Source organism: Eublepharis macularius, chromosome 14 (assembly GCF_028583425.1).
Source record: "Eublepharis macularius isolate TG4126 chromosome 14, MPM_Emac_v1.0, whole genome shotgun sequence".
Classification (NCBI taxonomy): Eukaryota; Metazoa; Chordata; class Lepidosauria; order Squamata; family Eublepharidae; genus Eublepharis; species Eublepharis macularius.
In genome coordinates, this window is record NC_072803.1 from 37,371,807 (window position 1) to 37,513,118 (window position 141,312).

The following is a 141,312-nucleotide window of genomic DNA, read 5'->3' on the forward strand; positions in this document are numbered from 1 at the left end:
TTTATTTGGTCCTCTGAGGGTGGGGGGCTGTCTCTGGAGAAAATAATTGCCAGCAGCTGATAAGCCCCTGCAGCCAAGCCGGACCAGAGTTATGTCTACCATCTGAGGAGTCAGCATTTGGCTGGCTCTCTTGACATCTGGAGCCCGGCCTCCCACTTCGCTCCAGCCACGCGCCCCAGGGAAAATGTCTGCTGGTGAAGTCATCTTGTCTTCAGGACCAGGAATGTGACCTTGCTAATTGCAGAGACTGAACTCACGAGAAAGGCACACAGTCAGAACCCCGAGCTCTCGGAGGGCTGCACAAGCTGACAGGGAGCAGAAGGGAAACCTCACAAGAATGCTTTTGAGTTACATGAATAGCTAATCTCAAAGGTATGAGCCTCGTTTTCCCCCAGATCACCAGCAAATCGTAATATGCCTTGGAGAGGCCTTTGAATGTTGGCATCACACATTGGGAAACAGCGGGTACAATCCACCAGGAAATCATTCTGTGCAAGCCCCATTGGAATAAAGGGTTCCTTCTGCACCTCTCTCGGTTCGATGAGACTTGTGCAGGGTTTCTTGTAGAAAGATGCTCCCTGGCAGTGGTTTTTGAACTCTGTTCTTCAGCATATTTCCACAGGAAGTTGTCTGCCAAGGACTCCTGTAGCTTGCAGAGGATTCTAGGGAATTTTCAAGCATGATAGTTTTCAAACATATGGTTGTCAGGGAACCCCTTCTGCATTGATTTGTCTGCTGAAGGACTCCTGTATGTGATGAAGGATTCTGAGGTATGTTCTTGGGTATGGTACCAGTTCTTACGTGGTCCCCTTGCCAATACTCCACATGAACCTAGCCCATGCCCAACAATCACCAGAAGCTGTGCTTGCATCAAGATGCCAAATATTATAAAACTATAAAATACTTTCCCATCCATGCAGATCCTGAACCCACTTGGAGTATGAGCTTTCCAGATAGATTGTACCAAAGCAAGTTTTTGGGGGAAATGTAGTGAAACCAAATGTAGTGGGGGGAAATGTAGTGAAACCAAATGTAGTGAAACCCCAAAGCAGATTGCTGCAAGATTATGTTGTGCAGAAGCCTTTCTCCATCCCAAATGCTGCAGTTTAGGGGTAGGGGTGATATCTTAACTGGTAGGCAGCAGGGGCAACTGCCTACAGCCCTGCCAACTCAACGGAGGAGGGGAAAGAAGATGAGCAAGTTCCTGCCACTGCCCTCTCTGGGGCACAGACAGCTGCCTTCCAGCAGCAGTTGTGGCTTCTGCCCACCTCAACATAGGGTGAAAGCCACCCCATGCCTGGCCCTGGTGGGGGTGGCAGTGATTGTAGGGCCCCATTCTGGACTTTTGCCCCAGAATGACTCATACTGCCCGTTTAGGGTGGAACACAGAGTAAAACCTCCATGGGGAAACAACCCTAGGCTTCCCTGGGGCACTGTCCTACAGGGTCACGGGGGTGATTGTGATTTCTCCACGAAGCCTAGAGACTCCATCCATGGACTGATGTGCCCACAAACACTGCCTATTGTCATCCTCTGCAACATCCTCATGCCACGTTTGCAGCAAACAGTGTCTGTAACATGGCCCTCACTGTTTTCCACAAGCAGGCTGGGAATGAATTCCATAGAAAGCAACAGGGCTGCAGAGTGGAATTGGATTCCAGGGGTTTAGCTTTAAAAAGAAGGTGGCATGCCAAACATGTAATCTGAGATTATGAATCATCTTGAGCTGTCACACCCTGCTTTGCCCCACTGGCCTTTAAAATCCCTGTGGAGAAACAGAGGTTGATCTATACAGTTGTTATTAATAACAGCATTGTTTGGTGGGTTGAATTTATTTGTTCTATCATAAAACTGACCAAATGGCATCCATGTTCTGATACTCCAGACAGGAGGGACAGTAATTTCTTCAAGGGTTTGAATGCTGAGAACAGATTACAAGGGGGTTGCTTTGATTATTTTAAAGAGTGGAAGATGGCATGAGGGAAGCATCATTGTGTGCATACACACACTCCTCCATCGCCTACAAGGGACAAGGTGGCAAAATTCCCTGTACTGTACATTCTGTGATTCCTCTGAATTCCCATCTTTCATGTATTTTTAAAAGTGAACAGCCCTTTTTGTTGCATAGATATAAAAGGAAAGGTACACTCCTATCTCCGCAACAAAAATGCCTAGACTTACTTTTAAAAAAAATTAGGCTAGGAATTCAGAAGAACTAGTAGCTCATTGAAATAGATTGTTATAATGTTATCACACTATAGTAATCTAGCAATTGCCAATTTCTTTAAAAAGCGCAAAACAGCTATCTGGTGGCAGGGGAAGGTGGTGGCTGCAGAGGAAAGGTTCCCAGTTGCCCGCCATTGGCTGCCAAACTCCCAGCAGTTTGCCCCATTGCCTGTTGATCTGCAGGAAGTGGCAAGCTACCTGGTGATCACCTGCCACTGGTAGGCAACCCAGGCAAGCATGCGGTGGGCACGCTCCCAGTGGGGAACAATGATGTCACTTTCTGAAGTGACATCATTGCATCGCCTGCGGGAGTGCTCCCTTGCTTTGCTAGAGGGGGGCAATTTTGGCCCCAAACAGGCTGAATTGGCACAGGAGCACCCCTGCCGCTGGCATGTCACTGCTGGAAGTGACATCATTGCTTTGACCCTGGGAGCATGTGTGCAAAGATGATCACTCGGTGAGTACTGGGCCCTCATCACCACTGGGAAGGTATAAGTACCTGGCAACCCTATAGGCTGAGGAGAAGGAAGTGAGGTGAAAAGTGCCATGCAGACTCTCTGTTGCCTTTGTGTTTGCAGCAGCAATGAGTGCTGCGTGGAGAATTGTCACTGTTAAAACCTGTGAGCCCCCTCATGAAGCAGTTTTCTCTGCTTCTTATATGAGTCAGACCTAGTGACTCTGTTCACAAGTTTTGGAGGACTTTTGAATGTTTCAAAAAGACTCACCACAAAGGATGCCAATAGGACAATAGCATTGATGCCCCTCATTTCAGAACACTTTCCATGTAACCTTTAGTAAAATACTTACTATAACCAGTGTGGTCTAACGGACTGAATGTTGGACTAGGATCTGAAAAACCCAGGTTAGAATCCCCCCTCTGCCACGGAAGTTTGCTGGGTGATTGAGGGACAGTCTCCGCCTAACCTACTTTACAGGGTTCTTATGAAGATAAAATGGAGGAGAGGAGAACAATGTTGTATATACCACTTAGGGTCCCCATTGGGAAGATAGGTGAGGTATAAATGAAGCAAGCAAGTAAATAATTAAATATTAACATGGGATTAATATATTCCTCATGAGGGGAAATGAGGCACGGAGGCTTGCCAAAGGCCGCCTTGCGAATTCCTGACAAAGACCAGACACAAAACAGGATTTAAAGTGGGTTGTCTGTATCCAGCCCAAGGTGACTCCTTGGTACGCATATTCATTTTCTCTGTCCCATTGTTTCTGACCAATTGAGCTTTTAGCCTGGGTCCGATCTGCTGTCCTGACCTATCTTCAGACTCTGCTGCCCAAGACTGCCATTGCACCCAGCCTCCAGTACTGTGCTGTTTATCCAATCCTTGAAGAGCCTGGCTTGGGTTACATACAGCAAGTCTGAAAACCCAAACACCAGGCCTTCCTCATTCTGCTCCACCTCAGTGCCAGCAACCCCAATGGATGTGATGTTGTATACACTTCAGATGGAATCAGTCCAACGTCTTGCCATATAAGGTCTGGCGGTTAGTGAAGCGATGCCAGGAGCCCTTTAGGCATGTGTGTCCTCAGATAGAGTAAATGCTCAGGATGCTAGTGAAATGACTTCATGGCTCTCAATTTAGACCACTCCTCACGCCGCCTAAAGACCAGTAGCAGCCACCTCTGAGCTTGGAATGAGATGGTTGTGTGTAACAAGAGCTAAACGCTCCAAGTTCTTCCCACCTTCAGAGAAGTATCCCATGGCAATATGCCACCATCAATCTTTTGCGGTTATTCTGGACTGTCTCTTAGTAGGTCTGGCTGCCCATTGTCCCTCACAGCATGTTTGCCTTTCTTCTACACACTGCCACACAACTCCCTGTTATTGTGCGGTTGTGTGTATGCTGCAATTCTGTGCAAATGTCGCAAGATGCTGGGGCAGGGCGAGAACAGAACAGCTAAGAGTCCCAGCTTTCATGTGAAAAGCCTATAGTCCTGATAGTTGCAAAGATGCAGAATAAATTACACAAATAGGCCAATTTGCTTAAAATTTAAATCAGCTTTGTTTGACATAGGCTTTTAAAAAAAAATTACAGAGTTGTGTTTAATATCCAGGGGCGAGGGTGGGCACTGAGAGCGCACCTCCTTTCCCTACTCATCTGGTGTACGTCTTGCTTCTGTTGCAGCTGAAGTCAACACATGTGCATATCATTCCAAAAGATACTCACATGTATGTGCCTACCTAGATTGCAGGGTCAGTTATCCCAGAAGTAACTTTGTAACGAATAGGGCAATCCTAAATGGAGCTGACTTCAATGGATTTAGCAAGGTGAAATTCTGTTAAGGACTGAAGTGGGGTTGACTGTACACTTTTTGGAACAATACCGGCATGGATTGATCCCTGGTGGTTATAGGTGTAGGACAGGCATTTCGGTTGGGATGGGAAAGCTGTCTCCACTTTTATACCCCTCAGAGGGAAACAAACTGGCACATCAACCAGTCTGGCCAAATACTGTACAATCAAATACAGTACAATTACTGTAATTTGTACACACTGATGTAACGGTGTTCCAAATGCATTATTATCATTCTAGTATTTTTCCCCCTTCTCTCTGTTATGGCCTTGTTTTTGCTAGGAGCTGATATGTTGTGTGTGTGTGTGTGTGTGGGGGGGGTCCTTTTGTGCAGAATAGAAGCACAACCTGTGTGGTGCATGGACAGTCTTTTGTGCTCCTGTTTTGCCATGTTCTTAAGAAGACATGTGCTTTGCCACCATTTCAGTATCTGCCACTTGGCCACATTCTTGGTGTCATAATTTAGTAGTTCTAATTGTCTGAAAGTGGAAAAAAAGCCACAGAGCTGTACTTCCACCAGTGCCAGTAAATATGAGGGAAGCAAATTAATGGTCACTGCAGACCCTTCTGTGCAGATGGGGAAATCTGGGAGGTAAATACTCTTAAAAGCACAATCCACCAAAGTGTAATTCTGCATGCTGCTAATGCTGAAACAGCAACAGGTAAGGTTGGACTGACATAGCCCAGAGGAAGAATGAAGTCCAATGGGAGCCCTGAATCTTTATAGGGAATTGATATCCAAAGCTCTGCTGCCAGCGAACACAAGGGCAGAGCAAGCCAGAGTATTATTTCTGTGGTCCTTTCCACCACACCATTTTACAAAGGTGCACAGAATAACTTTTCATGCAGTTCCCCCTGCTGGAAAACGAGAGGCACAGGCAGGCATCTGAAGTCCATCTGCCCCTTTCTGACCTGTGTATCATGGAATTACTGGACACACTACTGAAGAAGATTCATCAGCCACATCTGCATTCATTTGTAATCATTTGTAACTGTGATATGATTTGGTTCACCTTCCTTGCTGGAAGAGGCCTCTATAAGTGCTTTTAATATAGTCATTCTTTTCAATTGATCAATCAAACTAGAAACGCAGAGGTAAAGAGCATGAGCTAGGAGCAGGAAGTCCCTGCTTTCAAACTTAGTTCAGCACAGGAAATTTAAACAAGCTGTTCCTCTCCGCCTCAGCCCTCCCTCCTGTAACGTGGAGATTATAATCGTTGCCTACTTTACAGGGTTACTATAAGGCCTTGATAAGCAACTAATTTTGCCAGGACTGTTTTGACAAGGGTTTGAATTAAAAGGCCCTTTCTTGATGGCCTGTTGCCAAGTCTCATTGTCATATATTCTTTGTCTCTTACAAAGGAACTTCAAAGGGAGAATAAAATGTGGAATTGCTGAATTAGAACTCATTAACAAATTCATGACCACGTATCCCTCCTCTGGGTTTAATAGGGACCTGAAATTCCTAACTTTCCGTAGGTGTTAATATCTTGCATATCCAACCCCTTACAGATGCTATACCTCTGTAACTTTATACTGTATCTACTTATCTCATTGCACATTCCATTTTACATTTTACCTATCTAACAATAGTTGGGAATGTAGAAAAATGATTACTCTTTAGATTGTATCTTGTTTTGAACACATCTCCCCTCTCCCTTTGTGTCAGGTATATATATAGGCCTGATGGATTTCCTCTCTAATGTATCTAATGAAGTGACCTCTGACTCACAAAAGGTTATGCTGGATTAAATTTTGTTAGCCTAAGGGCCCACTGGACTCCTGGTTTATTCTGTTGCTACAAACTGCAGTGACTATCCATTTGGAATTGTCTCAGAGTTGTTTATCTTTTGTTTGTTTGAAATTTGGGACTAGAAGTTTCCATTCCTAAGACTTGTATTTCCTGACCCTTTTTATAAAGATTACTAAGATAATAAAGATGAACTAATCATAAAATTATGTCTACCAGCCACTTTTAAACACCAACACTTCATAGAACAACTTGATAGCCATTGACCATTTCTCTGTCCTTTGTAAAGGAGCAGTATAAAATTAAGGGCCATGATTTAGGTTTCTAGCTTTTGTCCTGTATGTTCAATAGGCCAATTTAACATGGAGAGTCTGAGCAGGGTCAGCTTAGGGAACTCTAAGTTTACCCAAGTAAGCATCTCTGCAGAAGAAGGAGCAATTTGTGAAAAAAGCTGAGGGAGGGAGGCTTAAACTGGATCCAAATTGGGGCCTACTTGCCTGCCTTTCAAAAGAAAAAACTGCCTTGGGAGCTTATTGACGGAACACCCAGTGTCACAACTAGTTGAGCGTGACATTCTCTGTGTTTCCATCTGATGTGTTCCATTACAGCCCATCAATGCCTGCTTTCAATTAGCTCTTTTCCGAACACTTTCAAGGCAGGCATATGAGTGAATTGTGGCAGCTCTGTTCTGCTATGTAGTCATATCGAAGCCGCATAACCATATGATCAAAGGATATGAACACATCCAGCTCCACCCTGTTGAGGGAGACGACACTTCCTTTGGGGGAAGACCACACTTCCTGCTAGATACTCCTTAGCAACAGTTTCACAATTTCAGTCACCCACTCCTAGAGGGACTGTCATCTCCCATGCCTCTGTGGCACCCAACTGTAGAGTCATCTTTAACTCATCTCTCATCCTTTTCTTCACACATCCAAGTTCTTATGACGTCTTTGTTTTCAACATCTCCATAATTCCACACTTTCATCTATGTCTATTATGGACATTCTTGCCCATGTTTGATAACCTTTTGTCAATTAAATTCTTTTCTGGTGACATTCCTCTCCAAATCTAACCTTGTCTTTCTCTGCATCACTACAAGCGTGTACCTCTTGACCTCCTTCATCTGTATGTCAGGATATAGCATTTCAGCACTGCAAAGGTTAGCCATGGCTGACCAAGAACAATGGACCCCGGGGCACTCAGTAATTTGAATCTAGGAGCAGAACCACAAGTGACAAAAGGCACAGATTGGACACTTGTCTGCTTCCCTCAAGTTTTGATGGGAAATGTAGGCAGCTTGGTGGAATGTTGGACAAGTGACAGTTGAAAAGTCCATTGGACAGCAGTCAGAGAGCGAAGCTGCGAGACCAGGATGCCTACATTTCCCATCAAAACTTGAGGGAAGCAGACAAGTGTCCAATCTGTGCCTTTTGTCACTTGTGGTTCTGCTCGTCAGCTCTTCCACATAGGAGTGATTCCCAGTTTCTGCATGGGGCAATTCCCTTCTTTCCCAATGTGCCTACCACCACCCCACACCTCTGACAAGCTTTCTGCTATTTGTATATTGCTCTAATGTTTTAACACTATAGTAATCTCCTTCCTTCCTTCCTTTGCCATCAAGTCACAGATGACTTATGGAAACTCCATAGTATTTTCATTCCCTGCCTCTGCATAGTAGCCTCAGTCTTCCTTGGTGGTCTCCCATCCAAGTACTAACCAGGGCTGATCCGATTCCTGATTAGTTTCTGAGATCTGATGAGATCGGGTTAGCCCAGGCTATTCAGGTCAGGGTGTTATACCTACTACCTACTACCAATATATATATATATTTTAAAAACTAGCAAAAATCCCCCAGTGATGGGTGTATAGGGAGGAATGGTGGGCCTGAGAAGTAGCATGGGAGGTGAATGGAGAGATGTAAAAATCTGTACCTCCCTGTTCACTCTTTCCACAGATCTTCAGCTGCTTTTAGGAAACAGTGTATCAAAGTACATTTATAGAAACCTGCAGGAGACCCGGGGAAAACCCAGAAAGGACTCGAGGTGCAAAGTCAGGCATTTTCAAGCAACTTGTGCTGATTTGTGTAAAAGACTAAGTGATGATCATAGTGGACTTTGGTCCAGCAGAGGATATGGAAGGCCTCAGGGCCATCAACACAACTGCTTTGATGCCACAATGGGATATGACTGCCTTCCTCTTGTGCTTACATTCTGAGTTCCAAGATTCATTTTCCTCTTAATCAAAATTAAACCACTCCATCACTGCAATGAGCCACAGTCCTTCGAAGGGCACCTTGGAGGAATGGCACAGTCAAAAGGTCTCAAAGAGTTTTGCTGAAAGGGGGAAGGCTACATTTTCTGCAGAGCAGGAAAGATGTACAATTGAGAAAGATACAAAATCTGTTATCGTTTAGTCTAACAGCAGTAATAAGGAGTCAAAATCTAAGTGGTGTTGGACACTAAGCATAGTTCCATGATCCTTTTTCCTGAGTTGCTTTTTATAAAAAAATTGCAGCTGCAAGTTTGTGATTTGGAGGGGAAACCTGGAATGTGGGGCAAGAGAGGGTATTTCATTATCTGCCTTCACTTCATTTTTCTGTCCCAAACTGCCAATTCCAAGCTGCTTTTACCATTGCTAGAGATAGCTTAAAGATAGTTTTCTCCAGAAGCCAGTAACACTTTTCTCACGTTCCCTTTTTAAATTGTTGCAAAATGCAAAAGGAAAAAAAAACCTGGCCGGGGAAGGGGGGGGGGTCTCCTATGTAATATGTGTTCCAAAAGCCCAACAACACATTTGTAAATAATAATATAGTAATTTAGAGTTTTCAGAGTGCTTGTTTCTACTGGATTCTGAAAACTGTTTCCAGCACTTTTATTTTTAGACCAATCTGTATCATAGTAAGCCAGAATGACAGGGAGCTAAACATCTGATAGTTCTGTTCACAGTATTTTCTGGGTCTGCAGATTTCCAGTTTTAAATGGAAACTCCTCATTTATGATTATGGTACACTGCTTGACGTGCATGTCTCTTTTTCATTTTCTTCTAGATTTATTAAGGTGTTATTCTATTTTGATCAGGGAGGCTATGAGGGAATATATATGTATTTGTTTAGAGAGACAGCCTTGCAGTATAGCACCTATCCTCTGGATCCAGCAATGGGGATCCAGATGTAGGACTCAAGTCATATAGCACAGGATGTATTCATATATCAGTTGTGGGTCCCAGGGGAGCAGAACAGAATCAACCAATGGGTTGCGACCATCCAGGAACATCCTTAACTTCTGGCACTGCTGCTCTTGGCTTAAACTAAAACAAGATCAGCCTTCCAGCCAGTGAGTGTTCAAGTTGTTAGTTCAGAGGATTTAAATTTTGTTGAGTCTTATAGGGCAAAGCTTTCAAAGAGAATCAATAAAATATTCCTGTCAAGTGAGCTCAGCTGCATCTTTGGCTTCCTTTGGCTCTTTCCAATGTGTAATGTACTGTGTACGTCTGGAGTCTTTTAAACTCCTCAACCCCAGGTTTACACACTGCTGCCGTTGAACAGGGACTTTTCCATCCATTCCTGAGCTGTTGCCCCTAATTTTATTTTACTGAGATGGAACTTTTGCAAGCATCATGAATTAGTTAATGTCTGCAGAAGGGACTTTGAAGAAGCAACGTGTGTTTTAAGAGGCAAATGGTTCGTGTTAGAGACCTGGAGAGATTGGCTTTGCAAAAGGAACATTCTTGCGGGGAGGGAGGTGCCATTATGTTTTCCTTGTTGTGTGTTAATTTGCAACACTGGCAATTTAATAATACCTTGCACTGATATAAAGTGTACAAAATGCTTCTTGTACACTATCTCACTAATCCTTATAATGATCCTATAAGGTAAATCAGCGTTTTTCTTACTTTTCCCATATTTCAGATGGAGGTCTGAGAGCAGAACCACAAGTGACAAAAGGCACAGATTGGACACTTGTCAGCTTCCCTCAAGTTTTGATGGGAAATGTAGGCAGCTTGGTGGAATGTTGGACAAGTGACAGTTGAAGAGTCCATTGGACAGCAGTCGGACAGCCAAGCTTCAAGACTAGGATGCCTACATTTCCCATCAAAACTTGAGGGAAGCTGACAAGTGTCCAATCTGTGCCTTTTGTCACTTGTGGTTCTGCTCTGAGGCCTCAGAGAATAATGGCTTTCTGGAGTGCCACCTGGTGACTTCATGGGAGAAGCAAGAGGACTTCTTGGCTCCTAGCTCAGTCACTGTCCTCTCCTCTCGCCTTCTCCTCTCAGCTCGTGCATCTTCAGCTAAGAGTGATGCTAGCTTGGCCTCTGTAACTTCTATGCCACACTATCTAAAAAAAAAGTATACAGAATGTTAGCATTCAAAATGATTTTTGTGGGAAAGATCTTTCTTGATAAGTCATCCTTTGTACTTCCTATCCTGCTGTTTTCTGCCACAGGGGAGGGAGGAGATAGACAGATTTTGCCACTGTACTATTTTTGCTGCTGTTGGTAATTATTGATCTTTTGCTTGTTGTATTTTTAGTGTTATACTATGAACCACCGTGGGCATAAGAGGAGAGTCCTGCTGGATCAGACCTCTGGTGCATCCAACATCCTATCTCACACAGTGGCCAACCTGGAGGCCCAACAACAGGGCACAGAGGCTGAGGCCTTCCCCTGATGTTGCCTCCTGGCACCGAGATTTGGAAGTTTACTGCCTCTGAATGTGGAGGTTTTCTTTAGTCTCCATGTCTAGTAGCCACTAATAGACCTATCCTCTATGAATCTGCCTAATCCCTCTTTAAAGTCATCTATGCCTGTGGCCAGAACCACATCCTCTGGCAGCAAATTCTATATTTTAATCAATAAAGAAGCATTTCCTTTTGTATGTCCTGAATCTACCACCCATTGGCTTCATTGGATGCCTTTGAGTTCTAGAATTTTGGGAGAGGGAGAAAAAGTTCTCTGTCCACTCTCAGCCTCATGCATAAACTCCTACCATGTTCCCCCCTTAGCCAGCTCTTTTCTAAACTGAAAAGTCCCAGACTCTTCAACTTTCCTCATAGGAAAGGTGCTCCAACTGTTAATCATCTTGGTCACCCTCTTCTGTCCTTTTTGCAGCTTTGAAATGCCCTTTTTGAGATACAGTGACCAGAACTGCACACAGCATTCCAAAAAAAAAGCTGCACCATAGACCTATAACACCTATATATAAAGATCTATACAAGGAGAAGAGCAAGCAACCTTTGTTTCTGCAGCCCAAACACTGCTTATTACGAGTCTTTCATTAACAGATATCATGCACATGTTCTCCCAATAAGCAGTGAAGATTCACAAGAGCACCCTGTGCATTTATTTTAAGGCTCTGGCATAAATCAGTACATAGTTCACACTTGGATTGCTGACAACTGGTTACCTAAAGCTAATTTCACACAGTGGCATGAAAGTGTGTCCTCACCACCACCACAGCAGCAGCAGCAAGTGTGGCAGGAACAGCATCCACATGCACTCTGTCCTTGCTGAGCTCACGGTTGCCAGCACTGCATCCCCTGCTTCTCTCTTTCCTACGTTATGCATACGCAAAAGGCCATTTCAGTGACTCCAGCAGCCTGAACCTTCCTTTCCCCCACCCAGCTAAGTCATGCTGTAAAGCTGCCACACAATTCAGCTGGGAAATAGAAAGCCTTGGAAAGTGTGGGGGAATGAAGGGCTTAGCACTGGCATTTGGAAGGTGGAACACATCTCCACACTCTCTCTATAGTCGCTGCAGGTGGAGCACCCAGATGGACACTCCATCCACGCAATCATCCAAGTACCTATGGATGCTCAAGTGAACCTTATTTCATATGTCCCCCCCTCCAACTTTCCAAGCACTCACTCGCACAGTCACACTTCAATTTGTTCCACATGAATATATTCACGTGTTCTATATCAGTTCCTCTGCAACTGCTAAAAGTATCCCAGTTCCCCCCTCCCCCACATCCATTAATTGAAATGCAGATCTTGACACTCTCACAACTTAAAGAAATGCAAACTGGCAAGTCAAAGGATCCTACAGTACTAGTTCTAGAAGCGAAAAGAGAAATGAATTGGTGGAAAGCAGCATTCACGTGCACCAAGCAAGAACAGCCTGCATGTGAACTGAGGGTTACGCATACAATCCTGCACTTGAGCGTCCCTAGGTACTTAGTAGCATGTAGAGACTCACAGTCACCCTGCTGTTTCTCCTTTTAACTGGGTCAAAGAAGGTTTATTTTTTCTCCAGTTCCAAGTGGAAAAATACAAGAACCAGAGGAGGGCCGTTTCCAGACGGCCCCCCGCCTCGCGAAACGTCGCGCGTCGTCGCGCGTCGTTGCGCAGAAAACGCGAAACCTGCACAACCACGACGTCGTGCAAAACTCGCGCGAGAAAACGTGATATTTCGCGTTTTCTGCGCAACGACACGCGACGACGCGCGACGTTTCGCGAGGCGGGGGGCCGTCTGGAAACGGCCGAGGTTATGCCATCATTGGGATGGTATCATCTGGATGCTCTCACTTACTGAAGGGGTGTCCTGCTGCCCCTATGGCTGAGACGGATAATACTTAAGAAAGTGGGTTGCGAGCAGCATTTCTTCCCATCATCTATACACCTCTTGCTTTTGTCCCACTGCTGCCTTTATATAAACAGATTTGGTGGGTTTTGAAACCATACAAAAAAACCTGCACAACCTATTTACCAGAAGTGAAATCAGTATGCATATACATAAGAACTTTTCAAACTGACTTGAACTCTCAGAAAAACAAAAAGGCTGTGGGCCTCCAAGCCTCCAGACATCTTTGCACAGTCCCTGAATCTTTGGCTCGTCCATGGACGATAAATGAATTTTTATGGTTTGGCATGTCCCGGTTAAGGCAACATACTGAACAGAAGTAGCAGAACATCATCACACATGAAAACCACGACTTTCAGACAGCTTCCGCCACATCCGACTAAACATCTGGATTTAACAGTATCGCCACTACATAAAAAGGGTGGAATTTGAAAATCTGTTATGTTCAGCCATTTGTGACTCCAAGAAATGAGAGCCATAGTTCAGCTTCAAAGAATTCCCCTGGGAAGTCTTCCACCCAGATGTCTTCCTGACCTGCTGAACCCAACTTCTTCCCCCACCTCAATCCTTCCTGCTTTTTTTTTAATGAAGTGCTAGAAGCATTCCATATCTAGAAAAGCCATGTAGGTGTTGGCAACTCTCAGGTAGCTGAAGGAACAAGTTTTGGATCAGCCTCCCACCAGCACGTTTCATGCTCTCACATTTAAATTCAGAGGCAGAAGGTAGGATTATAATCTCACTGAAAGCTATGAATAGGTAAGGGTTTTGTATGGAAGGAGGTACCCTGAAAGTTCCAGACAGTGAGCACCATCTTCAGGTGTGCTCAGAAACTAGCAGACATTTGTGTAACTGATGGAGCTTTGGTCTCCTAGGATATCCATCAATTTCACACAAATTTGAATGCCTACTAGTAATGGCTGTTTCCACTAAGACATGTTTGCAGTTTCAATCATTCCATTTCTGCAGCCAGCTGCAAGCAGAATTGAAACTCTTGGTTCCACAAAGCACTTTAAAAGGACTGTATTTCAAGGGCAAGCTCCTACTACATGTTCATTCAGAAGTTGTTGTTGTTGTTGTTATTAATGTCATTTATAGTCTGCCTTTCTCACTGAAACTCAAGGTGAATTACACAGTGTGAGATTAGTACAGTCAGCATCAAGGACATTTCCATAGTCCTGTTAAGCAAGGATCTTTTGAAATGTTCCTTTTATTCCTTTGTTTTACACCCCAGTCAATTACTTTCTGCATTCTTATGGCCACAATTAATTATCAATTCTTGTGGCGGTGCCAGCGAATGAAGCACTGCTTTTTCACTTTGTTGCCCAAAGCCGCTTCTTGTTTTAAAATTTTATTTTACATGATAGTAATAACACAAAGGGAAAAACAGTATTTAATCCCCCCCTCACCAAAAACTAATAATTAACAAATTAATAATAATAGATTTAGGAATTCTGCAACTGAACAGATATTAAGTGCAAGCAGAAAAAAGAGGAAAATGTAAAGGATTGCTAGTCCTAAGAAACCCTATAACACTTTCACGGTCTACACCAAAGAGCCTGGCATTGCAACTGTATGTTAATTGCCACAAATCACCTCTGAAAAAAATGATGCAAGAACAACATTGGATGTGTCAGGTAGATTGTGATGTTGTCTAAAGTCTCCATTCAAACTGATTGTTTCAAATGTGTTGGTCTGTAGTAGAAGAGCAAGATTTGGGTCCAGTAGCACCTTAAAGACCAACTAGATTTCCAGAGTATGAGCTTTCGAGAGTCAGAGCTCTCTCTGTTAGCTCTAACAATGAGAACTTTGACTCTCAAAAGCTCATACTCTAGAAATCTAGTTGTTCTTTAAGGTGCTACTGGACCCAAATCTTGCCGTTGAAATGAGTAGATGAAGAATGGTAATTTCAGATGGAACAGTTAGTGTAGAAGCAACCATAGAAACAGAATCATGGTGCTCCAGTTCAAATCTCATTGTTATCCTGAACTCACTGAATGAATGGCCTTTGGCACAAAATGCTCTTTCAGCCTTGGCACACGTATACACACACACATACCCATTTGCTATACAGGGATAATAATACTGCTTTGTTGTTGTGAGAATACTCATACAAAGGATATGCAGCATTTTGAATCTTAAAGAAATTGTATACATGCCGAGTCTGGCTATTTCCCCTTCCCCCTTTGCACCAAGTTTCTCTGGTGTGGTAAATATTCACCTTGCCACATGACCATTTAGACCTGATGTTCATTGGCAGGGCCTGAGAAGTAGCATGGGATGTGGAGGTGTATAAATCTGTACTCCCTAGGTTTCAATTCCTAGTGAATGAAGCATACTGATTAACTTTTATTCATTAATAATAAGCATAAACATTTAGCTCCATACTTCACAATGGATGTCTCCTTCCTTAGCACAGTTACCCATTAAAGTTCTCCACGGTAGTGGTTCTCAACCAGCAATACACAGAAGTAGTCTATGTGGGATGCTAAGAACTCACTCTCAATCAGTCCCCATGTCTACCTGCAAGTGTGGTGTGCTGTCTCCTGGAAATGGCATCATCACACAAGCCAGGAGCACACGCGAACGCGAACCCAGGAACACAGCAAGGGGAGTGCCAGGCTGCCAATCACCCACTGGGGGAGTCAGGGGACCTGGCAACCCTGGCGCTCAATCTACACAAAAATAGTTAGGAAATTTGGAGCCAGCCCACTAAAAATGATGGCAACTATTAAAAAAACATACATTCAGTTTGAATGTATCAGGGCACACACATGGCACGGCCTTCTGTATAAAGCATTTGAGGGCAGCAGCTAGAGGGGAGGTAGACACATATTTAGGAGTGGGGAAATGTGAAAGTGTTGAAAACTAAATTAGGAAGAATTTGAGAGTTGGATAAGGCCCTGGCCCGGATGGAGTGATTCATGCATATATGCTCTTGGACCCTCCCTTAAATTTTTCTCCTTCCAGCTTCTTCCATGTGAACTAGGAACCAAAATCTTTCCTAGAAAGAGGAAGTTTCCCTTCTACCCTCATAGTTTAAACAGCTGATACAATCTCTTAGAAGAAATACAAAATTTTTCCATATTATTTAAGACTTGGGCACACCCAGTGACATCACCATGGGGCATTTGCCCCGTTCCAGGGAAGTCTCCACTTGATCATGATCTAGTGTCAGTTTCCTTTCATGAATGCAGGAGGGGTTGCAATGAGCTCACTGCTATTTAACTTCATCCCACCCACCCCCATCATGATGTGCTGTCCAAGTAACTTTCTTGCTACAGATTTCACAACCAACCATTCTAACAGCAGGAAAGTTACACTGTAAGGATGCAAACTGTCCTGATAGGAGTCCAGTCCAGAATCCCACTCCTATGAACTAGGGTGCTGGTAAAAATGTTTGTAGGGATCATAAATACGGGAAGTTATTGCCCGCCCCCCATGCCATCCCTATTTCAGTGCCAAAAAATTGCTCTGCACATGATTGCTATGTCAAACTCACAAATCAGGCCTATTTTTTTTTAAAAAAATGCAGTTGAGCAAAACACATTCATGCTAAGAAAACTGCAACCTGAACAAAGAATGTAAATTGACTGATGTACATTTGCAAAAACTAGCCGTTTTGCACAATGGCCATCCTTGTGCAAAATGAATGCAGATTTTTCTTCCTATTGTGCGTTTTATTTTATGTCAAATCACTAGAATGGGCGAGGGCCATGCAAAACACTGAAGTCCCACTCCAAATCAGTAAAACCATAATCAGCCACATCTCTGGGACTGGAACAGCCATACTTAAGAATATGAGAGCCTGGTTGAATCAGGTGAAAGGACCGTCTAATGCAACATCCTGTTTTCCAATATTCGACCAGGTGCCCCCAAGAAGCCCCAAGGCTGAAGGCTAGATTTCTCCCATGCTGTTTACACATAAAGCATTGTGGGGAGGGGGTATGATTTGAAAATCCCACCCACTTCTCAAAATCTCTAGGATTCTCTCAGGTGCATGAGTAGGCTGATTTTCCTTCTCATTTAACTGCATGTGGTGTCATGGTTTAAGGTTCAGACTAGGATCTGGGAGACCCCATTTTCCCATGGAGGCTTGCTGTGTGACCTTGGGCTACTCACATCCTCTCAGCCTAATCTACCTTACAGGGTTGTTGTGAGGATAAAATGGAGGACAGGAAAATAATGAAAGCTTTGGTTTCCCTACTGGGGAGAAAGGCGAAATATAAATGAAGAAAAATAAAAAAGAATAAGTAAAAAATTAAAAATTCTAGAGTATAGTCAGTCCTTAATAGCCCTTTTTAAACGGTCAGATGCCTTTTGGTTAATTTGCAGTTTCATTTTGGGGGGCTTATCAGGGGACACTTGCCTTGTCTGTGCCTGGCCTAGTGTTGTGTCTTTTATCATCTGTACAGGGACCAGCTAACTCTCTCTTAGACGTAGTGATGATGTACAGATAGATATATGGGGAGCTCTAAACATTATATAAAACTTGCAGGTGGCAAAGGATGAGCATTTCCAAAATTCTTGAACGAAGAGGTGCTCTTGCCGACTCACCCATTTTGTTATGTCCCCCCTTTCCTAAGCAACTCAGGGACTCCTCTTTTTCCTCAGTCAGTTGTGGAAAAGCACTGATATGTTTTTCTGATTAGAACCAGTTTATGGTAAAACACAAAGGAGTGCTTGGCTCAGGGTACTCCTGCCACCTACTGGGAAATCTGTGTATTTACAGCCTGATCTGGGGGGCGGGGGGGGGGCGGGTGGAGTTGGCTTCATCAGGGTACTAAATGATTTGTGGCCAGATTGACTGGCCTGATTCTTCAATTATTACACAGGGCAGGAGGGGTTACCTCTGGTCTCTGCAACGTCCCCCCTCAGTTCATTTCAATGTTGTCCAACTACAAAGATTACCCAAAACATTTTGGTGACTCAGGCAGAAAATCAAAGTTTCTCTTCGCCCCATCACTGGTAAAAATATAACCAGCTGACCAGGCAACACCTTTGCATTGGCTTGCTATTTAAAAAGAAGCCCCTACTCCACTTGAATTTTAGAAATGGAGGAATCTACTGCTAGTACTAGTTGCACCTTTTGAGGCCTGCATCTTTTTGGCTTCGTGTTGTCTAACGCTAATTCATACATGACTTTAAAAGGTTCTTCTTCTGTTTGTAATTACTAGATGAAAAAGAAATAAATCACTTAACTGAACTATTAAACAGAAAAGCATCAGCATATTATCACAAGCTGGCAGTGGGTTTCTTCCTGAGGTATTGCAATTCAGTAATCACAAATCCATCTTTTGAAGGCAAACACCATCTCAGAGTTCTTTTTTCATTTCTCATTGCAGAACCAAGACCCTTGACCCTCACAGCCCCCACAGATTCAGGCTTTGTTTGCACGGATGATTTTTTGCTGTGTTTGGCCCCATACCTCTTCAGGTTTTCTTCCGAATTCTGGATGATTAACTCTCCCTTCAGATTTCAATGTGGTGTTTCAGGGGTTCTCTTCTGCACTTTCTCCCTACACAGAAAAGTCACAAGCAGAAAACTGGGGTGGGGGGAGTTAATTGTCCGGAATGCGGAAGGAAACCTCAAGAGGTTTAGAGCCAAATGCAGCAAAAATCGCCCATGCAGAAAAGGCCTCAAAATAGCTCCTCAGCTAGTTTCACAATCTGCCCTTTCAAGCTTTTTTTGGCTCAACCCCCGAGTTAGCTGGTTAGTTTGCCTGGAATATGGCAACCTCCTGGGACTCAGAGATAATGGAATTAATTTTGGCACCAGAAGCTGAGAACCAGCTTAACTCTGCAGCTATTTTCAAAGTGAAAAAAAAGTGAAACACACTGGAATACCTCAAAGATGTCTGAGCAATAAGAGATGTGCACATCTCTGATCAGGGCCATGTTATCTTGACCCTGGCAGTACTACATTTCAGAGGCTAGACTACTGTCATATGGGGCTGCCTTGAAAACAGTTCAGAAACTTCATCTGATGCAGAAAGTGGCAGCCAGAATGTTAAGGGAGTGGTGGGTTGCGCACAGGCATTGTATTTCTGTTATACTGGCTTCCAGACTGTTACCAGGCCCAAATGAAAGTACTGACCTCTAAAGCCCTAAAAGGAGACTCGATGTGGTCTAGTGGTTAGAGTGCTGGATGAGGTCTTGAGAGACCCAGGTTCAAGGGCCCGCTTGCCATGAAACTCATTGGATGACCTGGAGCCAGTCATTCTATCTTGCCACGGATGACACAAACCTGTCTGAGCAGCTGGGAAGCAGGGCGAAATAAAAATGCAATAAATCAGGTTGGATTGGGCCTATGCCCACAACATGAACCTGCCTGCACCTTGAGAGTGTCTGGAGATGCCTCTCTGAATACTCATCATGAGGCAAGGCTGCTGAGAATGTAGGACAGGGCCTTTTGGCATGTGGCTCCCCAAGTCTGGAATTCTCCTCCTGTAGAGGTCATCTAGCCCCCTCACTGTTCTTGAGGATAGCGAAGACACTTCTTTTCTACAGGATCTTTGAAGAGGGCTGACATCCAGGAGGCTGCTTCCATGATGTTCTCATTTTGTTATGCAGCTGTTATTGATCTCCTTTTTATCTATTCTGTTGAGGTTTTCATACCACAATGCCAAGTACCTTAATTAGAGTTGCCAGCTTCATGTTGGGAAATTCCTGGAGAACTGGAGGGTAAAGCTTGGGGAAGGTGCAGTTTGGGGAGGTGAGGGTTTTCAGCAGAGTATAATGCCATAGAGCCCACCCTCCATAGCAGCCATTTTCTCCAGGGGAACTGATCTGTGTTACCTAGAAATCATTGTAGTTCTGGGAGATCTCCAGCCACCTTCTGGAGGCTGGCAATCCTAGACTTTAAGCTGTTGGTGGGCCTTTTGCTTTGTGCTGTAGAGGTTCCCCGCCCCCCCTGGGTTTTGTTGTTGCTGAATGTGTGTGTGATTTTTTCCCTTTTGGTTTGCTTCGTATTTTGAAATAATGAGTATTGCGGTGATGGAAAGCACCCTCAAGTCAGAGTCAGTGGCGGGGCTTTCATGGCAAGAGACTAACAGAGGTGATTCGCCATTGCCGGCCTCTGCAATCCCGGTCTTCCTTGGAGGTAAGGCCAACCCTGCTTAGGTTCTGAGATCTGACGGTATCAGGCTCACCTGAGTTTCTTCTTTTTTTTTCCCTTTTGGTTTGCTTCATAGTTTAAAATGAGTATTGTAAGCCGCCCTAATTGCCCTGTAGAAGGGCGGGGAGTAAATAAATAATGATACTGAGGCAGCCAAGCTGCAAGGGGAGCCAGAGTAAGCGGTTGCTCCCTCCTTTGAGATTGCTAGAGTGAAGGTCTACCCGACGCGGCCCCCCCCCCCCCCCCGGCTTGCAGTGCCCAGCGCTGGACTCCGGAGGAGGCCGCTGCATTGCAAACGAGGATTTGCCGCCCCTCGGAAGTGCAGCGGCGCTGACCCTGGAAGTGAACCGGGAAGGAGGCGGGCGCGTCCTCTGGGCTGGGCGTCCTCCTTCCATGCGGGGTGTTTGGTGGAGCAATCCGGCATGGCTGAGGCGCAGCAGCTGCGGGTTCAAGAAGCCATCGACAGCATGGTGCAGGGCCTAGAGAGAGAGACCATCCGGAAGATGCAGGTCAGGGCCGGGAGACGGCGTGGCTGCAAGCGCGTGGGGACTAATCGGGGAATGAATCCGTGGAGTCGCGGCTCTCACGTCCTCCTTCCTCCGTTGACGCCACTGGGCAGGAGACAGCGTCGCTTCTGGTTTCTGGTGACCTTGCCGCTGTGCTGGGGAGACACGAGTCAAATCCTAGCACAGACACGAAACAGGCTAGTGACGCTCTCGTTGCATGCCCTTCCTCCCAGAGTTGGGGTTAGGACATAGTAATCCCGTATATGCATGCAGTCCCTCACCAGAAAGGGGGAAATTAAGATATAATAAAAATGTTGATTCTTGTTATGTATAAATAAGACACTTTTAAACAAAAATGCTATGAGCCATACATTAACCTCGTTCTTGTAATATTTATAAAAAGGATTTAGCTCAGTCCTGGTCTCCACAGTTGGCAGGCACCAATCCAGAACCAGAATTCATAGTGCAGTCCTAAGCAGTTACTCCAGTGTAAGCCCAGTGAAATCAGTGGGTTTAGACTGGAGTAACTCTGCTTAGGATTGTATTGTCAGTGTGCAATCATTTAGTCTATTTTCACACACATTGGATAATGATAATGAATGAATGAATGAACGAATGAACGAACGAACTTCAGCAGTGGTTTGTAAGTGGATTTTCTTGACCCACGCAGGAAACTCCAGTTGCAAATGGTCAATAAATGTATTGAGAGTGTATGAAATCAGTGTGAGTTTCTTGAGAAAACCAAAGCTGGGCTATTGAACAATAACATGGCAATTGATTTCCCTTTCTTCTGGAAGGAGAAACTACCTCTTGGGGGACAGGTCTGTTGCAGATGTTAACTTTGATAGCCAAACAGAACATCCACCTATAGAGGCAGTGTACCTCTCAATACTAGCTGCAGGGGCTGTTGGCTTCATGCCCAACTTTGTGGACTGCCTGAAGACAACTAGCTGACTGTGGTTGGAAACCGAGGGGGCCAGACAAGCTTGTGTTTCTTCTGGATGTGTCCTCTTACTGATGTCCAGCTCTTTGCAGGGAATCATGTTCAGGTGCAGTGCTGCCTGTTGTGAGAACCCCAAGGCCTCCATGCAGCAGGTCCATCAATGCATTGAGCGCTGTCACACTCCCCTGGCACAAGCACAAGCAGTTGTCACCCAGGAACTGGAGAGATTTCAGGTGAGGAGGTGGGGGAAGCACCTGTTTGTTTTGTCCTTGGACCTGGCTAGAATTGCTATATTCCCCTGGTTGGTGTCAGAACTTTTCAACAGGTCCAGAGTGCTAGAGGCACTGATTCCCTCCTGACATAGGTAAAGGGGTCTTTAACGCCATCTCCTCTAGTGCAAATAGTGACAGAAGCAAAGCCAGTGTGCTGTAGTGGCCAGAGCAACAGACTAGGGGCAATCCAGGTTTGATGCATGGAAGCTCTATGGGTGATCTTGGGCCAACCACCAGCTCAGTCTAACCTACCACATAGGGTTTGTTGTGAGTTAAAAAATGGATGAGAGGACAATGATATAAGTGCTTTAGGTTCCCACGAAGTGAAGTAAAATTAAAAATAAAAATTCAAAAAATCCATCTGCTGCTGTACAGACTGCAGAAGAGTGGGTTGTTTGAGTGGCAGCTTCTGCAGAGAGATTTGGGGTACGGTGTTGTCCCTGGGTATCGGGCATTATGGTGGCACTAAAGAGTATGTTTTTTTCCCCTTTTTCCTTCTTTTTAACAGAGGATGGTCTATTTTGTATCCTGGTATTTTTAAAGGGAGATTTGAACAGACAAACATCTTGAGAGTTTATTAAATGCCCCATTATCTTGCAATTACTCAGTAGCTAGAAAAGGCACTGATATTGAACTTCAAATATATTTCAGTTTCTTTGATTAATCAATAAATGACTGTGGATGAAGAAGGGAAGTTCTTTAGCGGGTTCTTTTCCAGTCCACACAGTTTCAGGGGACCAGTGGAGAACCAACCACAAGTCTGCCAACCTTTCCAATGGGGCATCTCTCTCAAAACTGGGCGGCTGAGCAATAAAACAGCAGCTGATCCCCTGCCCCCCCCCCCTTTCTGTTGTCCAGATGGAGAAAGAAGAAGCCTCTCTACAACAGCTTTCCATTGGCTGTGACAACTAAATGAAACCTCTGTTCAGAGGCACTATACCTGTGAAGAGAAGATGTTAGGGTTTAAATAGCAGGGGAGGGATGCCTAATAAATAAAAATTCTGTAATGAGTTGGTGCTCCTCCTTGGTAGGATAAAGGGTTTTTTGTTTTATCAAACAAAGACATTACACATAATCATACATTAACAAAACACAACAAACAAATCAAAAAGCTCCCAAACCCAAAAATGCAAATGCAAAACAACAAAGAACGTGAAAAAAGGAAAGAAAAAAAATTATAACGTTTACTATTATTGTCATACACTTAATTTTCCAGATTCAATAAGGTGAAACAGTTTCTAAGCCTTTCATGTCAAGCACTTAATTTTATTAATGCAATTTGTTTTCACTTGAAGCCTCGTTGGCCGCTCACTGCCTTGTGTTCTCCCATCCCTAGGACCGCCTCTCTCGCTGCACAATGTACTGCAACGACAAAGCCAAGGACTCTATGGATTCAGGGAGTAAAGAACAGCAGGTCAAGGTGCAGCTGGAAACCTGTGTCACAAAGTGTGTGGACGACCATGTCCATCTCATTCCCAGCATGACCAAGAAAATGAAGGAGACTTTGGCAGCCATTGCTCAATAGACTTGCTGGCATTGTGCCAGGAGGGCAAACGGTGACTTGTCAAAAAACCTGGGACGGGTACAAGGAGTGTTAACTGGGGATTTGGAAATGAAAGACGAGTGCATGCAGAATGACTTGGATCATGGAGGCTTCATAGTGGTTTGGGAAGGAGGCTGCATAATTGTGAGAACGAGAAAACAAGTTCATATGTTTGCAGGCCACTTGGTTTCAGTGATGTGTATGCACAAGCTGCCTTCGATAGCAGTATTTCCTCCTGACTGTGCTGAAAGGGAGGGGAAAACCATGACAAATATGGAGCAGGGAAGGATTCTTCATAGATGCTACGCTTGTGTCTCTGGAGCTGTGCTGCCCTGTGTCAACACTGTCCATGCATACTTTTCGTAGGACATCTCGCAGACATGTCTCTTTAGTGCCCTGGAGATGCATAGCAGTTCCATCCGTGTTTTCCATGGAAGGAGCTGGGATGCTGTGGCATCTTTTCCTATTATGAGATTATATTTTAGTAGCAGACACAGCAGTGCTCTAATGAGTTCATGCACAAATGTGAATTCCTCAAAGCTGAAGGCCAGTTTACACTTTTGGCAGTACTGAAACATTTGTATGCTTGCATAGTTAAATGTTTCCATGTAGGAGGAAAAACACACCCTGTATATTGAAAGATCAGGGAGAAAGCTAGGCTAAACCCTTCCTGGCATGTTAGTTTTCCACATGCAGGGAACAAGTGTGTTTCCCGTGGGGAGCATTCAGTGTTAACTCCTCCACCTCCACCTGCTGCTATCTACCAATCTAAAGTGATACAGTTCAGGAAATCCTTACCACTTAAATGGTTAGAAAAAATGGGCTTCTAATGGTTTCTTTTTGGAAATCTTTTTGATTTTGCTGGAACACTTCAGTCCTGCCATTGACACATGAGTATTGCCATATCCCTCTGGTAACACCTGGAAGGCATCCCAAAGCCAAAAAGAAAAAATAAATTAAAATCTTGTTTTTTAAATTCAATTTGAATTCCGTTGATTTGTATTTTAAGCATTTTCCAAATTAATTTAAGCAGTGGGAATGTATACCTTGGTCATGAAATATATATGATCCTCCGGGTATGGCTTCACTCTTTCAGTAGTGTTGAGAAACACTTTTCAGATGGAACATGCATGTCACAAGCAGATCAGAAAAGGGTGATATTGTCATTGCTTCTGCCTTATTTAAGGATTAAATAAATGGACCATATGTCACAGGAGCAGTGTGCCTATTAGACTTGAACAATAAGGGGAAGTCATAAGGAAATCTACTTAAGATCCTATCAAGTCTATTCTATGGGGCTTACTCCCAGGAAAATGTTCTTAAGATTGCACCAAAAAACTCCTGTAATGAGTTATTGAGGGGAAAAAAATAAAGTGTCCTTTGAAAGGAAACTGTCAGGGCTACCCTGTAACTTGAGATATAACTCCGCTATAATAGCTGTAAATGTATACCAAAGTCAGTCAGATTTGGTATGTGGCTTCTGTAATTACCTGATCCAAAAGCAAAGCAAAAACAAAGTTTTATTAAGAGAAAGCAAAATAATGCAAAATCGTGTCCATATTGTTAATATAATGGCCACCACACTTCCCTCTGTATGGGACTTGTGTGTTTTGTTTGGTGTTAATTTGATCAACCAGTGTTCCTACCTGAAGGCTAAAAGAACAACCAGATAACAAAAGATGAGTCTTTTTTCTTCTCCCCTTCTCCATTTTAACATATAGTCTGACAAAGCTGGGGATTTCAAAAACGTGTATGTTTTTGTGCTATTTAGCTGGTCTTAAAAAGGGTATCACATAGGGTTATTTTATTTTGCTGCAGATCAACAAAGTTACATGCATTTTTAGTAAAAATTTTGAGGTAGGGCTGCCACACTTCTTAGGGAATCCAGAGAGCTAAGGCTTTGTAGATATTCTTGACTGAGAGATACCATATAGAATGATAGTTTCTGGGGAGAAGGTGAAGCAGTGAAGCCATACTTGTTAAACAAACTTGAATTTGCAGTATGACCATGCCTTTGTAGTCCCTGTGCTGGCCTCCCCCCTGCCCCCCACATCTGTTTCTTTTAGAACTCTAGAAAAGAGAGGCGTTTGGCTACTGTGGCTGCCTCTGTACTAGCATTGTGTTTTGCTTCTTGCTATGTTGAGTTCAGCTGTACACAATGAAAACCAAGATGGGATGGATGGAAAAGCTACAGTTGTTGGACATCTCCCTTCCTGTTTCAAAATGTCATCTTCAAATTAAGAGGTGACAATTCTTTTGGAAAGTTGGGTGGCACAGTATTTCAAATATAACATATAGCTTCCCTCTTCAAGTGAAATAATATATTCCTTTGCCTTTCAAAAAGAAAGGGCTAATTTATTTGTATTAATAATCTTTCAACTGAAATCAGTAGTTATTCCACAGTGTTAGAGCTAGAGATTCCACTACTGTCTTAGCCGGTTTAAACACAATTGCATGAACCAAAGCAAAATTTAATTTATATTGTTTATAATCTTCCCTTCTCGCTGAGTGAAAATAAATCAGTGCAATCCATAGAATGATGCATCTAATAAGCAAGGTAAGAGGAATTGCAGAAATTTTGAAATGGAGCTATCATCTGAATACAGGTATTAAATGTGACATGTTAAACCATGCTGAACATTGCATCAATATTACATCAATAGAAAAACTGCAGTCAGTCTGTTACGATGTAGCCCTATTTCTGTTATAAGAATGTCCTGAACAATTTTTATTTACATAGTTTGCTAAATGCCAGGAATGTGGGAACCTTCCTGACCGCAGGCAGACCATTCCACAGGGTGGTGGGGCGACTACGAAGAAGGCATGTGTATAGGCAGTTGTTGATTATGCCCCTCTGTATGGAGGCACCTGCAGAAAGCCCTGTTCAGATGAATGAAGTTCTTAAGGCAGGACATAGGTGGAAAGGTGGTCTTACAGATAGGAAGGTCCAAGTCCATGAAGGATTTTGTATGCGATAACTGGTAACATGAATTGAACTCAGTAACTGATGGGCAGCCAGTGGAGTGTCTGCAGAATGGGTGTGCATGCTTCACCTAGCTCCTGTTAGTAACTGAGTTGTGACATTTTGCACCAACTGGAGTCTTAAGAGTTGATTTCGAGGGGACATCTGTGTAGAGTGCATTACAGTACTTGTCTTGATGGTACTGAAGCATGGACACAGGTGGCCTGATTGGTTGAGTCAAGGCAAGAGTCCATACTGTGAAACTGAGTTGGAAAAAGCATTACTTGTAGCTGCGTTAATTTGCTTCTCCAGCAGTAATGCTGGATCTAGTATAACAGCCTGTATGCCATTAAATGCTGGATCTAGTATAACAGCCTGTATGCCATTAAAGGTATTTGAATTGTGTAACAGCCAGGCTCTTAACTGAGTCAGCAAGGGTCAGTTGAACCCATCAAAAGTGGAAAGCACAATGTCTAAGCCTTAGGCTTCTCAACCAGCATTACTTCCAACTTACCTGGGTTCAGTTTCCATTTGTTCATTTGCAGATAGGTAGTAGCTCAGGACCTCTACTGCATCCCCAGGGGGTTTGGATAGATGCAGAGCTGGGGGGTCATCAGCCTATTGATGACATCCAGTTCCAAAGCTACGCATGATTTCTCCTAAAGGTTTTACAGAGAGGTTGAATAACATGGAAGATTATATTGCCCCCCCCCTTTCCCCGGGAACCCAACAAGACAACACCTACACTGAAGATAGTCGGTCTTCAACAGCAACCCTTTGAATCTAGTCCACGAGGAATGCTTTAAACCAGTCCAAGGCACATCCCTAATACCTCCTGTCTCAAAACATCTCAACAGGATAGCATAATCTACTTGGTACTTTCTAAACAAGGATCGCTGCATACTGTGGAAGTATCCTCTTCCCTGTTTTCTCCTTTAAACAAAGGAGTCTATAAATGGATAACGCTCTCGATTGGTTCCCGTTTTACTTTCAGAAGGGGAACGCTGATTGGTGATGGTGAGAATCTTGAGGCGGGCGATAACTGCAGCCTCAGCGGTGATTGGTTGCTAAGGCAGGCTAGTTTAGCTGCACCGACGCTTCTCGTTTTCCGGCCCGACATGTGCAACTGTGTGCCAATGCGCCTGTGCTGCGGGCTTCGTTCTATTGGGGGTGAGGATTAGAACGTCTTGACGTAATACGTCAAAGGAACCGCTAGCGGGAGAGAGGAGCTGGTTGTAGGTTCGGCGTTTGAGGCGGCAAGATGAGTAAAGCGCACCCGCCGGAGCTGAAAAAGTGAGTTCGGGCGGGCGGGCGGGCGAAGGAGGCTAGTCAGTTCGGGTACTTCGAGGACCGGTGTGTGTGTGTGTGAGGGAGAGACCGCTTGGTGAGTGGCAGGCTGGTGAGAAGTAGAAGGCCGCGTTCCCGTCATGCATAGCATGGCGCTTGCGCATCAGGGCTCTCGGAGAGCTAGCTGCATGGGAATGGCGATCGCAGTAGTGGTCTACCTTGCAGGGAGTGATGGCGGCCCTTGTATCAGACGAAGCGAGCTTAGACTCTCGAAAGCTCATACCTTGGAAATCTTGTGGGTCTCTTAAGGTGCCGCTGGAGTCAAATCCTGCTGTCCTATTACAAACCAACGCGGCTACCCGCTTGAGTTTAAGAGAGTTACTGTTCCTTTTCCTTCTGGCGCCTGGAGCGTTAAAGTTAGGAAAGGGTTTTTCTTTCTGAGTCTCAGAAGGTAAACCAAGGCTCGATAAAGCTGAAAACTGCCCGTACGAATGTCCTCATTCAAATCTGCTGACTCTGGAAAGCATACCCTGAAAATCTTGTTGGTCCCTAAGGTGCCCACGCACTGAAATACTACTGTTGTACTGCAGACCAACATGCTGCCTGAAACTCGCTCAAATAAACAAATGACTTTGTTCCTGCAAGAAGGCCTGGATTGTAAAACCTGCCACTTCTCCCTTAGCTTCTGCTTCATGGGGGTAGGGGTGCCACAGTCACTGAAGCAATGCTGGCCTGACTTTACCCTTTGTCTCCTATAAGTTGCTTTCATTGTTGGCAGTCTTTACGAGAGAGTGCAAGAGTGGCAAATGAGTCTGCTGATCTTCTGTAAAACAAACCCTGTTTTAGTACAGTTTATTGAGAGTATCATTTTTGTAACATCTAGTAGTTGAGGCACGGTTTCATTTATCAATTCAAACAGGCAGGATTAATTCTCAAACCTGAACAATTCCACTTTTGGATAAATCTCAACTACTTATGTGATTTAAATGTTGTGTACATGCATTTCAAGTTGGAAGTAGGTGTGATTCCTTCAAAGGCTTAATAATAGGGAGCTTGGCCTGAGGACTGGTAATTCTGCTGTGTATACAGGGAATATGATCTTGCCCAATGCAATAGAAGAGGCAGGATACTGTCAGAGTGGGCTGATAGGAGGATGCAAAGCTGCAGTTCTAAATCACCCAGAGGAGCCACGGATGTGGGTTCTGAGCTGGTAATTTCTAATTTCTTGTTTCACTCATTTGGCTGCTATTCTGTAGCTATAGTACTCCATCCTAGATGTAGGAGGTCTATCAAGTTTCTTAGCATCCTCAAGAATGGTCTGATGAAAGGCTCCTTACCACTCCTGTCCCCCATGATATCCTCAAGACATATCTTTGTTGGCCTTTTTTTTCAACTTTAATATATCCATTTCCTGAAGAAGACACTTTGGCCGGGGGGTGGGGGGCACTATGGACTTACCATTGAGATCTGATACTTTATTATGATTTAGCTTTCTATTGACACTTATTTTAAATTTCAGATTTATGGACAAGAAGCTGTCATGTAAGTAAAGCATTTATTTCTTTGTTCAATGTATTTTAGTAGGAGAGTTTTCTGGAGCTGTGCAGTTAGCCCCATACCTGAGAGTAGCAGTTACCCCAGGTGAGCAGCTCAGGCATCCCAAGGCTGCAATTTAACAGTTGGCAGCAGATGGTTAACAGAATAGGACTGTCTTCATTTTCTACAGAGACAGCAAAGGAAAACCCTGGGATAGCGCCATAGCCCCACTGTACACAGGATCCTCTTTGCGAGAAATGCATTACTGTATTGTTAATGACTTAGATCAGTTAAGCAGCACTTGTTCTTGGAAATACTGAATACCTGATCTTGCATACAGTTCAGATTTTGTTCCCCTGTAAGGTGGGGTCAAAATGCATTTAGTTTTGAAAGAAAAAAATGTCCATTGTATATTTCTTTATTTGCTTATAGGAAATGAATTAACAAAAGATAAAATTCACTTCTGTGGCCTCTGAGTCAATGAAACTATCTATTTAAAACTGTTAGTTCCTTAATTATTTCTCTAAACCATGTTGAAGAACTTTGGTATTCAGTACTGTCAAGAAACTGACTACTTGTTCCTTACAGTGAAGTTGAATGGTGGTCGACATGTCCAAGGAATACTAAGAGGTTTTGATCCATTTATGAATCTTGTAATAGATGAGTGTGTAGAAATGGCACCAGGTGGACAACAGAACAACATTGGTATGGTGGTAAGTGGAAATTAATTGACATTTTAAGAAAATGGTTTGGACTATATTTAGCTAAGCCACTGTGTATCTAATCTTTTGTATGTATTTTAGTCCATTTTTCTTGTTAAGCCTTAAGGCAAATTACAAAATCTAAACAATACAGTTAAGCTGCATAAAACGGTCCATGAACAGAGCAATAAGACTGGGACTAGAGGAATTAAGGCATTTTCTAGTCAAGTACCTCATGTTAAGAAGACTGAAAGTGAATTCATATTGATGACTTGTTGGGCCAGAATTTTATACTTTCTACTGCTGGATCAGGCAGAATTAAAATATGAATACGTTGTATTCATCTTGTGACCACATTGGTATACAGTTATCAAACTACACATGATGTTAAAAGTTACTGTTATCTGTTATCAAAGTACACAATTCTAAAAGTTACTGGGTTCACACGTGTTGCCGCCACAGAAATTTTGTAGAATATTCATCTTTGACAGCATAGTTTTTCTTAAACTGAGAATTGCTCAAAGTAGACACTGCCACTTGATGCTATATAGAGAACTGAAAACACTCTTGGAATTTAGGTGTGTCTGTAAAAGTATCTTTTGTGGTATGGTTCCCATCTTTCATGTGGTTTTTGACCCATTTTTCCTGACCCTTAATGCCTTAACCATATGTGAACCAAGAATGCAGGGAAATTATAGCTACATCTAAAGATGCTAATGATTTTTGTTTGATGTCTTGTAAAATGAATCGGTTGCCCTCTGCTCACTATGATGTTTTCTGTGACAGATGAAATCTGTAGATAACTAAGCACTGAGCTGCGATGATTGTTGATGGGGGTTTAATGATCTTAGAAACTTTTTTTGTGGGATATATCAAATGTCGTAACTGATTTCTGTTTTGATTTGTAGGTGATTCGAGGAAACAGCATCATTATGTTGGAAGCCTTGGAACGAGTATAAATTAACCAGTGTAGCCTGCAGTGGCATTTTTATAGTTTTGTGGATTTCTTGTAACATTCTTTTTTTAAAAAATAAATTTTTAAAATGGACTAACTGTTTTGAACCCGAGTTTGCATAGTTGACATTTTCAGTGCAGTAATAGGAATCTAGCTGTGAGATCCCCCCCCCCTCTGCAATTCTGTGCCCTCTGACATCCTGGATTTAAAGGTGATTCTTTCAGCTGTTAAGCAGGTCAGCAAAAGGATGGATACACTCCATAGCTGCAGCCATGTTAGCCTGTTGCAGACAAAACAACCTTGTGGCACCTTAATGACTGGCAAACGTATGTTGGATAAAGGAACTTTGCTAGTAGGTAGAAGAAAAACTCCTGGCAGTAAAGATCATAAAATAATGCTTGTTATCCTTTAAAACCTATACTAGAATAAGGCACAACTGCTATAGTGTACTCTTTCACAGCTAGTATAAAAAAATACTACCCGAACTCAGTCCTTATCTTATCCACTTTAATAGCAAATGGTCAGTAGTTATCTTTACAGTGCTGGGCATAATGTAATACCATTTTGCCTGAGTTGTATAAGTAGTGAACAAAATAAGAGGATTCTCCTATCATCTGATGGCTTTCAAGAAACAGCGTAAAACCCAAACTTCACATGCACTGTTGCCTTGCTTTCTACTAGGCGATGTCCAGTCTGTTTTTCCATAAATGCTTTTTGTGCATGTTTTCAACAGGTGCTGCACTATACTGTTGGACACACTTTACCAAATACTACTCCTGCACATCTTATCTTCCTCTCCTCCATGCACTTTAATACCAGTGTAGAACACAATGGATTTCACCCAGAGGCTACTGGAGACCTTAATTTTGGTGTCCTGTGATCTGGCTTGGAGTGCTTAGATTTACAAGCTGTAAACTGATTTAAGATTAACACAGGTGCTTAATTTCATTTATTTGTGTAGCCCAAATGAGATTAAAGTTAAGCAACTTTATGACAGAGTGAGGCTTAATTATATTCAGTGTTCTGTAGTGGGTATAAAAACATTATGCAGAACAATGGTGATAGGCACCACATAAGACATGATTATAGTCATGACAGGTTTCCTGTGTTAAGAAATATTCCTAGAGATCCTTACCTCTTTGTTAGTGAGAGCATGAAATACTCAGTTATTAAGTGTTTCAGTTACCAAGTGTTCTTTAAACAGTCTAGTTTTTTTCTTTGGGAAAGGGAGTATGCAGTCTCAAATAACATTGCAATTTTCACCATAAAGAGTTTTTTTTCTGATAGTATGGCTTCCAACTCAGAGCTCTGTTTTGAGTCTTTCATGCAAATCTTCCTGGTCAATCATGTCCATCTTTTCATACCAGCGGTGGTAAGCTAGAAGAGCAGCATTTTTGGCTGAAACTGTGCTCATCTCCATGGCGCTAGCAACCCATTCTATGCTGTTGAGGTAGTACATTCTACTGTGGAGGATGATGGGTGGGCATTTCTCTGGAGGGCTGTAATGCGGGTAGGCTAGCCACGTTTTTGCTTTAGTGGAATCATAAGACAGGAAAAGCAAGTTCATTTGCTCTTTGGTGAGAGGCTGGGGTGAGAAAATTTTCCAAACTCGAGGGCCCAGTAATGGGTTCAATGCAGCTGTTCGGTCCTGAACTGGAGATACAGTGCCCATGCTATTTATAAACAACTTGGGATTCTCCATTGTGAAAATGCCATTTAATTGGAACTGGGAAGGATCCTGGTAGCCAAAGAAAGAGGCATTGATGTGACCATGGACAAATGTTGCTACGGTCTGTTGATAGGGATTGGAGAAGTCCGGAATGGGTGGATTGAAGTTGCGGAACGTTATATTGGCAATCTTACGGTTCAAGGGGGTTGCAATCAGTATGATGTTGTATGCATCTCTCGCTAATCCAGATGTAGAATTGTAAGTCACTTCATAAAGATTCACAGTACCACCTTTAAAAATAAACAACAAAAAATTACTCTTTTGGTACTGTCACAAGTTTGCCTGTCTGACAAGCCTGCAAAGGGGGTGAAGTGGGGCGGTTGGAAGAAATTCACCTAAAGTCACCCACAAGTTTTAGGGGAGAATATGGGTCTGAACCCAGGTCTCCCTATCCTGGTGCAATACTGGCTTCAATGCTTCTGAATTTTCCTGAAAATGCAGTGCATCTGCAGGGGTTGGATCTCAGCAGAGTGTATATGAGGGGGGAAACGATTTCTTTCTGCAACTGGGATGCATCCTTGATAAAGCTTCATAGGCTCCCCTCTATGGATCTGCTTGATGAAAGGAATGACTGTTTACCTCCACTATGCTCTGCTTACATATTTAATAAATAAACCAATTATTAAAGATACTGTGAGTCTTCAGTGCACAGAAAATAAAACTGATAGTGCTGCCCCTGGAATGTTTCACTAAGAAGTAGTGGTGGGAAACTGTGTGTATTTGTACTGTTTGGTGAGTCTTTACTGGGCAAAGTCCCTAAATTACACAAATAGCAAAGTCATACTCTGTGTCAGGCGGCAGCAGCATTTTCAGTAGCTGCCCTGCAATTATTAAATCTCATCCCAGAAAACTTAGAGGAGTAATTAATGATTTACCACACAATTGATTATGCAGGCTAGATCTGACCTGAGGCACCGTTTGCTATGCCAATTAGTTCAGAAATTTGCCTGTTTTGTAGGCGATAGTGTCAAAAGATAACACCGATATGCTGACTTTTGAATCACTAGAATTAATACTTTAAGCTGTGATTTCACAGATAACTTGCACACAATTTATAAGGCTGGATTCAAAACTGTTCAAAACGTTCGCTGCAAAGAGGGAGTTGTGTGACTGCTGTAATTTCCCTCTTCCAACTGCAACCCCTTATGCCACACATCCCATACATGTTTCTACTGTCTCTCTGAATGTGATTCTTATGGTAGGAGGAATTCTTTCCCTGCATACAGTCAAAGCTCATCCTCCCATAAAAAATTGCTGGACCCACAACACAAGTGGGATCTAGCAACTGGCTCCACCTGTCACAATAGCTAGGTCCTTGGCTCTTTGTATTTCATGCATATCGAATCCTCAGCATTTTGTTTCTATGTTGCCATTCGCCATCATGGTAAAAGGTTTCTGCAGAATTTCCAGCTCTTGTTTAGCAGCTTTCTTACCTGTCTGACAGCTGTTCTCTGGCTACATGCCTCTTCCTCAGGATTTACGCAACTCTAATGAGTTTTAGTTTTATAAACGGTTTCCAAAGCATCCTCACCTGAACGTCCCTTTTGCTGTATCTTCTCTTCTATAGAAATGACTGTGCCAGAAATCAGCTGTGCTTTAGAAGCATACAGAAGGCCTGTGCATACTAGTTTGTTGCCACCTTCTACTGCCCAAAGTCCACCATCAGTACCTGCTAAAGATACAGCACCTGCCAGGAAGAAGGAAAACATCAAAGTTTGGAAAATGCCCTATTCATAAAACAAATGCAGGAGGGAAACTGGTCTCCAAGTGAGCATAAAACAAACTGATATTTGAGGGCTCTGGGAAAATGGTACATGGGAGGTCCTATTGTAGAAGTTACTTTTTATTGCCTGATTCCCAGTATTTGGTGGAGGACAACTGATCAGCCATCTGGGAAGTGCTGAGTAGGAAACTTGTGCTATTAAGCAGTTAATACCTAAGCTGAAGAAAAGCTGTTCCCATGCAAAGATTTTGATTTGGAAATTACTGGTTTAAAGACAGTACAGATAGCATTGCTTTCAATGTACATGCAGGACACGTTTGCATTTAATGGGTTTGTTGTGGGGAAGCTTTGGGTTCCTTCTGGGAGAAAAGGGGGGGTATAATTTAAGTCTCTACATGCAGCTTATTAGTCCTGATCACCAACAGTGGGCCATTCTAGATAAGGTATAGTTGAGCCCAGGACTGCAAAGGGCTTTTGCTTGTTGGAGTAGGAGGAAAAAAGCCAAGTTTAGCATAGTTCTGCTATTCACCTTATAGGCCATTATGCTGCAGTGTTCACCTTTTCTCCCAAGTGCTCCTTAGGAATTAGGATTTTTACCCAGGAATGTCTACTAAAAGACCTGTTAGATGTATATAGGCCAAGATGTTGTTGCAAAGTAACCCCGAATGGGAAGATTACAGGATTAAAACGGGTAAAGGATGAATAAGGGATGTCGATGCTGACCTACTCATTAAAGTATGGTGAAGACCAGAGCAGGGAATGGGAAGAAGTGAATGTGTGTTTCTAACCTAAGTGTCAAGTATAAGTTGCTGGATCTTTACCATCTACTTTGAGATCCCCAATATGGACCATGCAATTCACATCATTTCAAAGTGAAGGGCCCACAAATGGCAAACAGGAATGCTTACATGCAAAAGGACTCTGTTGAAATAACCCCATCTTGCCATTCAACTCACCCGGTGCCTTTTGGTAAGATCACAGTCTCACTGTTCCTCAATAGTGCAGTGGTGAAACAGGCTAATATCAGGAAAGTGAACTTTGACAGTGGGGTGATTTCAAAGTTACTTGTCAACTCTACCCTTACAGTGATGGGCTCTGTGAAGAAAACACTGGGGAGTGGGGACAGGTAGAAGTTGGTTTGTTATCCAATGTATTTGGTTTTTGCACCTGCTGTCTAAACCATAAAGCCACGGTTGTCAATGTCTTGCATCAAGGAATACTTTCCACATGTGGGATTTTTCTGCTGTGGGCCAAAATGTTAGCAGTCAGACCCCTTCTCATGCTAAGAGGGCAGTTTGTAGATGTAATTTCATAAACCCCTTCCTCATATGCCATAAGCACAGAGCGCTATCCGGCTCAGAGTGGACACCAGCCGGACAGGAGCATGGAAATCTACCAGAAAGCTGAGTCAGTCAGCTGGCTGATCCCTCCATGCCCCAGTGAGTGACACATACCTAGAACAATGAGCTCTTCCAAGAACTCCTGGCTAATCTCGGCAAGCCCTGCCTCTCTTCCTCAATTCACCTTCCCTATCAAAGCTAGTCAGTGAATCTGATAGCTCTTCCCATCCCGCAGTTACTGGATCATCATGCACCATTCACACCTTTAGTGTACTGCAGGTAAAACCATTAAGCCTCACCTAACTTATTGTCTAAACCTTCGGATAAGCCATCAAATCATTGTCTTTGAGGCAGACATCAGTTTTGCCCCAGGATACGTTTTGCCCTATAAGACACCCCAGACACAAGTTTTTGTGTGCGTGTTCTGGATCCATACACTGACCCGCAAGTTCACACTTGAGCCTCTTCTCGCAGTGAAATGCCAGTCATTTTTGCTGCTGCCTCTGCGGACCTCCCTTTCTTTAGGATTGGTAAATATCACCCTACCCTGAATTGCTCTCCCATTTTTCTCCGTTTTTTTCCAGTTAGCCTTGTATGTGTGCTGTGTGTGTTTTGTGCTTGTTTGATTGCCTTTTATTTCTCTTTAAATAAACCTTTCCTGTTGAACATCTGCCTGTTTTATTTGAGAGTTCTCTAAGGTAATAATCCCTGTATACATAGGTAAAGAATCCCAGTTACCTCCTCTTGCTATGTCTCCTTTAAGCTAATGCTCCCAACTAATTAAGAAGACCTCCTATTTGGGTAAGAAAATGCACTGGAAAAGTTGCTCCTGGGGGGCATATAATCCCCCCTGCCCAGAACAGTGTGAGGGGGCACTCATAAGTCTGCGGTGTGAGAGGTAATGGGCAGAAATGGTTCCCCCTTTCAACTGTCACAATCAGCGTCCAATCTAGTAACTCTACTCAGTTGAGAACTGTTTTAATATTGTAAATTTTATGTTGTAATCTATCCCTTTGTCTTCAGGATAGTTCAAGATAAAAATCTAAAACTGTAAAAGGAACAAGCACCACTCACCTACAAAGCCATTGATACTGGCACTTTGGCCATAGTTTACTCTCATGACTGGAGTAACTATCTCATTGATGAACTTCTGAGAAAAGCCAGACTTTTGCATGGATTCCTCAATGGTCTGATTCAGCATCTGAAGGAATTCAGCCCCTCCGAGAGCATGAAGTAAACCCTCACTGCTGCTGAAGGCGTAGTCATGAGCCTGATACCGATAGATCCTTTATCCAAAACGGAAAAGAGCCATTAAGAAAGGGGCAATGAAGACTATGCAAGTTTGCATAGGATTTAGTAGGAAAGGCAAGTAGGGAATTTAGCCTTCAAAATTCTTTAATGTAAGAGTATTCTAGTACTGCATTAAGTATTTTTAAGTTATCTTGTTTCCATTAACAAAGCAATTCCCAAATCATTCTTCTGAGCTAAACACTCAAGTTCTTAATGTTAGTACTTTAATTTGATTACAGCTCATTTAAAGGCATAAGGTTGGCAATTTCCAAAAGCACAACCCCGTTTTCCTTGCCAATACTTGTAAATGATTGGTTAGGGATCTGTGTGGCCCATTGGTGGGGGTAGTCTTTTCTTCCTTGTTTATAGGAAGACTACAGATTTTACCACTTACAGTGCTTAGATGCAACTGAGATGCAGCCAGTAGAGGGTTAAAGGCAAGCATGTTTTAACATGCCAAGGAAGACAATGGAGTCTACAAAGAGACTTTACATTTTTATTCTTCATTCTCAGCTACATGTAACTTCTTATGTTAGACCTAGAATTCACAGCATATTTTAATCTATCTAGCTGTCCAACAGGACATTCAAGTTGTTTTAACTGCCTTATGAGCTGGTGGTTCTGTTACTCCATAATCTAGATTCAGGAGCAAAGACTTGAGATCATAGTACCTTCCTAGCTCTTCTGCCTAGAAGCAGTATTCTTTAGCATTGCAATCTATGGCACTCTTAAAAATGTGTTTATGTGTGACCTTTTTCCTACCAGGTTATTAAGTCTTTGCATTTTGGAATTAAATTATGCTTTGTGCATTATTACCTCATAAACTTGTCCAGAATTTCTTCTACCCACATGTACATTCGCAGAGAATTCAGTCCATAGCGCCAGAGCAGCTTGATAAAATTCCAGATGTACCAGCTACTCTCTTCAAAGACAAACTCATCTCCATTGTAAATGCCCATGAGGCCACCTTGACCTTTAGGAACAGAAAGTCCTGCAAATTTGAGAATGTGAACCTGTGAGCTAGCAAGAGCTGTTGTCAGAAATATAAGAAAAAGTCCTTATTGTATGGAATTGAAATGTACAAAGCCACAGATTCTGAATGGGCCTGGGTTGGATCCAGGCTAAATTTACCAGCAGTAGAAATGAACTTTCCTAAACCGCTTCCCCCTCCCACTGCTGCTAATTGATCTCCACAATCGCTGCTCCTAGGTGATGGGGGACATTAAGGAACAATGGAGGGAGGCTTCTAAAGTGGGAATGGGGAATCAGTGGGATTTGCCAGTTTAGCCTGGACTCTACCTTCTGATACCAAAGGTGGGAGAAAGAGGCCTTAAATATGGCTATGCTTTGAGCCATGCTTTGATCACATACAGGTTAGATGGCTGCAATGAGCTTTATGTGGGGCTCCCTTTGAAGACTGTCTAGAAACTTCAAGATGTAGTTGCCAGGTTGATTTTGAGGGGTGAGATACAGGGATCACATCTTCCCTGTGCGGAAAGGTATGTACTGTCTGTCTATTACCAGGATCAATTCTTACCTGTTGGTTCTTACCTTAGAGGCCAATAGTTTATGGACCAGGTCCCCAAAGGTCTGGTTCCTTCCCATATTTTCCAAATTGCCAATTAAAGTCCTCATCCTGAAGCACTAGCCTTGGTGCTCCCATCCATGGAAATGAAGCTGAGAGGTGGACTAGATATAGGGACACCTTGGTGTTGGTTTCTATCTATGGAATGCCCTCCCCCTTGAAGCTCATCTGGCACCTCTATTAGTAGTTCTTAAGCATCAGGTCAAAATATTTCTGTCATTCAAGCCTGTCACTGGCTTTTATCTTGACACTTTGTTTTCTCCTTGATTTTAAGTCTGTTTTATGTTGATTTTATATTACTGGCTTTACTGCCTGCTGTTTTGGTTTGTTTTGTGAGTTATTTTAATTATAATTTAATTTTAAAATATTGTTTTATTTTATGTTATCCACTTTTGGTAGATTCTGAAGAGTGTGGGTATTAATCTTTTACATGGAGGGAGGTGTGAAAACATTGGGAGCAGTTTGACATTCATTCAGTAGAGGGACAAGGCTCAAAATGTATTAGGAACTTCTGCATCAGTCTTAGTTTCTGCCCAAAGTTTGCCTTTTGAAATCAGAGTTTCATATGGGATTGCTCAAGAATTTCTGTTGTGCTCATGTTCTGCAACCTCCCCAGCTAACCACAGATCTTACAAAAGTTAGAAACACAATCTCTGCGCTTGCTACAATTTGTCAGGGATGGCTGTTATCACTGTATACACTGCCATTGATATAACAACAGCAACAAAAAAGGACCAAACCCCAGGCTCCTGCCCCCAAAAGTTTACAATTTAAAGTTTGCCAATAGGAAGACAGTAAAGAATAAGTTGGTACAACAATAATAGGAAGTGTGCATATTTGCACACTTACTGTGGAAAGATATAGCTTTAGAGGAAGTAATTGCAGGATATGGATGAAACAAAACCACAGTAATTACCATGAGAATGCAACTTAGCAGGAAAAGTATCCTGACTTGCTTCCTAGGCGAAAGAGGGTCATACCTAATTCTTTGACAAAATGCTTCATGTGTAAGTTAAGAGGGTGGATGACAGCTCCTCCTGCTTCATAGTCTTTTCCTTCCAGGTTGATGGTAGCCAGACGGCCACCCACAGTTCCTCTTTCAAATACATCAATCAGGACATCTTTTCCAAACTTCTGGCGTAGAAAATAGGCTGCGGATGTGCCCCCAATGCCAGCTCCAATCACAGCTGAAAGGGTTGTAGGAAAATGTTATTTTATTTCCACAAAACTGAGACGTGCCTGAAGCCTTTACTTCAGAATAATGGTGGAAATTGTCAGTGAGTACTCTAGCAAATGTTTGATTCCATATATCATTTTAGTATGAGAAATTTTATGAGGAAAGGCTAAAGAAATTGGGCATTTTACCTTCATTGGAAGAAAATTAAGGTGGGAACAGCACATGCTGATAGTTTTCAACAGGATTATTGACAACAAAGAAATCCCTTTTTCAATGTTACTCACTAAGCCAAAAAAATAAAATCTATTTAAACTATAAAAGGGAGGTTAAATTTTAGGAATAGCATCCTCAATGTGTACAGATTAACATGTGCCATCAAATGTGGACTCAGATCTTGAACCTGAATCTTGCTCTTCTACTGCAGACCAACATGGCTGTCCACTGGAAACTACATACAATCCAGACATTTTCTTCATGGTACCCTGGGTTACTGAAGAATTCTCTCTGTTAATGGGATTGTAAAGAGATGCAATCTGTAGTGACTCCAGCCAATTCTGTGATTATGGCAGCTGTTTTTTCTAACTGCTAGAGTCTTTAACGTTATGGAATCTCCTTTCTTGGAAGATTTTCAAAGAGAAGCAGACAAGCATCTTTCTAGACGGTGCACTTCCCATATCTCACATATCAATTGCCTGTAACAGTGCCAATTATAAAAAGGGGATTGTGCAGTGGTAGTATCGTAGCCAATGAGGTTAATCCGAGGTGCGATTATTGCTAATTGAAAAAGGGGATTGCATATCATCCGCCACTGAAGACTTTTCCTTATGTATTACTGAACCACCTTATTATTTAGATTTGCAGTGACACACACATACAGCCCAATTCTCTGCACGGTCACTTACACATGAATCCCACCAAGTTGAGTAGGACTCATCTCCAAGAAAGGAAGTGTAGGATTACAACCTGAGACAGTGATGGCAGAAGGGACAATGACCTGTTCTGTACTTGGTAGCTATCATGGCAAGGTACATCTGGCCTCAGTCTCAGAAAATTAAGGTTTTAGAGATTATATTTCTTGTTCATCTGAATTAATGACATGCCAAAATGATGCATCCTAGCCAAAAATACAGGAAATGCATAGATTTCTACCAGTTGTGACTTATCCCATCAAGTACAGCATAGAGGAGCAACACCCTTCTCCCTTCTCTGTATCTCTTTAGGACAGAGGCATTCCCTCATATTCAGGCCCCATAACTACCTGGTCATTCAAATGCCAAACCTGCACCTGTAAAATTATGTGCAAAATCAGAATCTCATTTCACCTCTAAGCATTGGATTAAAGAATGGGTGGAAAAGGAATACACCCTTTTTGCTATTCTTATTCATCCAAAGCAGATGGATCAAAGCAGATTACAGAACTCACATTTCCTAAAACACATGTTATAAGAAAACCAGGTAATTAAATAATACAAGAAAACAAGAAAAAAAATGGGGCTGCAATTCAATGAACAAATGTCACAGACTTTCTCTCTTGTGTGTGGGGGAGGTGAATTCCTTTTAAAATAGACACATGGAAACTAAGAGTCCCTTTGTTTCAAAGCTCTAATCACATTGCTCTAATCTTACCACAAAGCTGTATAAAAATGGCTATTCTCCACAGCTTCTTTCTTCCAGGTGGACAGCCCTCGACTGAAGAGGTCAGAAGTTTATATATTTTCCAGGTATTGTGAAAGCCATATCTCCCAGCCAATAATCACTCAATGTTGTCTTTTAAGAATTTTATTTAAAGTCAGACTTTTTACATGAAATGGATAACAAGGATTTGATGACATCTGCATTTATGGATTAAGAAACATGAACAATAGCAAAAAAGGGGGGTTGTGACTAACCTAGAGTAAGTGTGACTCTAGAAATGATATATACTTGTTGCGGAGAAAATCTGAACTCAACCTGTAGTGTAATCTAGGGTTGTTGGTTTTTTGCTGATGTTTTCTTTTCCTTTTCCCTTTTAATTATATAGATATATGTATTGTTATAATTAAAAGGGAAAGGGAAAAGAAATATATAGATATATGTATTGTTCCCCTTCTTGGATACACACCTTAACGCGGTGAGGGGGTTTGAGTGTGTCAGTGAAGCTGAGAGCAACACCGCCAGGAGCACAGGCTTGGTCAAGAGTCTAAACTCCTGGAAGAGTCACTCAAGGCGGAATGGTCAAAGCTGAGATACCAGACTAAGATGTATCCACCCTCTTCAAGATTCAATGGAGACATCAGCAGAAGAGAACTGAATGTTCCAGTGGTGATGGAAGTGGAAGAATCCTTGAAGGATAGCTACTGGGCAGCAGCAGTAGTGGAAGGTGACGCTAGCAGAGGATCTCTCACAGACAACGGCTGTGTCACTTCAACTAACCCTGGTTAGTACTGCGAAGCAGAAGAAGGCAATGGTGAACCACTTCTGCTAATCTCTTACCTTGAAAACCCTATGACGAGACAGTCCAAAATGAAAAAAGTTATAGTCCTAGAAGACAGGACCCCCAGGTCGGATGGCACTCAATTGGCTACTGGGGAAGAGCCGAGGACAAGTACGAATAGCACTATTCTTAATGATGGGACTGGATTAAAGCCAAAAGGATGTCCAATTGCGGACATGAATAGATGCAAAAGGAACGTCCAAAGCTGTGCGACACACATAATAGGAACATGGAACGTGAGAAGTATGAAAACAGGTAAGCTAGAAATTGTAAAACAAGAAATGGAACGTTTAAACATTGCAGTCCTGGGTGTGAGTGAACTAATGTGGACCGACTCAGGACATTTTCAGTCAGAAAATCACACAGTGTTTTACTGCGGAAATGAACTCAAAAGAAACGGTGTTGCTCTAATAGTGAGGTGAGACATAGCACAAGCAGTCAAGAGCTACAACGCAAAGTCTGACCGAGTAATATCAATCAGACTTCAGGGAAAGCCTGTTAACATAACCATCATTCAAGTTTATGCTCCAACTACGGCTGCTGAAGAGGAAGAAATAGAAAACTTTTATGCAAGTGTCCAAGAAGAAATTGACCACATACCTAAACAAGATATGCTGATAATCATAGGTGCCTGGAATGCAAAAGTAGGTGATAAAGCAGAATCAAACATAGTTGGAAAATTTGGATTAGGATCACGAAATGAAGCAGGAGAGCGGCTCATAGAATTTTGTGAAGCCAACAACCTGTCCATTGCTAATACATGCTTCAGGCAACCAAAAAGGTGATTGTATATGTGGAAATCACCAGGTGACCAATACAGGAACCAAAGAGATTACATAACTGGAAGCAGTAGATGGAGAAGCTCTATTCTCTCAGCTAAAACAAGACCAGGAGCTGATTGCGATACAGATCATGAGTTGTTAATATCAAAAATTAGAATAAAGCTGAAGAGAAACACTAAAAGAATCATAGTGCCAAAATACAATCTAAATAACATTCCTGAAGAATTTAAAGACCAGGTAAGGAACAGATTTGCAATACTAAGTTTAACTGATCGTGAGCCAGAATAATTATGGGCTGAAACTAGAGATATTATCAGGGAACAATGTGCAAAGACTATCCCTGTAGCCAAAAGAAAGGAGAAGCCTAAATGGATGTCTGAGGAAACTCTTAAAATTGCTAAAGATAGATGAGAACCAAAAACAAAAGGCAACAGAAATAGGGTCAAAACTCTAAATGCAGCTTTTCAGCAACTTGCACACAGAGACAAAGAAATCTATTATAATAACCAGTGCAAAGAAATAGAAGAGAACAACAAAAAAGGAAGAACAAGAGATTTGTTCCAAAAGATCCAAGAAATCAAAGGGAAATTCAAGCCACGGCTTAGGATGCTAAAATATCAACATGGAAATACAGTATCTGATCAGGACAAAATAAAGGAAAGATGGAAACAATACACTGAGGAACTATACAAAAGAAATGGAAGGATGACAGATACTTTTGATGAAGAATCTTTTGATGAAGAACCAGAAATCCTAGAAAGTGAGGTAAAAGCTGCACTCAAAGCAATTGAGAGAAACAAAGCACCTGAAGGAGATGAAATACCAATAGAGCTATTTCAAGCCACAGAAATGGAGTCCATCAGAATCTTAACAAGAATATGTCAACAAATATGTAAAACAAAACAATGGCCCACCAACTGGAAATACTCAGTCTACATTCCAATCCCCCAAAAAGGGGATGCCAAGGAGTGCAGTAACTATCGGACAATTGCATTAATTTCCCATGCAAAGTGATGCTCAAAATTATACAGCAAAGACTCTTACCATATATGGAACGAGAAATGCCAGATGTTCAAGCTGGATTCAGAAAAGGAAGAGGCACCAGAGATCACACTGCAAATTTACGATGGCTAGTGGAACATACCAGGGAATTTCAAAAGAAAATCAGCCTGTTTTATAGATTACAGCAAAGCTTTTGACTGTGTAGATCATGAAAAGCTATGGATAGTCTTAAAAGCAATGGGGGTGCCACAACATCTGATTGTTTTGATGCGCAACTTGTACTCTGGACAAGAGGCTACTGTCAGGACAGAATATGGGGAAACAGAATGGTTTCCAATTGGCAAGGGTGTCAGACAAGGATGCATATTATCTCCTTACCTGTTCAACCTCTATGCAGAGTATATCATAAGGAAAGCTGGATTAGATCTAGAAGAAGGTGGAGTGAAAATTGGTGGGAGGAACATTAACAATTTGAGATATGCAGATGACACCACATTACTAGCAGAAAATAGTGAAGACTTGAAACGACTACTGATAAAGGTTAAAGGGGAAAGCGCCAAAGCAAGATTACAACTGAATATCAAGAAGACAAAAGTAATGACTACTGAGGAACTACACAATTTTAAAGTTGACAATGAGTAAAATTGAAGTTGTTCAAGATTTTCTATTCCTTGGCTCAATCACCAACCAACAGGGAGACTGCAGTGAAGAAATCAGAAGAAGATTGAGACTTGGAAGAGCAGCTTTGAGGGAGCTAGATAAGATCCTTAAAGATGAAGATGTCTCTCTGGGAACCAAGATCAAGATAATCCAAACTATGGTATTCCCCATTGCCATATATGGATGTGAAAGTTGGACAGCAAAGAAAGCTGGCAGGAAAAAAAAATGATTCATTTGAAATGTGGTGCAGGAGGAGAGTTTTGCAGATACCATGGACAGCCAAAAAGACAAATAAGTGGGTACTAGATCAAATCAAGCCTGAATTCTCCTTAGAAGCTAAAATGACAAGACTAGAGCTATCGTACTTTGGTCACATCATGAGAAGACAAGATTCTCTGGAAAAGTCAATAATGCTAGGAAAAGTGGAAGGCAGCAGAAAAAGAGGAAGACCTAAAACGAGGTGGCTTGACTCAATAAAAGAAGCCACATCCTCCAGTTTGCAGGATCTAAGTAGGTCTGTTAGAGATAGAACGTTTTGGAGGTCTTTCATTCATAGGGTCACCATAGGTCAGAAACAACTTGACGGCACATAACACACACACACACACACACACACACACATGTATTGTTAGTGTATCATGTTTAGAATTGTGTGTTTTTTCTTATTCTCTGTGTTTATTGTTTATTATGTTACGGTGTATAGTTTATAGTTTAAATAAAGAAAAATTTTAAAAGGAAGAATTTTATTTAAAGTCAATCTAACCAATCTTAAAATAGTCAAACATATACAAAGATACAAAAGATAGTTCCATATATCAGATAGAAGTAGATATGTATACGTGTTATCATTCCTTATCTATCTTAGATTTAAAAGATAAAAATACAATTTTAAGAATCTCACCAAAGCGCTTACAGAATAATTAGTTTCATGAAACCCAAGTCTGAAAGATTCAAGGGTCTTTGGGTGTGCTTATCTAATATAGGCTCAATCTTCCAATATGTCCTTTCCCTATGGCAGGAGTGGGCAATTGTTTTGGCTCGGGGGCCACTTTGTGGGAGCGGAGGTTAGCGGAGGGCCGCACCTTCTAAAAAGATTGCATTCATTAGTTAACTGCATTTCAGAAAAGGTATAAATTGTATCATAAAAATCAATAAATATAAATTAAATAAAAGAGTGGTAGTTTTATTCAATTTATTTATTGTGCTAATTTCATATCATCTATAGCTGCAAGCACATTTAATTTTAGAATCAGTTTAATGAGACAACTGTACCCTATCACACTTTTCTATTGTCTTGGCGGGCCACAAAAAACTCTGTAGCGGGCCGCATGTGGCCCGCGGGCCACAATTTGCCCACCCCTGCCCTATGGCATGGCATGAGTTTCTCTCTGAGGTATAGAAGACCTTTCTCATGAAATAAAATGTTGCAAATTGATTATCTTCATTCTTCACATTTTAAGATTATATTCTGTGCATCGATCCAACTACTATAATTTATCTCCTACCAAGAACTGAACAGCAAGAACATATCTGAGAAAAATATGTTTTGCAAATATGAAAATAAAGCAATTGTCAGGCTTGCTTCCCTTGTTAAACCAATATCTCTTTCAGACTAGGTTCTGCAACACAAGTATCTGCATATGTCCCAGTGAACTCAGCAGATCTTACTTCCAGGTAATCAGGAATAATGTCAGTCTTGTACAGCCCAGGTTTGCCAAGCTCCATAATCCTGCTGATGCAAGTTTTTACAATTTTTCTTAAAACGTTTCTGCTTTTAACAGTTGCAGAACGTATGGTTACAAGTAAGATGTAACACCTTTTGTTCTCAGAAATTCTGGGATCATTGTTTGGTTGCTGCTGAACATTTGCAGAAAGCCTTTACCTTTTTCCATAATGGAGAGTATTCTCCTTCCACCTTTTTTTTTAATTTAAGGGACCAGTATCATGGACAATGCGATTTTGAGTGTTGCAGGGAAGGATGATTTAAAAGCACCATAAAGACAAGACAGAATTTTAGTCCAGTGGCATCTCAGAGAACAAAAAGCTAGTTGCAGGTAGGCTGCCTGTTGGTCTGCAACAGAAGGGCAAGATTTGAGTCCAGAGGCACCTTAGAGACCAGCAAGACTTCCAGGGTATGTCTCCCCCAAACTCTGGAAAACCAACATGGCCACCTACCTGAAACTATAAAGGCAGAGCGTATTTAAGCATGTGCAGAGCGCGCTTCCCTTAAAGGGCACCTGCTTTTCCTTCTTTCAATGATTCGGAGGCCATGACGCACGCTAGCAATAGGCTTAGACGGGGATACTTCTGCTTGGGATGGCACTGCAAGTCTTTCACTAAGAAGCTGGGCGACAAGAAGGAAAACACACAAATCTCTGGTTCTGTGTCCTCCCCGTCAGGCGGGTCAGACAAAATCCGAGTGGCGGGCTACTTACGCAGCAGTGACCTTTGCCCGCCAGCCAGCCAATACTACGCTCGGTCCCCTACCTATTCGCTGAGGCGGGTAGCGCAACTCCTGGGAGCCCGACGAGAGACCCCTGCACACGGAAGCCAGCAGCAGATAGAGGCGGGCGGACCCCGCCAAAAGCGCCCTCATGGTGCAAGCTGTGGTGGCGGCACGGCGGCTGAGGAGAGCGAGACAACCCGGCGCTCCGACGCGAAGGACAGGCCCGCGGCTGACTAGTCCTGGGCTCCACCCAGCTTCGTCAGTCGTCAGGGGGCGGGCAGGGTCTGTCCGGAGAGAGGGAAGGAGGCTCCGCTCTGAGGCGGGAAAAACCTCAGGCCTGGCGAGAGCCTGCAGGGTGGAACGGGCCGGCGCCTCAGAGGGCGGCTTGTCTGAGGGGATAGATAGGTCTGCCCGCCCCCGATCACCACGAAATCCTGGCGAAGAGGTGCAGAGTTCTCACGTTGCCAATCTCCAGGTGGGGGCTAGTTATTATACCCAACCCAGCTGAAATCCTTTCTCACACTCTGAACATCAAGTTGCTCTCTAAGGTGCTGCTGGACCCGAATTTTATTGTTTCCCTCACCAAACTTACCTGGATCTACACACACACCCTGCAAATCTCCAGGAATTTCCCTATCCACAGATAGCAACCCTACTTTAGACAGGCAGGATTAATACTCAGACCTGAACAAGCCCACTTTGGGGGGAATTCCAAATGCTTGTGTGAGTTAAACGTCGTTTACATATTCATTTATTGAATTTGTAGTCCGTTCTCCCCACAAGCATGCTCAGAGTGGGTCACATCAGTTTAAAAACATAAAACCGGTAGCATAAAAAAGCAGATGCAATTCACAGATCCATTCTCAGCAGCGCACATTGCAAAGTCCCTTGTACAGTAATTTTGGGCCTGCGGGGGCCGGTGACAATCAGCAGATGAAAGCAAAAACAACCTGGGAGGGAACTAGGGTTGACAAGTCCCCCTGTACTCCCAGGGGAGGTGGGAGCTCCAGTACCTACCTTTTGGCCCTTGGGCCTGTGCAATGATGTCACTTCTGGGAAGTGACATCACTAAAAGCAGGCTGTGGCTGCCCCTGGAGCTCCATGGGGGGGGCAATTCAGTCCTGAATCGGCCTGGAACGGGCCACTGTGGTGCGGGGGAGCACTCCCCCACCTTGCAGCAGCCTGATTCAGGCTGTTTTGGGCCTGAATTGGGCCAAATTGGGCCTGAAATGGGTCACTGCAGCAATGGCCCAATCCAAGCTGTTTCGGGCCTGCGGAAGCACACACAGAACGCTTCCGAGAGGCCCAGTTTCTTCACACATGCAAAGTGCGCACATGCCCCCAGGCCTGCAGAATGACATCACTTCTGGAAAGTGATGTTATCATGCAGGCTGTGGCTGCCCTGGGGAGCACTCCTGTGCTCCATGGGGGGGGGGCCTGATTCTGTCCCAAATTGGCTTGGTACGTGCCACTGCAGTGTGGAGGAGCGCTCCCCTGCCTGGCAGCAGCTCGAACTCGGGCCATTTTGGGCTCGGATTGGGCCTGAATTGGCCTGGAACGGGCTGATGCCATGTGGGAGAGCGTTCCACACCTGGCAGCGGCCTGATCTGGGCTATATTGGGCCTGAATTGGGCCAAATTGGGCCCCAAACAGCCCTAATAGAGCCCAATCCAGGCTGTTCCAGGCCCAGGGGAGTGCACCGCCCTGCCTAGGAGCACTCCTGTGAGGCCCATGCCTCCCCCACTGGCCAGGTAAGCAGGGGGTGGGGGTGGAGGGTGGAACCGGGGGATCCTCCGCCACCGGCAGGGGAATGGCAACCCTAGAGGGGACGCCCCCCAGTAGGAGGCCGAAGTGGAGGCCCCTTTGCCTCATTCACTAAAAGCCTGACGGAACATCTCCGTCATACAGGCCCAGCAGAATGAGCAAATTCTGCTGGGCTCAAATTGTCACAGAGAGTTCCGCCAGGCTGGGGCCAGGGCCAAGAACATCTGGACCCTGGTCAAGGCAAGGTGGACCTCCTTGCGGCCAGGGACCACTAGTAGATATTTGTCTACTGAACGGAGCACCTTCTGGGGAATGTAGGGTGAGAGACTGTCCCGTTGGTATGCTGGTCCCAGTTCACTAAGGGCTTTAAAGGTCAGAATCATTTCAAGTTAGACGTAGGCGTGATTGCTCCAAAGGGTTTTTAGGCAGCTTAGCTGGAGGACTGGGAATTTTGCTGTGTGTACAGGGAATGATATAATCTTGCTCAGTGCAATAGAAGAGGCAGGATACTTGCCTTACTTTCTTAGCATCCTCAAGAATGGACTGATGAAAGGCTCCTCTTACCTCTTCTGTCTTCCATGATATACTCAAGATATTAATATACCTTTGTTGGCCTGATGTTTTTCAACTTAATACACCCATTTCATAAAGTAGACACTTGGGGGGGGTGAATTATGGACTTGCCATTGTCGTCTGATTCTTTATAGTGATTTAGCTTTCTATTAACACTGATTTTAAATTTCAGATTTATAGACAAGAAGCTGTTGTATAAGTAAAGTGTGTATTCCTTCAATGTATTTTAGTAGGAGGGCTTTACCCCAGGTGAGTAATTCTGTGGCAAGCTGCACCTACTCTACTTATCTTCCAGTTTTTTGCTGCTGCTGCATTATCCCAGATATTGATGACCTGGCAATCCAGTTCAGGCATCTCAATGCTGCATTGAACAGTTGGCAGTAGGTGGTTAACAGAGTAGGTCTGTCTTAACTGAATATAGGACAGGACAATTTTCCTACAGAAGGATAGCAGAGGAAAACCCTGGGATAGCACCATAGCCCCACTGTGCACAGGATCCTCTTTGTGAGAAATTCATTACTGTATTGTTAATGACTTAGATCAGTTAAGCAGCACTTGCTCTTGGAAATACTGAATGCCTGATCTTCTATACAGTTCAGATGTCATGTTTCCTTGTAATAGGGGTGAGGTCAAAATGCATTTGATCTTGAAAGCACAAAAACGTCCATTGTCCATTGTATATTTCTTTATTTGCTTATGGTAAAAGAATTAATGAAAGATAAAATTGGCTTCGTAGCTTGCTGTGACCTCCAAGTCAATAAAACTCTTTATCTGTTTAAAACTGTTAGTTCCAGAATTATTTCTCTAAACCCTGTCAAAGAACTTTGGAATTCAATACTGTCATCATGAAACTGACTGCTTGTTCCTTACAGCGAAGTTAAACGGTGTTGACATGTCCAAGGAATACTAAGAGGTTTTGATCCATTTATGAATCTTGTAATAGATGAGTGTATGGAAATGGCACCAGGTGGACAACAGAAGAACATTGGCATGAAGGAAGTGAACATTAATGGAAATTTTAAGGAAATAGTTTGGACTGTATTAATTTATCTAAACCAATATGAATCTAATTTTGTATGTATTTTGAGTCCATTTTTCTTGTTGAGTCTTAAGGTAGATTACAGAATATAAAACGATACAGTTAAGCAGCATAAAACAACCCGTGTAATGGGACTGAGACTACAATATTAAATTAAGACATTTTCTAGACAAGTCCATCATATTATGAAAACTAAAAGTGAATTCATATTGCTGACTTGTTTGGCCAGAACTTCCTACTTCCTACTGCTGTTTCGGGCAGAATTAAAATACGAATACGTATTCAACTTGTAACCATATTGGTATACTGTTATCAAACTACACAATTCTAAAAGTTACTGGGTTCACACGTGTTGCGGCCACAGAAATTTTGTAGAATATTCATCTTTGACAGTATAGTTTTTCTTAAACTGGGAATTGCCCAAAGTAGATACTGCCACTTGATGCTATATAGAGAACTGAAAACACTCTTGGGATTTAGGTGTGTCTGTAAAAGTATCTTTTGTGGTATGGTTCCCATCTTTCATGTGGTTTTTGACCCATTTTTCCTGACCCTTAATGCCTTAACCATGTGTGGACCAAGAATGCAGGGAAATTATAGCTCCATCTAAAGATGCTAATGATATTTGTTTGAAGACTTATAAAATGAATCAGTTGCCCTCTGCTCACTTACTATGATGTTTTCTGTGACAGAGGAAATCTGTAGCTAACTAAGCACTGACATATGACACTTGTTGAGGAGGGTTTTACTGATCTTAGAAACGTATGGGATATGTCAAATGTCGTAACTGATTTCTGTGTTTTGATTTGTAGTTAATTTGGGGAAACAGCATCATTATGTTAAAAGCCTTGGAATGAGAATAAATGAACCAGTATAGCCTGCAATGGCATTTTTTAAATAGTTGTAGATTCCTTGTAACTTTAAAAAAATGTTAAAATGGACTAACTACTATTTTGAATGTTAGTTTGCATAGTTGACATTTTCAGTGCAGTAATAGGAATCTAGCTGTGAGATCCCCCCCCCCCTGCAATTCTGTGCCCTCTGACATTCTGGATTTGAAGGTGATTCTTTCAGCTGCAAAGCAGGTCAGCAAAAGGATGGATACACTCCATAGCTGCAGCCATGTTAGCCTGTTGCAGACAAAACAACCATTTCTTGTGGCACCTTAATGACTGGCAAATGTGTGTTGGATAAAGGAATTTTGCTAGTTGGTAGTAGAAAAATTCTTGGCTAGTAGGGTAGTAGAAAAACTGGCAGTAAAGATCATAAACTAATGCTTGTTGTCCCTCAAAACCTATACTAGAATAAGGGCACAACTGCTATAGTGTACTTTTTCACAGCTAGCGTAAAAAAAACACTACCAGAACTCATTCTTGATCTTATTCACTTTAATAGCAAAAGGTCGGTACTTATCTTTACAATGTGTTTTGCTGGGCATACTGTAATACCATTTTGCTTGAGCTATAAAAGTACCGAACAAAATAAGAGACAGCCTTGCGTCAAAATTCACAGAATGAGATGTAAAGCTGTGCAGGCATATACTATGATCATTCTCTTACTGATTTTAAAAAGGATTAAGAAGGCTTAAGTCAAAAGTGCTGTTTTTGGATCAGTGTTAGTACTCCATGTGGCAAATGGCTTTTCGGCTGGACCAAAGTGGCAATCCATAGTAAACAAACATGCTGTATCTAATGTGGTGATGGAGAGAACCCTCAAGTCAGAGTTGACTTATGGCAACCTCTGGTGGGGTTTTCATGGCAAGAAACTAATAAGTGGTTTGCCATTGCCTGCCTCTGCAACCTTGGTCTTCATTGGAGGTCTTCCATCCAAGTACTAACCAAGGCCTAACCCTGCTTAGCCGCTGAGATCTGATGAGATCAGTCTCACCTGGGCTATCCAGGTCATGGCACTATATTTAATAGTGTGTTGCATATCCATGTTAAAGCAGTAATACCACTTCTGTTAAGCCCTCCTTTATCACAGTGTAAAGGCTGTGAACTTTCATAGTAATAAAGAAAATCCTCAGCCTGTACATAAGTACACAATTATACCACAAATGATCAGTTTCAGAATAATTTCTGCTGTGTAGCAAAAGGGAAATTGAATCAACAAGCAATGTTTTTGTGCTTGAACATCAAGAACAACTCAGTTTCAGTTGCTGCCACCTGAGCTGCTTGTTTCTTGTACTTGCTGGGGTTTTTGGATTTCTCCCACTATCTGAAGGCATTCAAGAATTAGAGAAAAAACCGATCCGGTTTCGTTTTCTCAGCCATGTCGGACGCTCCTCTTCATGGGCTCGAGAGGAAGCGCCCGAGCACCCTGTCCGGGCGGCTGATCTGCGAAGATTAGCCCCCAAAACTCCCAGTGAGGGAGGCTGGGTCCGGGACGCTGCGGGAAGAGCCCCCCGGAATCAATGCGGGGGGTTAATTGCCCGTTTGTCCCTACGGAAGCCGGCGGACGTGCGCGGCGCCTCGAGTGCTGCCGGGCCATGGAAAACCAAACAAACAAACAATTCCGGGAATATGTATATATCTAACAATTTTTTATATTTTTATAGTGCAAAGTGCAAAGTGCAAAATATAGTGCATGATTATATATACAATAATACATATACAATAAATACAATAAAATATTGATCTCTCTGTCCCAACATGCAATAAATATGGTAAAAATACAGAATTTGATACTAATGGTTATGAAGTATATTTTTCAAAGGAACAATGTCCATGAATTAATTAAGATGAAAATGTAGCAGCATGCAGGTTTCCTCAGATAGAGCTCCAATGTAGACATGTGGGAGGCATGAGATGGCAAGCTCCAGTCCAAACTGCAAATAAGTCCAAAAGTGCCGACGGGATTATGCGTGCATATTTATACAATTCCCGTTTCGTATAACATACTTCTTCATGGGCACAATAAATATGGACTGTGAACAAAAGTTAAACGTAGTCAATTTATAATTCAACATACATAACAAAACTCTGTACATACATTCCATCTACTCACCAGCCCCCACTTCACCGGTAGCTCCAATATTGCTGCTTATACCATTCTGATTCCATACAATTTCAAAAAGCATGAATTGACAGACAGAAATCATGCATAGGAAAGGACTCTCTTAACCACAAACCAGTAATTGAATGATTGGCCAAATTACAATGAAACAAGCAACAATTAGATTGCAGCACAGACCTCAACACCACTTAAGTCCTGTTCCGATTTTAAAGAGACAAGTAATATTAATTACACATTCAACAAGACAATGCAGTCTATATCCCCCAAATGGGTAAGGCAACGCTGGGCATCCATTAACCCAAAAAACATGAGTAATCCACTGTCCGGGGTCTGAGCCCCAGCCCCCAGACTTGACAAGAGGGAACAGCAGGTCAACCGGGCTGACGGGCAAACAGAGGGGGCAGCCAGCAGCCAGCAGGTCAACCGGTCAGCCAGCAGGCAGTAGGTCAACCGGTCTGACTGGCAAGCAGAGGGGGCAGCCTGGGGACAGCAGGTCATCCCCTCCCACGGGCAAATGGAGCCAGAACCTGCCGGCGCCAGGGGCAAGAGGCAAAGGCCCAGGGCCTCAGGAGTCAGGGGGAGACAGAGAGAAGCCAGCGAGTCCCACTCCCCTGGGGAAGGAAAGGGGACTAAGCAAGGCAGAAGGGGGCAAGGGCAGAGGGATTGGGGGCCCAGCAGTCACCCACCCAAAGACCTTACCTAAGGAGGAGAAGCAGCAGCAGCCCCAACAGCCCAAAGCCACGCCCCAGCTAGAAAATAGTAGCCTGGCCCAGGAGTTGCCAGAAGCCAAGCCACTCCAGGTGGGGCTATTGGAGGCACTCTGCAGGAAGCCCTGGGCAACCAGCCAAGGAGCCGCAGCTGGACCCACCTTCAGCCATCAGCTCAGCCAGGGAGGCCGAGCTGCTAGCCAGGGGACTGCAGCTGGACAGGCCTTCAGCAATCAGCCAAGGCAGGGAGGCTGGGCAGCCAGGGAACAAGGCACAGCTGGTGCTGGTCAGTGGGGCCAGATCAGCTACCCCAGCTGCAACTGCTTGGTGCAGCCCAAGACTGGGCTGGAAGAGGAGTGGGGCAGTAGAAGGAAGCCCTATAAAAGCTGGCTGGGAAGAGCCCTGTGGTGGTGGATGTGAGTAAGGAGTGATAATGTGGAGTGAGAGCGGTGCAATGCAAGAGTGGAGGTTTGGAGGAGAGTTCTGGAAGGAGGGGATGAAGAAGGACACAGGGGGCAAGCAGGCCAGGTTGAGCAGGCCAGCGAGTGGACTGAGAGGGAGTCTGGGTGAGGTATACCGCCCCTCCTTTCACAGAGCAGGGTCCTGCAGCATCCCTGGCCCCCCTATGACGTCAGGAGCAGACCGCCCAATGCCACGCCCAGCGGCAGCGGCGGCAAGCCCTGACAAGTTGGTGGCCCGTACGGGGAAAGCCGTTCCGACGCAGGCGCCAGTCGAAGGGATGTATCCCAATGCCGTAGCCCCAGCAGACCTCAGACTGTGGCTGGAGGAATGCTTGGACAGGATGTGGAAGAAGTTGGAGGCGGCCTTCCAAACAGCTCAGGCAGAGCTAATGCAGGCCGTGGAGCAGCGGATGCAAGCCTGCACACCCACAGCCTCCTCGCCAGTGGTATGTGCGTTGGCTTGGGAAAGTAACCCACCACCTGGCAAGCAGGTGCTGAGTCTATGCGCCACCGTGAGGATAGGCCAGCTGATCCTACAAGCCCTGTTGGACTCCGGGAGTGCAGTCTCAGCAATTCGGCCCCAACTCCTCCCAGCTGCCACCCCAGTGCACCGCTGGATCCCGGTGACGGATGTGATGGGCCGCACCCAGCCGTACCCTACGGCCCTAATCACGGTAGAGTACCTAGGGGTCTGCCACCAAATGGAAGTTGCCCAGGTAGCTCACCTACCCATGCCAATGCTGCTGGGAAGAGATGCCCCGGGGTTCTTCAGGCTCCTCCAGCAGGCAGTGAAGAAATCGGGAAGAGACGCCCCAGGGATCGCCAGGCCTCGGCGGGAGGCGGCACGGGAATTGACAGACCCACAAGTTGCCACCACTCTGCAAGTGGAGGAGGCCGACGACCCGGGAGAGGGTCCCTCCACCAGACCAGGGGCAGAACCACGGACTGAAGACCCAGCTGGACCCCCAGCAGATCGCCCATTCTGTGATGCCCAAGGGGCAGATGAGTCCTTGCAGCGCTTGCGAGAGACAGCCGCTCGTGAGGAGGAGCAGGTGCGGGATGAACGGAGGTCCCAACGGCTCCCTCGCATTGAGAAGCAAGGAGGGGTTTGGGTTCGCATAGCTCGTGCCCCAAATGGCCAGGGAGAGGTCCGCCAACTACTTGTGCCAGCAGGCTATCGGCCGGAGGTCCTCCGCACCGCCCATGAGCACGCTTGGGCCGGGCACCTGGGGCACCACAAGACCCTGAGGAAGATCCTCGAGCGTTTCTTCTGGCCCTCGGTGAATGCGGACGTGAAGGCATACTGCCGCTCATGCCCCACCTGCCAGAGGGTGGCAGCAAGACGCCCGCCAAAGGCCCCTCTTTCCCCGCTGCCAGTGATGGGGGTGCCCTTCCAGCGGATAGCGATGGACTTTATCGGCCCACTGCCACGCACACCCCGGGGCTACCGTTTTGCCCTGGTGATCGTGGACTACGCCACACGTTTCCCGGAGGTCATTCCTTTGAAAACTATGCAGACCCCGGGGGTGGTCCGGGCGTTGTCCAAGCTGTTCGCAATGGTGGGGCTGCCCAGCGAAATCTTGACAGACCGGGGAGGGCCCTTCCGAGCAAAGGCCATGCGTCAGCTCTGTCAGAACTTGGGGATCCGGCAGGTGTTCACCTCTGCCTACCACCCCCAAACAGATGGATTGGCAGAGCGCCTGAATCAGACTGTTAAGGAGGCCCTAAAAAAGATGACGCATGACAAACCTCACCAGTGGGACCTGTATATCGACCCCCTGATGTTTGCCCTCCGAGAGACCCCCCAGGCCTCCACTGGCTTTAGCCCATTTGAACTGCTGTATGGGCGAAAGCCACGAGGAATGCTCTCCCGCCTGGTGGAGCAATGGGGCCCCCAAGCCAGCCCCCCAGCCCCCCCAGTCCAGGAGTACGTGAGCCAACTCCGCGAGCGGGTGCAGCAGTTCCAAGCAGAAGCAGGCCGACGGCTGGCCCACGCCCAGACACACCAGAAGGCCGCGTACGACCGGGGTACGCGACAGAGAACCTTCCAGCTGGGGGAGAAGGTCCTCGTCCACCGCACAGTTTTTCCCAGGGAGGAGGGGGACCCCTGGCGAGGCCCCTATGTGGTGACAAAGGTACTAGGACCTACCACCTATGAGGTCCAGTGTGGGCCTCGTCGACGCCAGAGGAAGACGCTCCACGTGAACCTGCTGAAGAGGTGGTATGAGCGGGACAGCGAGGAGTGCCAGCTGGCGGAGGACCCCCTGGAACTCCCGTCCAGTGAGCTGCCGTGGACCACAGAAGGCCCAGAATTCGGGGAGCCCAAGGTGGACCCCCAGCTCGACCCAACTCAGCGGGCCCAGCTACAGGCTCTATGGGCCCGGGTACCAGGCGTCTTCTCCCGCAGACCAGGTAGCACCAGCCTGATACAGCATGCCATCCCAACCGAGCCAGGGCAGGCGGCTCGGGCTACGTGGCGACCCATCCCTAGAAAGCGGTGGGAGGCGGTGGAAAAGGAGACGGACGAGATGCTCCAGCTGGGGGTGATTGAGCCCTCACAGAGTGCCTGGAGGAGTCCAATAGTCTTGGTGCCCAAGCCGGACGGGACCACCCGCTTCTGCGTCGATTACCGAGAGCTGAATAAGGTGGCCAAGTTCGACGCCTATCCCATGCCCCGAGCAGATGTGCTGGTGGATCACCTGGGGTCCGCTCGCTACCTGTCAGCTCTCGATTTAACCAAGGGGTACTGGCAGGTGCCCGTGCGACCTGAAGATCGGGAGAAAACGGCCTTCGCCACTCCCCAAGGTCTTTTTCAATTTAAGAAAATGCCTTTCGGGCTCCATGGTGCAGCAGCCACGTTCCAGCGACTAGTGGACCAGGTGCTGGGCAAGTGCCGGGCATACGCTATGGCCTACATTGACGACATCATTGTCTTTAGCCCGGACTGGCCCACCCATCTCCAGCACCTGGAGTCAGTCTTGAGAGCCCTTCAACAGGCCGGACTGCGGGCCAACCCAAAGAAAAGCCACCTGGGGTTCCGGGAACTCCAATACCTGGGCTTTGTGGTCGGGGGAGGACGAGTCAGGCCACCACCGGACAAGGTGACCTCAATAGCCGACGCCCCACAGCCCAAGACCAAGAAGCAGGTTCGGCGATTCCTAGGACTGCTGGGGTATTACGGGCGGTTCATCCCCCACTTTGCCTCCCGAGCGGCGCCCCTGACAGACAGCTTGAGGAAGGGGCTGCCCAACCAAGTCCGGTGGACCCCAGAACTAGAGGCAGCTTTTAAGGACCTGCGGTCAGCCCTCTCCAATGCCACTGCCCTATGGAACCCAGACTTTGACCGGCCCTTCACACTGGCCACGGACGCCTCGGACACCGGCCTCGGGGCCGTGCTGACCCAGGAGCGGGATGGCGTGGATGTCCCAATTCTATTCCTAAGCCGGAAGCTCCAGCCCGCCGAGAAGCGCTACGCCACGGTGGAGCGGGAGGCCCTAGCGGTCAAGTGGGCGGTTGGGGCCCTGCAGTACTACCTGGCCAACAACCCCTTTGTACTGCTGACAGACCATGCACCCCTGCAGTGGCTCCATCGCATGAAGGCGCACAACCCCAGGGTGCTGCGGTGGTACCTCTCCCTCCTACCCTTCCAATTCACCGTCAAATACCGCCAGGGGGCGCGGCATGTGGACGCGGACTTCATGTCCCGCATGTTCGAGGCTGAACCGGACCCCCACAACTCAAAGCCAAGCGGGGAGGTGTGTCCGGGGTCTGAGCCCCAGCCCCCAGACTTGACAAGAGGGAACAGCAGGTCAACCGGGCTGACGGGCAAACAGAGGGGGCAGCCAGCAGCCAGCAGGTCAACCGGTCAGCCAGCAGGCAGTAGGTCAACCGGTCTGACTGGCAAGCAGAGGGGGCAGCCTGGGGACAGCAGGTCATCCCCTCCCACGGGCAAATGGAGCCAGAACCTGCCGGCGCCAGGGGCAAGAGGCAAAGGCCCAGGGCCTCAGGAGTCAGGGGGAGACAGAGAGAAGCCAGCGAGTCCCACTCCCCTGGGGAAGGAAAGGGGACTAAGCAAGGCAGAAGGGGGCAAGGGCAGAGGGATTGGGGGCCCAGCAGTCACCCACCCAAAGACCTTACCTAAGGAGGAGAAGCAGCAGCAGCCCCAACAGCCCAAAGCCACGCCCCAGCTAGAAAATAGTAGCCTGGCCCAGGAGTTGCCAGAAGCCAAGCCACTCCAGGTGGGGCTATTGGAGGCACTCTGCAGGAAGCCCTGGGCAACCAGCCAAGGAGCCGCAGCTGGACCCACCTTCAGCCATCAGCTCAGCCAGGGAGGCCGAGCTGCTAGCCAGGGGACTGCAGCTGGACAGGCCTTCAGCAATCAGCCAAGGCAGGGAGGCTGGGCAGCCAGGGAACAAGGCACAGCTGGTGCTGGTCAGTGGGGCCAGATCAGCTACCCCAGCTGCAACTGCTTGGTGCAGCCCAAGACTGGGCTGGAAGAGGAGTGGGGCAGTAGAAGGAAGCCCTATAAAAGCTGGCTGGGAAGAGCCCTGTGGTGGTGGATGTGAGTAAGGAGTGATAATGTGGAGTGAGAGCGGTGCAATGCAAGAGTGGAGGTTTGGAGGAGAGTTCTGGAAGGAGGGGATGAAGAAGGACACAGGGGGCAAGCAGGCCAGGTTGAGCAGGCCAGCGAGTGGACTGAGAGGGAGTCTGGGTGAGGTATACCGCCCCTCCTTTCACAGAGCAGGGTCCTGCAGCATCCCTGGCCCCCCTATGACGTCAGGAGCAGACCGCCCAATGCCACGCCCAGCGGCAGCGGCGGCAAGCCCTGACAATCCACTTCACTATTGAGTCCTCCTGGTGCCAAACTCCGTATTTTAAAGATCCACCTAGACTCTAATTGCAACAATTTCCTGGGGCCATCCTGAACACCCTCCCGAATCATATCAATAACTGTTACCTTCAGATCTCTTGGGTTATGCTGAAAACTCAAAAATGTTGGACCAATGGTGCCTCTCTTACCTGATTACGGATTCTCGATATATGTTCCTGCACTCTATATTTTGCACTTTGCACTTTGCACTATAAAAATATAAAAAATTGTTAGATATATACATATTCCCGGAATTGTTTGTTTGTTTGGTTTTCTACTATCCGGGTGGATTCCCTTGTTTGCTTAGGGCCATGGAAAACGGCAAAGAGCAGAATTAGGCGAGAGCCTGCAAGTAAGCGAATCCCTTCTGATACTACAAGCGTACGTGAAGGAGTGGTGGGATCTGAAGCTAAGAAGGCTTGTTCTTCCCCTTTGCTGAGTTTCAGAATCCGGCTGGCGGTTCCCCCCCCCCTAAAATGGCAACAAAAAAACAAAGTCCTGCTCTGGGCAAGTCAGTTTCGGCTGCCCTAAAGGGAGAGTCGTTGGAGGAGGTAGTGCGGAGGGCGGTTGGTGAAGCTATAAAACCCTTTGTTGACAAGCTGAATGAAACAGATCAAAGGGTGGGCTTAATTGAGAGCGAAGTGAAAACCATTAAGGAAGCAGCGGGGGGGGCAGACAAGTCTGCTCGGGAAAGTGCGTCACTTGTGAAGGCTACGAATAAAGAGCTCAAACTGGTGGAGAATCAGCTGATCGGGCTACAAGTGGAACGAACACAGACAATTTTGCGTCTCCAGAATGTGAAAGAGGAGGAAAATGAGGATTTACGGGGTCTGGTCTCGGAACTATTGGCGACACCCGCGAGGGCAACTAAAGAAGAAGTAAAAAGCGCGATTTTGGAAGTCCGTCGGGCTACTTCAAAATATGCAATGAAGCGTCAGTTGCCTCGCGAGATCATCATTGATTTTTCATCTAAGAGGATCCGGGACACTATCCTATATAATTCATACAATGCGGATTTGGACTTTTTGGGTAATAAAGTTAAGATATTGAAAGACGTCCCATTTCTAGTTCGGAAAAGACGTTTTAAGTATAAAAAGTTTGCAGCTCTTCTGAGAGAACGTGGAATAAAGTACAAATGGTTATTTCCGGAAGGAATCTGGTTCAGTCACAAAGATCAAGCTTTCAAGTTATTATCAGAAGATCAACGAAGGGATTTTGAGGATAAAAATCCGGAATTTCAGTGCACCAAGCAAGACGAAAAGGAGAAGTCTGAGGGGGAGGGGGAGGAAATGAGCACTGCGGCTGCAGCTGCTCAGAGAGAATTGCGTCCGGGACCCAGGAGGGGAAGAAAAATTTAATTTGAATTTAAATTGTAATTTGCATTTAGTAAGGTCAACCACTCCATCAATATAATATAAAGCTTTAACTTTTGAATAATGGCAGTATGAAGGGAAAACATGAAACGTAGTGTTTAGTGTTTGTAGATTATCTTCCCCTTTCCCCCCCTTCCCTTTCTTTTTTTTCTCCTTTCCTTCCCATCCCTTGTGCTATTGTAGTCTTTTGTAGTTACTGTTTTGTAGGGTATGTATGTATGTAGTAGTTTTGTATGTTAGATATTGAAAAATAAAAAATATTATATAATAAAGAATTAGAGAAAAAAACCCAAACTTTCCATAAATGCTTCTTGTGCACGTTTTCAACAGGTGCTGCACCATACTATTAGACACACTTTACCAAATGCTGCTACTGCACACATCTCCCTCTTATCCATGCACTTTAATACAGATTCTACCAGGTTAACACAATGGATTTCACCCTGGAGGCTACTGGAGAACTTACTTACAAGGTATAGACTAAGATTAACACAGGTGCTTAATTTCATTTATTTAGCCCAAATGAGATTAAAGTTAAGCAACTTTATGACAGAGTCAGGCCTAATTATATTCAGTGTTCTCTAATAGGCTTAAGAAACATTGTGCAGAACAATGGTGATAGGCTGCATATAAAACATGGTTCTGGTAGTGACAGATTTCCTGTGTTCAGAAGAAATATTTTTAGAGATCCTTTCCTCTTTGTACGGAAAAAAGAAAAAGCTCAGTCCTGAGGCCTGCTGAGCACCCGCACACTCATGTTAAGTGCAGCAGGGATGGTTTAGCTCTTAAGGACTTTTGCAGGAGAGCTGTGCTGGCAGGCTGAGCCTGGAAAAGTGCAGCCAGGGGAGAATGCTTCCTAGTTGCCCGGGCAATGCCAGCAGAAGCCACCAATTGCAGGGTGGCTGCTGTTGACAGTGCCATGAGTGGCAGGGAAAGGCATAGCCTGTCCATGGGCTGGGCCACTATTCCATTGCCAGTTGTCAATGCCACTCCTTCACCCCACAGATAGCAAGTGTAAAGGGCAGGAAGACCCCTGCTTGCCACACTCCAACACTGGCACCTTCTCTGAGAGGAGCCCTGCCCCGTGGGGGGGGGGGGAAGGGACACTGAAGATGCAGACAGGGTGCCTGCCCATCTGGTCAGTGAATCGCCACTTTCAACAAGGGCCAGGCTGGCGGCTGAAGCGCAGCTCACTTGAAAACTATGCTGTCACCGCCACTGCTCCAAGAAACATGCACCCATTCCTTGAAAAGTAAGACCAAAAAGGTGGTGTAGCCCAGCACGGGTCGCACCCGCAGCCCCTAGCACTCAGGATCAGCCCCACCAAATCTTGAAGAGGCAGCTCCTTAGAGGCAAGGAGGGGGAGGTTCAGAAACTAATCATGGGACTGCCCATTGAAAACCGTGGGGGAGGGTGGAAGGCCAAGTGGATGTGATGGGAGTGACAAATGGCCATCGACATGTGGCACCTCCATTGAAACACATCACTGAATCACAAAGATGTGAGGAGAATGCGGGGTGGAACCTGACAGCCATGCCCCAGTCTGAGGATGATGCCCCCCAGACTAGAATGATGGCCTGCAGGACCAGAGAAATGGCTCCGGGGCTGTCATCTCATCCCCTGTACTAGATTCCCGAAGTCCATTTCAGCCTCTGCAAACAACAGCAAAAGGGTGGGTGGTCTGGCTTTGTGCGGCAAGGACCTCCTGGCATCAATCTTGCTCCCTGCATGCAGCAATCTTCTGCCCAGCTTATCAGACCACTGTCTGTCAGACAATGAGAGTCGTCTGTGGCACCCCACCCCACCAGACACACACAGGCAACACTCCAAGTCCCACCCCATTGCCTGCAGTGAAACTGAGGGGGGGGGAAGGGGAGCTGGGCAGGGCTGGAGCCTCCAAGGTGCCACTGGACAACACCTGCTCCTTCTGCAGGCAAACAGACAGGGAGGAAGTTGTTGTTCAACACACTACTTACTTGGGGCCATGGCGGTCTTGGCCAGAGGTTATATAAGCTGGCCGGGGACTGATTGGCTACTGGGGAAGGGGGTCTGCCACCCAGGGGCACGAGCAGATTGGTCCTCATGGTAGTCAGCATCTTATGCTCTGCCAGGCCACTTGGACCGAGCCAGGGGAGCGGTCGGGTTTTCCCAATGGGCATCTATGGGCTACGCCACCGTCTTTAGTGATGTAACTTTCTGACGCTGTTGGGGGAGTGCCCAAGCCCAAAACAGCTTAGAGAGACAATTAACTTGCACCCCACCCTCTGTCCCACCATCCTGGATGTCAGTGCAAGGAATTATGCTGGGAGTTGTTGTAGGGGGTGTTGCACCAGTGTAAGTCTGGGATATGCTGATGTATCCCTTAGCTGGCTCCCTGAATGCTTTTAGCAACCCTCCCCCCTCAGGATTCGGCTGCCTGTGTTTCATTTACCGAGTATTCTTTAAACAATCTAGTTTTGTTTTTTGGGGAAGGGAGTATGCAGTCTCAAATGGCATCGCAAATTACACCATAATCTTAAGAGTTTGCTTTTTAAAATATATTTTATTTCAATTTACAGACAAAACTGTAGTAACTCAAACATAAAATATAAATTATAATCATTTGTATTCAGTATCACACATTTATATGGAACTTACTTGAATTTACTTTTAATATTTCATTCTATTTAAATCTTAAAATTCTGAAATCAGTCTATTATGTATGGTAGTACATAGTACCCTCAAGTCATAGCTGACTTATGGCAACCCCTGGTGGGGACTCTGCTTAGCTTCTGAGATCTGATGAGATCAGGCTCACCTGGGCTATCCTGGTCAGGCCATATTATGTATAAAAGATGTTAATTTTGCCATTGTCACATTCATTTAGTTTATTCTTCAATTCCTTCAGGACTGGACATTTCACTGCCCTCCATTTTGCTGCAAATATTAATTTTGCAGCTGTCACCATATATTTAAAATAATTCACTCTCTATTTTTGTAATCTTACTTGGTAAGATATTTAATAGCCTATTTTTTGGATCCATTGGAACTTTAATTTTAATATTTTTTGCATTTCTTCATGTATATCTAACCAATATATTATTTCTTTCTTGCATGTCCACCACATGTTTTAAAATGTTGCGTCTCTATTCTGACATTTCCAGCACTTCTCATCATAGTCTTTATTTGATTTTGCTGTATCTTTACGGGTAATATACCATCTAAAAACATTTTATACCAATTCTCCCTTAATATTTGACATTCAATAAACGTTATTTCTTTAGTCCATAGATTTTCCCAATGACTCATGTATGTTTTCTCCAAAATTTTGTATCCATTTTATCATACAATTTTCTTACTTGCTCTGTTTCAGAATCATATTGCAATAACATTTTATAAATTTATCCTAATAGGTTGTCTTAAATCCCCAGTGATTAATTGTTCAAAAGTCATTTTCTTTCTTAATGATCCCCCTTCTTTGGCTATTTGTTCTTTCAATTTAGATACCGTTTGATGATATAACAACCACAGAAGGTTTTTTCCTTCATCTTGAACTACTTGCCATGATTTTATTTTTCCTTGTTTATCCATCATATACTCATAAGCTATATGGTCAAATTTCTTTCTTGTACTATTGTCACAATAAACGTCGACTGGGGATGTCAATGGCGAGGTTGGCAGACTTATTCTATTTCTGCATTGAAACCATATTAGTAGACTCTCTCAAAATATTACCATCTTGTTTTTGAATTCCTTTTAATGATTTCTTAATCCATAGTTATGAATTTCTTCTTTAATATCAATTCTCTCCAGTTTGACATTCTTTTGAGTTTGTAATCCAGTCTGAAACTCAAACTAGTGTGGAAGCTTTGTGATATAATTTGATATTTGGGGTAATCTTAAGATTTTTTCCCCTAATAGTCTGGCTTTCAACTTAGAGTTCAGTTTTGAGTCTTTTGTGCAAATCTTCCTGGTCAATCATGTCCATCTTTTCATACCAGCGGTGGTAAGCCAGCAAAGCAGCATTTTTGGCTGAAACTGTGCTCCTCTCCATGTCGCTAGCAGCCCATTCTATGCTGTTCAGGTAGTATATTCTACTATGGAGGATGATAGGTGGGAGTTTCTCTGGCGGGCTGTAATGCGGGTAGGCTAGCCACGTTTTTGCTTTAGTGGAATCATAAGATAGAAAAAGAAAGTTCATTTGCTCTTTGGCGAGGGGCTGAGATGAGAAAATTTTCCAAACTCGAGGGCCCAGTAATGGGTTCAGTGCAGCTTTTCCGTTCTGAACTGGAGACACAGTGACCATGCCGTATATAAACAACTTCGGATTCTCCATTGTGAAAATGCTATTTAATTGGAACTGGGAAGGATCCTGGTAGCCAAAGAAAGAGGCATTGATGCGACCATGGACAAATGTTACAACAGCCTGTTTATAGGGATTGGAAAATTCAGGAACGGGTGGATTGAAGTTGAGGAATGTTATGTTGGCAATCTTACTATTCAAGGGGGCTGCAATAAGAATGACATTGTACGCTTCTTTCACTAATGCAGATGTAGAACTGTAGGTCACTTCATAAAGATTCACAGTACCACCTTTTAAAAAAAACAACAGCAAGAAGCTACTCCTTTAGAATTGTTACAAGTTTGCCTGTCTGACAACCCTGTGAAGGAGGTGAAGTTTTTTGGGGGGGGGGCGGGGGGAGAGTCACCTAAAGTCATCCGCAAGGTTTATGGGAGAAACGAGTCTAAACCCAGGTCTCCCTATCCTAGTACAACGCTGGCTTCAATGCTTCTGGACTTTTCCTGAAAATGCAGTGCATCTGCAGGGGTTGGATCTCAGCAAGGTATATATGAAAGGGAAAAACAGTTTCTTTCTGCAACTGGGATGCATCCTTGATAAAGCTTCATAGGCTCCCCTCTGTGGATCTGCCTGATGAAAGGGATGACTGTTTACCTCCACTATGCTCTGCTTACATATTTAATAAGTAAACCAATTATTAAAGATACTGTGAGTCTTCAGTGCACAGAAAATAAAACTCTGATAATGCTGCCCCTGGAATGTTTCACTAAGAGAAGTGGGGGGGGGGGGGAAGAGAGAGTGAGTGAGTGAGTGAGTGAGTGTGTGTGTGTGTGTGTGTGTGTGTGTGTGTGTGTGTGTTTTACAGTATTTAGTACGTCTTTCCTGGGCAAATTCCCTAACACTATTATCTAAATTGCACAGATAGTGAAGTCTGTGCTTGCACATAAAATACAGGAGAAGCAGCATTTCCAGTAGCTGTCCTGCAATTATTAAATCCCGTCCCAGTAAACTTAGAGTAATTAATGATTTACCACACAATTGATTAAGTTGGGCACTTTATTTGCAGGCTAGATCCAAGTTGTAGTTTCCAACCCTTGAGGCACTGTTTGCTATGCCAATTAATTCAGAAATTTGCCTGCTCAGTAGGAGAGAGTGTCAACTGCAAAGGATGTCACAATGTGCTGACTTTTGGATCACTAGAATTAGTGAATGCTTTAAATGGTGATTTCACAGATGATTTGCAAATAATTTGTAAGGCTGGATTCCAAAGGTTCCACTGCAAACAGGCATCGTTGTGTGACTGCTGTGAATTCCCTCTCCCAGCTGCAACCCCTTATGCCACATACCCAATATGTGTTTATACTCCCTCTGTGAATATGGTAGTCATTGTACATGCAGTCAGAGCTCATCCATAAGAAATTGCTGGACCCACAACACAAGTGGGATATGTGTGAGGTGAAGCAACTGGCTTCACCTGTTACAACAGCTAGGGCCTTGGCTCTTTGTATTTCATGCATATGAAATGCCATTCGCCATCATGGTAAAAGGTTTCTGCAGAATTTCCAGCTGTTTGGTAGCTTTCTTGTCTGTCTGTCTGTCAGCTATTCTCTGACTACATGCCTCTTCCTCAGGATTTACACAACTCATGTTTTAGTTTTATACGCTGTTTTCAAAGAGGGGAGAATGTTAGGGCATCCTCACCTGAATGTCCCTTTTGCTGTGTCTTCTCTTCTATAGAAATAACTGTGCCAGAAATCAACTGTGCTTTAGAAGCATGCAGAAGTCCTGTGCATACCCGTTTGTTGCCACCTTCTACTGCCCAAATTCCGCCACTGGTACCTGCTAAAGATATGGCACCTGCCAGGAAGAAGGGAAACATCAAAGTTCAAAGGAGAATGCCCTATTCATAGAACAAATGCAGCAGGGAAACTGGTCTCCAAGTGAGCATAAATCGAACTTTGAAATGTGAGGGCTTTGGAAAAATGGTACATGTGCAGCACTATTACAGAGGTTACTTTATATTGCCTGATTCCCAAAATTTGGTGGAGGATAGCTGATCAACCATCTGGGCAGGCAGTGCAGAGTAAGAAAAATCTTGAGTGTAGGAAACTCATGATATTAGGTAGTTAATACGTAATCTGAGGAAAAACTGTGTCCATGCAAACTTGCTTCAGAAAATTATTGCCCTCAAGACCGGAGCAGGGAATGGGAAGAAGTGAATGTGTGTTTCTAACCTAAGTGTCAAGTATAAGTTGCTGGATCTTTACCATCTACTTTGAGATCCCCAATATGGACCATGCAATTCACTTCATTTCAAAGTGAAGGGCCCACAAATGGCAAACAGGAATGCTTACATGCAAAAGGACTCTGTTGAAATAACCCCATCTTGCCATTCAACTCACCCGGTGCCTTTTGGTAAGATCACAGTCTCACTGTTCCTCAATAGTGCAGTGGTGAAACAGGCTAATATCAGGAAAGTGAACTTTGACAGTGGGGTGATTTCAAAGCTACTTGTCAACTCTACCCTTAGTGATTGGCTCTGAAGAAAACACTGGGTAGTGGGGACAGGTAATAGTTAAACTGCTAGTTGGGGAATTTTGCTATCCAATGTATTCTGTTTTTGTACCTGCTGTCTAAAGCCACTGTTATCAATGGCTTGGATGAAGGGAAACTTTCAACAAATGGGATTTTCCTGCTGCAGCCCAAAATACCCTGAAAAGTTGCTCAGGAAACAAACACCACTCACCTACAAAGCCATTAATACCGGCACTTTGGCCAAAGAATACTCTCATGACTGAAGTTACTATCTCATTGATGTATTTCTGAGAAAAGCCAGACTTCTGCAGGGATTCCTCAATGGTCTGATTCAGCAACTGAAGTAATTCAGCCCCTCCGAGGGCATGAAGTAAACCCTCACTGCTGCTGAAGGCGAAGTCATGAGCCTGATACTGATAGATCCTTTATCCAAAAGGGGAAAGAGCCATTAAGAAAGGGGCAATGAAGACTATGCAAGATTTGCATAGGATTTAGTAGGAAAGGCAAGTAGGGGATTTAGCCCTTTAAATTATTTAATGTAAGAGTATTCTAGTACTGCATTAAGTATTTTTAAGTTATCTTGTTTCCATTAAATACTCAAGTCCTTAATATGAGTACTTTAATTTGATTGCAACTTATTTAAAAGTATGAGGGTGGCAACTGAAGAGCATATTCCCAACACAAACCAAGTTTTTTTCTTGCCAATGCTTGTTAATGATTGGTTAGGGATCTGAGTAGTCCATTGGTGGGATCGTCTTTTCTTTCTCATTTATAGGAAGAAGACAGATTTTACCACTTAGAATGCTGAGATGCAACTGAGATGCAGCCATTAGAGGGTTAAAAGCAAGCATGTTTTAACACGCCCAGGGAGACAATGGAGTCTATAAAGAGACTTTACATTTTTACTCTTCATTCTCAGCTATGAAACTAACTACATATAACTTCTTATGTTAGACCTAGAATTCACAGCATATTTTCATCTATCTAGCTGTCCAACAAGACATTCAAATTGCTTTAACTGCCTTGTGAGCTGGTTCTTCTGTTTGCTCCTGAACTTAAATTATGGGCTAAACTTGAGATTACAGTACCTTCCTAGCTTTTCTGCCTAGAGCCAGCCAAGCAGTATTTCTTTAGCATTACATTCTATGGTACTCTTAAAAATCTTACTGTTTTCAGCAAGCAACCCGTGGCCCCCCTCCCACCAGATAATTCTTTGCAGCTTGGAACTAGATTTTCCTTTGTGCATTATTACCTCATAAACTTGTCCAGAATACATGGGGAAATGCAGAATATATTGAAATTTAGATTCTCTATGGAAGTTAAGAATAGGCTATTAGAAATGTTGCCTAATAAACTATCAAAACTTTTGGAAGAGATATTTGAATATATGGTGACAGCAGCCAGAATAATTTCCACTACAAAGTGGAAATTGGACATTTGTCCAAGCTTAGAAGAATGGGAAAACAAACTCACCAAATATGCAGCAATGGCAAAATTAACAACTTATCTGAGAAACAGATCAATCACAAAATTTGAAAAAAGATGGAATGTGTATTATGTAAGCAGGAGATAAATTTAGAATGAGAAAGTGTTTAAAAAAATTGTATATAAATGTATTACAATGTAGGAGCAGAATGAGAATAAGGTTTAAGCATAATATCTTGAATATAAATTGATGAATAAGTAGATTCTTTTTAAAAAAATTATTTTATTATTAACTTGTAACATACATACAATAATAATAACAATATTAAATACTCAAATCTCAACCAAATCGAATAAGTAGATTCTGAGAAGAATTATTCTCTACTTTTTTATTATGAGATATATAATAGACCTCTTTTGCAATCTGATATATTACTTATTTGTTAAAAGTTATAGTGGGCATGTAGAATGTGGCGAAGCAAGTAATATTGAATATGTAGTAATGATGAAAGCAATAATGTAGTTATAAAATAGATTAAGAAATTTGAAACCTAAATTATAGAATATAACTGTACCCCAATATAAGTAAGCACCAATGTATTTCATAGACAGTATCTTAAAAACTTAATGAGGGGATGTTGGGAAGAAATTGTTCTGCTTCAGGCAGATGCCAGCTTCTGCAGTGTTAACTCAGGCAAATAACGGGAGCTGGCTTATTGGAGGTAAGATGCCAGAGTAGAATAAACAAAGTCCGTAAATTGCACAAGAGTTGCCTAAGCAAGCCAAGGTCTCGGGGAATGCATTGAAGGGCCCCTCCCTCATACTCTTATATGCTGCAGAGTCCTACATCACACCAACAACAGCTGCTTCACATCTTCTCTGGTGATGTTCCTCCTTCCTTTGCAACTGATTGCTAGTGCTGATCTCTGATGCATGCTAACTTGCACTGGGCCTGTGACTCCCCTCTACACTTGCGCTGAATCGCTCTTGTGGGCCTGGGGATCCGCACCTCAAAGCCTCCTGTGATTTCTTGTCTGATGGCTCAGCTGCAGCTATTCTTCGTCAAAGGAGTCAGCGCTGTCTCCAGGCCCTAGTTGTTCCACAACAGTATTTTTTTTGTTTTATGTCAAATACACAAAATTCTGATTTATACAATTATGTTATTTAATCCCCTTTTTTCTTTATCACCCCTATTCTATCACATTTTTTAAATGTTGTCTTTTTAAAACTTTTATTTAAAATCAATCTAAGCAATCTTGAAATAGTCAAACATACACAAAGATACAAAACACAGTTCCATATATCAGAGAAGCAGGTATGTATACATGTTACCATCCCTTATCTATCTTAGATTTAAAAGATAAAATACAATTTTAAGAATCTCACCAAAGCACTTTCAGAAAGATTAGTTTCATGAAACCCAAGTGTGAAAGATTCAGGGGGTTTGGGGTGTGCTTATCTAATATAGGCTCAATCCTCCAATTTGTCCTTCCCCTATGGTATGTCATGAGTTTCTATCTGAGCTACAGAAGATCTTTCTCATAAACGTTGCAAATCAGTGATCTTCATTCTTCACATTGTAAGATTTTATTCTGGGCATTGACCAATTATTGCAACTTATCTCCTACCAAGACCTGAACAGCAAGAACATATCTGAGAAAAACATGTTTTGCAAATATGAAAATAAAGCGATTGTCGGGCCTGCTTCCCTTGTTCAAACAATATCTGTTTCAGACCAGGTTCTGTGACACAAGTATCTGCATATGTCTCACTGAACACACATTTTACTTCCAGGTAAACAGGAATAATGTCAACCTTGTACAACTCAGGTTTGCCCAGCTCCATAATCCTGCTGATGCAAGTTTTTACAAGTTTCCTTAAAACGTTTCAGCTTTTAAGTTGCAGAAGGTATGGTTACAGGTAAGATGTAACACCTTTTGTTCTCAGAAATTCTGGGACCATAGTCTGAGTGCTACTAAGCATTTGCAGAATGCCTTTACCTTTGCCCAGAATGGAGAGCAGTCCCCTTTTGAAAAAGAAAAAGGACTAGTATCATGGGCAATGCGATTCTGAGTGTTCCAGCTTACTAGGAAGTAACAAGAAATGATGTTTTAAAAGCACTATGAAAACAAGACAGAGTTTTAGTCCAGTGGTACCTCAGAGAACAAGAGGCTAGTTTCAGGTAAGTTGTGGTATTGGGCTGCAACAGAAGGGCAGGATCCGAGTCCAGTGGCACCTTAGAGACCAACAAGATTTCCAGGGTATGAGTCTCCCAAACTCTGGAAAACTCATACCTACCTTAAAGTATAAAGACAGAGTGCATTTAAGCATGTGCAGAGCGCGCTCCCCTTAAGAGGCGCCAGCTTTCCCTTTTTTCAATGATTCGGAAGCGTGTGCACCAGCAGTGGGCTTAGACTGGAGCACATCTGCTTAGGATGGCACTGCAAGTCTTTCACTAGAAAGTTGGCTGCAGACAGTTAGGCCAGACAAATTCTGACCATGTAGGGCAACCCGAGTGGCGGGCTACCTTTGCCCGCCAGCCAGCCAATACCACGCTCGGTCCCCTACCTATTCGCTGAGGCGGGTAGCGCAACTCCTGGGAGCCCGACGAGAGACCCCTGCACACGGAAGCCAGCAGCAGATAGAGGAAGGCGGACCCCGCCAAAAGCGCCCTCATGGTGCAAGCTGTGGTGGCGGCGGCGGCTGAGGAGAGCGAGACAACCCGGCGCTCCGACGCGAAGGACAGGCCCGCGGCTGACTCGTCCTCTGCTCCACCCCGCCGCCTCAGTTGTCAGGGGGCGGGCAGGGTCTGTCCGGAGAGAGGGAAGGAGGTTCCGCTCTGAGGCGGGAAAAGCCTCAGGCCTGGCGAGCGCCTGCAGGGTGGAAGGGGACGGCGCCTCAGAGGGCGGCTTGTCTGAGGCGATAGATAGGTCTGCCCGCCCCCCGCCCCGAAATCCTGGCGAAGAGGTGCAGAGTTCTCATGTTGCCAATCTCCAGGTGGGGGCTAGTGATCTCCCGGAATTGCAACTGATCTCCAGATGACAGAGATCAGTTCCCCTGGAGAAAATGGCTGCCTTGGAGGGTGGATTGTATGTCATTATACCCATCTGAAGTCCTTTTTCACACGCTGGAAATCTAATTGGTCTCTAAGATGCTACTAGATCCAGAGGAGTTGGCCGTAAGTCTGTAGTTACAAAATAGTAAAAAGTCCGGTAGCACCTTTAAGACTAACCAACTTTATTGAGGCATAAGCTTTCGAGAACCACATGCATCTGACGAAGAGATCTGTGGTTGTCGAAAGCTCATGCCTCAATAAAGTTGCTACTAGACCTTTTACTAAGATGCTACTGAACTTGAATTTTTCTCTTTCCCTCACAAAACTCCCCAGGATCCACTCCCCTCCCCCAAATCTCCAGGAATTTCCCAGCCCACAGATGGCAACTCTACTTGGGATCCATCTGCTGTTCTCTTGTTCTTATCAGTGGATTCAGATCTTGGGAAGAACAAGAGAATAGCCTAGCTGAATCCCAAGGAACATTTGCCAGGATTCAGGTGAGGTTAGTCTGTACTGAGCAGACCTTTCAAGTCCAAGGGCACCTGAAAGACGTGACAAAATTTATTCCAGCATTGACTTTTGTGAGCCATAACACAGTTCTGTTTGTGTGGCAGATGCATTTATGCCTATAGCTACAAAGAAACAGATAAGCCCTTGCTAAGAACATACGGTAAGATAAGAACTGCCTTCCTGCATTCCAAATAGACACCTTTTAGGTTTCAGACAGGGGGAAAGTGTTGGACTCTTGCAGCTAAATTCAATGAGAGTTCAGTGGAACCGAATAAAATTTCTTCCATTGTAAGATTTCTTGTGGCAAGTACATTTATATTCAAAACTGCAAGCATGGGGGTGGGGAGAAGTTACTAGGAAAAGCGGCCCAGAAAACTTTGCTTCTGGTGACATGGTTGTGAGGCATTCCATTACTTGGGCACACAAGTTAAAAACTAAGAGCCTTTCAAAAGAGTAATTGTCTTAGAGTAACCAGTGTCCACTCTGAACTGTTGACAATTGGCAGATTATCCTTTAAGGGCATGTAGGAAACAGGATGCTGGACTAAATGGACCACTGGTCTGATCTAGCAGGACTCTTCCAGCTTGAAATGTTCCCTGCAAATAGAAAACTATCCAGCTAGGAAAAAGGTTAACTTGGTGCACTGGTTTTTTGTTTTGTTTTGTGGGGAGTTTTTTTAAAAAATATATCAGAGCATTCCAAAATGTGATTTTTCCACCAGCAGTTAAAAGTATGTACATTTCACCACCTTGTTCTCCTGTACAGGTGAACCAGGAGGAACAATGAGATCCTAACTCTGCTTAGGATTTCACTGTTAGGTATTCCCTTTGCAACTGTTGTCAGCTGGATTTCTTTGGAGTAGGTCAAAGAAATAAGGGGCATCCCTGTTCCTGCTATTGAGCACCGCTGTTGTCAGGGCTATAACAGTTGAGAGAACCAGCTATTACCAGTGAGTTTGTAGATTATGGCTATCCATTTACTTCAATGGGATTTGAGCAGGCTCTGTGCAGGGTTGCAGCCTGTTTCACGTTATTCTTTTATATCAGCTGTGGTTCATTTTAACAAAGGAATTTACACAGTCCATGTGAAGCAATTTGATATTTTTTTAAAGATCCCGTTTCCAAGCATGTACCCAAGTTATTAAATTCTTAGTTTATTTAGAACGTTTAAGAGGCAACAGACCTCTGCCTGTTCCTCGCTGGATTCATTGGGTCCTTACTTGTGTAGATAGGAACACTGCCTTACTCTCTGGAGAGCCCCTATGAAGTCAATGCAACTTGCTTCCAAATTTATTTATTTATTAATAGTCCAGCTTTCTTACTGAGAATCAAGGCAAATTACATGGTGTGAAACAATGTAACCAAGTAGCGTGAGAGAGCTAATAAACTATGCAATAGGATTAGGATTACAAAAATTAGACACAGGGCAAAAAGTATCGGGCATGATCTTTGAAAAAGAGAATTACAGTATTATGAAGCATTACACCGATTTATATTTGATGTAGAAGCAAGAGCTTCTTCAAAATGTACGTTTTGTGAGGGCGAAAAGTATCTACTAACTATAATTTATTCTACAAAAAAATACTATCTCAGTCTGTCTCTTAACCTAAGTTTTCAAGAACTTTTTCTATCGGCGCCGCTGGTGTAGTGGTATCATGCAAGATTCCCATTCTTGCGACCCGGGTTCGATTCCCGGGCGGCGCAACAAATTGTTTTTTAATTCTCCCCCCTACTTTCAAGATTCAACGAAAATTCAACTGTTTCCCAGACTACCACCAACGTGTTTGGCATGTAACATAAACAGCATCTTACTTTTTAAAACCAAAAAAGAACACACGACTGTTAAAAAATGAACTACTCGATGCGCATGTGCGAAGCGAAGTCTCGCAAGATCTAGTCACCCGGCGGCAGGAGAAAGAGAAACCGCAAAGAGGCTGGCGGAGGATTGGATTGAGCGCCAACGCGGACGGGTGCAAGCACCGCGGCGCATGCGCACTCGCTTCCTTCCTTCGGCCGGCCTGGGCCTCTCTGCCCGCCAGCGCCATCTTGAGAGGACAAGCGGGGACGGGGGGGCCTTGTTGTCCGCCGTGGATCCCTGAGGCTCGGGGTCTCCCTCGCGTGTGGACTCGACCTACGGGTCGGCGCCGTAACTGGACCTGGACGGGCAGGGTTGAGGACGACGAGCCGCCGCCATGGAAGACGAAATGCCCAAGACCCTGTGAGTCGGAGGCTGTGAGGCCTTTGGGCCGGAGGGGGAGGGGTTGAGCCACGTTGTCCACCCGTTTCCTCTCAGCCACGGATAGTTGTTGCTTCCCCACCCCTCAAAAAGCCAATTTTCTCTTTTCTACCTTTTTAAAAAAATTAAAGCTGCAAAGGAGAGGCGTGGTAGGGAGGCCTGCTGGGTACACATGGAGTAGGATGAGGTGGGAGAGTGGGCCGTACCGCCTCAGATTGTGGGAGCGCTTTCTTGTGTGCTTCCTTGTGGAGAGAGGTCGTGGAACAGGGAGCGGGCCCGGGCGAAAGCTTTCCTTCCTGACGCGCTAGGTTTTGGCTTACAGGGAACTCATGTGGAGGAACCTTTGCAAATGGCTTTCCGCATCTGTAGTTAGAAGTGGCATAATCTGTTCTACCTCCTCTCGGATGGATTAGACCAAAAATTTTCTTTTTCTCCTCTTAGGGGCTGTTGAGACCCGGGGTGGAATAAAACTGGAAATTGTTTGCTTTTGAATGATTGAGTCAGAATGGTATGAGGGGTCTCCAGAAGGAATCTTGGGATTCCGTGGTGGAAGTTGCATGTCTCAGTTGGTGTTTCTGTCCACCTCTTTGAATGGTGCCTATTGTAAAGTGATGCTGTCAGTAATTCTGCCCTTTGGTGTATTTAAAACACTTCACGTTTATTATCTTGTTGTGGCTCATTAAAGCTAACTAGGCACTTTTCCACTCCACCTATCTGTCGAAGGGAGTTTTGACTCTCGAAAGTTCATACCCTGGAAATCTAGTTAGTCTCTAAGGTGCTACTGGACCCGAATCTTGCTCCTAGGCTATAAGTGTAATGAACAAATCATACCTCGGTACTAAAACAGGCCTACTTCTGCGGGTTGTTGTAAGGCTGATTGAGGTCAGGATTTAGCACAATTTGAGCACTTAAGCCAACTACTGAGTATTAATGAGTATTTTTAAATGACTGTTTATCCTCTTCATGTAGCAAGGTATTTTAGAGACTTGAGGATCAGGGGAAGCTTCATTACACTTCATTACTTAGTTATAAACAATTCTAAAAATTTCAGCTGTCATAAAAAACAGGATATATAGTAAGAGAGTAGAGGGTAACCCCTTCATTTTACAGGGTTTCAAACAAAAAACATTAGAATCTTTGCACAAAGGATGTGATGGTGGTGGAGACTCTTATGCAACTTCGTTGCTTGCAAACTTCTCTGGGTAGAGGAAGCCACAGAAAGGGAAGAGGGCCTGTTATGTTTGTCTATTTTCTCTTCTTCCCAAAGGCATTTAGGCAACAGTATGGATTCCACCCCCACCCCAAAAAAATGTAGTTGGGGGAGGAGAGATCTCTTTGAGGTATTAGGCATTGAGAGGAGGCTGTGTATATCCTTTTTCATAATTTATTGTGGGGGAAGGGCTTTCTAAATCGATTATATCGTGCATTGGAAAAAGGGGATGTGCAGATAAATGGGAAAGGCACTACCAAAACTAGTGTTGTAAGCCATGTTTGGTCACCATTATAGGGCTGGAAAAGAGGGTATATAAAGGTTGTCTTAATAGGTCAGAGTTACTAGTAAAGCTTTCTTTTGAGGTCCTATTTTAGTAATATTTTTTACCTGCCCATTCCAATCCATGTCCGTTCATTTTATTGACATGTAAGTTATACAGGCATCACCAAAGAATCTATGAAGCACTGATGAATGGGGGTGGGTGATAACCTTGGGCAGACATCTGTATTATATGTGAGATCTGGTTATATTACGTTTCTTCTCTGGATCCTCTATTTTGATGAAAGAGTTTTTAGTTTAAGGTAATGTGAAGATATCCGTTACACTTTTTATGTCTAGCATATTGAAACAGAAAATGCCTCTGTAGTCTCAAGCCCCCTCATGCTGTGGTGGTTGCATACAGAAGGTTAAACAGATAACTTTGATCAGCTTAACTGTCTGTTTGCCCACTTTGCTTTTACTCATTATTGGCTCTCTGGAGACTTTCATTTAAGTATATTGTACTCTTACAAGTCTAATTGTACATTGTGCTGACTTTACAATTTTAAAAATTGGCATGTATTTGAATTGGTTAATTATTACAATAATAAATTATTGTTATCAGCACTTTACAGTATGCACAGTACTACACAACTTACACCATATTTATCTACCTAAAACATTATAATTGCTCTAGGCCAGCTACCCTATATTATTTAAGCTGACTTGTTGATACAGCTTTGTCAGTGCCAGTTATTAGAAATAATTTTATTTATTTATATCCCACTTTGCTCCCCACTGGGGACCCAAAGAGACTTACATCATTCTCCTCAGCTCCATTTTATCTTTACAACAACCCTGTGAGGTAGTATTGTCGAAGGCTTTCACGGCCGGAGAACAATGGTTGTTGTGGGTTTTCCGGGCTGTATTGCCGTGGTCTTGGCATTGTAGTTCCTGACGTTTTGCCAGCAGCTGTGGCTGGCATCTAATGCAATACAGCCCGGAAAACCCACAACAACCACCTGTGAGGTAGGTTAGGCTGATAGTGTGTGATTGGCCCAAGGTCACCCAACAAGCTTCAGTGGCAGAGTGAGGGCTTGATCCTGGTCCACTAAACACGGTACCACTCTGGCTCTCAAGCAGACAGTTCATTTGTTTAAATAATTAAAAATCAATTAGGTATGATCCAGCTAAAGTTTAGCATTTTTATTTCCATGGCAGAGATTTACAGTACAGTCCTAAAAAGTTGCACCTTCCTAAACCAATATCTTCAGTAGAATTAAAAGTGTGTAACTGTACAATTGCACTGTTAAACAAGTGCTTAATTTTCTACGTGAAAAAAAGTGCTGAACTTTAACTGGATTAAGATCACTCTGTCTTATACTTTTGCAGGAGTAATTACACTGTGTTCAGTAAATTCTCTACAAAATTAATGTGTTTCACATAGTGCAGGAGTAATTACAATTTCCTATGAGTTTGGAATAGTCTATTAATAGCTTGTTTTAACTTTTCCTAGCAATTAAACATTTGTGTACATTGCTTCTTTTTTACAAATCGAATCATATAGTTTTAGTTTCATAAAATATTGTTCTAATCAGAAGGGCATCGACATAAATGTGATAAATTTAATATGTAATTGCATAACTATCTACAAGTGTCAAATGCATATGGGCACAAAGCATATTGATTTCTCTTCTGGATAAAATAGAGTGAGGTGTCTTTTATACACTAAAATGTGCATTGAAACATACTCTAAAATACTGATTAAGATAAGTGGTATCTAAAAATCATTCAATGAAATCATTAGTACTCAAATATAGATTTAATTTGTTAATAATTTTAGCTTATTTTTTGCAACAGTATAGCTTAAAACTGTTCAGATGTTGAAAGTATTGTATTGATTTAAAGGTTGAACTGTGTGCTTCAAATAGTATTTGATTATTACATATCTTAAGAGTAATATGGTTAGAAGAGAATGAAACAGCAAGAAAGACTCCAGAAAAAGATGCTGAGGGGAAAATTTGTCCTATTACATGATTTCAGGAGACCATCTGTATGTGATAGATTACATTTTCCTGAGCATTTCGGTATCAGAAATGCTCTCTGTTACAATTGGTTGAGATTAAACCGTATGTAACCTGGACTGAAAAGTAAGTTTGTTGTGACGGGTAAGGTGACCCAGACTATACAAGGTCCTTTCTTATGAAGTATGGCTTTGAACCTGAGCCTCATCATTTAGTCCCAGCATCCCACACACAAACTATAGTGCATACTGAGGGGTTCAGTAGATGTGGGAAAGTGCACATTGTGGCAACAGTTTAGGTTTTGATTTTTTTTTAAAGTTGTGACTGGTAAGGTGACCCAGTCTGGGTCACCAACAGATGTACATGAGGATGTACATCTGTTGCTAATGCAGTTATTTTTAGTTCATACGGTAAAATGCTCTTCCTTTATGCAGATTTCTAAAACTACATGGGGCAGTAGTGAATTAGGTTATAGTAAAAACCCAAAGAGACATTCTGATTGTAATTAGGGTTGCCAGGAAACTGAAGAAAGAGTGTGCTACCCCCTTAGAAATGTAAGGGGATGTTATTTACCTCCATGCCATGAAAAATTTCACCTACTCAACTCCATTCATTACGCCTCTGTTAGTGGGGCAGGATGTTTTTCTCCAGGTGGTTGGCAACCCTCATCATAATGCAGTTAATATTTTACACTAAAATAGACATAATTTTGGTGGCTGCTTACATGCTCCTGATGAAAAACAGTTAATATCTATTTTATTTTGTTTCTGTGTGTCACTGTTAGAAGCTGTATGATCATAGTACACTAGAACAAGTTTAGCCTTAAAAACTGAGCTATGCCCACTATTTTGTGTGGGTGGTAAGGTGGAAGAAAAGTTCTAATTTATGTATTAACAGCATCATATGAGTGTTTTGGTGTCCCTTTAGCTGAGTGTCAATCATGTACACAGAATACTACATGGATAGAAATAGGGATTAGTATACTTGATATAGAGGAGTTAGCTGTGTTAGTTTGTAGTAGCAAAATCAAAAAGAGCCCAGTAGCACCTTTAAGACTAACCAACTATATTGTAGCATAATATTGTAGCATATGCTACAATAAAGTTGGTTAGTCTTAGGTGCTACTAGACTCTTATACTTGATATAGTGCTTCTCAAGTGGTACACAGGTAGAAACCTGGGGATTATTCTGTCATTCTTTGAAATTGGCATGAAAGACATAACAATATTTTCTTTAATTCAAATTCAGTCAAGTTTCTGATTTGTGGTTTTTATTGTGCAAGAAAAAATTTGAGAAATGATTGTATAGGTGAGACGCAAGTTTGTAGAGCTCTGAGTACAAATTTTGCCTCCAGGTTATCTCTGCAACCTGAGTTAAAATTATTCCACTAGTTTCTGAACATATATCTTTCTAATAACTTGGACAGGAAACAAAGATGTAAGGTAAGTATATTGGAAGAGTAATTGCTGACAATGGCAAGGCTAACATAGTGTTCCCTTAGAAATATTGTGTGAAGGGATTTAAATAGAGAAAGGGATGCTAATTCAGACTTCCCTACCATTAGGGTGTAATATGTGCAGCAGATGCTTCTGTTTATGCCTTTTCAGACTTAGTAGCTGCAACTAGCCTCCAGCTTTAACAACACTGGGGAAATGTATGTAGAACAAATGTTCACTTGCTAATCAGATTTTTTTCTCTGGGTCAGACTTTGGTCTTTGGCATAACTTTTCTTCTGTCATCATCTTTTTGAGCACCCAGTCCTTGAAAATTAGTTTATGTATTTTGTTTTAGCAGACTTCTAGAAGGTGCAGTTGCTTTCCTCCTCTTTAATTGAAGAATCATATTGTGGCAGTTGTCAGTATAAAATTTTGAATGATCTAAAATTTATATAATTTTGCAGGTATGTGGGGAACCTATCAAGAGATGTTACTGAAGCTCTAATTCTCCAGCTGTTCAGCCAGATTGGACCATGTAAAAACTGCAAAATGATCATGGATGTAAGTTGATTTTCTTACTGTCATCCTAGAGAATGAGATCTTATTTTATTCTGTTTTTTCCTCCCTCTATCATCTAGGAGGCTCTTGATGTGGTTTACAAAACAGTTAATATAAAAATAATTAAAAATTACCACCATTATAATTAAAAGCAATAAAGTAGTAGATGAACAAATTAAAATATACACATCAACAAAAACAATTTATTTGAACTGAGTATTAAAGGAGAGTAAAACAGTATGATACTCTCTGTGCATAAATAGCAGCAGTAGACTAAAAGCTCAAGCATAAGCCCTGTTGTTGGGTGTTGTCATAGCCAGTCAGTATCCTGTGCTCTCAGCAGAGAACAAAAAATGCCCCCCGTTCCTTAGGAGTTGAGAGCATAGCAATTGCACTTGAATCCATAGCAACATCCCAATACCCACTAGTGGTGAAGATTCTGGAAACATATCCTTTCCACATAGAAAGCATCCCTGTCATCTCCCATGTGAGATAATAGAGGGAGAGATTTGAATCCCATCATGGGAGAAGCTGTGACTAAAAGTAAAGCTCGCCTTTTGGCCAGCAGCAAAATGGAGGAGACAAGTCCTGTCTTTACATACTCTTGAGTATATTTAATTACACAGCTAATGGGGCATGCAGAAAAAAGGCACTTAATGAGGTATTTGGCTCTGGTGTCAGAAGTAGCCATATATACTGGGGTAGCAAGGACTGTAGAGAAAGGTGTGATGGGGTGGAACAGTTCAGAAGCAGCATGCCTTGGATTCCGAGTGTAGTTTCTGGTTTTGAAGGAATCTGAAAAGAGATGCAATGACAGTAATTACTATTTATTTTACTTCATTTATACCCTGCCTTTCTCCCTAGTGAGGACCCAAAGCAGCTTACATGGTTCTCCTCTCCTCCGTTTTATCCTCACAGCAATCCTGTGAGGTAGGCTAGGCTGAGAGAATGTGACTGGCCCAAGGTCAACCAGCGATCTTCTGTGGCAGAGTGGGGAATTGAACCTGGGTCACCCAGATCCTAGTCCATCACTCTAGCCAGTACATTACATTGGCTCTCAGTACTGTTCAGCAGTGACAACAAACAGTGTGAGGACTCAAGTGCTCTGCATGTGCTGGTGAGCCATGGATTTCAGAGAGATGCACATTTAGCTTCCTCCCATTCTCATACGTTATGAATCATTTAGTAGGAAAATGTAATTGCTGAGCCAATACTCACTCATTCTGTGTAGGAAGTTGCATTAAAAGTTTGCAGTTTCCATTGGAGTGACTCCACAGGACTGATTCTCCCATGGCAAAACAGGTTATGAGTATTTATTCAGTAGTAGCAGTGGTTATAAGGAAGCCACTGGTAATCCAGACATGTGATTGTACTTGCTGTTTCCCTCATTTGCATTTGGGGATTACACTAGTATGACATTGCTCTGTCATTATGGTGATCTTCTCCTAACATATTCTAAGATGCATAGTTAACCTTGTGCAGGAAAGGCTGCTTTGAATTTGTTGAGACAGTAAACAGTAGGTATGTGTTGTGAGGGAAGATGAGGAGAGATTTCCAACAGTCCCAAGTTTGAGGCAAGGATCATCTACCTGTGTGGATACATTGTCCTTGCATCTCCATTTGGAGAATCATGGTAACTGCCTGTGTCTTGAGGTAGAGGGCTTGTAAGGGTTTTGAGGAGACTAGTGTTAGTACTGTGCTGTAATAATGCTGCTGCTTCTCCTCAGCTGTTTGTGCTAAGTGCACTTTCTCTGGAATTTGAGTCCCTAGATTTATGTTCAAAGTGTGCATGACATTAGGCCACAGAGATGTAGCCCCGTATCCTATCATCTGAAATCTGGATGACTTGGCTCAGGTTTTATATATTACAGTGATATTGAGAGACTTGGGAGCCATGTGTCTCTTCTGAGCACTGTTTCCCCACATGGGCTATGCACCATGTTCCTAAGAAATGAGCAAAACCTGAGAGGGTTTCTGGCAGGTGATTCCCAACTTGAAATAGCTGTCAACGCAAGGACTGGACAGCTATGAGCTTCTCTGAACTGCAGGCTTTTGGGATGGAAGTAAAGAGCCTGTCTTCTCAACAACATCCCACCCTTCTTCACAGCCTCTGTGCTCTCACCCAGCACCCGGGTGACTGCTGGGAGGAGAGCAACCTAGGTGCAGAGAAGAGAGTAAAACCACTACCATGATAGTTATGCAAGAAAAGAGCATGCTGGCCGCAGTGGGATAGTGGTGGTTTTATTCCCATTTCTCCACAGCCAGCTTGTTCACCTTGAGGTGCTTTGGCAGACTTTTTCTTCTATTCCAAAACACACTGCCAGTAAGGGTACCCTGGAATCACAACCTCTTAAGTTACAATTATCTTGTCTGACCATATCAGAAAAAGAGGGATTTTGAGAGTGCTCAGCACCGGTCTCTGATAACTTTTCTCCCTGTGTTGAACAGACGGCTGGAAATGATCCATACTGTTTTGTGGAGTTCTATGAACATCGTCACGCAGCTGCAGCTTTAGCTGCTATGAATGGACGGAAGATAATGGGTAAGGTAAGCTTTCAGGTTTAAAGGGTGAGTTGGAGAAGAAGTGTGGATTTAGGTATATGGATGAAACTGCTTTACCAAAAAAAGAAAATAAAGGTAAACCTTTTTATTCTGTTCTTATCTGTAGCAGCTCTTTAATTTTTTAAAGAAAGCTGCATGATGAATTCACAGAACAAAAGAGTGAATTGTCATCTTCGTATTTATGCTGGATATGCAAACAAAGTAGTTCAGCAAAATAATAAAACATAACCTGACAGGTTATTTTAAGGGTTGCTAGATGTTCAGCATCATTAGTGCAAGGGGCTTGCTATTGCAGACTTGATGTTTGATAAACTACTGTGTGTGTACTTTGTTTGCTAGGTTTGGGGCATTATTTTGCTTGAATATAATTTTAGCAAATATTATTTGTAGGAAGTCAAAGTGAACTGGGCAACAACCCCCAGCAGCCAGAAGAAAGATACCAGCAGTAAGTCTCTTATGATTCAAGAAATTATTGTTTATTGCAAAAAAGTGTTTTTAATGTTAAGCAATAAGCAACATGCAAATATTTGCCCTATTATTTTGATCATTATCCTAAGATATTATTTAATGTGTTTGTGTTAATAAACTTAAGAACAAATCTAATCTTTGTCATCAGGTAGTACCGTTGTCAACACACTGCGTTCACAAGGTAATTGTATCTTCTTAAACATAAAATGAAATCTCTCAGGGGTATTCACTAACCGCCTGAAGCTATTTTGGGTGGGTGTTCTGTTGTGACAAGATTTCTCCCTCCTCTTGCAACTGGATCAGGATGTGGACTGTTGCTGACTTCTTAAGCCCTTTGACCCATTAAGCCACTTTTGCTATCAGAGTTGCCCCTGTCTGAGGGCAAGAGAACCAGCTTCCTTCCTTCCTGTCTGTGCTGCACCATACAACAAATGCCTTTGTGGTGTTTCAGTTTTATTACAATTGGATCCTATTCCCTTTTTGCTTGTAGGCAACCCAGTGTGTTGTCTGGCCTTAGAACGTAGAACATGGGGGAGGTTTTGACCAGAATCTTACTAAGGTGGAGTTGTAATGTGTCATGTTTGCTCTGAGAAACTGGTTAGTGGTGGCAGTAATTAAAACGGGCTTTATGTGACTGTGAAGGAAGATATGAAATCAGTGTATCACCCATTCTTATGTTAATGGCTCTAACATGAATTGTGAAGGGATTACTGTTTCCGTTCTGTTGCCTTCAGTCTTAGTTCACTTGCTCATGGATTTGACATACTTTGAATTCACATGGATTCACATGGTGTAAAGGCTGGGCAACCAAAACTGTTGGCTTTTCAGAAAACTGTCAAATACTTTAACATCAAACTGTTGCAATGCAAGGTATCTTTTTGACTGTTCTTCACAAAATACGAATAAAATTGAGCTGTTTATAGCATGTGTTGTCCATGCTGGTTTATGTAAATCTTGCTCTATTTTGCTCATTGAACCAGTAAATAGCTCAGATTTTTTTAAAAAAAATGTATAAATAAAGCTAAATGGTAGCATTATGATATTATGAATGTAAGACTTTAATGTAATTTTTTGACTTTGGAAACAGCTCTGAAGGAAATATAGTTGCCTGTTGTTAATAATTACAAATATGCAAAGACCACAAAATTTTTAGTTATATGTAACTTATTGTACTTGTGTACTATCTTGTCTATCAGTGGCTATAAAACAATAATGCATTTTGTTATCTGATAGATAAAAGATTCTAGTTCTGATGTAGTTTCCAGATATGTGGAAATTGATACAAGATTAAAAAACCATACCCTGTATTTCCATGAGTACTCTGCAAACTTGTAAATTTTTTTTTCTTTTTCTCAATAAGACCACTTCCATGTCTTTGTTGGAGACCTCAGCCCAGAAATTACAACAGAAGACATAAAAGCAGCTTTTGCACCATTTGGAAGAATATCGTAAGTAATGTCTTATACTGGGTAATGGGGACAATAATCTAGTATTAAAAAGTTTCAACATGTTGGAGAATATATCCTTTAAACAGCTGTGTAGTTGCATGGGAATCATCAAACAGTTCATCTGGCTTGATTAGTTGGGTATATTTAATTTGATTTTTAAAAATATTTTTTAAAGATTTCATATTTCATGTCATATGTAACTTGCTTTTAAATCTGTGAATTGATTGAATTTGTCATTAAATGACTTAGTATTGTAGAATGGATTCTCTAAGGCAAAGCTAATATGAAGATGATTTCTGCCAATGAAAAGGCGCTGCAACCCAATAAAAGCAGCTTTGATATGGATCAGATTTCATTGAAGTTATGCCCTGTAAGATTTTGGCTTTTTGTGAAATGGGTGCTCTATTAAATAAAATAAACTAGAAGCCAGTCTTTAGTGTAACTGTCAGCATCAATTATCATGGTTTGAAAGTATATGAAACTGTGTTGTAGACTGGAGAGCCAGCCTATATTGTCCTTACTGTGATTTTTTTTTAACTTTAGGAATGAGTGTTTACTATTGATAAGGATGATCAGTTAGGCAGAGTGGCACTGTAACTTTTGATGTAGATAGTGAAGTTGTTTATTGGAAACACTTCCTGATAAATCTAGTAATAACTTAGTATTTGAGTTGTTACTATAGCTTGAAAAAATGTCTATATGAAAGCTACATTTCTAACTGTATTCATTGTTCTGGTAACACAGATCTGAAGCAAAAGGAAGATGTAGTGTGTTCCTTGGATATTTAGTCTGTTGTTTGGCTGCTTTCAAGTATTTAACTCCTATGTAGCATGTATAGATGAAACACTAAAAATCAGTTGGCAACAAGATTGATAACATAAGGAGTAGTTACCGTGTATATGTTTTAGATCCCTTAAAATACTTCTGTGTGGATGGGTAAGAAGGTTGCAGAAGACTGGAAGAGAGGATCGGTACCTTTATTAGAGGCTCTCTGTCGCTGCTAAAAGAAAATAGCGTGGAAGGGACAAACTGACCTTTCCTCTTCCTAAACTCCCCAGCTGATCCATGCTGGCACCCATCCTCTCCATGTTGTTCTGGCAGCCAGGGCCAGATGACAAAAGGACAGGAATCAGAGTTGGGCGGGTGGGGCGGGGTGGGGCGGTGTTCCACCTCAAGAGGTTTCCTGGCTGGATGTGCCTTTGCTGTAGAAGATGAAGGGAGAAAAAAAGTATTTCACTGGGCCCCAAGATTTTCTGGGGCTTTGTTCTGCCCAGCAGCAGCTGTTGAATCTTGTGTAGTTTACTGTCAGTGTTCAGGAGTTACACATGGTGGAAGAGGCAGAGGCAATCTTAACGGCAATGTTGATATTTCTGTATTTTGATACTTTTCTATTAACTGGAACAAAATTAAAGAGACTAACAAATTCTTAACACATGTACTACTACGTCAAAACAATAACACTGCTACCCAGTTCCTACTCTTCTGCTTTATCTTTCACTCATGCTGTCCACTTCCTTCTCTCTCTCCCCAACTGTCCTTTTCCAGCAGTTGTTTCTTTCCTCCTATGATCTCAGTGTACAGCATTTAGAGTAATAGTAACAGAAGAACTCTAAGAGGGTGGAGCCAGAAGCAGAGGAGAGAGATGACAGGTGGAGAGCTTACCAGTTGTATGGAGAGAAGACAGATTCAGAAGTAGAAGAGCAGGAAAAGGTAGCAGTTGTTATATTGGTGGTGAAGTAGCAGTACATAATTCTCTTCGGATATAATTTCATTTGTATCATTTTCCTCTGTGTTGAGGAAGTACACTGAACTTGCATAGAAAGTGGCGTCATGTTAGTGTTTCCTCTCACTGAGGTTGTTAATGTTGCTAGGAAGATCTTTGTCTGGCAGCTCATGGTCAAGTGAATACTTTCTGTGGTCCTCTGCATCCTTAAATGGAACTTGGTCAGGGTTGATGTGGGGGAAACCTTAGTTACTGTGCTGCTTTTCCTCCTTCTCTTATATCCTCACCTCTCTGTGTGTATCACCTTCTAGCTGACCTATCAAAATTTCCATTTAAAAAAAAAACCCCTTTCTGGCAGTTTATGTAAGTAGAATAAAGCTTCTCCTCAAATTCATCAGATTACATACCTGATTGTGATGAATTTACTGAGAACTTAGGCATCCAAAGAGCCCCAAAGGAATAAGGTATAGACACTGGAACAAATTCTAGAATGCATAAAATGGAGGGGGGGGGGCATCTCCTGAAGGGCCTGCTCTCTAATTTCCTTTTAAGTTCTCATTTTTCTTACTTAGCTGTCTCTGCTTTGACTTTCCAGTCCTGTTCATGAAACCATGTGTCCAGGTTCAGGTTTTATGCAGAATTCTTAAGTCGGTGGAAAAGGCAATGGCAATGTTTATTTTTGTATTTAACATTAAATAGAACATAACTGAGCAGGCTAACAAATACCTATTGCTGCTGCTGCTACTAATACTAATGACCAAGGAGGGTAAGTAAAGAAGTCAAGAATACACACAATCATTCAATGACAGTTGGTGATATCCATTCAGAGTACCCTATCTGTAGATTGATAGCTGTCTTATTCAGAAAGTGATATGCAAACTGTAAATTATCTGCAAAGGAAATATGCAATGTCATAGTTCCCTGGTCTTTGATATTCTCCACCAGTACCGGAAAGCTGGTCCTGCACATGGCTGCCAGACGTATGCAGAGTTTTCATCTTACTTGTATGAGAAGATTAGGGTGTGCCAGATAATTCCATGCAAGCAGCTTCTTCCACTCTCCCATCATTTCTGCATCAGAGTCAGCTCTGATACTGCTGATCGTTTACTTGGCCAGGAAAGGGGAACAGACTTCCCCACCTAAGTATATGGCTGGAGCTTACTGGATCAGCCATTTGTTCGTGAAAGGAGAGATTTCCGAGGATAATATACGTACATTGGCACTCAGGGATGGCTTTTGCCAAATTCTTTTAGTAAGGGTTTCAGGAGGTACAGATAAGTGGGTAGGATGTCCTGCCTGCAGACAGCTGAAATCTGCTTGGCCAGTCCTTTTAGCAGAAACTATCTGTAGTTTTGGGCATGATTCTGCAAATCTGTACCATTAGAACTTTTTTCTGAAGACCTGAAGTTCTCAGGGTTTTTGTTGTCTGCTTGTGTGCAGGAGAGTACAAAGGAGTTCGCAGAATTCACAGAAACTCTGGTGATGAATTAGGATGTGTTCTTACTAGATAGGGTTCAGGTTTGTTTTTGTCTCATGATTGTAATGGCAATTAAAGTATGCGTAGGAAATCATTAATTTCAGTTGTATTTAAGCATTTATATGCCACTAAAATTACAGGAACTCAGACATACTTAATCTGAAGATAGAAATCTATTTTGTGCATTAAGATACCTTTTTAAACGCTAGTATCAGGTGATACAGGTCAACCCTAAAGTTCCTGTTGATACAATTGCAAGAAGGCCAAATGCTTGGTTTCCTGCTAAGCATTTGTAGTATTATCTATATTATTAGAATGAATCCCCTTCATGCACCAAGAGCTCAGGTTATGGAGGGAAGGATGAATTCCAAGTTAGAGATGGGCACGAAATGGAAAAAATCAAAACCGCACAGTTCGTGGTTTGTCGTGTTTCATGAACCCCAAACCATAAACTTGCCCTGGTTCACGAACCAGTTTGTTGGTTCGTGGTTTGTCGCTTCCCAAGGCCCTAGAACGGCCCCCTTCACAGTCAAGAAATGCCAAACTCACAGGGACTCTTCAGGAAGCTCTCCTCCGGCCACCCTCCAAGTTTGGTGAAGATTGCATTTCAGATGTCTGAGTTAGAGACCCCCAAAGCAGGTGCTCTCAGGAAAGTTATACTGGACCCTGGGAAAGGCATGATCTATGGGTTTCCCCAGTTGCTGTCAGTTTCTCTACAATAGGAAAAAACGGGGTGGCTGATGGCACCTTCTTTGGGGGGGCCATAAAATGGCTCCTCGAGGTCCAATCTCCCTGAAACTTTAGGGATCTTTAGAGGACAGTTAGCAGTAGGTCCCCTGAAAAATTTGTAGATATATTTTGCTAAATTCCACCCCCGTCCCTCTGGATAGCCCCTATAGTTTTCCCCATAGGGAATAATAGAGATCGAAAGTAGCTGGGGACAAACAGGCAAGAAAGAGTTGATACTTGCTGACAGCAAGAATTGCTGCTACGGCTCCCGAAATGGGGATTGCCCACTCCCCTTTGCATAAATGCCCCCCCTCCCTGGCAGGCCAAGCTGCAAGATCACAGCAGAGGTGTGGAACCCCCATTTTTAGCCACCCCCCAGGAAACCTGGTGGGTTTTTCCCCCTGATACGTCCAATTGAGTAATCAAGTCACACCCAGAAAAGCTGCAGAGGAAGTTTTGAGCATGCACGAAGAGAAGGTGCATCATGGGATACCATCTCTTCTGGGAGGAATGGTTGGCAGCCAGAGCTGCCTATCAAGCTTTGGAGGGCTGACATTGGTGCTCCCAGGGCTGCAGAAGGTCTGCAGAAGTTCATCACCCCCCCTCCATTGCCTAGGGAATTTATTCATCGTGCCAGGCTGTCTGCAGTGACGAACTGAAAAATGAACCAACAAACTGGCCTAAAGTTTACTGCGGTTTGTCAGAATGGGCTCTGATGAACCATCAGTTCACGAACCATAAACCGGCCCGGCTCATGACGAACTTTGTTTTGTATTTTGGTTTGTGCCCATCTCTATTCCAAGACCTTGCCTTAAAAGAAAATATTGAAGGCTGCACCTAATCTTAAAAACTGGCTTCAGCCATGAGTGGCATGTGATTACTAATTACCCTTGGGAATATTGGTGGCTGCAGAGGGTACTGCCTATGCACTAGTGGGAAGATTGTCCTTTTGGGCACCCATCCCCACCCCTCACCCCACAAGTTGCCTCAGAGCTGAAGGAAGAATGAGTTTTCCCTTCATTCGGAAACAACTGCTGGAAAGAAGAGAAACATGTCACAGTGCTTCTTTACGGGGACACATTGGCATAAGTACAGAGCAGTCCTGTGAACTGTTACTAGTCTACGCGAAGTACAATCAGGCTTAGACTGGAGTAACTCAGCCTAGGATTGCATTGTGTCATTGTGATTGTTAGTTGAAGAAGCACTTGAACTATACCAATAATTATAGTTTTAAAAAATCTTTTACCAGTTCAGCAAGTTAAAACTCAATAGGTCTTTTTGGTCCTGATTGCTTGAAAAATAATTTTCAAGCCCTTAATTAGTTGCGGATTTTAAGGGATTTATAATCGTATTAAACATAGTTAAAATATCAAAGAGCAAGGTATCTGAAGAAGTGAGCTGTAGCTCACGAGAGCTCATACACTACTACCACAAACTTGGTTAATCTTATAGGTGCTACTTGACTGTTGCTCTTTTCTACTGCTACATACAAACTAACGGCTACCCATCTTGATCTGTCTTACAATATCAAGTGTAGGCAAAATTTATTTTTTTTAGAAGCTGAGTATTAAATTTTTCATGAAAATAAAAGCTTCTGAAGTACACTTGATACTAGTCCATGGGCTGTCCTTTGAAGTACAATTAAATAATACCATCTTAATATTTTATTTCTTTTAATAAAAATCTTAATTGCCTGTAACAAGTCTTGGTTGTTACAGACTTGAATATTAGGGGCATTCAGCTGAGGGTGTTTTGCTTTGCATATATATATTTTCTTGGGTCTTAATTTTCCAAGGTGACATTTGAGGTAAGTATAGAGGGTTTTCTTGTCCATAGAGTGTAGAGAACCATCCATAAGATCATAAAAATAACTGTTGCCAGGCAAATTGTAACATAGGCATAATTTGAACTAATAATTCTTGAGAATATAGGTTTTTTTTAAAAATACAGGCTTTTTATAAGGTAACATCTTAAAATGTTCTTGAATTCTTCCTGGATCTTTCAGTGGCCTTCAAATTATTTAGCTCTGTTTCTAAAATCAATTTCTCAATATAGAGTTGAATAATTGATTATGCTGATACTGTTTTGAGCCTGTGGCATCAGGAAACCTCTTGGTCTTGGTGTTTTTTTATTTACTGTGTAGTTCCCCTTTTTCACTGAGACTCAAAGCAGATTACACAGTGTAAGTCTATACAGTAAATATGATAAGACATCTAATAAACAATGTACTAGGATTAGGATTACAGAAATCTGAATAAGCATAGCATACTAGACATGATACATAGTGCAGTTATAATGTCACTGCAGTTATAATATAATACAGAAAAATGGTATTATATCAGTAGAAAAAACGCAGTGATAACAGGGTATTATGGAGCTCTTTAGTTACACTGCATAATTTTCATATTAATTTTATTCTGTGGTTGCTTGTGTATGTTGAAAATGCCTGATTCTTGTGGGTTGGGGAGGGCAAACTAGATCTGAGATGTTCTTGTGCACAAATTGCCTGAGAAGCAATTGGTTAATAAAAAGAGCTTTTCCTCCAGTGGGGTGTAGCTATTGTAGCTGGGTCTTTGTCTTTTTATTAACTCAATCTCAAATAATAGGGCTCTGGTTATTTTGCAGAATGTCTCTGAAGAATGGACAGCATTGCCATGGCTAACTGCAAGCTACAGTTCACAGTGGACAAACGTTGTAGTGTTCTATTTACTTTTATAAATTTTTTACTTTTATATACTTTGTAGTTTTCAATCAGTCCTGTATGATTGTTAATTACGAATGCAGTTTTTTAAAGATTTAATAGTGTATAGTAAAAAAAACATGTTAGTGTTTATTTTCTTCCATAATGCAACCATTTCTGAAAATGTCAATTTCTCAAAATTTACAGCTGCCCAAGTCCAAAAAGGGGGTAACGAATTGACCTGAGAAAATTAAAGAATTCAGTTAACAGGCGACGTATGCCTTTTAATTCCTATTTTTTCATTTTTTCTATTTTCTATTTCTAATAAGTAGGTAGTATGTGTTGGCCAATAGTAAGTTTATAAATTGCATGGTTAAAGTGACCCATTGGCTAATATGCTAGTCAGTTACATGACCTCAGTTATTCCTTGGAATAGCTGCTTTGACCATGCGTAGTGTTTTTAACATTATGTAAGAGCATTTTGAACTGTGAACCAACCACTGTAAAATATTTGTTTTTAAAAAGCTATTGATTTGCATGTTTACACAATTAAGTTTAATTTTTGCTGCCATGTGATAAAACCTTAGTAAAATGGAAAATTGCTTTGACTATATATTGCTGGTGCATTTTAAGAAGTTCACTTTATTAAAGGCGAAACATGACAAATGAGCTGCGTGTGAAACATTTTATTCTGATTTTGTTCTGTTGATGCTTAGCTGTTTCTCTCTTTGTCTTTTAGGGATGCACGAGTTGTTAAGGACATGGCAACAGGAAAATCTAAGGGATATGGCTTTGTTTCTTTCTTCAATAAATGGGTGAGTGACTACATATTGATCTCAGAACTTTCACCAGAATTGACAGGTCTTTATTGCTCATGATGTTACCAGTGTGTTTCTAAAATCATATGGAGTTCTACACAAATATCATTATTATCAATTTATTATTAGTTGCTGTACACAATAAGAGACAGGCCCTATCTTTAGACCTACAGTCTAAAAGGTAGGAGGCAGTAACGGAGGGGATAGGTAAAAGAATGCATTCTATTTGGCAGTGTAGTTACGGTGGTGATGATCTTCTCTTGCTGATGTTCTTTCTCAGCGGGAGAAGGTGCAACTTCTGTGGCCCTTGGTTCTCTGGCTAATGTCAAGAACCAGAGTTATCTTCCTATCATAAGTCAACTGATGTGCTCTGCAAATGTAAAATAATGATTTCCATACATTTACAAATGGAAAACAAACATCTTCCACCTCTGCTGAATAAATCTTGTCGATTGTTTTGCCATTAATTGATCACACAATTACTTAACAGGTAAACAAAAAATCACTTAAGTGAAGATAGGAACATTTGTTGAAGATACTACTCTTTTACAAATACAGTTTCTATAATGGGAAACAGCCTATGCTAAAATTTCCCATGGTAAAGAAATCTTTTGACATGTACCACCACTTTATATTTAATGAATGACACTGCATTCTTCATTTTGTTTGAGACAGAACTCCTTTAACTTGCCTGCCCTGTTAGCACACCTCACTTTAAATATTGTCTTATTTTGTGGTACTGAAGAGGCATTACCTCTTTCAGTCAGTAGCTGCACTATTTTAATAGTAGAATGTTTAAGATCTGTGAAAAGTGGCTGTTAACTCCAGCTGTACCTAAATAGTTTTGCATTAGGCAGCAGTGCAATTCAGATTTCCTAGCTTTCTAATGGGTTCAGTCTCAGAGGATGAGAGGCTTTCTATATGGTGGTAGGTCACTTCTTTCTCGGTAATGGTGTCAGAGAGGAGTCAGCTCTTTTTAACTTATAAGTTACAAATTCAAATTTGTTGAAATAGTTGCAGCAAAGACTGTTTATAAAAATCTCTAGGTGAAAACTTTTATTATTATTAGCAGCATCTTGTGTCAGGTTATACTTTCATAATGTACTTTGAGCATCGGGCAAAAGTGGATAAACAGCTGTCTATAAATTATTATAAATACAGTTGTGTTTCAATTTGCAAAGAAGATTTTAGCGTTCTAGATTAGATGCTTTAGAGGTTTAATACAGTAAAAAGACTTTATAGAAGAAGTAAATGTTTCACTGTAAATTAGCATTGCATGAGTTCTTTATACCTTTTTAAAATCAAATTGTTGTTTAACAACTTCTGAAAATGTACTCCTCTGTGGTTAGGATGCCGAAAACGCTATTCAGCAGATGGGCGGACAGTGGCTTGGTGGAAGACAAATCAGGACTAACTGGGCAACGCGCAAACCTCCAGCTCCAAAGAATACATACGAATGTAAGTGTATAAACTTTATCTTCTCTTTTTTATTTCAGCCAGTAATTGTAACATATGGAGTGTTTTCTTTTTGCAATGTAGAAGGCAGGCTTTTCCAAACTTAGGGACCAGTATTTCCAATCGATGCTCTGGCCTCCAGAGAAAGAGGGTGAATCTTGTGAAAGGAACTTGGTTTTAATGATATTTCTAAAATGCTTAGATTACAAGCCATTTGGGGGATAATACAAGAGATGGAGAGACTATCTGATGTTTCTGTAATTGTTTATTTTCTTGTTGTAGACGACTTGGGGACTTACAAAAATTTGTTTTTCTGTGTAGCAAATGCCAAACAGCTCTCCTATGATGATGTTGTAAATCAGTCCAGTCCAAGCAATTGCACTGTGTACTGTGGTGGTGTTACTTCAGGGCTAACAGGTAGGACATATTACATTGTTGAGCTATCTAGAAAGTTCACTCCAGCCACCCTTTCTAACTTTTTCTGCCTTCTGGTTTGCAGAACAGCTAATGCGCCAGACGTTTTCTCCTTTTGGGCAGATAATGGAAATTCGGGTCTTCCCAGATAAAGGGTACTCCTTTGTGCGGTATGACATTGTTTTATATGTTTGTAGTTTTCTGTGCTCCAATAAACTGGATAGCTTAAGGTTCTGGAAAACATGTCCTTTTTGAAGCTCCTTTTTATTTTTTATTTTTTTAAATTATTATTATTAAAGGTTATCAAGCACATAGTCCAATTCAAGTTTTACTTTTACATTCACACAACAATAACTTATTTACAAGTTTACTATTAACATTTAAAGTTTCTTTTTCTTTAAATGGTTTTCTTCATATAGATCCATGAAAGTTTTGTTGTTCTTCAATTGTTTATATTTCTATTAATGACTGGTAGATTGTGTTGAAGCTCCTTTTTAAAGCTTCTGGTATCATTTTTCCCTGCAGTGGTTCTTCCAGGCAACTACTACTTTTATAGAAAACCACTCTCTGGTTGCCCAGCCAAACTGCTGATTATGCACATATGCTTCACTTTAATTTGCTGGACAAATTTTCCACTTCGGATTTTCCACTGTGTGTGTTTTAGTTATAAATACAGAACTGTGTGATGTTTTCCCCTGACATCTGGTGCAGAGTAAGAATGACATATGGGAAATTTGGTCCTCTGCCCCACTTTCTGTAGGGAAATGTATTTCTCTATACCCTAAGTATATAAATTGTAGAGTCCAGATGCCTTGCACACACTGTATTTGTCTGAACAAAAACTCTCTGATCCACACATCCCCTTTTGACAGCATATTTGGAAAAGTCTAGTTTTCGTTTCAGGAAAATAGGATAGTTCCTTATAATGGTAGTCCTTATAATGTGAAGAAGTTCCTGTATGGCATGTTTGTAGTATCTGAAAGATTCTCCCCTTTAATGTTTTGTTCATTCACACATTTAATCAGATTTGTATTGATTACTTACAGGTTCAATTCTCATGAAAGTGCTGCACATGCAATTGTTTCAGTCAACGGCACAACCATAGAAGGGCATGTTGTGAAATGTTACTGGGGCAAAGAAACACCAGATATGATCAGTCCAATCCAGCAGGTAAGGGGCTTTTATTTCTGCTTTTATAAGCTGGAACTTGGGGTGGGAGGGGGATACCCTCACTGCCAGTTTTGTGTATTGGTTAAGAGTACAGGACTCTAATCTGGAGAACTGGGTTTGATTCCCTACTCCTCCATTTGAAGCCAGCTGGGTGACCTTGAGTCAGCCACAGCTTTTAGGAGCTCTCTCAGCCCCATCTACCTCACAGGATGATTATTGTTGTGGGGATAATAATAACATACTTTGTAAACCGCTCTGAGTGGGCGTTAAGTTGTCCTGAAGGGCGGTATATAAATCGAACATTATTATTATTGCCAGATCTGCATAATGGGTAGACCATTTCTTCTAGCCCTCTTTTCATGCAAGTTTCCTAATGTGACATCGGGAATAAACCAGAAAACAATAGGGGCTAGATATGGAGGGTGTTTGTGTGTTTTGTGTGAACACTTCTGGCGCCAGGGTTTCTGGCGCCTGTGGCAACCCCCCACGCACGCGTGCGCACAGCATGTGCCACAGACTGCGTGATGACATCACGCAGCGCAAGCCGGGGGCATTTGCCGGCGGATGGCTGGGGTGGGGGGCGGAGGCTGCTCCGCGCTCTGCATGCCGCCCCGGCAGTGGCTCGTGGCTGCTGCGCCCAGCTGGGGCTGTGCGGCGGCGGCACAGGGCTGGCTGGCTGCAGCAGCTGCAGGCCAGCCACGCCAGCTCTGCGGCACACTCCTCCACCCCCCTTGTGCCCTGAGGCCACCGCTTACCTGGCCTCAATGGGCACGCCGGCCCTGTGTATGAATTACATATACACAGGGTTTTGTTTCTGCTTGGAAATGTGTTGCTCATTCTTTAGTTACTGTGCTCACTTTTATAGTCAAATTCTTAGATTACTGGTACAAGCTTAAGCGATTTAGAGTAAAACAGTTGCACACCATCCTACAACTTGTTGGACAAGTCAATTGCAGAACCATTATATAGTGAATGTCTTCAGTGGATGGGGGTGGGAAACAACACAGGGGGCAGACCTACACAGGGAAAGGAGTTGTGGATTATCAGTATACGATGTATTTATTTGCTGCAAATATAATCCTATTGTCACTGAATTATTTTCTACTGGTGCAGTACCATTTTTTGCTTTGTACCTGCATGCTGTATCACATATTATTATACTGTGCTTGTTCAGATTTCTGTAGTCCTGGTCCTAGTACACTGCTTAATAGATGTTTTACCATATTGATATACCCTGTGTAATCCGCTTTGAGCCTCAGTGAAAAAGGCAGACTATAAATATAGGAAATAAATTGTTAGCACTGCATCCTAAGGTTTGTATACTGTTGTCATAGCACTGAGGGAGGAAACAGGTGTGCAAGTGGTAGGCAAGGCACAAGTGAGAAGAAAACTAGTTTCAGGACAGGCAGAACTAAGATAGATAGACCATTGTCCTATGGAACATGCTATATGAACTTACATGTTAACATACCTAGCATTAGTGCTGTATATTTTGTAAAGATATTTCACCATAGTATTCAAGTCTCTTGATTCAGAATGCTGTAATGTTGTAGCACTGACTGACTACAAAACACTTCCAGTTGACATAATTACATATGTCTTAGTGTCTTAGGTATATTAATTGCAGAGGAACTTTAATGGGATGGCTACTGCCTTTTGTCGTAGCTGTACAGAATAGACTAACATTGATTTGTTTAATCTTCAAGCAGAATCAAGTGGGATATCCACCCCCTTATGGACAGTGGAGCCAATGGTATGGAAACACACAACAGATTGGTCAGTATATGCCTAATGGCTGGCAAGTCCCTGCATATGGAATGTATGGACAACCGTGGAATCAGGGATTTAAGTAAGTTCTGTGCCAAGAAATCTTTCCTAGAATGAACTGAATGAAAGTACTTACACTGTAACAACGCTCTCATTGTAAATCTTCTAAATATAAATGGCTTGCAAACCTCCATGTGGGATTATGGTAGAAATAATTCACTAGTTCACTAGTTTTGTGTATCTGGTAATCAAAGCATGGGATTTCTCTGGAATTGGAGTTGCCATTCAGCAAATTGATCTGTACACATTTAGACATAACTTGTGTATTCCCTTTGTACAGGATGTGTCTGAAGCAGTTTTTGTTTTGCTTAATTGATAGCTGGTGTTGGGTTTGATATCAAAAGGAATATTTTGAATTAGACATTACACAGATTGGACAGACATTAGCATTAGCCTGTTCTCTTGAAACCATCCTGTTCATTTTCTAATGTAAATTTGGTAAACATAATCTGATCTTCTTTCTTCTTCGATTTAGTCAGACACAGTCTTCTGCAGCATGGATGGGTGCAAGTTACGGCGTACCACCACCTCCACCACCCCCTCCACCTCCTCCCCAGGGACAGAATGGAAGTGTTCTAACTAGTCAAACTGGATATCGGATGGCAGGTTTTGAAACACAGTGAGAGAGAAGGACTCTGGAATAGAAACAACTGGTGGCTCTGAGGCTATATGGAGCATTGTAAATCCTTTGTTTACTTTAAAAAAATCTATCCAATCAAGTCAGTGCAAATGTCAGAAACAGTATTTATTTTTAATCATGAAACTTTGTCCACATTTTTTTTTAAAACACACACACACAACGGGAAATACTAGATGCTGGATATCTGCCAACTTTTGCCTTCTTTTCCTCTTTTGAGATGTGTTTCTTAAGATCCTTGTTTGAAACACAACTAATGCAGGGATTTCTGCCACTTTTAGATTGGGGCAGAAAATTGCACAATATCAAACTTTTTTTTCCACTGAAGTAGCGTGCAGTTCTAGTTTGCATTCCTAGTATGATTTAAAAATGTGTATATGAAAGCAGTTAAACAAAAACCCACGCCAAAACTGTGTGAATTCTGAAGATTTATTATGATCTTCAGCTTGTGCACAATTCTGTTTTAAAGAGAGCCTATTGTATAAAGTGTCCATCTCCTCACTTTTGTTATACTGGGGTTTCAAATATAACTTATTGGTTTACATTATTTTGTATCTAGACATTTTTCAAAAAGTGGTTTTTTGCCTTACTGTCAGCTATTAAATTATTAAATGGGGGTGGGGGCAGGGAATTGCTGATCAACAAAGCTAGTTGTGCAGAGCGCTCTGATGGATCCAACTCTTCATGTTAACTGTTTTGTTCTTAGACTTGAGAAGGTGCCTGGGAAATCCCTGTTGGATTTGCTTCAAGATCTTTTATCTTCACTGATGAATTTCAGCCCAGTTTCAAATACTGCTTAAAAATGTGACATTCTTATGAACCAGCTTTTTAAAAAATCTTGTCAGTTTTTACATTTACATGTATCCTTTCTCATGTAAACTATTTTAGCAAATTAATATTTTTCACATAAGTTGGTCAACTTTTGTACGTCTCCTTCTTTGAAAGGGTAAAATGGCAGAGATCTACACATGACTTACGAGTCCAGTTGAAAACTTTGGTTCTTGCATGTGAATATCAGACACATTTAGTTTTCTGAATACACAGTCCTCTCTTTCAGAGACATATAGAGAAGACATCAGTCTTACTGTTAGCATTTTTTTTTACTCATGTGAAGTTTGACTTGACTTTAGCATGTACAAGTAGAGCTATGAAATCTTGTAGCATTGTGTAAATCAGGCCGGGGTATGAGGAATGCTCCAGTGAAGCCTGAAGGACCAGCCGGATAAAGCATTTTGAATCATTTAGAGGCCAGAAAATAACCATTGCTACCTACCTCCTCAGTGAGCCTTCAGAGTGGGGAAACCCGACCCCCCAACACAAACCCAACAACAAAAGAAATGCCGGTAGTGCAGTGTTTGTTTATATGAACTTCAGAGTGATGGATGTTTTTGCTATGCTTTAGTTGCAGTACAGCAACTTATAAAAAGATTTGAGTTTTAGTACTGAGTGTCCTACATGACTGTATTCTATGGAAAGAAGTAATACTAGGACAGTGGGGGGAGGGTTGCTTTGTAGCTGTTCTGATTCTGTTTATCTTGATTTCAACCCCCTCATTGTCTTTGGGAAATTTTTCCATAGAAAGAAAGGTTCTAGGAAACAGTTCTGAAACTTGGATGTATGCAAGGGAATTTTATTTTGCAGTAAGTGGAGGAAAATAGGCAAGAAAGGGCAGCCTAGGATCAGTTTAGAGAAACTCTGCCCATGACTATTCACAGCTGGCATTTTACCAAGAGTGAGCAGGACCAGAAATGGCATGAATATCTGTGGAACAATTCAGTTCAGTGGTGTTTAAAACTTGGCTGTAAACAGCTGGATACAAATATCTCGGGGAAAAATACCTTTGTAGACAAGACTGCCCCCAATAAAGTATACTGAAGAGATGCTTTTAACTCGATAGTGCTTCCTGTTTAAATTTGCATAAACATAATTTGTGGTTACCACCTCTGCCTGTACAATTCTTTCAAAAGATGACATTTTAGTAGATCTGAGGTGAGTTTGGTGCAATGGAATTTTCTGTATTTGTGTTTTCAGCAATAGAACTGCCCAAGTTTGGTCTACTTAAATAAAATTCGTGTCACTAAAATGGACTTAAAATACTATTGGCCAATTCTTTAAAAAAAAAGAGGGGGGAAAGGTTCTTTGCATCTTGTCAGTGCTGATTTTTCAATGTTTTGGACACCTAGGAAGAAATTACCAGGTTTCCTTGTTTACCATAATCAGAGCGGTGTATTGCACTTCAGGAGTATGAGTTATTTGAAGGGGTAAAATATAGTGGAGAAAGTAGTGAAGTTGTAAAGTTTTCTTGATCACATTTCAAAATACTAAGAAAAAGAAGGGACCCTTTAAAAAGCTTACTGCTTAGCTGGTATTCTGTACATAGGACTGGAGCTGGGATTTGCCAGGTGTAACTCCAGTATTCTTTCCTCTCTCCTGTAACCAATTTACAGTAACCTGAAGGCAAAATAAGTTGACTGGCTTGAGTCCATTTCTTCCTCACACTTTCGCCCTTCTGCTGTTGGTTCAAGCATGTGTACATGTGCCTGTGCATTTAAAAAGGGAGTTTTCTTGATGTGAAATTTGTAAATGGAATAATATCCCGTATAGATAGCACAGGAAAATGAAGCGGTCTGGGGTTTTAGTAGCAGCCCATTTTTATGTTTGTATGAACATTAAAAGCCTCATTTGAATTAATGTATTTTGATACTTTGTGTTTAGAAGTTCAAAACTCCAGAAGTGACTTTTGAAAGCCATTAAGGGTGTAAATAAAAGATGTGAGCTTGCATATTTTACCTTTTGTTTACTTTTACTACTCAAGAGATTCCAGCACAGGTCAATTCCTTTCCTAACTCTTTGGAGGGTGAGCCCTTCAAAACTATCCCTTCCACTATCTGCTTTGCTTGCTGATCATCAGTTGGAAATTAAGAAGCCAACAAGATCAGAGGCAATTTCATCTTACGCCCATTATGCTGGGGAGATTGTAGAGTTGTAAAGATATGTGAAATAGAGGCTGCTGCATGTATGCTATGAAAATGCTAAAATTTTCTCCTGTAGCAGACAGGAGAATCACCCTATGTTAATCTACTTTTGATGTTCTGGCTCCATTGCATCAGTACTAGTGCTGCAGTTCTGTATCGTTAGAAAAAGCACAACATTCAGCTTCACAAAAACTTACTTGGTGTTGGGGATGGGGGTAGAAAGTTTATAGCTCTCAGAGCTGTAAAGCAAAATGCTAAGTGAATAACTTGATTTGCTAGATCGTGTGTGCGTGCATGCATACTGTGGCAACAAGTAGAATTCTGGAAAAGAGTTTGATTCTAAGCCATGCTTCCAATTAAGAAGAGTGTTACTTTTAATTGTAGCTACAGGGCTTGAGCCTTTGCTCACCAAACGTACTCAGAAAGGATTCAAGTGGAGAGTTCTATACAAATGTCTTTGCCTGTTATCTTATGTGAGACAGAAGTAGGAGAAAAGGTTCAGTCAGTGAGTATATGCAAATTACTAGTCGGCGGAGAATGAATGCCTAAAGAAAGATGCACATACCGGTTATGCAGGATTAGGAGGCCGGCAGCCCCGTTTCTTCCGATAAAATGACCGACGTTCGTGCTGCAGCTCGGTAGTGGGCCAAAGCAGAGGCTGGTGGCTTCAAAGTATAGAACTACGTTTCCCATCATGCTTCGAAAATGGGTCGGCCTGCACCCTGTGGTTCCGATGGGCCAATGAAAAGCGCCGTTACAGAGGAGGTTCCGACTCCATTTGTAAGGCACCATAGCGGAGGCTGTTCGCTGACTCCCTCGTTGGCAGCCGGGCTGGAACCTGATGCTGACGAGGCCGCCCAGGTAAGGGCGATACAGCGGGCCTGCGGCTTGATCGGAGAGGGGAGGGGTCTTGCCTGAGGCCCGCAGCTGGAAGCGGCAGGAAGTGACGTCAGACAGGCTGCGGGCCTTCCATTCCGGGCCTAAAGTCCCTGGTCCCGGAGTTGCTATGGCAACAGAACCGGGTTTATGATATCATCGTCATGGCCAGATGTTTTTGCAAGCCGTACGTCAGATGAGAACTGCTGCCGTGACAGCATGTAAGGGTGGGCACTGGGCATGTGTTTCGCTCTCCGTGGGATGCTGGAGGCCGCGTGGAGTGCTGCTAAGCACCTGCGGAGCCCCTGCTGCATTGAAAGGGCCGAGAAGAAAAGCTGCCTCTGGGTCCCCCTGAAACTGCGCCGCGGTGTGAGGGGTTCTTCCCTGCCGCCGTGTAGAGTTGCCAACTGCATGTGTTTTGAGTTGCAAACAAAACAGGCCCTAACGGCAATGGTAACGGAGTCAGGGTTTTCAGGCATTATGCGCCTCTGCTTCTGACAGCTGGCCAAGTGCATCACGTTCTGGGCTGACCAGTACGATTCTACGTACACTAGGCCTTACTCCTGTGTATCTAACAGCTGCATGAAACATTGCAAACGAACCCCTGACATAGAGTTAAAACGATTGGGAGGAGCTACTTAAGTTATGTTTGAGGCTCAGATCAGGACCAGTTTAAAAAAAAGGGGGCCGTGACACTTTTGTAGACACATGTAGACATTAAAGCTCCATAAATATGTTGGTTGTAGCATGCACTGTGTGTTTGTGCAAGTTCTTCCTAGGACAAATTGATTAAAAACTGCAGAGATTTAGTTTTGAAGTCTACAGTCTTAATGATTGCTTAGGCTGGTAGGTTAAAATATTAAAAAGATGTTGTCCCCTCCCCCAACATACATACACACCTTGATAGAATATGGAATGATACGTAATCTGAAATGCAAGATATCTCTTATAATCATAAGCAGTTTGGAAATTCAGGTATGAATCTTGGCAGACAGGTTGTCACCTTTTCTTTATGGGAAAAATTTCTGTCGTAGGCATTAATCTGAACAGATTCTTCCTCCAATAGCTGCTATCAGCTCTCAGAGAAACACCGAGTAGACTTCTGCTCTCTTTCAGTAGTAACACCCATTAATAGGTGTAGTTTGTTCCCATAATCCCAGAATTCATGATCTCCTGGCAGTCCTAACGATGGCTTGGGAATCTAGACTTGAGTATGAACATTCTCCATGCATCTTTTGGGTATTGTGACCTCGCTGGGGTGTCATAACAGAGGGTCAGAATGCAAAATAGCTTTGCTATGATGCTGCTGAGTTGACTGTCTTATGTTTGCCAAAATTCTGGGAGGATTCATGGCATCATCAAATTCCATCATTTCTCTCTCCATCTTCAGTTCTAGGGTCATAAGGAGACAAACCTCTTGCAGAAATATATATTGTTTTCACTGCCTATTGCTGTAACCTGTCTATTACCTGGCTGGTAATATAAGATAATGATACACTGTTGTGTTTTGAGGAAGGTGAAGATAAAATAGGTATGTTAGTTACTGTACTGTTTGGTTATTTAGGCTATCCTGTTCCTAGGGCTCACTGTGGATTTGCTAATTTGATCACGCAACAAGCCTGTGAAGGTCCCTTATCCTTCCCCTTATACAGATGGCAAACCAAAGATCTGATTAACAACAACAATATTCAATTTATATACCTCCCTTCAGGATGACTTAACGCCCACTCAGCGGTTTACAAATTGTTATCCTCATGACAATCACCCTGTGATGTGGGTGGGGCTGAGAGAGTTCCCTAGAAGCTGTGACTGACCCAAGGTCACCAAGCTGGCTTCAAGTGGAGGAGAGGGGAATCAAACCTGGTTCTCCAGATTAGAGTCCTACCGCTCTTAATCACTACATCAAACTGGCTAATATAGGGTTTTCCTTCTCCCACTTTTGTTATTTGTTAATAATAATGCAGACATTAAGTATCAACTCATGTTAACAGTTTTGTTTCATCCAGTCCTCCTTGTGGGAAAAGTCAGCATGGAACAGTGACCCAAGTTCCAATTCTCAGCCATGAAACCCCCTCGGTAACCTTGGAACAGTCCCTGTCTCTCACCCTAAGCTAACTTGCAGGTTTGTTGTGAGGATAAAATGGGGGAAGGGAGAACAATGTTCATCAAACTGAATTCCTCAGAACTGATAGGTCATCTCAAGCCTCAGATGCCATTCTGAAAAGCCCCATTGAAGTAAGCAGAAACTACACAAAAACACCACTATGTACTTTATTTCGCTGCAGCTTGGGCACACTGTTGCGTGGGATGGGATGGGGTGAGTATGCTATTTAGAATGCCTTGGGCTGGCCAGATTCTTCTCTTTCAATATTTTCCTGGTATTATTCCTAACAATCTTTAAAAACCTGAGCAGGGAATAATAACACCGTTAACAAACCCATTTTGAAACTATTTGTTCCCTTTAACATTTGCCTAATTTGAAATCCCTTGAAGGGGAAGCTGCTAGAGATTTGGAGCAATGAATCAACTTTTTCGCACCTTTTTCACACTTTTTCTCCAGGTTCTCTGAAAGATGGAATCAAGCTCTGTAAGGAGTAAAGTCCCAGCTTTCTTATCAGACTTGGGGAAAGCGACCCTGCGAGGCATAAGGAAATGCCCTCGCTGTGGCACCTACAATGGCACCCGTGGGCTGAGCTGCAAGAATAAGACTTGTGGTAACATCTTTCGCTACGGCACTTGGAAGCAGGCCGGCGTTGATGCAGTCAAAATTATCACTGGCTCAGACCTGCAGGTCTTCTCAGTGCGGCAGAGGGACAGGGGACCAGATTATCGATGCTTTGTAGAGCTGGGAGTTTCAGAGACCACCATCCAGACTGTTGATGGGACTATCATCACACAGCTCAGCTCTGGCCGCTGTTACGTCCCATCATGTTTGAAAGCAGCTGCACAAGGGGTGGTGAAAAACCAGTGCCAGCACATTAAGCTGGCCGTGAACTGCCAGACTGAGGCCACCCCGCTTACTTTGAAAAGCTCCGTTTTAAACTCAGTGCAGGCCTCACCTGAGATGAAACAAACCCTCTGGCAGCTGGCCACAGAACCCACGGGACCTCTGGTCCAAAGGATCACGAAGAACATTCTGGTGGTGAAGTGCAAAGCCAGCCACAAGCATAGCTTGGGCTATCTCCATGTCTCCTTTGCTCACAAGGCTGGCCCCAAGTATGTGGTGGAGCCCCGCTTTGTCTGCTCCTGCCAGTCTTTGAAAGACAAGGCCACCTCTGCCAAGGAAGAGATGGGCCAGAAATGCATCCACTTCTTTGCCTGTATCAGCGCTTTTGCCAGCGATGATAGTTTAGCTCAGGAATTTGCAGATTTCCTCAGCTATGATTCCAGTGGTAGGTAAGGGCAGAGAATGGGTGGGGGGTGGGGACCGAGAGGCAACTTGGACAAACTATGGGTTGGCAGACGGCCCCATCCTGGAGCATGCTGGGGTGAAGTGAAAGGTTGGCCCTTCTCAGAGGGCTTCCCCAGGTTTTATCTCTGGTACTTGTGAAATCATCATAAGGAGGAGTTCTCTAGTGACATTTGACTAGAAAAACTAGTCACTAGCCTAGTGACGTGGTGATGAAGCAGCAGAGTCCAAATACGTGTATTCCAGTTTGTTTAAAGATACACCATGATTTTCATAACGTACAATAATAAATGTGCTTATATACTGCTGTTCTAAACAGATTAGTGTCCCACTTGGAGTGATGAACAAAGTCAGTGCCATTATTATCCCCACAATACAGCTGGGGATCTGGGGCTGAGAGGAGTAGCTTACCTAAGGCCACCATCTGAGCTCATGGCAGTAGTGGAATTTGAACCAGCAGAGTGCTGATTCCTAAATCAAACAGTTAACCACTATACTACATCCCTGTTCCTTTCTGCTCATTGGGCAAAGCACTGGAAGGCGGGAGCAAATCCCCACACTGCCACAAAGTTCTCTAGATGACCTTGGTCCAGTCTCTTGTTTTCAGCCTATCCTGCCGTATAGGATTGTTATGAAGATAAAAAGTGGAAGGGAAAAATATATATGCTGCTCTGAGCAACTTGGAGGGGAAGGGTTGGGGTAAAAATGTACTGGATAGATAGACTTTGCCCTGACCTGGATAGCCCAGGTGAGCCTCAGATCTCAGAAGTTAATCAGGGCGGGCCTTGGTTAGTAATTGGATGGGAGACCTCCAGTGAAGACCAGGGTTGCAGAGGCAAACCACTTCTGTTAGTCTATTGCTGTGAAAACCCCACTAGGGGTGCCATAAGTCAAGTCTGACTTGTGATGTCTCTCCATCACCACCACCAGATAGACCATCTTGAGCTGTTGTTTCAAATAAAAAAACTGGAAAAATTGCTTAAAAAATTAAAGTTAGAAATTCAGCAAATGACCCTGGGATATCCTTGTGGGAAGGAGGTCACTACAGCTCTCTGCCCTGGTGGTTATATCCTTGATCTCCTCCTACATGGAGCAGAAATGAAGACAGCTTTGCTATTACATATAAAACCTGATAGTTGTATGATGGTAAAATGAAGGCATTTCTAAAGCATCAAAAGTTTAGCCTCTTCTATCTGCTGACTCCAGGCCTGAAGCCAATGGTAGGAGCCCAGCTTGTTTGCCAGCCAGAATCTGCTCTGCCTTCTGTACAAGCTGCCACCTCCAAGGCAAAGAGGAGGAAGAAAGATGAAATTGTGGGTGAGTGTCTCACAGTGCAGTCCTGTGCAGAGTTACTCCAACCATTGAAATAAGTGGGCTTAGTCTGGAGTAACTGTGCCAAAGATTGCCCTGTTTGTTTCTCATTTGTTCTTCTCAACCAGGTTAGTGTTCCATGTTGACTGGAGTGACCTTTGGTTCACAGGGCCTGCTGTGAAGTGGGATCAGGTCAGGCACTTGCCAGGATCCTGAGATCTGAAAAGGGGGCAGCAGTTTCTGCCATTCTCACTTCACAAAGCACCCCAAATTTCAGAGGCAGCTTGACATGATTTGCCTGCTGAGGGTATCTTACTCAGGGGCCCCCAAGCTTTTTGGTTTCATGGCCAGACCCTTATAAAAGCTGTAGGGGGGAGATGTTCCCAGTTTCTTAACTCTTAGGGCTAGAATTCATTTTGTCAGTCATGTAAGTGTTCTGAATTTCATTGTTCAAGTTGCAGAGGGGAAGCTGGAATCTCTTTTTACTAAGGGTTGGGACCCGGGCTGACTCTTAATAATAGATGCCCTGAACCTTTCAAGGCAGCATATGTCCCCCCACCCCCATATTCTTTCATCCTGGCCTCATTTACCTACACTTACAAGTACAATACTAAGCAGAGTTGCTCCAGTTTAAACCCATTTATTTCAATGGGCTCAGACTGCAGTAACTCTGTTTAGGATTACCCATTTGGGGTTCTAATCTCCTGTAGGTCTTAGTGGAGGAGAGGATGTAGCTTGTATTGTTCCCTTTGTAAGGCTGTATTTGCATCTATGAAACTTCCACATTTATGGAACAAATTTCATTTCATTTGGGGGGGGGAGGGGGCGTTGTGGCTCAGTAGTAGGGCATCTCCTTGGCATGCAGAAGATCTCAGGTTCAATCCCCCGCATCTCTAGTGAAAATGATCAAGTGGAAGGTGATGTGAACCTGATGCCCTGGAGAGCCACTTTTGGTTTAAGTAGATAATATATTAACCTTGAGGGACCAGTAGTCGGATTAAGTATAAGGCAGTATAAGTATAAGGCAGCTTCATCTGTTATAAAAAAAAGTGATGCCAGCTGACCCTAGAAAAGACAGTGTGTGAAGGAAACCAGAAGCCATGTGTATAGGGGGTGTTTTTACAGGGCAGTGTCTCTGTGAAGTGATTCAGTAATTCTTCTGTGGTTTACTTCTTCTCACATAGACACACTCAGGTAATGTTATCAAGTTGAACAGTTCTGTTCGTTTTTTTAGTGGATGAGTTTAATGCTGATTAAGTTTTACTGTGGGGAAGGAGGAGAGCATTTTATAAGAACAGATAATTATGTCAGGATTATTACCTCATGGTAATGTTTCCCTGAACAAATTAATTCTCTAAAATCTTGACACAAGTTCCTTCCCCCTTTTTCTTTCTTGTGCTGTTGCTGGCAACATTCTGATAGCAGCAGACGGAAATGAAATGACAACTCTTGGGCTGCATGCTTTGTGCTCCCTGCTCCCATTAATGCAGCTGGGCTGTGGGAAGCAACTGGCCACAGTCAAGTTCTGAAGTTATTTAAAACTTGGCTTTTAAGGTACGCAAGCAAGTAGTCCCCTCTTGCCTCAAGATCAAGCAAACAGCAACTTGAGGAAGAGTGGCCTGAAAAAGCCATCCGTCGCTTCCCTTAAAAAACAAGGTAAGTTTTGTTTCAGCTGGCATACCTTTTCCCCTCTTCCCCACCTCTGCTGAAATACTTGGAAAGGCAAAATACTATAAGCATATTGTAGAGAATACAGTAGAAAGCAGTTTCTGTAGAATACCTTGTGCTTCGCCTATGCCTTGCCACTTTTCAGAGTATTTTTTTTATATGAAAAAAACTTGACCTAAGCAACATTTCAAGTGTCTTTAATGTTTTGCAGTCTTCCCACCTTACATTGACATTAATAATGCACACAGCATGTCAGTGGCATGCACAGCATCTGTTTGTGCAGTCCTGGGCAGAATTACTGCAGTCTAAGCCCACTGTCTTTATGCCGGAGTAACTCTGCATTGGACTGCATTGTAACTTTCTTAAAACTGGAGGCTGATTTTCAAACTAGGTCAGGGGAGACTGAATATTAGGAAAAGCTTTTGGGGATTCTCCTGTCCCCTCCTTCCTCGGCTCACAGAAGGCTAATATTGCAAGTATTCTCATTTTTTTGCTCTCTGTGTATGAGTTCTGAATATTGTAAACCTGCTGTGATCAGGTACTGCTAGAGCAATCCAAATGCAGCTGGCCAGCCAGGTATAGTGGACCACCAGATGCTTCACACACACCTCATATTTTTGCAGATGATGCAAGTAGCAAGGTTTTCATTCCATACCTGCTTCTTTATGGGTTTCAAGTTATCCTGGCCTATGATAGGATCACAGGGAATGCAGAGCAATTCCAGCCTTTGTGTTGGATGTAGGGGATCTGCCAATGTGTACATTTCAGTAGGACTTCCTCTCAGGTAAGTGACCTTAGAATCCACTTGTAGGTCTGTAAAGTTCTTTGCATATAGCCTCATTATCTCAGCAGCCCTGAGAAGGGTCAGCAGTATTAGGATTGTTTTCAGGCAGGAATCTGAGGCTCCAGTGCTATACAACAGGTTCCTTGCTAAACTGAAATTTGTGCCCAGATTTCCTGGGCTCAGAGTTCAACCCACTGAACCACATAGACCAGCATAAATATCTTTCATTTATCAGTGTAGAAATACAACCAACCTCCTGCCATTTTGCAGCGACAGAGCCCAGGATGGGCCTTTGCAGCTGAAGATTTGGGAACTGCAGATGAAAGCAAGCTTGATTTTCAAAAGCCGGGGTTATCAGGCTGTAGGAAACAGGATATGTGTGCCTTTACTTTCTCCAGTGCAAATGAATAGTTGCCATCCTACCTGGGGGAAAGCAAAGGTGCTGAACTTGAGGACAATCTTGCAGTGAGAACAAAACGCCTTTCTGTTCTTAGAGGCTTAGTGTGTTACTGCCAATGATTCCGCAGCAGGTTGTGATATGCAGAGATATTGTCAATCATGGGGAGAATCTTCCCTTTGGAAACACCCCTGCCTATTGCCATGAAGTGTTGGTCTGTGATTTTATCCCACCCTCCATAAAGTGTTCAGCAGTAGTCATAAGCAGTAGTAACCATTCCGGTGTTTCTGGGTGGTTTGGGGATGGAGGATAGAGGTGCACATGTGTTTCTGACCAGGCTTGAATTTTGAAATTTTGTTACATGAAAGCCTTTCCCTTTTCTCAGCTAGCAGTCAAGTACTTGATGAATCTCAGGTAACCTTGTCCTTCCAGGAGTGGCTGGCCAGCGTCACTGAACGCATCCATCAAGCCATGCATTACCAGTTTGATGGTAAGTCAGGAGGCATTCAGCCCAGTCCTTCTTGAATGGTTGTTCATATCAGAGGATTGTGCTCATAAGAGGAGAGTCTTCCTGTACAGTCTTTTTATATGTAGGGATTGTCCCTAACATAGATAGAGTTACCCTCTCTATGTTATTCATTGCTATCCCACTCTCTCGTCGTTTTGGCATTTGAAAAGGCATGTGAGATGGAGAAAAAAAGATCACCAGGTCCCACCATGCTGCGGGTCTGATCAGGATTGAACCCCTTGTAGGCCTATGGACATTCGTTTGGCCCTGTGACTGGAGACTGGCTAAAGTGGCTCATGGGTTTAATTTGCTTGTATCTCTCCCTATGCTGTGGTGGTGGTGGAGAGTGCCTTCAAATCATAGCTGACTTATGGAGCCCCCTGCTGGGGTTTTTGTGGCAAGATACTAATCGAGGTGGTTTACCATTGCCTGCCTCTGCAACCCTGGTCTTCGTTGGAGGTCTCCCATCTAAGTACTAACCAAGGCTGACCCTGCTTAGCTTCTGAGATCTGATGAGATCAGGCTCACTGGGCCTATCCAGGTCAGGGCCTCTGTATGCTGTGCCAAGCTCTAAAGAAATTGACATCTGAAGCCACCTCAGCTCAGTTTTAATTGCCTGGGACCATCCTCCCCATGAGGGGGTGTTTGTGTGTCACAGATTCAGTGAACCTAAAGGAGATGCTTAGACGTAGCATGAGCGGAACTGGAACCTTATTAAGAAGAGATAGCTGTGCATAGGATTGCATTCATATGGAAAATAGAAGAGTCACTTCACCTTAATTGAATCTGCAACCTGCCCCCTCTTGGCCAAATCAGTAGTCAGTTTTGCTAGAATGTTTGTCTGTTGTATATACAGCAATGGCAGGCTTGCACTCTGTGTGCAGGGAACTTGCTTTTGACTTCTGCAATGTCACGACAGTCCACTTCAGCAGGTTCTTCTAGTTTCCATGTTAAGTTTTTACCATATTTTTAATTTTTTGATGCGGAGATGTGCCTTTTCCCGGAGCCTTTTTTAAAAAACGAGAATTGGGAATTCAGAAAACCTTATTCACAAATTATCATAATGTTTTGTTGATATAACAATAGCTACTTGCCAATTAAAAACAAAAAGCAAAAAAGGCCCCAGTGGCAAGGGAGGAAATGATAACCACAAGGGCAAAGTCTGGGAAAATGGCTGCCACATGGGTGTAAAAACCCCACATTTTTCCACTCGCCTAGCAGCCATCCAGGCTTTACTAGGGTTGCCGGACGGTCTTTTTAAAAAACTGGACAATGGGGAGAGGGGGCACTCACTGGAAAATAGTTCTTTGAGTGCTTCTGGCCCTGGTGCAATAATGTCACTTCTGGAAGTGATGTCATCACACCACCTTCAGCCTTTGCAGGGGGCTCTGCTTGCCAAGGGCCCAGCTGGGTGAACACTCCCTCCTGGCACACCTCTGCCCACCCAGCCCCAGAAAGCCTCCACTGCTGCAGCAGGAGGCAGAACAGGCTGCAGTCTCACCAGATGCCAGCTCATTTGTGGGGCAAGGTGGCAGGATGCTGGTGGGCTGGCTGGTCACTTCCCTGGCGTGCAGGAGGCAGGGCAGGTGGCCTGGACAGGTGAGTGAACGACAGAGCGAGGGGCTCTCCTGGTGCTCCTGCATGTGCCAGTGTCCCTTGCACAATAATACTAGACATTTATGTGTCCAGTATTTTTACTCCATTGCCTCCAGACAATCAGAGAAAAAAAACAGTCTGGGTGAAAACTGGACACCTGGCAACCTTAAGCTTTACTGCAGTCTCCCAAAACCTTGAAGCAAACCATGTTTGGGAAAGATTGGAGAAAGGCTGGGGGAACCCTGCAAGGTGCACAAATGCACTATGATGCTATGGAGAAGCAGGGGAGGAAAAAACTGGCTTCCCAACAGCATTGAACCTGGGGCAAATACCCTGTGTGGAAATGGCCAAAGACTGGAGCAGGGGGAGGGGAGGGGGACTGAACCTAGAAAAGATCAGTACCTCTCAAAATATCAAAAGTTCAGCCTCTCCACCACACCATTTTTGTTGGCTTTACTCAGCATGATCACACTCTTTGAAACTTGCTTGAAAAGCCCAGCTCCCATTGTGTGTGTGTGTGTGGGGGTGTCATTGTTTAGTTGTTAAATTTTGTATTATCAAAGCAAAGCTTAATGGCTTTGTTTGAGTTAATTTAATTCTCAGAGCTTTTAATCTGTGACTGGACCTTTGAAACTGACCTTTGTTTCTGATAAAGTTCCATATGGGTAATTTTTTTTTCTTTAAAGCACTTTCTGTTGTTTGCATGTGTGTGATTTTACACAGGCAAACCAGATCCACTGGTATTCCATATACCCCAGTCTTTCTTTGAAGCCCTGCAACAGAGGATTTCTGTTGGGAGCACCAAGAAGCGGCTCCCAAATTCAACCACAGGTACCTAATCTTTAGAGCACTGCTTCAGCACTGTGATACTGCATCATTGCTGGGTCACCATGGGCCAGACAGGTTGGGCCAGTTTTCCTGCTAGAGCTGGGCTTTTGTTATGGAATAATGTAAATTCCAGGCAGGAGGCTGCTGCTGAAAAGGCCCATTCCCAGCATCCTTTTAGTGGACATGGAGCTGAAGCGAAGCCCCTCCTCGGGATCTCATAAAACATTGACCTCCCTGCTTGCAAAACAGAATTGTTAGCTGAATGTTTACATTCCTCACAAGCTTGTTTGCTTCCAGCTTTTGTCCGGAAGGATGCCTTACCTCTGGGTACCTTTTCAAAGTATACATGGCACATCACCAACATCTTGCAGGTCAAACAAATCTTTGATACTCCTGAGGTAAGGCTTATTTTATCTAGGACCTTCCTCTGTTACCTGAATAGGGTTGGAAGGGATTCATGGAGGGAGTGGTGGGGAATCCAAGCATGTCCACTCAAATAAGCAGTGGATTTGTTATCTGTGGGCCTCAGTTTGATTGGGGCCTGACCCTGAGGATCTGTGGTTCAGCACCAGCATTCTAGAATTCCCTTGTGACTCCACTCCGGAAGTGTTGCATCCTGAGACTGCAAGTGGTGATCAGGCACCAAGTCAGCTGAAGAGGTTTGTCCTGTTTTCAGTCCCTGTTCTTGATTCCTCTTCCCAGATGCCCTTGGAAATCACCCGCAGCTTTATTCAGAACTGGGACGGCACTTATGAACCCTTTAGGTGCCCTAAAGTGGAGGTGGAAAGCATCCCAGAGACTTATGGGCGTTTGGAGAAACAGCCAGTTCTCCGGCCCTTGGAGCTGAAAACCTTCCTGAAAGTTGGTAAGGTCACGGCTCGATCCATTTGCAGCTGGTATGGGGGAGGGTGGTGGCTTGCAAAAAGAGAGAACCTTTTTCCTGTGTGTGATGTAGGAAGAGGTCCTCTAATGCTCCCATCCTTTCTGGTTTTCCTCCTGCTAGGCAACACCTCCCCAGATCAGAAGGAACCAACACCTTTCATCATTGAATGGATCCCTGATATCCTCCCCCAGTCCAAAATTGGTGAGTTGAGGATTAAGTTTGAATATGGCCACTACAGGAATGGCCACACCACTGAATACCAAGAGCACCGCCCTTCCCTGGAACAGACTCTGGAGCTCATGCCTCTCACCACCATCACATTTCCGTGAATTTGTGCATTTCTTGCACAGCTTGGTTTGCACAGACCCTATTCTGCAGCTGGTGAGCATATATACTGGTTCTGAGTAGTGAATGGATTGGAGAGGTTGCAAGCAGCTGGAGGTCAGTGAGGCTTGTAGGCATTTTTAAACAAGTGTCAACAAAAATAGTAGATTACCCCTGCATACAACAAGCACCATATTCCTTTGCTGCTGTCTCTGAAATTCATTCAGGTGGTCTACCCAGAGCTCAGTCGGCCACCTCTCATCCTGCCACTCCAGTTGTGGTGGAGCAGAACTTTTGGCTGTTTTACTGAATTGTAATTCCTTTACTGGCATTCTTTGCAATATATTTTTTAAAAATAAATTATGTTGGACCGACTCCAGTGTTCTGAGTCCAGTCTCTCACGTAGTCAGGAGAAAAGGGGTGAAAGGGAATATACAGTATCTTGTCACGAGCTGGCAATTCTAAGTCTGAAATATGTAAGTCAAAATGGTTCCTGCCCTAATTTACCCCTCTCCTCAGACATGTTAAAAACCTAGGCTGAAGTGAATGGGTTGCTGTCTCAAGCAAATGGTAACTAGCTTGTTGACAACAGAACCAGCAGTCCTGGAAATGAACTTGTCAGCTCAAGTGAAGTGCATCAACGGTGACCCTGGAGCACATGAGCTCAATTAATCCTTAAGTTGGTTGAAATGAAGATAGTATGCAGCTTGCAAAAGGTAGCGTTTTGTGTTTGAGCTCATAAATAGAGAAGGGGGGAAACAGAGTGGGGGGATAATCCAAGCACAGCAAAGCATTTTAAAGTTATTTTATGTCAAGGAAAGAAATTGAAGCACGTGCCTAATGCTTCTATTGGAACCTAAACGATTAAAAATGGCGTTAGTGTGAAATACTTTTATTTTGCTTGCAGCAGCCACAAATAAAAGGCAGAGCTACACGTAACAAAGATCACAGGGCTGCTACTAAAAAAAGCAGCTCTGAGTCGGGTTCCCTCCCCCACTTCTGAAGCAGTTTACCTTATGCCACATTCAGTTCTCCCACCACCACCATTTCATTGGCGTGATGTAGGATTCCAAGAAAATACGTGCATTGATATCAACAGGATGCAGTGCAAGTTGAGCTTCACCTTATGGAGGGGCGAGGGGGAATTTGGCAGATGGCTACATTTGGGGGCAGACTTGCAGTTCTGCCCTGGATTGTGCTGTGAGGGTAAGAAAATATTGGTTAATGACACTAGAGGGCAGTGTTTGACCTAAGGAGGAAACCGATCCTCCGACAGTCTCTGGCTGCCTTTTTGATGAAAACCCAACAAAAGATTCCAAGCTGCTGTTCTTTATCCATCCCCCCCCCCCGCCCCCGCACAAAGATCCAGCACCAGTGCAGTAGTACAGCCCAATAGGTGCAGTGGGACTGGATCGTGAACAGGGCGCTTCCATGTAATGTGACATTCATGTCATTTAAATTAAACTACCTGATTTGCCTTTAATTGACTTTACGACTCATTTATCTCCAAAATTGTTAATGCAATGGCTACCAAGTAATTCCTTTAGTTCTCCTCCGTTAAAGAGATCTGTGAATGTCACATGGTGTCAAAGAGATACAAGGAAAATTGCTGGCCTTTGCTGGAGAGAGACAATTTGTTTTTTCTTACATACAGGAACTAGGGTGCAAAGACACCTGTTATAGCTTCTTGGTTGCCATCATTGAGGACAGGAATGCTGGGGAGGGGAAATCATGGCCCAAAGCATCCCCTCCCCTTTTAAAAATTTTGTAACAAGCAACTGGATAAAGAATTTTAATGAAATTGAAAGCTTGCGGTTCTGTGTTATTTTGGTTGGTCCTACTGAAAGGTATTATGTGGGTTGTATTTTGGTTTTGGATTTTGTTTTTGGACTAGTACTTCTGCAAACAACTTTTATTTAAATTAATTGGCTATCAACTATTCGTTGTGGCTCAGTGCTGGCCTTCTGTCTGCATACATGAGTTTCATCCTCTGTGACTGGCAAATGGAAGAACAGTTTTGTGTGTGATTTTTGGGCTGTACAGTTGTGGCCCCCTCTCCCAACCCAGTTACTTAAAAGTAGGTTGTTCCATTAAATTCAATAGGACCTTTGCCACCTGCCTTTTGGATTGAAGCATATGCCTCTTAGCCCCATCTTCATACTGTTCAAAACAGCCTGCATCTTAATGTCTACATGTCAGCTGAACAATCCACAACAGTAACTTCCCCGTGCGAGTTAAATCTTCAAATGTTACAGAAACATCCAATAAAAGATTGATATCAAATCAGAAAATGAGTAAACTTGGGAGATAAAGCGTAGCACACATTCAGTTTGGCAAATGTAGCTATTTTACTGAGACAAGCAGGGAGAGAATTCCTAGATAAGTTGCAGAGTATTTCCCACCATCATAGGAAATATCATTGTGCTTAAAAAAATAAAATAAAGCTGCTGGTGAAACGTCAGGAACTACAATGCCAAGACCACGGCGATACAGCCCGGAAAGTCCACAACAACCATCGCTCTCCGGCTGTGAAAGCCTTCGACAAAATAAAGCAAGCTCAGCTTGTGTATAAAATCCATCTTTTAAAGTTCAACTTGCCCTTCCTGAATATGTGATTTGCTGGCTGTGTCTGCTTAGTTGCTTTCCTCCTCCTCCTCTTGATTTGGTATCAGAGTGCTAACTTGCAGGTACAGAAGGAACATCTCAAGGGTAGGCTCTTAGCTCTCAGGGACATGCTGGCCTCAGCACTACAGAGCTCCCTGTAGGATTGGTGCCCCTCCCCACTTTGCAGTGCTGCGTGGATGGATTCGAGGATGGAGGAGCTCAGCATAGGCAGACTTCAGGGTCAGGTGAACATTGGATTCCCATCCGATCCTCTTCCAAATCCCTCTGGAGACACAAACCCTTTCATCACAGACCAATGATATCTGTTCGCCTGCTGTTCCATCACTCAGGGAAAATCAGCGGCTACGGCGCTAGCAAAATTAACTAGGTTGGACTAGATACAAAATGCAAAAAGCGGACTCAGCTATTTCCATGCCTTTAAGATTGTAGGAAAGCATTCTGTCACTAGCGGAATTACTGATCCTTGCCGAAAGGGTAGTACTTATGGGTGCCCATCCTAGAACAAAAGATGACAATTATAAATCATTAACAGCCCATAGCCTTTTAATTCTATTTTGTGTCTAATATTAATAAAACCCTAAAATCATGACTATTCTATGACAGAGCATTGGCATAAACAGTCCAGTATGAATACAGACATGAAAAAGGATAAGCAAGTCACTTAAGGGCCATCCTCATGAGAATGGGTGCACCAAGTGTGCCTGCAGGTGCCATCAGAGGCAGGGGCAGCAAGGGGTTCTCATGTTGATGGGGAGAGGAAAGGCCTGAGGGCTTCACTGGGCAAGAGTTGGGTCTGCAGTCCTGCCTCTTCTTCCAGGGCAACTTTGTCCTGTTCTGCAGGTGATACTCAATAAGTAATAATGTGCATTCAGTTCAAAACAAATGGAAAAACCCAAATATTTCCCATTCATTCAAAGCATAATACACATGAAGCCGCCTTATACTGGATCAGACCATTGGTCCATCAAGACCAGTACTGTCTGCTTAGACTGGCAGAAGCTCTCCAGGCTGTTCCACATCACCTTCCACCTGATCCTTTTTTTAAAGTAGGAGATGCCAGGGACTGAACCTGGGACATTCTGTATGCCAAGCAGATGCTCTACCATTGAGCCACAACCCTTTCCTTAAATAAAGATACCAATGAATGATTAGTTTCATTTCCCTGGTGCGCATTCTAGGAAAATTGGAGTGGGAGAGCGGAGGGATTTAAACTGACATTGAAGCTTTCCTGCCATCAAAGTGTAACGGATCTTGCAACAGAAGAATATTGTTTTGATCAGTCTGTTTTCCCACAGTGTTTCTACCAATTACTGCTGGCTCAATGGTTTGGGATGCTGCCCATCTTCCTGAGGCTCAAGGGTGCTATCTTCTGTCTGCTCATTTATACTTTTGCCTTTCTTTCTGGGGTGCTAAACACCTCCCTGTGCCCCCTGTGCAGCTCTACATGTCGTCTTTAGATGGCGAAAGGTTTCCTTCTGCATGTTCTAACAATGCCTGCTTTCTAGGACTCCAAATGTCTGCCCCACAATCATTTTAATAGCTTATAAAACTGGGATTCTGCCCCCCTCCCCAGTCTCTCTAAAAGTTGGCAGAGATGGTCCATTGTGCAGTATATTCCCAGCAAATTTCTTTCCAATTTGAATGGAAAACAAGTTTGAGCTGGAAATGTGTTTCCCATTACAACCAATGGAAATAAAAACAAATGTAATCACCAGTGTGTAATGTAAACAAATTACGCTTTTCAAAATGGAAACAAATTTCCAGTTTCTGAAAGTCAAAATCATATTATTACAGTTGTGCATTAAAGTAGTGCTACTGGCCGCAAACGTTGGCCCCCATTGCTCTTGAGACCTGAGCTGAAATTACTGCTCCGCCTTAACTCACTCCCTAGGTTATCTTTGGCATTGCTAATCAAGAATCGGTGTACAATTTACATGGCTGGTGGGTCCCATTTGTGTTTTAGCAAATTTGACAATGGCAGATCTGTAAAAAACAAAGGAGAGAGGCACTTCTCCTAAATAAGCAGTGGACAGGGAGTTCAAGAGCCCTGACCAACCTAATGGGCACCTCTAGTACTGTATATAAATCACCTTGTTAGGAGGAAATGGCATTGGACAAAGCAACCCTCCCCCTATAGCAGATCATTTTACCTGATCACCAGAGAAGCCATGTTAGATTTTTGCAGCAAAAATAACTGGGAGTCTTCTAGCACCTTGAATTCTGATTGTGACATAATGTCTTTATGGTGTTACTTTTTTGTTATCACATTGCCCATTTCTTCCATTCTCTATTTGAAATCTGCTCTAAGCCAGCAAGCCGGAAAGGATTGGCCCCTTAACTGACTAGGAAAGCTCCCAATGGGCCATGGCCTTGTTGGGCCACTGATGGTCAGATATGAGGCAAGCCAAACTTGACCAGCGGAAGTGCTGGAGGAGGCAATGGATGAATGTACACCTGTTGTCATCACTGCTGGCCAAGTCCAAGCCACAGGGGGCTGCTGGGCTAACCTTGTCCCTGGGCTGCTTTGATGTCCCAGTCCTGCCTCCCCATGCCCCCCCTGCATATAGCAGCCAAGGTGCCCATGTGCTTACCATATTACGTTTTGTGTACCCAAAGTAGCCAACTATTTTAGCCAAGCTTTTTAATGTGTGTAACATACCCCAAGATGTCCCAGGCAACAGCTCGCGCCCCACAATGGAGTGATTCCAGTTTTTTCATCTCTGCATCTGAGAGGCAGAAATCAAAGACCTACAAAAACAAAAGCTCTGTCTGAATAACTGGGCTTACTAGACATGAAATTCATAATGTGCTGGGCTAACAATGCTTGAGAAAATGGCACAGGGGAGAACACCAAAGTCACCCCCCATGCCATAATGCCAGGCCAAACTGAGCCCTGGCACACAAGGGAACTTTATTTCCCGGACAGGCCTAATGTTTGGCTGAGACAAAGATCAGAATTGGGAACCCTGACAACTCATACCAAATGTCACATCAAATTTGGCTATTTATACTGTGCAAGCAAGAGGAGTTTTAATTTTAAAAAAGACACCCATGTCCTGCATACTCGAAGAGTAACTTAAATGACATATACTTGGAAATAGATAAGAATCTAAACAGTGAATGGAATTGTATAATGTGTTACTCTTGATTACAGTACTGATGTGCAAAAGTTAGTCGATGCCACCTATTTTAGAACCAAGGAACTCGTTCACTTTGGAAACTCGGGGCACAGTTAAAGAAAGAAACTGGAGGTCCACAACTGGACCTGCAGGTTTTAAAAATGTTCTTATAAAGCAGCTATGAGGGAGTCTGGTTTGGGTCTGTGCCGTGGCCTCTCCCCTACTGGATCCCTCAGAAGTGCCTTCCATTCTCCAACCCCTGGCCCAATGGGATATCAATGCTTCTAAAGGGGAAAAAAGCTGCCTGAATTTTCTTTAATAACTGCTGGGAAACAGCGTTGTTGGGAAGGGAGGGAGACAGATATCCTGACTGAAGTGACAGCACATCCGTGGTGCTCCCATTTTGTGTGTTGTTTCTATACCATGAGAGTGGAGTGTTTGTGCTTCATGTTTGTTTATGTATTTGATTGCAAATATTTATCTGCCTGCCTTTCTCCTGAGCATCTCAGGACTCCGGGTATCTTAACAGATGCTATTCCTTCTACCCCCCCCCCCACCTTCAAAGGTTATATTTTCAGTGACTTTGAATAGTACGGAACAAATTTCTAAAAAGGTACATTTTGGTAATTTAGAAGAACATAATGGAATTGTGTCATGGCAGAGAGTAAATCCAGATACCTGTTTAATGGTTAAAAAAACATGGAACACACTGGTAGTACCCGCCGCAGATTTCTCTCCTAGTTGTGCCCTATCTCCTGTGTTGTCAGACTGCCCTCTAGGCTGGCTTTTATTAGTTAAGCAGCTTTACCCTTCATTTTATTGGTCTTTCTGTGTTTCAGAGACTGTTATTTTATATATTTTATTGCGGGGAAGGGTTGCATTGTATATTGTTAAAGTACATTGTGATTTAGCCATGACACTTTAGGGTACAACAAAGTAAAGTATTTAGATAAGTACAACCTGATCATTATGAAAAATTAGTATTCATCAATATTGCACCTTTTTAAACTAGAGGAAAATGATTTGGAAAAGGACTATGGTTACCGGGTTTCCCCACCCACTAGGTAATGCAACCCAGGTTAGCTTCCTTTGACTTTTTCTCTCATGCATCATGTCAAATTAATCTCTGATAACATCACTGTGTTTCCCCTCTGCTCTCAGCCTAGTGCTATGAATCTTCAGGTGGGGTCTGGAGTTCTCCCGGGATTATGGCTGATCTCCAAACTACAGAGATCAGTTCCCCTGGAGGAAATGACAGCTTTGGACCACAGCTTCTATGGCATCACATCCCGGCTGGGCTCCCTCCCCAAAGTCCAGCCTCCCCAGGTATTTCTGCTAGATCTACAGGCATTTCCCAGGCCAGAGTTGCCAACCCTATTAAGGCAGTAGCCTTCAATACATGGGGCAGGATGCTCTGGTGAGTCACGGAGTTCCATCTGCTGGGTTGTGAGCCCTTACAAAGCAAACTTAGCTTTTCTGCTGCTTTTTGGAAGAACTTGCTTCTGGGGCCCATACATAGAGAGCAAGGGTGCTATACTACCTGCCTCTCAGTACACGTATTGGGAGGAACAGCATGATGGCGATGCCATGTGGACAGGATTCCTCTATGGTTCTGACCGGACTCTGTCCCTTGGCTTGTCCTTCACTATGGTCTACTTCCTTGTCTTCAGCTTGTGTTTCCTATCCCTAGTTCTTTCAGTCTGGCTGCCATAGTCCTGGTCTTGACACCAATGTGGTCATAACTCCTCCTCTTCATGTCATATGACTGTGAAGACCCCTGCTTTAGGGTACCTGCAGGTTCCATTAAAAAGATCAACAACTTTTTGATATTTTCAATTGGCCGCTGCCTTTTTCTATTCTTCTTCCCAGAAAGCTAGTCTCACTGAGCACCATTTTATTTTATTCGACAATACACCATTTTATCTGTTCAAACCTGCCTGGCATTCTACACAGGATGCAGAGGAAATCTTAAGATCATGGCCTGGAGCATCTTTTATTTCCATTTCCCTTTTTCCCCTTCTTTGGTGTGTATAAACATCAAGGTCGATGCAGAGAACTTGAAAGCTTGCACCGTTTTGTTATTTCTGGTTGGTCTTAAAATGTATTACATGGATCTAATTTTTATTAATCAGTCGCAATAGCAGGAAACAATATCCACGCTTCCAGAAGTGTTCAAACTTTCTGGTGATAGAGTGGAGAGGTTGACCAACCCTCCAATACATAAGATGTCAGGAGTTGAAAAACATTAGACAGAAGCAAGTAATTTATACTCCACCTTTGAGTTCTCGATGATGTGAGCAGGTGTTTGGCTCTTTGGGATTGTGGCTATTTTGGATTGTATATTAAAGCGGATCATAACCTGCGAAGACATCAGAAAGGGAAAACTGGAGCTTGTAACTCTTAGAGCTGCACCTTTTAAACTCTCACATCTGTCTCTATAGCACATCAGGAACTCTGATCAATTGTCTGGCACCTGCAACCCACACAGGGAGTATGCTGATGTAATCATTGCTGACCCGTAAGGCACAACAAAGTCCACAAAAACGATTAGCCCACAAGTAGCCTTACAATTCATATCAATGGAGAAATTAACTATCTTCCACGTAACAAAAGCCTCATTCTTTTGCACATGAGCTCACATGCATACCCGACACATGCTTGTTGGCATATCTTCCTTGTGGTATTCTACAGTCCCTTCCTAATTTAGTGCCACCTCCACAGCACTAAGTTATCTAAAGATATCCTTAGAGCAACCAAGATGTACAGGTGCATCCAATTCAGACAGCAAAAGCATGAAGGTAGGTGGCCTAAGAGATTAGCTTATTATGGAGGTTTGCCAAAGCTAGAGCCTGTCATTCTAAGAGCTGGATATAGGGAGGAGAGGACAAGGATAGGCTTCCAGCAGAGGCTATAGCACATGTGATTTATTGGATTGTTTCTGCTTGCTCTTTCTACCCCACATAAAGATCTGCAAGTCCTCCTAAATAAATTTCAGTGTAAAAAAAAAATTATCTAATTGTACCCAGTTGACCTACACAGAGGTATGTGAAAAGTCACACTAAGATCCCTGTGTCCCACACAGAGATATCACCCTCTAAGAGTCATGTTACCTGAGCAGGAGATCTCCCATGCTTCTGAGCAATTTCCTTCACCACTGGGTCTTCCATACCATTCTTGGGATCTAGTTTACCTGGAGGGCTAGAGAAGGGGACACATGTCTGCCAAACCAGCCCAATTCAAATGCATTCTTTTTACTCAGTGAATGAAACTACCAAGTTTCTGGAATGCAAGTTTTTAGTGGCAAATTTCCCTCCATGTGGCTGCAAGTTGTTCATACATACTTAGTTCTTAGGCTTTTGGTTTCAGGGAGTTAATGTGGAAAGAAATGAAAATACTCAAGATCTTTTAACAAAGGGATGGTCTTTTTTGCTTATTAAATTGTAACTTACACTTTTCTCAAAAAGCTGTTTACAATGAGATTTTGGTAATATGCAAATATATTTGTGTAATCAACTCACCATCTTCTTTTTAACCAATTAATCCCCTGAAAACACTTTCACTACTTGATGGTCTGGGGCATTCTGGCTTATGACATTTTCTGGGTGAAGGCATGCCTGCATGGCACCTTCATCCCTTTAGAGAAAATCTGAAGACTAGGAAAAGGCTGCGTTGCTGGCCCAATAGAGAATTTTACCCTGCTTGGTGGTTATGTGGACAGCATTGAGCATGGTGGCCCTGAGCTCTCAAGTCTGCCTCTTGTTCCTCGTCCGTTGGCTTCGGGTGTCTGAGGCACAGGGCTGGCTACATCAATCAAACCAGCAATGGTAGTGTAAATGGGAGGGCATCTCTGCTTGAGTTGTCCTCTGCCTTGATTGCTTGGGAGGTGACAACAGGCATAAGCCATGCCTGTCAGTGTCACCTCCTCTGGGGATGGTGCTCCAAGAGGCCTCTTGGGTGGCAATCTGGCCCTGCCCATGTACTTTGTCGATGTGATGGCTCCTGGAAGGAATCATGTTTGGCTATAAAACTACACAGGCATCGTATGCTAAGGCAGTGTGGTGGCCACGTCCCAGGAGGCTGGCAGGCAGGACCAGCGGCAGGGGAAAAAAAGTTGCAGGTCTAGTAACAGCAGGAGAAGCAGAACAACAGAAACTGAGGCAGCGCAGAAAAAGCATAAGCATTGGTAAGAAGATTGGGGCTACTTCCCCTTAAGGTTCCAAAAGGGTGGAGTCTTACAAAGGACGCTGTGGAGATGTCAGGGGGCTGTATCCGGTGAAGGCAATCCCTTTGAGCTTCGCGAAGGCAATCAGAGCGCACTGGGTTTGGTAAATATGCCGCTCCTCCTGTTAAGTAGAGAGATAGTTTAGAGATTATCCAGAGGCCACAGAAGTGTTTGTTTCCCCAGGCCTAATAAAGTTACCTCTGGCAAAACCCAATCAGAAAGGGGTGGAAGGTCTCTCGGTAAGAATATCAGAAGAAATGCAAGTGAAGGTGGGAGACAGAATAGACTGGCCACAGAAGGACTACGCTCTAAACAGCCTCATGTTTACTGACTGAGGAATACATAGAGTTGGTTTAAGTTTTTTTTCCCCTTAGGTTGCGTCACACTTGGCTGTTGGGTCCAGTATGGGTGCTAATGGGAAGTGGGTTTTGTTTCCTGCTTCCACACACTATTGTGGTGCTCTCATGCACCTCCCAGCTTTCCCTTGCCTTGGCTGTACTCTTTCCAAGGTCTGCTTTACTATAATCTTTTTTGAAAGATCACAGCAAACCTGGGGTGGTTGGGATGTGGACAGGAATATCCAGATCTTTCCTGGTTCCTCAGGAGGACCCTATAGGTGCCATACAATCCATGCCACCAAAGAGCTTTTTCAGTTTTTAAAAAAACCCTCACTGGTAATTGACAGTAGCAAGGAAAATGAGGGGAATTCTAACATGTAGAGGTTTGGTCGCTGCTGTATTCACAGTAGCAATGAGGGGGCCCATCACCTTGTAGTAGCAACTGTTGACTATTACTGCTCAGAACCTGTTATGAAAACAAGTCTCCTTTTCAACTGCTGCTGCCCAACTGTGCTGCAAGAATGACATTCTGCCTGGCCTCCTACCCACACTAAGCCTCCAAGCAAGCGGTTACCTGGCATTTCTTCCACAAGCTTGAAAACAAGTTCCTTCATAAAGAAAAAAAATGCATTGCTTGCAGTTATTTTGATTGATATATTGCATGGCTCTTGATCCCCAATTTGTACCCCTGCTCAGCATGTGCCCAAAGAAGGGAATTTTATCTGCTATGGTTATACCGCAGCTTGCATGCTTCCCATGGAGATATGGTTGGCTGTTATTGGAAACAATCCTGGCTTCAATGGCAACCTCACTTTGAAGCAGCAGGCCCATTTATAGGTTCAAATATTCAGAGTGGGGAGTAAATTATGAGTGCTGACAAGTCCAAAACCACCAAATGCATGAAAGGACTTGAACCTAGGGCCAAAGGTGTGCACTGTCTCCAACTGCCTCTTCCTGGTAATTGCTCACATTCCTGAATCAAAGACCAACATTACCTGGAGAACATCAGGCTTAATTGTTGCTTCAGAGAGCAGCCTTTCCAGTTGGCACTGGTTAAAGTTGGCCACCCCAATGCTTTTCACCAGGCCTTCATCCACTAGCTTCTCCATAGCCTGCAAATAAAAATATCACTCAAGTTCAGCGCAGCACTTGTAAAGGAACAGTCACAGGCCCTTGAGAAACTGGAATGGGGCCAGAAGGGCCAGATTAAAGGAACGACACAGTGTGAAGCCTTGGAGCACCCACAGATGCATCACATCACCAGACTTGCTCTTGCCAGATCTCATAAGTTATCACAGTGCAATTCTGCACAAGCATAGCCCCACTGCAGAAAGGGGGAGGTGGTATACCACAGTATTCAAATGCTTGAGAATCATTTTAGGAAAAAAAACAAGGGGGCAAATATATGCTTGAAGGAGTATGGTCCTGGGACTTGACTTGAAAGGGAAATTGTGGCAGATAGAACAGTGTAGCAGCCTCTTCCTAGTTGCAAGAGTGGCCACAGTGCCCCACTTCAAGTTATATGCAGAAAACAGATTTTTCAAAACATGAGCTGGAAATGTTGGCACTTCGATGCCCAGCACAGCTGCTCCTAGTGAGCAGCAGAAGCAGAATAAATGACACAAAATGATAAGAATATGCTTGATTTGCACAATCTCTCCAGGTTGCAGATTTCCTCCTTTTTACGGAAATACTGGTTTTATTTTTTTTCCTCAAGCACAGAATTGATTCAGAGGCAGTTACTGCTCGAGCATGGCATTGGCTATATGATGGCTACTCTGCAGTAGCACAGGTGGGCACATGCAGAGCAGCACCATTAACAGATCCTAGGAGCAGCTGGGCTTGTAAGACCTCCACCACTTTGGCTAGAAGTTGCAAGGGTGGGGGAGAAGAGGCAGCCCTTTGAGGACCTCTCTACAGTTATGCCAAGAGGCTAAGAAGGAGCAGGAGGGAATGTCAGATCATGTGTGCTTCCTGGACTCAGAGCCTGGCAGCTGACCTCACTGAAAAAGCTGCAGGTGTGGTGATGTGTTACAAAAGTTCTGTTGGTGTTGCTGGATAGGCAACAACCCATTCACATACGTTGTAGTCACCAAGTCATGAACATACGTGTGCAAACCAGCTGTAGAGCACAACTAGGCAGGACATAGATGAAACAAGGACAGATGGATGGCTCTGGTTTTCTCCTTGGCATCTGGTATCAGTGCCATCTCTTCCTTTTGGTGCCGGACTGTGACTTGTGGCAAACTGTGTGATGGCTGCCTCTTACCTTCCATGTTTCCATGTAGTCAATGTCACACTGAATCACTTTGCCATCCTTCTGTGGCATAAGCTCTCCCTTGACGTTCTATGGCAGACAAAAACACACATGAATACGCATGATGCTGCCTTATACTCAGGGCTTTTTTTTCAGCAGGAACACGGGGGAACGAAGTTCAGGAACCGCTTGAAAATGGTCACATGGTTGGTGGCCCCGCCCCCTGTTCTTCAGACAGAGGGGAGCTTAAATTGCCCTCTGCGCCGCCAAGTGGCGCAGAGGGCAATCTAAACTCCCCTCTGTCTGGAGATCAGGGGGTGGGGCCACCAACCATGTAACCATTTTCTCCGAGGGCAACCCACTGAGTTCCGTCACCACTTTTCCCAGAAAAAAAGCCCTTATACTGACTCAGGCCATTGATCTACCAAGGTCAGTATTGTCTACTTAGATGGCAAGCTGTTTCCCAGGGTGTCAGGTAAAGGCTTTCTCTTCACCTCCTCCAAGATGTTTTAACTGGAGATGCCAGGAATTGAATCTGGGGCCTTCCTCATGCATAGCAGATGCTCCACAACGCAACCATGGCTCCCACAGTTTGTGGCACTTGAGGTAGAAAGAAAGCCAGTTTGGTGTAGTGGTTAAGAGCACAAGACTCTAATCTGGAGAACCAGGTTTGATCCCCCACTCCTCCACTTGTAGCCAGCTGGGTGACCTTGGGTCAGTCACAGCTTCTCGGAGCTCTCTCAGCCCCACCCACCTCACAGGGTGTTTTGTTGTGGGGAGAATAATGACATACTTTGTAAACCGCTCTGAGTGGGTGTTAAGTCATCCTGAAGGGTAGTATATAAATCGAATGTTGTTGTTATCTTGCTCAACCCTTCTTGGCGGGGATAGGAGCTACACAAAACTTCCCATTATGTTGCCCTCCCCCACCCCCAATAGGGCAGATCTGTCCATCTCATTTACTTTGCTCTCCTTAATGGCTGCCAAATTCCACTGTCTAATGCACACTCTGTTTCTGATTAGCTTCACCTCTGGTAAGTCTCCCTATACATTTTATATCTCACCTTTTCTGCCTCAAGGCAGCCTACCTGGTTCTCCCCAAATGTGACTGGCCCCAACATCACCCAGTGATCATGGCTTTATGGCTGAGATGAGCTTTGAACCTTACTTTATGTTGGGCTAGTTCCAGGTCAGCACCTACTTTCAGCATTAGGGCTTTCCCCTGGAACCTGAACAGATGAAACAGGTACAGAACATATTTCCCTCTCCAGTGAATAACTAGCCACAGAGAGTCCCCAGTTCAGAGGGGTGGCATTTCTGGAGACACTGAGCCCAAGCATTGCCTCTTCCACAACTTAAGCATTGCTGCAGGCTTTCAACAGACAAGTTCAGGTGCCACAGTCAAAACAAGCATCAAGAGGTTTGACCAACTTTTCCAATGGACACTGTGACTTGGTTCCCTACATGATGACACCCCTCCCCCCATCAGAGCACACTAGCTCATTTTACCTTGTTGCCCATTGGGGAGTGCATTAGGTAGAGATCCAGGTAATCCACTTTTAGCAGCCTCATACTTTCCAAGCAAGCTGGCTTTACATCTTCGCAAGCGTGGTAGCTGTTCCACAGCTGTCAAGAGAAGAACATGCCAATGACTCCAGTTGATTGACACAGAAGCTCTAACAGAGACCAGGAAGAGTTTGACTTTTTGGACATGAGCTACAGAGGAGCACATAATACCAAGGGAGACGTTAGCCTTCTGGATTTTGCAGGTGTACCACTGGGAGAAGTTTGGAAGGAAGACTATGGGTTCTTGATGGCTTGCTGTCTAGCCCTCAGTATCTGGTGGCTGCTAGCTATTTCACATCCGACTGTTTGGATGAGGGTTGAAGAAAAGTATTTGAAAGTAAAAGAGTCAGTGAAGGAGAGAAGAATCTAGATTTTTTTTAGCTATTTGGCAAGTAGCTGCAGTTTCACGTGCAAGGGAGAAGTTATGAATATTTTTATCATTTCCATCATGTGAAAAGTAGCTACAGGGAGAGTGATGGTGAGAAAACAGTGCTGGAGAACAGGTTAAGTAAACTCCCCAATCTTCCAGACCTTCACTCGGAAAAAAAGCCCAGGTACATAGTGTTATGAGAGGATAAAATATGCTCATAGAATAGCACGCAGACACATCTGCGGGTGGGGTAATAAAAGTCCTAATGATGCATCCCAAGAAGAGGCAAAAACACCTATACGGTGACCTATGAGCTAACCAAAGGAAACTGAATTCCAGCTTCAATTTGCCATTTGGTCAAGCTCTCAAAGGAGCCATGATGGATTGGTTTTAATTTCCCTGCTTGACATCTTAGCCTACTTAACCAAACTTTTGGGGTGATGGGCCAAAAGCAGGGACAGAGGGAAAACTTTAAGCATGCAGCTCAAATTCTGATTAGATGGAAAGGAAAATCCCCAGGTTCAAGAAGAATCAATATAAATATTAGCTTGATTTGGAGTTCTATGTCAAGACTCTGGTAATGGACAGATCATGCTAGGCTGGGCCAACAATGCTAAATCTTGACCCTGTTTCTCAGGTAGGAATGCTGGGGCTCATCTTGTGTGAGTACAGGATTAGCTAGCAATACACCATTTGATTCTTTCCTTAGTGTTTTGCCAGTAACGCTCTGTCTATTGATTTGTTCCCACTTATCTGTGCTTTCTGTGATTTATGTGTAGTTATTAAAGATTCTTTTACTGAAGATCTTTGAGTGAGAACTGACCGTGTAGAACCTTACCCTTGTTTGCTGGCTGCACTGTTTTAAGCTGACCAAATGCCTCAGTGCTAAATAAGGACAGCTCTGAGAACTACAGAGGGAGAGGGAGAGAAAGTGGAAGGGGGGACAGCCCATAGGTGCACACCCAAAACTCCTTGTGTTCCAGGGAATGGTATACCAAGGGGGAATCTCTTGATGGTGGCAGCATCTACCAGGGTAAGGGACTCCTTCGTTGATTTTTTAAAAAAATAAATGGGTTTTAAAATGTAACCAATACCACTGGGCTCTCAGCAAACCTAGGTGTAGAGAGCTTAGCCTGTGCAGCTGTAATACTTAATAATAAAAGAGTGCTGCTATTTTTGTATGATGTTTTTGTATGATGTTTTTAAATGTTTTAATATGGAATGTTTTAAATGTTTTTAATGTTGTTATCCGCCCTGAGCCTGCTTGCGGGGAGGGCGGAATACAAATATGATATAAATAAATAAATAAATACATGCGACTGAAGTATCATAAGTAATTTGGGCTTCAATCACAAGAGCATCCCTCTACAAATTGAACAAATGTGTTTGGCTTTTTTCAGTTATGCCCAGTCAAACAACGCTATAGCACTTTTCACCAGAGGTTCCCGCCCACCAGATCACCCGGAGTGTTTGTTATTCTCTACCACCTCCAACCCACCTCTACCTCTGCTCTGTTCTCTTCGTAAACTGAGAGATCAACTGACAAGCCAGCTGTTCCCATCACAGTGTGTACATGAATTCCAGGGCAAAAGCAATCCTTTGCTTCAGTTAAAAAATCTGTAAGCTCACCTTGCTAACAATGAAAAGATCTTCCCTCTTCACATGACCTTCCTTCAGTACCTTCTCAAGACCTTCACCGATAGCCCCCTCATTTTCATACAGATAAGCACAGTCAATGTGCCGGTAGCCATTTTTGACTGCTACCATAATGGCGTCTTGAACAATACCTGGAGGAGACTGATAGAAACAGAAGACCACCTGTTAGCGACATAATCTTGCACCTGGGTAGGATCCATGGTATAAACGAGGCTGCTGCTCCGCCCTGAACTGTGTGCATGCTTTGGATCCAGCATCCACCCTTGGACCTCCATTCGAGTCCTTCCGCCTTGAAGCGCAGGCCGCTCAATGCTCCTCCTCTCTCCCAGACATCTGGATGGTAAGTATAACCCAATTCCTTTACTCTCTTTCCTAGTTAGCCCTGAGCGTTGTGTTGCATGTGTATGTATGTGTGTTGTGTGCTGTTGATCCTTCTTGTTCTCAATAGAAGTCCCCCCTTTTTGGGGGACAATACATCCCCCCTTTTTGTTGAAATATCTGCCTGGTTATTGAAAAGAGTTCTCTAGCTGGGACAATCCTCATATACATTGATGGGGACCCCACAGTTACCCCCTCTCACTCCCTTCTGCTTGCTGCTAATTCCCTCCAACTCGCAAGGAGACCCTCCCTTTGGGTAACCCCCCCCCCATTGACATTCATTAGAGCAGTGATGGTACAATCAAGAGTCATGTGGGACACAAGAAGATGCCTTACACTGAGTCAGACTGCTGATGTCTCTCAAGGGCTGAATCCACACTTACCGGCATAGCGCAAAATGGTCAGAATGATAGCGCCTTCCTGCCATGTTTTCTGATGTCATCACACCACTCGTGGTGCAATGACATCAGAAATCACGTCAGGAAGGCGCTATCATTCCAACTGTTTCACGCTATGCCGGTAAGTGTGGATTCAGCCAAGGTTGATATCATCTACTTTGACTGGCAGGAGCTCTCCAGGTTTTCAGGTAGACATGTTTCAGATCATCTGTTCCTTGATGCTTTTAAAATGAGATTGAACCCAGGCACACTTCTGTAAGCAAAGCAGATGCTCTGTTGCTGAACCACATTCCCTACCCTTTCCTGCTTCTGAAAGAGATTGTGTGTCCACAGCCTGGAAAGAAGGCTCCACTGATGTGCTTTGAATGGAGGGGTAAAATAAAGGCATGCTACTCTGAGTCACTAATAAGACATATGTGGCTGTCATAAGGAAGATTCCTGAACATGAAAACCATACCCATTAAGCTAATGTGGGTTTGCAGTGCGAGTACATCACACTTTACTAAATTATTTCACTCCAATCTGTACTGTCCAAACAGCTCAGAAGCCAATTAATGCAGAAGGCAGACTGGATGCAAATTCTGAAGGCGACATTGGTCTGTATATGCACACCATTCTCAGAGGGACATAAGGGGTTTACTGCTGCACTCTGACTGTTGATTCTTTTCAAAAGGCAGCGCATCAGTTATATGGGGGCTTGTAGATGTGGGTTAGTAGCCAAGGCAAGATTTCAGAGGACATTTATTTTTCATCCACATTCAAGTGGAAAGAAATATTTGCCCACATTCCCAGTTTCCCAAGATTCCCAGTTTTACCATTCGGATTCCAAAGACTGCACATTTCAGAAGGTAACCATGTTGAAGAAGAACCAAAAAGGAGTTTTGTGGTGCTGAATGTGTCCGCTACAATAAATCTTTATCTTTGAGATGCCACAAGACTCCTTTTTGTTCTTAGTTTGCAAAGGTGAAGCTTTAAGCTTCAACTTTATTTTGAATATGAAATTTCCCCTTTTACACTCAAAAGGTTTAAACGTGGCATATTTCCATTGCTTTGAATTTGATCAATGTCCACCCATCCCATGAAGCTCTACCAGTTAATCTGTTGGTGTATTTGCTGTGGGGTCAGGATGCAAAAAAAGGAGGCCTGAGTCACGCAACACCCTGGCACGCTCATTCTCCTCTAATTATTGATACTTCTTTCTCAGCTGCCAGATCTAGTCTTTCTAGCTCACCTGCAAGAAGTGCCCAGAGCTGCTGTAGCACAGTGGTTAGGTGGCTGGGCTACAAATCAGCACTGTGCCAGCTCAACTCCCACTGCTGCCATGAGCTCAGCAGGTGGCCTTGGGAAAACCACTCATCTCAGCCCCAGCTGTATTATGGGGATAATAACAGCGCTGACTTTATTCACTGCACTGTGGGGGCACTAATCCAGAAGGGCAATATATAAGCATACTGTTGTTATTACTGTTGTTATTATTATTGCTAGGTTTGCCAGGTCCAGGTTGGGAAATTCCTGGAGATTTGGGGGTGGAGCCTGGAGAAGGCAGGGTTTGGAGAGGGGAGGGGCCTCAGTGGGATATAATGCCATAGAGTTCACCCTTCAGAGTAGCCATTTTCTCCAGGGGAACTGGTTTCTGTTGCCTGGAGATCAGTTACAATTCTGGGAGGTCTCCAGCTACTACTTGAAGGCCGGCAACCCTAATTATTATGTGTATCACTACTCCTTTCCTTTGGTGCTTGATGCAAGTACAAAGGCAGTGCAAATACAAAGGCAGTGACAGAGATTCATGTAAAAATGGAACTTTATTTCCAATTAAATAGGTTAAGGGTTAGGGTATAAATTATGTATCCTTGGAAGATTTTGAAGGTTGAACTGTAATGGGGTCTTGTTCACACACACATGTTTAAAAAAGGAATCTCTTTACAGCAAGGAGATGGAAAATGGGAAGAAAAAGTTCACTCCCTACATTTTTGAGAGTTGAGCACTAATTAAAGACACAGGAGGAGCGCCAGTTTAACATGCGGCAATTCTTCCTGAATCACCAGAACTTCCAAATAACAATCTCTGATTCATGTTTTATGGCTAGGGTTGCCAGGTCCAAGTTGGGAAATTCCTGGAGATCTGGGGGGTGAAACCTGGAGAAAGCGGGGTTTGGGGAGGAAAATAACCTTGGCTTAGCATAATTCCATAGAGTCCACCCCCCAAAGTAGCCATTTTCTCCAGGTGAACTGATCTCTGTGGCCTGGAGACCAGTTGTAATTCCAGGAGATTTCCAGCCACTACCTGGAGGCTGGAAACTCTATTTACGGCCTTAAGATACCTCTAAATTTGTGGGCAACTTTGGTCGGGGATTCCTGAAAACAAGCAAGGAGGGAGAATGAAACATTCTTAGGCCCACCCATTAATTCTCCAAAGCAGTGATTCACCCTATGAAAGGGTTAAATCATCAACGATTCCTTAGCTCCACAAAAAGAAAACATATTTCCAGAAACCTCCACTGTAGGAAGAGGAGGCAGGAGTTGGGATCAGGAGGAAGGAGAGTTGTCAAACTTTATTTCCAGAAGGAACTGATATTAATCAGTTCTCATATTGATTATTGCAATACGAGATCATTGAAGAACAGTTCTGTTATATCACACCTGAGACACATTTGATAACTACTAACGGTTGTTATATTTTCAACCTAGCCATACTCTGTGCTTTGAAGTCTGCTAAGCATCTGATGCAACCAGAGAGGCAACAATACCTTAGCCTCTTTTTTTAAAAAAACATCTAGCCTGATGAAGAGTTCTGCAGAACTTTGAAATCTGCACAATGTGCAGTGTTATTTTGATTGATCCTTTAAAAAGGACGAATGGATTTTAATTTCTGACAACACTGTAACAATTATTTTTCCTTCTTTTTTTTACTAAGGTACTGATTGCACTTTATATTAGACAAAAAAACAAATATCAGAGAAAGAAACCATTGCAAATTTAATCTGCATGTAGATGGCATTCTTATATATCCATGTGACATAGTACAGCTATATAATAAGAGACATTAATCAGAACTTACAGAAAGACCTCTGGACCGAAGGACTACTTGCATTGTTAACAGATTTAAAAAGTTTTCAGTTAAATGTTAAACCCAGAGAACTTGGAATCCATAGTAAGTCATTCACAACTTACACAATTGTTTTTAGGAAAGTTTAACTGGAGATGCCAAGAACTGAATTCAGTATTATCAGCACACAAAGCAGATATTGTACCAGTACACCATGATCCTTCCCCATATATAGAGGCAGAAGCATCCCATGTGAGACAATGTTTATCTGGAAAAAATGTTTATATGCAATATCAAATTCATGGTGGGCCTTGCCACAACTACAAACTTAGTGGACCTCTTGCAGTCTCTTGTCGCTTAGCAGATTGAGTTAAACCCTACAAACATACAGCAGGCTGGCCCAAGGGGTCTTTTCTGACGGTTCAGACCAGCTGCAGCGGTGGTATTTTAGTATTTGAGGTCCTATGGTAGTGCTGGATGTGCCTTTTGGACAGGATAAAAATTGGCAGAAGGTTTCATCGTCGTTTTGCAAGCCAGCTACGTGCTCTAGTTAATTTGCTGCACAAGGATAGGCTTTAGCTGGCAAAACAGCCGTTACATCACAGAAAGTTGGCGCCTGTGTCTCCGTGGTCTGGTACTGATCATGCTGCACAGCACATGCTGCTAGCCCTATAGAACAATGCAAGCTCTGACTGAAAAGTGGGGGCCTTTGCTCTGTGTTGGTGGCACAAATGCCTTGCAATGTGATGGGAGAGTCTTCTGGGGCTGATGTTGTTGCCAGAGGCGTTGGAGGATGTTGAGACCTCATCTTGTAAACAGAGAGGCTGTTCTCCATCTGCACATCACCCCGTCTAACTGGCAGATTGTGCTTGATAGCGATGGAAATAAATGAAGTCTGTCCTGACAAACATCCCAGGGATTTGGGACCCAGCTCCAAAATAATGGTTAGAATAAGAAGGTGTGAACTTCTTGAAACTTCTCTTAACAACACTCAGTGCAAGAAATACAACCAGAGTTGCAAGTCATAGACCAGAAATACACCCTGGTCACAATTTAGGTTCAGACAGTAAATGGTTTACTTGGAGATATATAGCCTTCCACTGCTGGTAATCATCATCATATAGAAGAATTAATTTACAAAGTGCTTCGTAGTTGGATTTGCTTTCATGACAACCCTGTGAGGTAGGCCATAATTAGTTCTGCTTTAAGATATGGAGATGAACCTGAGAGGGGAGGGATTCCTAGTGGAGTGGGCTTGAGACTTTTTGCTCCTTCCAAGCAGCTGCATTGCATGAGCTGAGAATCTGCACCCAAGCACCCTCTATGGCATTACAAGGTATCATGTGCATCAATTTTCAGCCTGTAATTGCTTCCACATGGATGTTTTTCTGTGCCTTTGTTTCTAGGCTGAAGCTTATTTTAGGAAGCATCCAGGTAACATCATCCTCTAATTACTTTCTGAGTTTTCCCCATCCTTGGCATACTCTCAAACCTGGCTTACTATTATCTTTTCTGAAAGAACACAATCAAAGCATGTTAGCATGCTGCCTGGATATGGTGTGCATTTTTAATGCCCCATCTTCATCAGCCCAACCAACTGGGGGACTCCTCCGACAGATCAAGGGATGGAAGGCAAGCCTGTCGGAGGGAGCTCACAAAATAATCTACACAATTTATTACTAATATACTTGTAAAGTGCCAAGTGCTCCAAGTGCAAATTTCTATATATGATTCAAAGATATACAGCAATTCAATAAGTTTACAGCAATAGTATAAACAATGCGTAGAAGAGATCAAAACTAACATACACCACTGATTGAATACAGGTAGGTATATAATCCTTATGAAACTTATAGTCTAATGACTTTTCTCCATATCTTTTTTCAGATGACAGAAGACCAATTCCTTGTGGGATCTTCACAGCAAGTTCAAAACATCCTTCTTCTAGTCAATGTACAAACGGTTCAATAAAGTTTTTGACTCAAACCGAATGTGGGATATGTGGTTTTTCAAAACTGGACAAAGCCTGATCTTTCACAAATGGGCAAAGCCTGATGGGGCATGTGCCAGCATTATAATCCTGTTTCATACTAATCACTTTTTCAAAGGCTTAATAATTCAACAATCATCACTAGAAGAAATAAAATTCATGTCAGACAATGTACGCTTAAAGAATCTCATATGCACCAGTGTGCTCTAGGAGAATCTCATCCAATATACTTACATACAAAAGCATGTCAATCAGTTTCCAGTAGGTGTAATATGCAACGGACATTACCATCGCATTGCTGTAAACTTATTTAATTGCTGTATATCTTTGAATCATATATAGAAATTTGCACTTGGAGCACTTGGCACTTTACAAGTATATTAGTAATAAATTGTGTAGATTATTTTGTGAGCTCCCTCCGACAGGCTTGCCTTCCATCCGTCCATCTTCATCAGCGACATTTTTCTTCCATCAGCCCTTTATAGCAACCACTTTTCTTGCATAGCCATTGGAAGGGTTTTTGATTTTTTTAAATCAGTACTTGCTATAGCACTATAACATTATAGAGCTCTATAGCATTTACCATTTTTTAAAAGTTCTAGTGCTACAGCAGGAAAAAAATGTAAGGGAAGTGGTAGCTGATGGAGGAACGTACACTTAAAACTCCTGCGTGACACTTCATTGCCAATGCTAATACTTCTGCATTTGCAATGAATACCTCTGCATTTGCAGTGGCAATGAATGCTGAGCAGAGACCACTGACCATGTAAAACAGCCTGTATGCTGCTTTACTATGGCACACCTTCCTTCTGTTGAGCTGGAGAAAAGCAGTGCTACAGTGCTTAGGAGACAAAAACAATTAGTGGATTCCTTAAATATTGTAACTGTGTTACATTGCTATTCTTTTTATTTATTTACCTACTTATTTTATTGGATTTCTATTCTGCCCTCCCTGCAAATTTAGCTGCCAGGATTTCTTTATCAAGCATGGCAGGGTGGTGGCAGATTTCAGTTTTCTTTCTTTCCATATTCTTCCTGGAAATTTGCAAGTTCCTTTAGGGTGTTTCTCAATGTGCAAAGCCCTGCCTTGTATGCATTACCTGATCCATATCGCTGTAAAATGTATGCATCTCTGTTTGATTAAACCAGTTGCTTAGTGCTGAACTTTGCGGTCCTTCCATCTGGACTCAGTTAAGTTTGGGTTTGGGCTGAGGAAGAGATGTTTATAGCATGTCCGTCAAGCAAGTGATTTCTATGTAATTTCATTATCGTATGGAGGCAGCGGTAGCCATTTTGAAAAGTTAAATAATGTGCCGTTTTCTGTGAACTGCCTACAATTTGAACTGCCCTAGCTGTTGCTGGGGAAGAATGATTCTGCTTGTAGGACTGTTAAAAAGATTTGCATTTCTGGTATTGGCATATTGAATAAAAAATTGATCAGATAAGATGTTTGGTTAAAAATGGCAAGTCTGTGATTTCTCTTCATTCAGAAGTGAGATGCTAAAAACTAATAGTCTAATGCTATAGTTGGTTGAGCAGAAAACTATTGCACCAAGTTCAGAGGGGTTTACTTTCAGGCAACTATGCATAAGATTGCCACCTAAGTCCACACCTGAGTCTAATTTTTTTAAAAATCCCCTTGTCTTTCTGTTAAAATATAAAATATGCATTGGCTAGAATGCTAACTCTGGTTTTAAATGGGCATATTATTTTCTAGGGTTACATAAGCATGGGTGAAAAGGATCTTGAACCATTCACCCTGACCCAGGAGGAATCTTCAATGGGCAGAACTAGGCGGATTACATGGGTAAGGATTTGGAACAGTATAACCTGGGCCGATTCCAGACGGCCCTCCCCATCCCGAAACGTCGCGCGTCGTCGCGCGGAAAACGCAAAATACCGCGTTTTCTCGCGCGAGTTTTGCACGACATCGCGCAAAACTCAAGCGAGAAAACGCGGTATTTCACGTTTTCCGCACGACGACACGCGACGTTCCGGGATGGGGAGGGCCGTCTGGAATCGGCCCTAGGAGGGGACACTAATAGCTACTTTTTAAAAACTAGAAACATTCCTATTCTGAAAACAAGATTTTATTCTTTAAATGAAAACTGCCATGTCACATGTTTTTAAATCTGCATTTTGAAAATATTCATAGGTGGGGCAAATTAGCACACCCACTGCTTTTCCCTCCCAGCTATGATCCTCTGGCTGACATTAGGTTGGAACCACAGACTTCCCAGTTCCCTCAGGATGTTCTTGAATCCAGCAATATGAGATATTCCAGCATTTTGTTTTCATGTGTTATCTTTCATACTTAAATCTCCTTGTACCTGTTATTCACCCTCCTGGGTTCCACAGAGGGTCAACAGCAAAATATACCCCTTTTTCTATGTTCTTACACTAACCTGGATAGCCCAATCTCATTAGATCTTGGAAGCTAAGCAGGGTCAGCCCTGGTTAGTGCTTGGACTGGAGACCACCAAGAAAGTTTAGGGTGGTTATAAAGAGGCAAGCAGTGGCGACCCCCCCCCCCTCGAATGTCTCTTGCATTGAAAACTCTATGGGGGCACCATAAGTCTGCTGTGACTTGACAGTACCTCCAAAAAGCAAAGGTCCCTTAAAAAAATAGAACCGTGTTGCTGGTCCCACTCTTTTTCACATCATAAAGAATAACCGAAGGAGCTGCTGTTCGTTATATTGCAGCTGACAGGGGGTAAGGTTGCTGAAGGCCATTATTAGGGGAGTGCATTGTATTGTATATGCAATATACAAAGATAAATAAAAATTTAATCCATGCTAGAAGTCTTTTATATGCTGTGACTGAAAGCTAAGAAAGTAAAGGGAAAGGGGGGATATTTCTTGCTCGCTCCCCCCTTGGAGACATCTTTGGCAACGCCACACTGACACTCTTTCTCTCCTCTTAACCTCTTTACTTTTCTGACCCCAGTCACACTCAATTTGCTGCTTCATGCATTGAGCGGACAGGAGATCTGGTTTGGGTTACAGTTTCCAGAACGTGCATGAATTTGTTTTGTTTTGTCCTCAAGAATCTATGCCACAAGCCAGGTTTACTCCAACTGGAAGAAATTTGTTTTTGCATAAACAAAGGAACTTGGTTTTCTGGCTAGAGAGGAAGGCAGGACTGACTCTGATGTGGATTAAACTGGGCTGGGAATCAGGGCTTCATAGATGGAGTACATTGAAAAGCTATGTCAAACTGGGCCCTGTTCCCAGTTCTGTAACAGAGACTGCTCTCTGTGCTGCAAAGCTCCACCGGTAAGCCAAAGTCAAGTCGGGTGATCAGGCAGTGGTTTGGCCTCTGAGGACTCGGAGGGCCACTCCCTCCTCCAGGCTTGGCTTTAGCAGCTTCATCTTGCAAACTGGCAGAGGAAACCTTGACCTGAATTCAGGTGGCAGATTCTTCCTGCCATTAAAGGCAGAAGTGTTTGCTTTTAAAATGATGCTCATGGGGCCAAGCAAAGGGGAGCCTGGACGAGTTGAGCTGAACCCTCTCCCTTCAGCCCCCTCCTACTGGACTTACTTTCAGTAACTGAGCCTGGCTGAGGAGAAAAACACCTGAGTGGACAGTAGGGTTACTAACTCTGGGTTGGGGAATTCCTGGAGATTTGGGGGCAGCAGAGCCTGGGATGGGTGGAGTTTGTGGAGGGCAGGGAGCTCAGCAGGCATGTGATGCCGTAGCCTACTTTCCAAAGCTGCCATTTTCTCTAGGGGAACTGTTCTTTGTGGACTGGATGAGTTGTAATTCCATGAGAATTCCAGGGGCCCCACCTGAAGACCAGCAACCCGGCCTAGAAAAGTGGCAGTGAGGAAGACTGCTATAGCCATGAGACTCAACAATCCCAGCTGGTAACAGGAAGAAGGAAACTCTCAGCTGGAGCTGGGTCCAGACACAGTTGAGGGGCTTCTTCCTCCCACACAGGGCCATAGCCTGAATGGGGCCAGAGCGTGTGCTTCCCCCGCGGGTGCACTAGTTTGCCTTACCTGGAAATGTGGCAGCCCCACTTTGTGAAGAAAACTGGCAACACCCCAGGGGATAGGCTGTAAGTTGTCAGCGAGGGATGGTTTAGCAGCACTCCTCATCTGAATGCCCTTTTCATGGTTAAAATCCAACCCTGCCTCTGTGGGTGCAGTTAAGTGTAAGGATGCCATCCTACCACCTACATTTCTGTTGTGTAAAACCAAACCAGCTGTGACAGTGGGACAGCCATAATTTTAAACCTGGCTCTGCCCCAGGTTTAAAATTATATTAAGAGTTATATTAAGAGAGTCAAGGCCAGTAATGGTAGCTTTAAATTTATCAGCCTGTGTCAATCTAGTCTTTTTAAATAATTCAGTGGTGCATCGCATGCAAGTTTCCTCCAGGTCTGGGCATGCTAGCACTGCTGTCCTGCAGCAACAAGAGGAAGGTGGTGTGCCATTTGTGGGTCCATCTTGGAAATGCTGCTAAGATGTTGACCAAGTAGGATGGGCAGTAGAGAGGGGAGCAACTTAGGGTCTCTCTAAACATGCAGGTTTTTAAAGAGTTGGATCTCTACAGCCATACAGCAGTTAAAAAGTAAATGCCTGTTAAAAAATAAAAGAGAGTGCAAACGGCCTCAGAATGCCTCTGCAGAGGGGAGAGGGGCCCCTTCCTCCTTCCTCAAGCCTTTTCCCCATGTCAAAATAACACCGGGGGGGTAGTCCCTCCCGTTTTTACTGCTACATATGCACAGAATATTCCATGCGGAGCAGAAAAAACAGGGATAAAACCTCCGTCCTCTGCTATTTTGACATGGGGAAACAGCTTGAGGGGGAACCCAGACTCAACTCTTTAAAAACCTACATGTCTAGGGTGACCCTTAGGGCCACTATGTGATAGAGTGGAGCGCAAGTGAACAGGGAGGGATACATGTGAGTCTGTTCACTTACCGTTCAAGTGTCATTCATCACTTGTAGCTTGGCCCTTAGCCTTCTTACTTCAGGTGACTCGGCCTTGCCTCTGAATAGAATTGCATCCTTTATGCGTGTGAAGAGCAAGTCAGCACGGCTTGCAAGTTCCTGGTTCATATCTCACCTCTGCCATGAATTCACCAAGAGAATGTTTTTTTACACAATGGAGCTGGCTTATACTGTGTCAGATCATTGGCCTGAGATAAGGAACAGCCCTCCGTGTGCCATATGGAGTCACTGTTGTTACAGGCATTTGCTATCTGCTGTTGCAGTGAGTTTACTAGCATAAGTGGCAACCTGGTATGTCCGCGTCCCTGCTCTGTAGTGAATCTTGCCCACCACTGATCCCACAATAATGTTCTTTGACTGGGGTCTTAAATCTCCTAGCTATCCTGTGGTAACCCCCTCCCTTCTGTTCAGTTAATTGGGACCAGGCCAGGAGGTAGAATGGATGCTTCAATCCCCCCAGAACCCAGGTACAGTTTGGTTGTACCTGGGTTAATGAATGAGCAAGTCTGTGAGAAAAGAAAGGCCAGTTTGTTCCAGTTCATACCATCCTCTCATTTTTCCATTTCCTACCTTGCCCCGAAGGCACTTCCTGCCTGTTCAGGGTAGGTTAAGATTTCAACTAGCAAAATTCCAAAAAAATAGCAGTGTAGCAAACTGTTTCTTATTTCCTTTGTCTGTCCAGCCAATGTAACCTTCCCACCTGGCAGAATCCGGATCTTCTGGCCAGGAACAGCAGGAAAAGAAGGCCTTCAGGGCAAGGTAGGGACTAGGGGGCGGGGGAGAGAGAGAATGTGTGTGGCAGATTACCAACTTCTCCTGTACCCCACCCCTCGTGCTGAGCCACAGAGATGTACAACTGATCTACAAGGTGGCCTCAAAACTGGAATTTCTCAGGGAGAAAAAGTATTTCTCTGCAGTTGCCAGCCTCCATGTGGTGACTGGAGATCTCTCAGAATTATAACTGATCTCCAGGCCAAAGAGTTCAGTTCCCCTGGAGAAAATGTCTGCTTTGGATGGTGGACTCCATGGCAATATACTCTACTGAGCCCCTTTCCCTCTCCAAACCCCACCCTGGCTGTTTCCACACAACTTACCAGCAAGACGCTATCTTCTGCGTATTTGTGCAATGCTCCGGAGGCCAGTAAGTTGCGTGGAAACAGCCCCTCTCCAGGCTCTACCCCCCAAATCTCCAGAATTTC

At 43.3% G+C, this 141,312-nt stretch overlaps 7 protein-coding genes, 1 non-coding gene and 1 pseudogene across 15 annotated transcripts in view; 6 read left to right on the forward strand and 3 right to left on the reverse strand.

Annotated features, from left to right (window-relative positions):
* The first annotated feature begins 20,366 nt into the window (after positions 1 to 20,366).
* FAM136A (family with sequence similarity 136 member A) lies at positions 20,367 to 23,427 on the forward strand. Its single transcript, XM_054997621.1, has 3 exons — positions 20,367 to 20,490; positions 21,523 to 21,663; positions 23,039 to 23,427. Exons 1-3 carry the CDS (start codon positions 20,404 to 20,406, stop codon positions 23,225 to 23,227), a joined length of 417 nt encoding a protein of 138 aa, XP_054853596.1. The 5' UTR covers positions 20,367 to 20,403; the 3' UTR covers positions 23,228 to 23,427.
* A 3,966-nt stretch (positions 23,428 to 27,393) lies between these two features.
* On the forward strand, positions 27,394 to 30,779 carry SNRPG (small nuclear ribonucleoprotein polypeptide G). The gene is made up of 4 exons (XM_054997622.1): positions 27,394 to 27,500; positions 29,014 to 29,036; positions 29,619 to 29,743; positions 30,640 to 30,779. Exons 1-4 carry the CDS (start codon positions 27,469 to 27,471, stop codon positions 30,688 to 30,690), a joined length of 231 nt encoding a protein of 76 aa, XP_054853597.1. The 5' UTR covers positions 27,394 to 27,468; the 3' UTR covers positions 30,691 to 30,779.
* An 826-nt stretch (positions 30,780 to 31,605) lies between these two features.
* PCYOX1 (prenylcysteine oxidase 1) lies at positions 31,606 to 47,137 on the reverse strand. Of its 3 annotated transcripts, none has more exons than XM_054997619.1 (7): positions 46,935 to 47,020; positions 46,623 to 46,791; positions 39,334 to 39,540; positions 37,585 to 37,759; positions 36,553 to 36,764; positions 33,947 to 34,102; positions 31,606 to 32,645 (listed from the first exon to the last, which is right to left on the reverse strand). In XM_054997619.1, exons 3-7 carry the CDS (start codon positions 39,356 to 39,358, stop codon positions 31,987 to 31,989), a joined length of 1,227 nt encoding a protein of 408 aa, XP_054853594.1. In that variant the 5' UTR covers positions 39,359 to 39,540; positions 46,623 to 46,791; positions 46,935 to 47,020; the 3' UTR covers positions 31,606 to 31,986. The 3 variants fall into 3 exon arrangements, with proteins under 3 accessions (XP_054853594.1, XP_054853595.1, XP_054853593.1); XM_054997620.1 differs by lacking the exon at positions 46,935 to 47,020 and adding an exon at positions 46,883 to 46,922; XM_054997618.1 differs by lacking the exon at positions 46,623 to 46,791 and having other exon boundaries at positions 46,935 to 47,137.
* LOC129342741 (U4 spliceosomal RNA) lies at positions 40,248 to 40,316 on the forward strand (annotated as a pseudogene).
* Positions 47,138 to 64,038: 16,901 nt separating the features above from the next.
* LOC129341887 (prenylcysteine oxidase 1-like) lies at positions 64,039 to 68,946 on the reverse strand. The gene is made up of 4 exons (XM_054997246.1): positions 68,762 to 68,946; positions 67,721 to 67,932; positions 66,676 to 66,831; positions 64,039 to 65,267 (listed from the first exon to the last, which is right to left on the reverse strand). Exons 1-4 carry the CDS (start codon positions 68,944 to 68,946, stop codon positions 64,609 to 64,611), a joined length of 1,212 nt encoding a protein of 403 aa, XP_054853221.1. The 3' UTR covers positions 64,039 to 64,608.
* Positions 68,947 to 74,131: 5,185 nt separating this feature from the next.
* On the forward strand, positions 74,132 to 74,202 carry TRNAG-CCC (transfer RNA glycine (anticodon CCC)). The gene has a single exon. It is a non-coding gene; the product is annotated as a tRNA-Gly (tRNA).
* Positions 74,203 to 74,514: 312 nt separating this feature from the next.
* TIA1 (TIA1 cytotoxic granule associated RNA binding protein) lies at positions 74,515 to 99,718 on the forward strand. Of its 5 annotated transcripts, none has more exons than XM_054997141.1 (13): positions 74,515 to 74,716; positions 80,130 to 80,226; positions 82,672 to 82,770; positions 83,176 to 83,230; positions 83,402 to 83,434; positions 84,614 to 84,701; positions 92,050 to 92,125; positions 93,478 to 93,586; positions 93,905 to 94,000; positions 94,083 to 94,167; positions 95,044 to 95,167; positions 96,874 to 97,016; positions 97,470 to 99,718. In XM_054997141.1, exons 1-13 carry the CDS (start codon positions 74,691 to 74,693, stop codon positions 97,615 to 97,617), a joined length of 1,179 nt encoding a protein of 392 aa, XP_054853116.1. In that variant the 5' UTR covers positions 74,515 to 74,690; the 3' UTR covers positions 97,618 to 99,718. The 5 variants fall into 5 exon arrangements, with proteins under 5 accessions (XP_054853116.1, XP_054853117.1, XP_054853118.1 ...); XM_054997142.1 differs by having other exon boundaries at positions 96,877 to 97,016; XM_054997143.1 differs by lacking the exon at positions 83,402 to 83,434.
* Positions 99,719 to 101,411: 1,693 nt separating this feature from the next.
* C14H2orf42 (chromosome 14 C2orf42 homolog) lies at positions 101,412 to 113,544 on the forward strand. Of its 2 annotated transcripts, none has more exons than XM_054998062.1 (9): positions 101,412 to 101,467; positions 104,043 to 104,874; positions 106,098 to 106,208; positions 107,757 to 107,858; positions 109,437 to 109,541; positions 111,879 to 111,986; positions 112,281 to 112,381; positions 112,686 to 112,848; positions 112,987 to 113,544. In XM_054998062.1, exons 2-9 carry the CDS (start codon positions 104,055 to 104,057, stop codon positions 113,193 to 113,195), a joined length of 1,719 nt encoding a protein of 572 aa, XP_054854037.1. In that variant the 5' UTR covers positions 101,412 to 101,467; positions 104,043 to 104,054; the 3' UTR covers positions 113,196 to 113,544. The 2 variants fall into 2 exon arrangements, with proteins under 2 accessions (XP_054854037.1, XP_054854038.1); XM_054998063.1 differs by lacking the exon at positions 101,412 to 101,467 and adding an exon at positions 101,551 to 101,703.
* Positions 113,545 to 115,514: 1,970 nt separating this feature from the next.
* LOC129342587 (1,5-anhydro-D-fructose reductase-like) overlaps positions 115,515 to 141,312 on the reverse strand; it is a 28,966-nt gene continuing 3,168 nt past the window's right edge. Inside the window, exons 2-10 of the mRNA XM_054998428.1 lie at positions 129,317 to 129,484; positions 127,261 to 127,377; positions 125,764 to 125,841; positions 124,490 to 124,606; positions 123,171 to 123,277; positions 122,045 to 122,132; positions 121,210 to 121,293; positions 118,475 to 118,563; positions 115,515 to 116,311 (exon numbers count right to left, since the gene is read on the reverse strand). Coding sequence (XP_054854403.1) covers positions 116,269 to 116,311; positions 118,475 to 118,563; positions 121,210 to 121,293; positions 122,045 to 122,132; positions 123,171 to 123,277; positions 124,490 to 124,606; positions 125,764 to 125,841; positions 127,261 to 127,377; positions 129,317 to 129,484 — 891 coding nt within the window. The 3' untranslated portion in view covers positions 115,515 to 116,268. The remainder of the gene's footprint in view (positions 116,312 to 118,474; positions 118,564 to 121,209; positions 121,294 to 122,044; positions 122,133 to 123,170; positions 123,278 to 124,489; positions 124,607 to 125,763; positions 125,842 to 127,260; positions 127,378 to 129,316; positions 129,485 to 141,312) is intronic.

Excerpts from the sequence above, each read along its gene's own strand:
- FAM136A (XM_054997621.1), top strand. The coding sequence starts at position 20,404 with ATGGCTGAGGCGCAGCAGCTGCGGGTTCAAGAAGCCATCGACAGCATG. Across the intron at positions 20,491-21,522 it reads AGACCATCCGGAAGATGCAG|GGAATCATGTTCAGGTGCAG; the intron begins GTCAGGGCCGGG and ends AGCTCTTTGCAG. Across the intron at positions 21,664-23,038 it reads AGGAACTGGAGAGATTTCAG|GACCGCCTCTCTCGCTGCAC; the intron begins GTGAGGAGGTGG and ends TCCCATCCCTAG.
- SNRPG (XM_054997622.1), top strand. The coding sequence starts at position 27,469 with ATGAGTAAAGCGCACCCGCCGGAGCTGAAAAA. Across the intron at positions 29,037-29,618 it reads TATGGACAAGAAGCTGTCAT|TGAAGTTGAATGGTGGTCGA; the intron begins GTAAGTAAAGCA and ends TGTTCCTTACAG. Across the intron at positions 29,744-30,639 it reads AGAACAACATTGGTATGGTG|GTGATTCGAGGAAACAGCAT; the intron begins GTAAGTGGAAAT and ends TTTGATTTGTAG.
- PCYOX1 (XM_054997618.1), bottom strand. The coding sequence starts at position 47,043 with ATGAGGGCGCTTTTGGCGGGGTCCGCCCGCCTCTATCTGCTGCTGGCT. Across the intron at positions 37,760-39,333 it reads GCATTTTGTCAAAGAATTAG|GACTTTCTGTTCCTAAAGGT; the intron begins GTATGACCCTCT and ends TCAAATTTGCAG. Across the intron at positions 34,103-36,552 it reads CAGTATCAATGGCTTTGTAG|GTGCTGTATCTTTAGCAGGT; the intron begins GTGAGTGGTGCT and ends TCTTCCTGGCAG.
- TIA1 (XM_054997141.1), top strand. The coding sequence starts at position 74,691 with ATGGAAGACGAAATGCCCAAGACCCT. Across the intron at positions 74,717-80,129 it reads GACGAAATGCCCAAGACCCT|GTATGTGGGGAACCTATCAA; the intron begins GTGAGTCGGAGG and ends ATAATTTTGCAG. Across the intron at positions 93,587-93,904 it reads TCCAAAGAATACATACGAAT|CAAATGCCAAACAGCTCTCC; the intron begins GTAAGTGTATAA and ends TTTTCTGTGTAG.
- C14H2orf42 (XM_054998062.1), top strand. The coding sequence starts at position 104,055 with ATGGAATCAAGCTCTGTAAGGAGTAAAGTCCCAGCTTTCTTATCAGAC. Across the intron at positions 109,542-111,878 it reads CATGCATTACCAGTTTGATG|GCAAACCAGATCCACTGGTA; the intron begins GTAAGTCAGGAG and ends GATTTTACACAG. Across the intron at positions 111,987-112,280 it reads GCTCCCAAATTCAACCACAG|CTTTTGTCCGGAAGGATGCC; the intron begins GTACCTAATCTT and ends GTTTGCTTCCAG.
- LOC129341887 (XM_054997246.1), bottom strand. The coding sequence starts at position 68,946 with ATGTCCAATTTCCACTTTGTAGTGGAAATTATTCTGGCTGCTGTCACC. Across the intron at positions 66,832-67,720 it reads CGGTATTAATGGCTTTGTAG|GTGCCATATCTTTAGCAGGT; the intron begins GTGAGTGGTGTT and ends TCTTCCTGGCAG. Across the intron at positions 65,268-66,675 it reads ACAGCAAAAGGGACATTCAG|GTGGTACTGTGAATCTTTAT; the intron begins GTGAGGATGCCC and ends TTTTTTTAAAAG.